Below are 141,386 nucleotides of genomic sequence, written 5' to 3'. Positions count from 1 at the left end.
CCTTGATTTAGGTGTATTTCTCTGTTTCATTTTTACCTTTCTGTATGCATTTCTGCTTTTATGCATGTGGAGGGGTGGTCTTTCAGGACCTTTAGGGGCCGATCCTTGTCTGTTGATCAATCAACACTGATCACAGGCTACTAGTGCAGGGACAACTACACAGCCGTATATGCAGACTATATTTGAAAAATAGAATAAGCATTTATGCTTAGTGCAATCAGAAAAGCACACTGAGAGAGCGCAAACCTCCACCAAGGGCCACAGTTCTAAAAAAAAAAATTCCTGGATCTAAACAGTGATCCAGATCACCACAAAAATTAAGTTATTTCTTCCTTTTCACATTTCCAACAAGTCCTGAAAATTTGATGAAAATCCGTTCATTGAGTTATCTTGAACAAAAACAAACAAACAAACAGATAAACGCTGGTGAAAACATAACCTCCTTTGCGGAGGTAATTAAGCATCCCAGAGAAGCTCGAGCCCCGCAATCATGAGGCGAGAGGTGGGGTACACCCTGGACAGGTTGCCAGTCCATCACAGCATTGGAACAACCCTTGGAATGTAAAGAAGAAAGGACTTTTTTTTTTTTTTTTTAGAATATAATAAAGTTAATGTTTATTCTTTTAATCCAGAGCATAGGATTCATGGATTTTTCAATTATTCATGTTTGGGGCCGTCTGCTTCTCCATCAACAAGACTAACAAGATTTTTGTAGAATTACAGAGAAGATGTTTGTTTTCACAGATCAGATGCAGAGAGAGAAGATAGTTAGCAGTCAGAGGATTGCTTATGGTCAACAGTAACTGGGAGATTTGCAGCTAAGAGAGCAAAGACCATGCATCTGCTGCTGAATAGTGGCATGCGGATCAATCCAAATGTTAATAACATCGTTTCTTAGGTTGTAACTGTTAGAAATTTATAGAAAAATTATGATAAAAAGAAAGCTATTTGGTGGATTTGTTTCACAAATGTGACGAGGCACCTACATGTCCTGAATCAGCTTCTCTTGCTAAGAAAAGGCCAAATTCAGATTTTTTTCATTGCATCAATGTAACTACATTCCTTGACATTCGATTGTAAAAATTCTAAATGTAAAACTTGAAAACTGTCAAACTGTCATAAATGTCATTAATAAGGGTCATTAATTTGGTGGATTCAGTTGTCCCTGCTATGACGAGGCACCTACATGCCTGCAATCAGCATCTCTCACCAAGATAATACTAAATTCCTATGTTTATGGTCAGATTGTACATCATGAGAATGATTGTGAATAAAATAAGAGTCAATGAATAAAAAAATATGTGATGGAAATAAAATATAGAAATAAATACCGAGGTGAAAAATAAAGAAGGAATTACATTTTAAAAACACTAAACACTGCACAGTGGCATAGTGGTTAGCACTGTGGCCGTAGAGCAGGAAGGTTGCTGGTTTGATCCTTGGCTGGGGCGATGTTTGGACAGTGGCCTTTCCATGGGTTCTCTCTCGATACTCCGGCTTCCTCCCACCTTCCAAAGACATGCGTGTTGGGTTAATTGGTTTCTCTAAAAGGCCCCTGGGAGTGAGTGTGAGTGGTTGTTTGTCTCTGTGTGGCCCTGTGATGGCGTGGCGAGCTGTCCAGGGTGTTCCCTGCCTTTCACCCTAAGACTGCTGGGATAGGCTCCAGCTTCCCTGTGATCCTTCATCTGATTAAGCAGTTAGGATGATGAATGAATGAAATACTAATTAAGTTAATAAACTAAACAGATAATTGCATGAAAAGTAAATAAAAAGGAGTATTAGTACAAAGTAAAACTGTTGAAAATGACCAAAAAATTAAGAAAATGATTCATGTCACATTTTAAAGTTGTTGGTTTTTTTTTAATGGAAAAGGGATTTAATTTTTTTTTTTTTTTTGTATAGTTTATTAGCATATTGATTTATTTATTAAGCAATGTTCATATTTCTGTATCATAAAGAATTAATTATATTCCCAGTCAGAGTTACAGAGAAAATTTCCTGAAGACTAATTCCTTTCACATCCTCTCCTTCTCCTTTACGACGGGCTGTACTGTTTGCTTTCTGCTTTGTGTGCTCATGGAGCCCTCAGCTGTATGTGTGCCTCTACTGCCTCTCAGAACAAAATAAAAGCAATAAAAAGTCCTTTGTGTGATGGGCTACTCTTGGTTGCCGCTGACATTCCCTCCAGGCTTTGTTGTGAATTGCATTCATTCCACTGCCAAGCCTCATGTCAGAACACACACTCACTCACTCAGTCATTTTCTTAAACACTGCGTTCAACCAAGGGTCACGGGAAGCTGGAGCCCATCCCAGCAATCGTTGGACGAGAGGCAGGGTGCACCCTGGACAGGTCCCCAGTCCATCACTGGAAAGCACACTGTATATCCATTATTGTAAGCTGGCGCGTGAACGCCCCCTGATGGAGATTTTAACTCACTACCTTTAAAAACTGAGGCGGTCTGACTGGAGCAAGAAATTCTCTCCCTCTGCATCTGATCTGTGTAAACAAACTTCCCCTCTGTAAGACTGCGAGGATCTTGTTAGTCTTGTTGATGGAGATGCAAAAGGGCTTGCAGAAGGTCCCCAAACATGAATTATTGAAAAACCTTGAATATGCTGCCTTCAACTTTGGATGAGAAATAAATAAATAAATAATAATACATTTCAAAACAATCTGTATCCACCCACCCACTGTTGACCTTTTCTTCCATTGCAATAGAGCTTTGACGGGGTGTTTATTTTTCTCCGTGCCCTTGTGATTGCACTCCGCTGGTGCCTTAGTCCTTCAGTGATTTAAATCTTGCTTACCTTACATCAGCCCACCCTGCACTACCACATCGGGTTTAGAGGCAAGGTGCTTCAGCCTTTCTGTGAAACAAACATGCAGCTCAATCTGCCACGCTATCCCCAAGGCCGGGGGCTTACAGTGACTATGGATAAAGACTAAAATCCTCAGTCAAGATAAGCACCCAGCACACACAATAGTCATCTGTCATACTCTGAAGAGCATCAGATGGAAGAGGGGATGGAATGAAGATAGGACCAATAAAAAAGATTGGTGTTAGGTCTGTAACTATGTGCTGTAAAAGTAAGTTTCTAAAGCCTTAATTAGAGTTTTTCTCAGTCACTTTGGTGAATTTCTCACAACAGAATTAATATTTGCACAACAGTTGGTTTGTTTCTCAAAACCTCATCCTTCCCTTTGAGCTTTGTCCCTTTCTCAAGGGTTGGCTTAGTGAATTACCTGCTCCCACCTACTGATCCAGTATGGAAGCCATATTTGCACGCACACATACACATGTATGTATATAATATCTGATGATGGACATCAGAGCCCAGCAAGACATATGTGACAGATAAAGCTTCATTTGGCATGACTTCATAGTAAAAACTTTGTGCAAAATCCAGTTGAACACAATCTGATTCTTGTCTTCAGACCCATAATGGACACCAAAAAGCAGAAAATGACGTTATTACAATTTTTACATATCACATGGTAATAAATGGTAAATGTGCTTTTAAACAATGTGTTACTTCTTTTACAGTTAGTTACAGGGGAAAATAAAGGCCTCGTACCATATATGCATGGTTCAGGTCTTTTGGGTAGAACACAGTTTACAGAAATTTGTATATTTTTTCAGTGATGCGCCCCTATTGACAACTAATTTGGCTTTCATCTTGCATCCTACCTGTACTCTGAGTTCTTTCCACACAGTAAAAGTCAATCTGATATTCATTCTGTCCTTTTCCTCTTCCTCTGATAATTCCCTCTTCTGTTTCTTTGCTGAATCGGCCACAATGCCTTTCAAAACATGTATGTATGACACAGTGCATAAAGTGAAATTGCAACATCACATGGCACAGAGTGCAGTATCTCAGCTTCAAGATGCTACTGGGCAGGAATGACTCCAGCAGGACTAGATCATCTGCAAAAGAGACCTAATCCTGAGGCCATCAAACCGGATCGCCTTTAACACCTCAGCTGTGCCTTGAAATTCTGTGCATAAAAATTATGAACAGAATCTGTGATAAATTTGCTCTGTGAACAACCCACCAAACTCTCCAATCCGGGGAGGACCCAAGACATGCTGAAGGACTTTTATCTCTCAGCTGGCCCAGAAAGACCTTGGGATCTCCCCTGATGAGCTGGTAAGTCTGGAGAGAGGCAAGTCTGGAATTACCTGCCTAGGCTGCTTCCCCCATGACCCAACCCCAAATAAGCAGTACGTGTTCCACAGGACATTAATGGAAAAGGATCAATGTTGCCTCCCATGTCTTAAACCCATTAGAATGAACCACCCACATCTGTGTGGAGCAGCTGCTAAATTCCTGCCACCAGTTTTATGGTGTAATGTCTCTAAATGGACAAAAAAAAACTGTTGTATTGTTTGGGATAAGTAATGTCTTAAAAGGACCATAGAAGAAGACGGTAAACATGTACACAATAGCTGTCTGTGCACTACTGAGTGTACAGGCTACAGAGGGTCCTCTGCAGCATGTAAACTTAAAAGCCACTTACCGTTAAGTAAAATGAGACACCCTACCTAGTGTACCAGAATTATCCATAGCACTCTAGTTCCCCGTCAACAATCTGCTGATGCAATGTTTTGGGTTCACATACTTCCATGAAAAACAAAAATCAAAAAACTTTAAAAAGAACCAAAATTAAAATTTTTATTTATTTCTATTCATCTGTGAGTTTAACTGAAAACGTGGAGGTGGCTAAAATGATCTCTTTCCGGGCTGAGAGCGCGGTGTGAGCAGAGATGAGGAGATCCAATAACAGCATACAGAATTTGCCGATCCCGTAACAGTTGTTGTTCCTCCAGAGGTAAATGCTGCTGTAAAATGGCCAACGCCACTTCCCAACAGCAAACTCTGCTCTAACTAGTTTGCAGCAACAATTTTCTATACAACAAAAAAAACAGAGTTTTACAGGGATTTGTCTGCATTGTTGGCCTGCTGCTGTCAAGCTAATGTTAACAGGGTGACCCCCCTGTTTTTGGATTTTAAAAAAAGCCTTTGATTTAGTAGAACATGAATTATTGATTATCTGAATGACAGAGAACAATATGTTAAAATATTCCAGGTTCAATCAAAATGAATGAAAATAAAGTTTGGAGTTCCTCAAGGTTTAGTTTCAGATCCATTATTATTTGCTTTGTTCATCAATAATGCAAGTGAAGTATCTAGTTTGTTGAAAACTCTTCTGTTTGCATACTAATCTTTTTTGTTGTGGTTACAATTTGGAGGAGCTTTTGGAGACTGTTGGATATGAACTGAATAAATTGAAGAGTTGGTTTGGTAAAAAATAAATTAACACTAAATTTAAAATGGCGATGGCAGGAACCACTCTATGACCTACAATTCAGCTCTTCAGAAACCTATGGGTGACGTCACGGACGTCTATCCTTTAAGTACAGTCTATGGTCACTTGTGTGTGTGTGCATGTGTGTAATGCATTCATATATATATACATCACATGAAGAGCCAGGACACCCAGACCACCACCGAGCGGCAGCCCGGCCGCAACCCAGTGCACCGGCCGCGCTCCACGGACACCAAGACCCCCCCTCTCCTCCAACCACACACACACACACACACACACACACACACACACAAACTGACACGCATATCCGCACACGCACAAACGCTCACACTCCCTACACACACCCTATCTATCCTGTCACTTACACACACACCCATCAAGCACTACCCCCCCCCCCCCCCACACACACACACACACACACACACACACCTACTCACATATACACACTCCATAACATCCCCCCCTCACATGCACCCCCATAACACACCCTCACACTCCTCTGCTTTACACACACCGCACCCCAGCTCCCCTTATTCACAGCTCCCTATACATGCCCACACCTGGCACCCCATCCCTCCATCACTACACACCCACACATGCCCCATCACATACTCCACTCTACACAAATACACACCCCCTAGCATGGGCGTAGCGGATACGGGGTACACGGGGGGCATGTCCCACGCACTTCCCGCACCTTTGTCCTCTGTCCGCCGCACTTTTTACAGCCGTTATAACCACTTAATTACTTTTTTTTTTTTTACATGCTGAAACGTGTTTTTCCGAGCTAAACGCAACACGAGCAGGCGAAGCTACAGCTAACAACAAACATCGTGTGCTAACAGAGGAGTCTGTCTTTGGTGTGATTCACATCTTCAAAGATGTTCAGCAAAGCAGCTAAGAGACAAAAAAAACCTAACAAACCGCGTAAGATGATTCATGCTGCTGAATGTCGACGCTGTTGAGCAGAAACAGACGTTCTGTAATGTGTATGTCACCATGTGGATTTTAAAAGATGAAAGATAGATGTAAATTAAATTAGCTAGGCTAACTAAGGGTAAGGTATGGTATCCACATTTACTTTTCGGATAAATTGTACTATTGGCAGTTGTTTTGCTGCAAAACTGTTTTTACTTGAGTATTATTATTCTAAAGTAAAAATAAGCTGCTCTTACTCAAGTAAAATTAGGCTACTATTTCGACCCCTTGATGATTACTCACTTCTGGGTAGAAAATAAGAATATAAATGTATTTTTGTTACTTTGACTGCTATATTTGTAAAGATTAAATTAATTTTTGTGGTATTCAAAGTTTAAAGTAAATAAGTTTTATGATTGCTGTTTATTATTTTGATTGAATAATTGGAATAATGTTATTTGATGAATGAAATCAGACGTTGGGCTACACAGCATTTCAGTAGTTTTTTCTAGATACATTTTTATTCTTACTCAAGTAATTCTTTGGATGAGTACTTTTAACTTCTTTGAAAGTAACATTGTTCCAAAGAAACAATATCCTTGCTTGAATTTTGGCTAATTTACCCCCCCCAGGTATGAACCCATTCCTTCTTCATTTCTGCACAGAAGTTGTTTTGCACATTTTTTTAATCTTTATACAATAAAAGAAGCAGGGTGAGGGTGGAGACAGTGGTCCAGAGGCCAGCAGCAGGGATGGACATGGACGGTTTTCACAGCAGGAGAACTTATAACTAAAGTCCTGCTTTAGAATGAACTGACGAAGAAGAAAAGTTGAAAGGGATTTTGAGATTAAATTCTACAAAAATTTCACTTGCATGTTAATTCGTTTTTATTTATTTATGTATAGCCCCCACTCAAACATTTTCATAAACTGTTATTTGTTTTGATCATATTACTGTTTCTGCTAGCATGCAAAATGAAGTTTAGGGCTCATGATATCATTTTGTAATATAGTTTTTTAGTCTTTGATTCTCTTCAAAAAAAGGAAATACTTACACAGATGTAGTTTATCTGTCATTTCTAAGACAATATTTGTTTATTAGTCATTTATTTGCAAATATAATCTGACTGCTGTATCAGGCAGCCGGCATTGTGCATAATATTCTGTTTAACTGATTAATTTCACACATCTGTGCTGTTACCATTGGTGATAAAATAAATGATAAAATAATGTTAAAATTAATGTTGACATGCTTATTCTTGGGTCACTTTTTCCATAACATTAAATGATGTGTGTCATTAGCCTGTTACCTTGTCACTTCCATGTCATTTTAGCGCTGATATATTTAAACAGGAGCGGTTTTTTAGCAAACTTTTTGTTTTCAATGTCGTCATTTGGCACATAATAATCTGACTACTCACCCTGTAGATGGTCCAGGGTCATTCTATGTCAACTCAATCAGTTTAGCAGCTTTAAAATTTAGTTTTTGACTTTAGATTTTGACAGTATATCATTTTAAAGAACTAAAGTTGCTTTCCTGGTGCTGTGCTGTTTATAGTTATGAGGTTCTTTAGCTGCTAAGGATAGATGCAATTTAAGGCTCTTTTAAAAACTCATCTTTTAACGTTGGCTTTTAACTCGAGAGAGCAGGACCACACGGTCTTTTCTACCTGTTTTGTCTTTTGAACTATTTTATTGTCTTTCAATTGTTTTTATTTTTATGCTATTAATGTTGATTTATTTTATTTTACATGTACAACACTTTGGTTGCTTTGTGATAGGTGAAAGCTCTCTACAAATAAGATTTTGATTGATTGATTGACTGCGAGAGGATGACAAATCATTCTATAGATCTAAGCAATTTGTCCCCCTCACTTCTAAAATCATGGCTACGCCCTCGCCCCCTAGCCCTCCTTTCATCCGGCCTCACGCACCTTATACACAAGCACACTCTATCAAACACACACCCATCACTCTGGTGCACCTTGCTGCACCTTGGGCCACTGGATCCACTAACAAATGAAAACGTATTTGTTTGGTTTTTTTATTACCCCTATTGGCTACCATTATTTCACAGTTGTGCTCTGCATTTGGATTTATTCATGCTCATCACTTCCACTAGATGTCAGAAATTCTTTCTCCATTCACCTTTCCTGTGAAATGTTGAAAACACAAACCAAAACAAAAATCCTTGCTAAAATTTAAACCTGTTGGAGTTAAATGAAGGATGAGATTGAACACAGATGCCACCCTCTCCCAAAAAGGGCTGGATGCAACTTTTTTTTTTTGTTTTGTTTTTTTTTGTACTAAAGCTGCTCATGACATATAAATGTGTTGGTGTGGTGAAGTAAATCAGAACTTTTTTTTCAATAAAGTGCTTTCACATACCATAATATAAGTAAAGTGTTTTACAAAAATAGCAAAATCAATAACAGCATGAACCAAAAGCCAGAAGACGATACAAGGACTTAGTCCTCGTGCTCTCTGGAATTGAAAGCCAACGTAAAACGATGGGTCTTTTAAGGAGAGTCCAGAAGTCTGTGGGCTGCAGAAGAAAAGGTGCCATCTCCCAGAGTCACAAGTCAAGTCTTGGGAACCACCAACAGCATTTGGTCTTCAGATCTCAGAACTCTACAGGGACGATGAATATGAAGCAAGGTAAGGGTGTTCAAAACTATTTAAACATTTAAAAGCCTGGAGTAAAATTTAAGAACCAGGCAGCCGGCAAAGAAAGCGCAATACTGGAGTTATGTGCTCCCACAGTCTTGTCCCTGAAAGCTAAATTTTGGACCAGCTGGAGACGGCGGGGGAGCAACTGATCAATCCCAGATAAAAAAAAAATTTAAAAAAACTGCATTAGTCCAGCCTAGAAAAGAAAAATGAATTCCTTGATCAGTCACCAACCGACCAACAAAATGTGAGGCAGTTTGCAACTGTGACTCCACACAACAGCAGTAACCAGCTATCCACCATGCTTTAGAGAGGTTAAAGTGAACGAGCACAAAGCAGGGCCGTCACAATTCGTCAACCATTTTAAAAATTTTTTTAGCTTAATTTTCTCTCGGATGTTCTTCTGTACCTTCACTCCCTTTCTGTCAGTTATCTCTGCAAGTTAACCGCTAGTTAACAGTTAGCGTTAATGTCAGCACAGAGCTAAAATTTATTTTTGTGGGTAATTCACTTTTAGTTTCAGGTGCTGACCTCATTTTATTTTATAGCACTATTCAATACCTGAGAACCTAGCTATGTCTAATGGCACAGAAACATGAGGTGAGGAAAAACCTAAAGTTTTAAGCCTTGCTTTCCTCATTTTACTACAAGCTGCAAAGTTTATTAAAATTTGTTGAATGAGCCATATTTTTTTATGTTAAAAGACAGATAACACATTAAGTTGGAAGCTAATGATGGTTTGTAAGAACAGTAGCATCATTGTGTGATGAGCTACAATTTACATATGATCCGATTACTCAGCTAATCTCCAATATAACTAATCAATTAGTAAAATAATCGTTTGTGGCAGCAGTAAAGACAGTTAGGATCCAACAGAGAAAGAAAAGAGGGCAGTACTTAACAACACAATCAGCTGAAATGCACAAACTCCCCCACGGCAGCTGACAACTTGCCACACGACCACCCAGAAAAAGAACACAAATACCGACATCTGCCTAGATATTGCAGCATTTAGCTCAGCTCTTCAGTCAATACTGATGGATCGCACCTTGTATGTACAAGTAAGGAGGCAGAGAAGAAAGAAGTAATAAAAAGCTTTCCCACCACAGTTGCAATGATAAAGACAATAAGTAATTAATTTTTTAGGTTAAAAGTAAAAGTCTTTATTGTGTCTGTAAAGATCACACAAAAAAGAACTTAATCAATAATAATAGGATTTAAGAAGTGCTTCAAAAGAGGTCATGACTAGTGGAGCTGGTTTCCTCAGTAGTTTGTGAAACTGCGTAACGGCAGAGTAACCTCTAATTTTCATCTTTGCCTTGAGAACAAAGAGTATGTGAGGATCAGGCTGTTGCATGACTGTATAAAGTCAGATAAACACTGACACACAGACACTGAAAACAGATCTGTTAGAAACATGGAGTCAGTGCAAAAGTACTAATGGTTGTAATTGATGCTCGTAGCCTAGAAGACATGTCTGGAGCGTATTATTTGCCTCTGTGAAGGCAAGGAAGTTTATTTTTTAGAGCACATTTCATGTACAAAACTATTCATTAAAAAAAACAAAACAAAAAAACATTACAGATGTTGAAAAGAGAGCACAAATAGCAAAGATCACAAACTGTATAACAGGACTGAGTTGTTACAATTCTTCTTACAAACAGGTTTATTATTACATAATTAGAATAAGAACTAAAGTGACTATTTTGCCATAAACGCCAACTAGATATTACAAGTATTTTGAGTTGAATAACCAGGAAACCAGGAGTAACCTTCATTTAGTTTGATAACGTTTAAAAAAAAAAAAAAAAGACACACGCGCGCGCGCGCGCGCTGTCCTTGGTCACATGTGTCGCATTCACCTCTGACTTTAACTCAGCCAAACGTCATACCCGGGTTAATGCACCTCAGTTAATCTGATTGGCTGTCTCAGGGAGCGTTCGCTCATACTAGGCTTTGATTGGTTGGTAAAACACGCCCCCGACATCATGTTTGTTCGGCAAGCCAGCGTGTGTAACAAGAATAGTTGCTGCAGTTCATGTGGAAGATGGCGAGTTGGTGTGTACGAGCAGTGAGACAGAGCTACTCTCTTGTAGCTTCGCCAGCTTTAATGAGGTACGCTGCATTTATTTTGGACTTTCCCTGCTGCTTTTACAGAAGCGCTACTAGAGAAATGCTGCTAACTAGACAGCTAGCAGCGTTAGCTTTGGCACCAACCATCGTCCACACTGTTGACCTTTATGTCAGGAAAACATTCCCTATCGATGGGTGTTTATTTTTTTATTTATTTATTTATTTAGGGGATAACCCGCTAGCATTTCTCCCTGATGATGTGGTTTGCAGTATTTTAGGTATGTTATTGATAGAAGCAGGACTTAATCTAATCATGAAGGGATCGATGCTGTTAATTCTAAGATAAAGTTAAAACTAACCTATTACAAAAGTAATTTTTAAAAAATGGAAGTTACTAAGTTACAAGTCTAAATAAATGTTTTATGAATGGACTGTGCGTCATTTCCTCATGCTGCTCCATTGGCTGAGGAGGCTGATGACATAATAAGTTGTCTGCACTGTTAAAGGCTGAACACAACTTGGACTGTTTCTGCTGATGTAACAGCTGACAAAGGACAGGGAATTAGGCAGAGACATGGACATATGTGCTTTAAAATGACATATTTGACAAATGTGAACACTAAATATTGTGTTTGTCACATCCAGAGCATCTCCAAGGTTGCTGTGCACAGCCACCCAGCAGAAGAGTGGCCAGGGCTCGGAGGAAGAGGTAGAAAAGCCGGAGCAGAGCGCAGCGGAGAAAGTCCTGTTGGAGGAGAAGAACCAGCTGGAGGGACAGCTCAAGGATATGACGGTAAGTCTGAGTTGGCTTCAGTTTAGTATGATAGTCCAGCTGAAATATCCTGATGTGTGCATTCTTCAGCCAATCCCACAGTCAGTCAGTTTGCTGCTAAGCACTCTTCCAGCTCCCTAAAATGTTGTAGAAACTAGTAGAGACACAGGTTTATGCTTAATAAATATCAGGATGCACCACCCCACAGCAGCTGCTGGACTTTAAGAAAATAGTGGTGACATTCTGCCATTCCTAAGTTTCTCTGTAAGTTATTCATGTAAAAACAGCCACACATTGGCTTTAATTATGCAAAAAAAACCATTTTTAGATGATGCTGAGCTGGTAATATCAAGAATCAAATAGCATGGCTTCACATTTAAGTGTTAATGGGCTACTTTTTAGTTGCAGTTTTTATTATTTTCACCATCAAACAGAAAAAGTGAGTGTACTTTTATTGGTAATTCAGCTCTATTAGACAACATTTACATTAACACAGAGAAGTAAAACAGTATAAAGAACAAGGAAAACAAATTGTTAACATAATAAAATGATCATCTCATTTAGCAAGATTTGGCATTTTTCTTAACTGTCTTTACATATATCAAATAGTTGCAACATTTAAAAAATGACTGTAACTAAGATGAATCAATATTCCAAATATATTGCTTAGCTGTTGTTGTAATTATTATGTTGAAATTTAATCTGAGTGCAAAGACATATAAGTACAATATATGTAGAGCCCCTGTATAGAGGTGAGTATTGTCCATGATAATATTCGTGCTACTGTGCTCTATGTAACTGAACTGTTTTTTCTTTTTCCTCCAGGAAAAATATAAGAGGGCCTTAGCAGACACAGAAAACCTGAGGACACGGAATGAAAGGATGGTGGAGGATGCTAAATTATATGGTAAAAAGGCTTTTTTTCTGTTTTGCTTTTACATATACCAATAGTTTGAATACACATGAACAAAATGAATCAGAAATGAATTATTCTGCAGTTACATACAGTCGCCGATAGATGTAACAAAAGAGTAACTTTTGTCTTTGCTTTGTGTCTTAAGAAGATTAAAACGTGTTTTGTCTTTTTTGGGAAAAACCTCTTTTTCTTTTAGATGAATAAGGAATTTGCTATTTCTTCTGTCTTGGATTCATTTTACCATTTTACACATCTTGCTGTGAGTTTTTCCTTCTAATCACATCTTAGGGTGAGCTTATTTCACAGTCTCGACCGTTATGATTTCTTGCTGTTACCGTAGTTTATTCCTGTGAAAATGTGGATGTCGATGCAGAAGTTTTATAAAGTCAGAGATAAGGCTGATCAAACCTCCTTCCCTCACCAGGGATCCAGGGCTTTTGTAAGGACCTGCTGGAGGTGGCTGATATCTTGGAGAAGGCCACAGAGAGCGTGCCCAAGGAGGAAGTGACGAGCCGGAACCCTCACCTTAAAAACCTGTACGACGGCCTGGTGATGACTGAGGTCCAGATTCAGAAGGTCTTCACCAAGCATGGCCTGGTCAAGCTCAACCCAGATGGCCAGAAGTTTGACCCCTATGAGCACGAGGCTCTCTTCCATGCTCCCATTGAGGGCAAAGAGCCTGGCACTGTCGCCGTAGTAACCAAAGTGGGCTACAAGCTTCACGGTCGCACTCTCAGGCCAGCGTTGGTGGGTGTGGTGAAAGGCCCCTAGAACTGATGGTGATTGCGTAACAAGGTGGGGATGAAGGTTGTTGCTCAGGAGACTGCCACCGTTTTGTCCCCACGTCTGTCCTGTTACCACCACCCTGAGGAGGGGCTAAACCGAACTTTCCATATGGACAGAAAAATAGCTTTTAAGAAATACTTGTTTTCACAGGACATTTTCTTTTGACATTTTTGTTTTGTCTTCTGTGATATGAGTCATTTGTTCAGAAATAGTCAGATTATTAGATAAAACGTCACCAGATTAAAGACTTATCACGTCTTTTCCCAAAGGAGGAAAAGACATGATGAGCTTCTCTTTAATGCTTTGACATGAGGGGAAGACAGCATGTTGAGGATCCTAACAACCACTTTAACCGAGGCTGTACAATGAAAAATCCATTTATAAACTGGTCCTGCTGCTGGTGTCATTCCACACTGGTGTCATAAACAAAATATCATTAACTTTATGAATAAATCCAGTAACACCGCCGAAGATGTGATGGAAAGGTGGAGACGAAGCTTTGGTAAAAACACCATTTCCATGCCATCAGGTCCTGGAAACCAGCTTCAGCCTTTCTGACAGTTTGCTTCAGACATGATGAACTGTTTTATCTGTAAATCAGTACAAGAATTATGAGTAGATCTTCATCTGTATGTCTCTGGTTCAGAATAAACTATGGTGATATTTGTTGCATCAGCATCTGATACTTATGCAGGACACGTTAACCCAATGCACCAGATGAGAAGAAAACTGAGTCTGCAGCAGCACATTCACGATGCTCTCCGATGTCTGTTAGTAAAGTTGGCTTTACCACACACTGTCCTCCAGCTGCTGAGTGGGTTTTTTCTCATGGAACTGTGCAGGGAGTTCGTAGCTGAACACACACAGCAGGAACATCCGTCTTGATTCTCCGGCTGCTAATTTGTTTGGTTGAACCTTCATTTCAGTCAGATTGAAACACGTGCATTTTAAAGTCACACTACTGAACTTTGGGAGATGTTCTCTGCGAAGCACCTCCTACTTCAGCTCCTGTCTCTCCTCTGAGCTTTCTCCAGCCAATAAAAGTCAGTCTGATGTCATCTCCTGTCTTGCAAGACAACGGTGGCGTAAGAAATACACACGTCAGTGCATCATCAAACAAGTGTGAATGCATATTTTACATGTCAGAATGTTACACAGTGCTACTTTCAGGTCTTCACACAGCTTAAGGCTTCATTGCAAATGTGTCAGAAAACTGTTTCTGAACAACTGTTTTAAAGCATGAAATATTTGGGAGTAAATTCTACACGATTGGTAAATATTGTACGGTTTTACTCCGCTAACTACTGTTAGCGCAGTAACTCCCACCGCACAGGGTGTGTTTAACTGGTGTAACAGTGTCTTACTCCAACAACCGGTCACTCTATTGCAAACATTTATTGGACGTGCAACACACAAGCCAGTTACGTTAGCCTCCACATGTAACCATGTCGTTGCCAGGTTAACAACAGCTCAGCTTCACCAGCAAACAAAGATAACTTCACAGAAAGACAGATTCAAACCGTAACAGACGCAGACGGGTTTGTGTCACGCCCTAGTTTTCTAAAGCCCCCGCATACATAACAGAGAAAATGATATAACAACTTAGGATAACCAGAGTGGTGGCTGGCTGATAATGAGCAATAACACATATGCAAATACCCCAACATGCCCCAAAAAGAGTTTACTCCACACACATATGGAGTATGATCACCTTAAAGGTTTAAGTCGGCGCAAATATTCATTCTAACCAACGTACATAGATCTCTTTTAACAAAGTGATAACATAGTAAGTACTATTCATATATAAGTTATCCTGTGATTATTATCAGTGTGTTCTGGAACAGTGTTTTCAGTCCTAAGGACCCCCAGCTTTGCATGTGTTATATATTTCCACTCCAGCACACCTGGTTCATATTGAGTTTACAGCTCATCGAGTTCTTTGCAAGTCAACTAATGACTGATTCGCTGAAATCAGGTGTTCAAGGTGGAAAAGTCTAAAACGTGCAGGACAGTGGTTCTTGAGGATTAAAAAAAAACAAACTCTTAAAATACTTTAAATTAGTATCCATAAATGGATGGATGAATGGATCGTTGACAGACTTTTGGAGACATCATTTGAATATTTCTCTCATAACATCATGGATGTGGTGAGAGCACCAAACAGATTTGAGAAAAGGAACAATAGGACTGCTGTAATCCTCCTGTCCAGGACGGACCCTGCCTTTTGCATAGGAGCAGTTGAGATCGGCCCCAGCTTCCTGCAACCATGCATTGGATAAGTAGGTATAGAAAATGAATGGATGAATTATTCATATGATTTTTACTTTTGATAAATATCAACATAACTTCAAGAAATTAAGCATCTTTTCAGATTCTACCAAACTGGTGTGATGGCAGAAATCACCAGCACATACATCTTAAGAGCAGAAGGAGTTGACAGAGGAGTGCAAGAAGGCAGGACTGGGTCACCTACTGCAAGCCCATCGAGGGAGGGTGTTGGGGAGAGCCTGCAGAGTCTGTAGGATCCTCATTCCAGGTCCTCGAGGTCCGGCATCCTGCAGGTTTTCCAAGTGTTCCCACTGGAACACACCTGACTTAGACAAGCTTTGTACATAACTCCTAATACACTCTGACTTGAAAGAAATGTCTCAACAAATGTTTTTTGTCATCACAGTGTCGTAAAAGGTTTGCATTAATCTATAGACCATGCTGAGCAACTTCTTCCTGGTGCTGAATATATATAGTTGAACGTAACTTAGTGTAAACACTGGTTCAAGCTTTTTATTTTTATCTGGTACAATTTTGAAAAAACTTGTCTAATAAACAAAAATTAGTGAGATGCAGTACTGTGAAGAAGTAGAAGCCAAAAAATTAAACAAACAAAAACAGAAATCGATTATAACATATTAGATTTGGAGTTTTATCATCTTTGTTGTTCACAGTTAAAATTTTATTATACACTGTTATAATAATAATAATAATGATAATATTATTAATAATAATAATGATAGGTTTTTTATGTTGTTGTTATTGCACAGCTCCATTATAAAATGTATTGTTTAACGAGATATTGATGTATTTTCATGATAACATTATGTAGCCTTAAGTTCTCTTCTTAAATTGCTTTATTTAAGTTTTTTATTTTAATATAAACTTATTTTTTTTACTGTGTAAAGCACTTTATACACTAAAATAGATTTGACTGAGTTCTTTTTATTTCTTTGCTGTTATCTTATGTTCATGTTGTTCTCTGTCTGAAGGGGTTGCCATGGCGAACCACCGTTCAGATAACTTTGCACGTTTTACACCAGATGCCCTTCCTAACGCGACCCTCTGCATTTACCCGGTCTTGGACAGGCCCTCAGAGAACCGTCCTCCCTGCAGGAGGCAGCAGCATAGGGAAGCAGGACTCGAACCCCCGACAAGACAAGCAGCTCTACCACTGGTGCCACTTGACTTGTGTTTAGATAAAGTGTCAAAAATAAAAAACTTGTTTCCTTTTTTTTTTTTTTTTACCTTATTCCATTTTCTTTAGTTCTTATGATTTTGCTAAAAGTTTCACTCATGATTCAGGTTTACAAATTATATTTCTACATTTTACTGGATTTTCATCAGCTCTTGTTTAGTGGGTATTTATGTCATTTTCTTTTTTCCTTTCAGTGAATCCTAATGTATATTCTGGATTGTTACAGCTGTATGTGACCATAATTTAAATGTTTCAATCTGTAAAACAGGTTTCTGTTGTAAATAAAACCAGTAAATAAAGGTTAAATAAAAACAAGAATCTTCATGAAAGCACACATTGTTAGTCGGTTAACATGCAGATCTTGTGCAACGTTCAGACAGAACGAGTGACAAACCCTCTCTTTGTCACCGACAGCTGACATCGCTTGTTTATTTCTACACCCAAACTCTAAAAACTACCTGAACTTAATGAAAATAAGAACTATATTTACTTATAAAGTACTTGAACTTTTTAATACATCTTCTTACATACCTTTTGCACAACAAAGCAAAAAAGAAGCAACACAGCAGTAAGAAAATAAGAAAACTCCACAGCATGCCAGAAAACATCTCTTTTCCAAAATTATTCATCTTTTATTACAAAGCTATAAAACTTTTCAGCACAAAATACTGTACATTTCACAAGTCACTAATTCTACTCCCCCCAAGAATTTATCTCACAAAACTAATTACAGCTGGTGACAAAAGTAATCAAAAACCCTCTTTATGAAAATATTTTCCAACTGGAACAAAGAGAAAGTTTCCACTGACAGAACTGGGAACGTTGGGTGGAAAACGCGGAACAAAAACAAAGTCTGCCACCGCAAAAACAAACAAACTCGAAACAACAGAGTTTTTCATCAGCTGGTGGAAACGAGCAACCTGTTCATGAATCATTCTGTAACAGAGTCTAATTTCTTTCTGAAATGCTCATCATCAATCTGCATCTTCATTACAGCGAAAGCCCCACAAACACCAGAGTCCAGTCAGGATGAACTTTCAGCTGCTTCAAATGGACTAAAAACTGATCCCAGGAGTGGACCAAACATCGGAGATGAGATGGACACACACACACTTCCATCTACTTCTGTTGAAGAACAACATTATATCATGAAGACAGATGTTATTTAGAGTTCATTAGAACCCAAAAGCAGGAGGAAAAGTGCACTTGTTGGGGCCTCATTCCTGCCCTGCATTCATCCACGTTTCATCTTACAAATTATATTTTTATGGCTGCAGTGTGTTTTTGACCTGTCTCTCAGAGTCTAAGAAGAACCGATCCTTTAATGGAGCGACTGATACATTAAAATATTATTTTAGATGTGGAGATGTACAAAGAAATTAAAGCATCTTAATTAAAAAGAAGCAACCCCTGCAGAGCTAACCCAGTCCAACGCCTGCATTAAAAAACCCCAAATGATCCCATTTCAGTCAGACACAAGGAAAAATACACCCGCATGGCATCAGCTCACATTCGCTTGTCTTCTTTTCTTTTATATATTCACACGGAAACAGTGAAATGGCAGCTGAAGTCATGAAGCCCTTTACATTTTAACAGCATGATGGCTTTCGTTCACATCAACTTGCAAATAGAAAAAAAATCATAAAAATGGGAAAAAAACCACACAAAGCAGGAAACAAAAGTAAATGGTAATGTGATCAATTTCTGACTGTACATAAAAAAAATCTACCAACAAACTTTACTGGTTTGACACTATAGATGCAACTCATTGTTAAGTGAAAGACGACATTCAATTTTCATGAGTAATTTTAATGTTATGCAATAAGCTGCACCTTATCATGGAAAAGCTTAAGGTCTTGACTGTCTTGATGAGGCAAATCCCATGAAAATGCTTATAAAGACTGTTAAAGGCTCCAATCTGAAAGGCTTTGACAAAAACAAATGTTTCCAACTGACAGATAAACGATAGCATTACCGTATAAATCAGGCTATTAAACCAAGAGTTTGATATAAACTCAGCAGCACCTCTTGGACACCAATGGTACCAACTTTTAGCACATTCTTTGGCATTTCTCAAGACATTTCTTCCAACCTATGAACTAGCAGATGTCAGAGCTGATATTTTGGTGGGAAACTGAAATGAGTGGAAATAAGAAAAGTTTAAAGAATAACCTAGCTAAGATAGATGACAGTGAAACCGGCTTTTAGTCTCTTGGCAGCCACTGTCGACCCAAACAGCAACCTTTAGCTTAAAAGTTCCCATGGCAGGTTCAACTTCAGCCCTAAACACCAATTCTGATTCCTTACAAACCGCAGGAGGGGGCATAAAACAACGCTTCATTTTTCGTTGCCAACCAGTCGTGAAAGTTTCACTCAAAAAGGCTTGAAGATATTTTTCTTTTCAGTGTGAAATGGCTTTAGCTCTGGGATTTCCTACACAGGTCATTCAAGCCAACTGTTCTACAGGTTGAACACACCTGACTCAGATTACTGGGTCATTCAGCGGCTGGTGCGTTGCAGCAGGGAAACACTGAAAAGCTCTTGAGGGCTGGAGTTGGGGAACCCTGCTTTAGTTTGGATTTCTGGGACCATTTCTGCAGATATCTTGAGAAGCTATGTTACCAACTTACTAATTCATACGTTGTACTCAGTGTAATGTTGAAAAATGATTGACAGCTGTCAAAAGCAGTTACCCCCCCCCCCCCTTCAAATGCAAAAATAGAGGCTTTTATTTGTTTCTAGACTTATGAAAAATAGACTTTTTCGCCCGTGGGTCATCTCTTTTTTGCAATGTACATATTCACAAAGTCACCCTGCAAAGAAAAAACAATAAAACTTCCAGCCAGTGGTTCAGTCCTGCATCTGGAGCAGGTAGATCTCAGCTACCAGCAATCACCGGCTTATGGTTCCCGAATGAAAAGGGATGGCTACGAGGCGTCTCTGGATATCCAGCCACTCTCTGTGAGGAAGCTGAGGATGCGCTTCTTGAGGACCTTGTCCAGATAGCTGGGCAGTCGGCTCTTGGCAGGAATGCCCTGCCGTTTCTGCAGGTGGTCTTTAATGATAATGGTTTTTACAGTCAGGTAGCGAGTGGGGCTCAGGTTCAGAGAGTTACACAGAACCTTCTCCCGATCTGACAGCAGCTCAAAGCCCGTCAGGTTCTCAATGGCAGCAAACTCACCATCTTTACCCTCTTCTTTGATGCCACTTCCAACCCCAAGTCCCCCAGCAACGCCTCCTCCTCCTCCAGCTCCTCCTCCAAGTCCCATGCTGGAGCCAAGCCCAGCTGCTCCGGAGCTGCCCCGCTTGGAGTTGACCACGCTTTTGTTCTCCTTGCGCTTCTCCCGTTTGTGGCGGGCAGCTTCATACTCGGCAGACTCCTCCAGGCGTGTGATGCCATTGCGGCGGTAACGCTGCAGCTCACGCACCTTGATCCTCAGCATGCGTTCTTTATGCATGTTCTCAAAAAACTCCTCAAACTCCCTGTGTGCCATGAACTGGCAGAGAGCCCGCAGCCGGACCCTCTGCTCCTTCTCCTCCTTGGTGATCTTTCTTTTGGAAGTGTTTGGAATGGGGCCCGATCCCGCTGCCGTCATGGAGCCCAGTCCGATCACGCCACCCCCAACTCCCGCTCCGCTCACGGTGACAGAAGCACCTACAACTCCCGTCCCTCCAGGTTTGTCCTTCTCCTTGTCCTTCTTGTCTCTGCCAAGGAACACTGGCACCAGGTTGTAGTCCCGAGCGATGTTCTTACGCCGCTGGCGTTCTCTGAGCTTGCGCACATACATGTCAACGTGGGCGCGCTTCATCTCGATTTCCACATCTTCGTCGTCGTAGTTGACAGACAGCCCGCTGATGAGCTTCTCTGCATCCTGGTCGTACTCGATTTCATAGTCATCACGCAGTGGCATGTAGCCGAGCTGCTGCTGTTCCACCAGGCTTATGTCCAGTGGGGGAAGGGGGGTGGTGAGGCTGGGTGACAACGGCCCCCCGCTCGGGCAGGTGTGGTCGGTCACCCGGTTTGGAATACTGTCAGGAATGCAAGCTTTGCCGAGGTTGCCATGGATATACATGGTGACATAATGCTCCATGACTTCCTGAGGAGTTCGGGAAGCTCCGACATGAGCCGCCATATCCTCCTGAAAGAGAAGATATTAGATATTATTTATTGTAACCAGGTGAGGTAAGACTGTAAGCCTTGCTACCCACCAAATGATCCAACCCTCCTACTACACCTCAACACACAAACTGCACAGAGTACTGCGTGGAACTAAAGCTTGAGCTGCACCTGTAGGACAGTCGAAAGTCCCAGACTTTATCTTCCATGTGGTCATTTTACATGACTGTCAGATAAGTTCTGCCAAACCTTTTTCCATCTGGAGAAAGAAGGGGAGGATCAGGAGGCCTTGGTGGTATTGTAAATGTGACGAATCCGACTATTCAGTAACATATAATACAACACCAAGTGGCATTATCAAAAGGCAGAACAATCAAGCAATTTCAAGCATTTTCATGCTAAATTCATATACTGTTTTCTATTTCAATGTTTGATTCACATGACAATTTTACTGGACTGACGCACTGAATATTGTCCAGTCTGCCTGTTTTATTAACTCAACTAGGAGCTTTAATTCAATGTAAATATACTTATGTTAAATCATTTGGACAGTTTTCTTACACAATGAAATGTTAGCAATTATAACCATAATCTGACCAGATTTAAAGCAGATTAAATAAAACTGATCACCATGAAGTTTAAATTGGTGACAAGCTTATAAAGTGGCATTTTCATTACTGTATTTTCCTTTAAATACATATAAGAAACATGTTATCTTAAATGTAGTAGTTTAAAACTTATTTAAGAGGTTGCAGAAAAGTTGATCATCAACTTGTTTTATTATAGTTTATATTTTCTTTTTACCATTGGAATTGTTAGTATTGTTTCATTAAGGCAGATTTCTGTCATGTCTATTTTCCTTCATGTTTCCACTTAAAGCTTATAATAAATATTCTAGTCTTTTCTGATGGGTTTAGAGTTTTTAAAAAAATGTTTTCTTTTGGTTTTAAACGTTTTAATGACCAACTTTTACGACTGAGTCAAAGTAATCTGTCAGTTTTCTAATTTACTGAATGACAAACTTTTCTTTCTACACACAAAACGGCTAAACCAAGTTAAAATGAGGTACAGAGGTAAATTATGTAAGGTAATAAATAATAATAAAGTGATGTACCCAGTTTCCAAAGCCGTACTGCTCGATGGCATCGAGCAGCGACTGCTCCTCCCTGCTAGTCCATCCTCCCTCCGCCTCCGGACCCCACAGAGAGAACCGACCGCCGTCGACCTGCTGGTAGCCGTGCCACCGCCGGTGGGTGCCGATTTCCGCGCCTGCTGAGAAGCACTCCGGGCATAGCTCGATATCGGAGCACTCGGTGCAGCGAAGTCGCAGGTTTGTAACATCTGCGAGGCAGTTAACGCAGTACTTCTTCCCCAGGTCGGCCATCTTGCCTGGCTCCTGCTTCTTGTTGTGAGAGGCAGAAGTCCGCGCATGCGCAAAGCGAGCCGCACCGCGCGAGCCGCACACATCCCGCACATCAATATTCATGAACCAAGTGGGAAGAGCGCCTGTGATTGGCTACGGAGGACGGTTTCCAAGACAACGAAAACTAAACGAACAGTTTCCTTCACTACGGACCTGTGCGAGCCTTTTAGCTCAGTATTAATCAGATCAAATCAAAGATACTTTATTTATCCCCGAGGGGAAATTCAAGACATCAAACATTTCTTGAGGAATAATTATAATTTAATGTAAATTTAATTCTAATCTAAATGGATAGAGAAGCACAGCATGAAGACATGCACAAAAATGAGAGCGTGAAGGTGGCTCTAGAGGAGGATAAATGTCTTAATCGCTACGCAAATAAAGATGATGAAGAATATCCCACAAATGAAGACTTGGACTTGAAGATAAACAACATCAACGAACAACCTCTGTCACGTGATCAAAGTGTTGTTTTCGAGATTGACAGCAGTGATGATGGTGAACTTTCCAGGTTAAACCTTGAGACCCCCAGTCCTGCACAAGAGAAGGAAAAGGAGACTGCAGATGAAGAAGACATGCGATATGAAGAGTCCATGCAGCTCTTCCAGGAGCTGTGCGAGGAGAGAGATAAAGTCAGCCAACTAAACAGGCAGCTGCAGATGAAGCTGGCAGAGTACCTCAGCAGGAGGGCCAGAGATGGCAGCCAGCTGGAGAGGGAGAAGTCGGAGACAGAGGAGCTACAGGAGTACAGGAAGTTCATCAGTATCCTGGATGAGCTGAGGCAGCAGCTGGATGCTGATGCAGAGTCATCCCAGCAGCAGGTGGAAGAGCTGAGCCTGCAGTGCCAGGAGAAGCTGGACACGGTTGGTGGCACGGCAGTAAAAGTTCTTAGAGAGGATGAAAGCTTTATTTTACCACATGCTTAAAAATGAAAGCTCTTATAACATTTGTTTCATGAAAAAGTCAAATATTTACTTCTTTGGAAACCAAATCATCAATAACAAGGATTTATAAAATGCACTGGAACTGAATAAGGAAAAGCTGTCCAAAAACAATATGGTTTTAGGGGATGTAATGAAATGGCTCTTACCCACTTTGTTTCCTGCCAAGCACCAAGAACCCACTTCTGCTCGAGAAATAATATGGTAAAAGCAACAGAAACCACTGAGTGTGTTTAAAGTACTGAGAATCTTCAAATCAATCCTAAAACATACAGACAGCCAGTCTGATGATGCAAAAGTGGACGTAATGTGATCATATTTCCTCGGGCAGCAGAGTTCTCTAATGGTGGAAAAACTACAGAAGTTTTATGGTCTGATGGTCAAGGTTCAGTTTGTAGAAGTTCCTTGCAGCAGACTTCATGTAATCCACTAAATGTCCAGCCGGTGGCTTACTTTACTTTGCTCTGCTGGGATCCATTTGAAAGGACTTGGTGAAGTTTAGCTGGAGGAAAACGTTTTCTGACATCCAGTGTTTGACATCATTCAGACAGTCTGTGTGTTGTCAGTATGAGAGTTAACCATCACACATGTACGGAGAAACTGGTCCCAAAATGGACCCCTGGCAAACATTGTGCTTAACTTGGCTACAACACAGTGTTTTATTTGTAAGACAGCATAAAAACCATTTTAAAACCCTCTGAAACTGCTGTCATACTGGTGGACTTAATGTTAATTTCATTATAAAATGAAGGACTTTAAGAAAAGGTCATTTTGGAGAGTTGTTCTTTGCATAGGTAATTTTCACATGTTGTACACTGGAGCGCGCTAGTGTTGAATTTCTTCTTGTTTTGTTGAGAGGATAGCTCAGAGTTTCTGTCGGCCTCTTCACCACGTGCGGCCACAAGTCCAGGTGATGTCACACAGAAAGGGGCTGCAGAGGTCAAAATTTATTCACCTTTTTCTTACTTTTATTGTTCAGACACTGAAAAATTCTTAAGCTGGTGGAAATATCAGATGACGTCTGCATTGTTCTTCATCGTGCTTCATGTCTAAAGTGTGCCGATCATAACTAAACAGCTGTGGATCAGAGCCAATCAGAGGAGAGGACCCACACCTCTTCTGCCTTTAACTATCTTTGTTTCTCTGCTTCAGTCTTTAAACTCAGGAAGGAACAAACACAACATGCTCAGACAGACATATGGTTCTATAAGAGTCATCGTTATAAAAAAAAGTCCCGCTCAACAAATGTTTTTTTCATGTGCAACTAAAATGGCCACACTCTGGTCATGTGACACGTAGCCTCACAATTTCCCTCAATCTATAGGTAAGATATTTGAATTATATGAAATATCTCGATGTGAAGATATGAAAGAGCTGTAAGCTTTTTTAATTATTATTATACACAAATTAAACAGCAGTTATGTATGTTAAACTGCACTTTTGTCTGGTTTGGAGGCGAAAAGTGAAGCACATGGCACCACAGTAAACTCTGTTTACACTGCTCTCAGCATTTCACACAAACAAGAACAAAAACACAAAGAAATTTACCCAAAACACAACTTAAAAGTCTGAAAGAGATCTTTTTTCCTCCTGTGTTCACAGGTGGAGAATGAATGGCGAGCATTGCTGGAGCGCAAGCAGGATGCTGCTGTGACAGCACTAAGCCATCGACTGGGGAAAGAAGCAGCTCAGGCCAAAGTGGAGGCAGTCCTGAGGGCAGAACAATGTCAGCAAGATGAACTGATCAAGATGCGCCTCATGCATTTCAAGCTGGAGTTTAAGATTGGCAGGCTGAAGGTAGAGCTTCGTGAAGAGGAAGAACATGGCCGTGACCCCCTGCAGATCCAGTTTCAGCAGCTGCAGGCTCATAGGATGGAGCAGAAAAACGTGGCTGAAAAGAAAAGTGAGGAATCCCTCAAGCTGCAGAAGAAGATCAGCGTCTGCTTGGAGGTGCATTGATGAATCTACTGGTGAAAATTTGAATAAAAAATCTAATTACTGTACGTACAAATCACTATAAGAGTAATGGTCAACTGTGTGCTTTTTGTGACCATCAGGTCCTGTCACATATAAAGGAGAAGCTGTACTGGAGCCACATGGAGGTCCAGGCCAAGCGAGAGCAGCTGGCCGAGGTGGAGGCCATGGTGGCCAGGAAGAGAGACCTCCTAAGGCGAATACAGCAGGCACGAAACAGCCTGCAGAAAGACAACATGAAACTGAAGGAGCGCTGTGGACTTCTGGGAAACAGGGTCCTGCTGAGGGACTTTGAGGACACTGTGGATGCTTCAAACCACTTAGAGAAACATCTGGAAGATCTGAAGAGCCAGCAGGCGGAGATTATCTTCAGCTGTGACCGACGGGGGAAGGAAATGGAGACGGCTTTGAAGAATGCATGATGGATTCTCCAGAGCTTCTCCTGAACATTGACGAGACTGTTTTAATGCCAGTTATGATGTTTCTTGTCTTCAAAAGGTAACTTTAAATCTGAGCGGACAAGAAATACACATGAAGTTTCTCAAGGTTCCATGCTGGGGCCTCTTCTGTTTAACTCCACTGGCACAGGTAGCTACCATATGCAGATGACACAGAGTTATATCATGATGTCACCAGTAGACTGACACCCTGCAGGAACTTGGTAAATCCACTGAGGAGATTAATAATCAAAATGCCTAAAGTTTCTTCAGCTAAAAACAACCAAGGTGGGCCAAATAGAAACAATTAAAGGTCACCACACTTTTCTATAAATACCAACAACCAGACCAGAAATCAGGATGTAATGACGGACTCAGACTTCAGTTTTGATAAAAACCCATTAAAGGAATTAGAAAGTCAACCTACTGTCACCTTAGGAGTAAACTAAGGGTAAAAGATCTGATGTCACAGTAGGACCTGGAAAAAACTGGTCCAGGCTTTCGTCTTCAGTCAGCTTATTTATTGTTACACTGTCTTCATAGGTCTACTTAAAATATCCATGTAGACAAGAGCAGCTTATTCAGAGAGAGGCTGCATTCATGCCTCTATGATCTGCATGTGTGGAACAAACTCCCAGAAAGCCTCAGATCAGTGAAAACACTCAGTTTACATAAAGATCCACCTGTTCTAGGCTGTTCCACCTGATCATGGTTTATCTAATGTTTTATTCTGGTTTTATTCAATGTTCTTTGTTTTTCCTTAGTTTTATGTTTGTAATGTCAAGTGATGCTTCCTCTTTACTAATGTTTCAATCATGTTAAGCACCTTGAATCACCTTGTTGCTGAATTTTGAGATACAAATAAACTTCCCTTTTCTTCCCTTCACTGTTGTTTTTTATCTAAATCTAACCGATATGGAGAGTGATGAAACTGTGAGTACAAGGAAACAACTGATCCCAAAGACACTGCAGCCTGTTGAGTTCCCTTCATATGCGTAGCAGAGCTCTGAATGAACACACACCTACCTAATCAGCAGGTTTAAATAAACTTCAGCAGGTAGAATTATAACCCACCGGTCACTTTGCCAGGTTATGAATCACAAAAACATTTTGTTTGGCTCCAGTAGCCTTTAATGTGCAATCAGAGAGAGAGGAAAGGATGTGATATGCACCTGGGCCAGTTTGAGAAGCTCTGGTCTCTGGCAGTGAACTAGTTGCTCAACCAGTTGAGCTGAAAACCAGTCAAGCAAGTATTTCTTCTTTACTTGGATACAATTTGACTGTTGTTCAAATTTCACAAAATGTTTGACAGTCACATTTCATCCGAAGTAAAGTTGTCAATTCAAATCTACTTGTTTAAAGTCATTAAAGGTTGCTTTGCTTTTTGTTGCAAAGGAGAAGGCTGAACAAGTATTGGTTCTGTGGCATTTTCATGAAAAAAATTATCTATAAAAACCATTTAAAGAAGCATGTATGAATGAATGCATGCAGCTGCATCTGTAGTCTAGCTTAAAAAATTGGCTTAGAGGAAATTCTGATGACGTTAGAAATCGCCCAAGTACAATGGCTGGTGATCAAATAAGTTCACATAGAGGCCTGGTTAAAAAAAAAAAAAACAGCAAAAGATTGTGTTTATGGGCACGAATGTAATTTACATAAGTAATGCATGTTTTGCTGTGAGACTGGATGGAGTGCAGATAAACCGACTAAAACAAACTGAAAGCTGCTCAAGACATTTTAACAAAGGAGCAGAAAAAAGCAGAACAGAAGCAAATCTGTTCTTTTCATGTTTCCTTTTACTTTTCCAGACATTAGGGAGGATCCCCAACAAAGCACAAGAAATATAAATATATATTTATAGATGATTATTTTTTTCTGTTATATTTCAGCACCAAAAAAACTTTTAAACTTGATGTAAAAAAAAAAAAAAAAAAAAACTCCAATTACATCCCAGTCTGCTCTTTAAGGCCATATTTGTTATATAACCATGTAATAATGTAGAAATAATGCAAATGTTGAAATGAACAGTGAATGTTTCACAGTAGAAGCGTTAGTGTGATCTTTAGGACTAAAACCCAGAGAAAGTGAGGTAAGAAAAGCAGGGATGGCCCACTTATGTTCTACACTACAGACAGATGCAGAGCCTTTCATCCTTGCCATTAACATAATTAAATTATTTTGTAGGGTTTTAGGGACCGTTGTTAATGCGTAGTAGTCAGAGTAGTACCGTCGGAAGTGTTGAGCAGTAAATCTTAGAGGGGTAGGAAATCAAATTTAAAAAATCGAATATCAGGATTTTTTCCTTCACAATTTTAAAATAGAATTTTTTGTCAAAAAAATTTTTTTTAAATAAATGAAATTAATCCATTATAAAAATTTTTGTCATTTTTATTGTTTTTCTTGATCTTTTTACTCGTCTTCTTTGGCATAAAAGCAGCAGACTGATGGTCTGGCTACTGTGTTGTTTTTTCCTAATTGAAATCAAGAAAAATGAAAAGCAAAAAAGTTTTCTTTGTTTTGTAGCCAACAAACTACAATATCGAAGAATTGTGAGAAGCGCTATTTAAATTAAATTGGAACCCAAAAACTTGGAATCGAATCGAATCGGGACTAAATCATATCGTCACAGCCTCGTTGTCTGATGTGCAAAGAAAGGAACAAACAAGAAGAAGCAGCGACTCGTCAGCTTTCAGTGGTACTTTCTGTTGAACTTGGAGAAACAATTCATGTCATTAGTTGTGTTTGGCTGTTTAAATGTATCTCCTCTTATTTGTTTATTGCAAACAGCTGCTAGTTTGTTGATTTTTGCAATAAACCTAATTTTCAGTGGGGGTTAAATCATTTTGACCACCTCTACAAGAACAAAGCACATCCACATAAAACCACTGAAAATACTGTAGTACATCTGTCAGGCCTGTAAGTGGAGCTCTAATGCTGCCACAGAAATACACCAAAAGAAGAAGACATTGTTTGGCATGGTTTACTCATGCAGGTTAATGGTCTGATGGCATCACTGGTTCAGAAAAGAAGTATTTGGATCGTAAAAAGGAAGATGAAACTGTGACATTTTCAGATCTATTCTCTGGAACCTGGTTTCAGAACTTTGTGTTTTCAGGTAGAGATGGCCACAGCTGATGAAGTCACGTTCAGTGTCAGGAGGGGAGCTCTTTACCTGACTAAGTGTGAATACAACAAGTACACACACCTGTTAAACCGCCGGGTTTTTGTGATGGTAGAAATAAAACCACGATAAAACATCAAAATCGATTCCAGCTTTTAATGTGACCTGTAACCTGTACAGTTCAGTTAAAACTAACTAATCTGAGTGTCAACACGCTTAAATTGTTACCTGATTGAAGCATGTTTTGATTTATGAACAGCATTCAGTTTTGTTAGGTATCAGTCAACGAGACTGACTGTGTGTCGCTGGCCCCAGTCTGCCTCTCCCTCTGATGTCGGTCTACAGCTCCACTGTTTGAAACAAACTAAGAAAAACTCTACTGTTATTGTTGATCTGTCAGTCAAACATTTATTATTGAAAGAATACAAGCAGAAAATTAAAATTCAAAGCAACTTATGAATGTTGCATTCCAGGATCACGGGATGGTTGGGATAAAATCTCCACCTCAAGCTACACTGGTGGCACTTGCTCTGCTTACATGTCCAACTTCTCCAGCAGGTCTCTGAATAAAGGCTGGGAAGAGTCCAAACAGAATTCTCCTCCATCATTCAGGTCCACACTGTGAGAGCAAAATAAATATAATTCACTATTAATATAAGCATATGAAATGTGATTTCACTGATTATCTACAACAAGTTCTTTATCATAAATTCAGAAAAGGTGCTAAGATAACAATAAATACATCTTAATGCATATTAATTATGGTCATAAATGATTGTTTTGTTTTATCAAAGAAGTGGGAAGCTTACTGGATCATGGTGTGACAGCCAGGAAATAAACCCATCGAGAGCTTTTTCACATCCTCAGACTTAATTCTGCTCCAGTTTTCAAAAGGAGGACAGGAGCACATTGTTTCTGGAAGATTACTTTCCATGTTAAAGTGTCTCACAGAGAGAATCATCAGTTTCAGAATAATTAAAGCTTCAATTCATGAAACAATGACTTCTCTTTGTATGAGCCCTCATAAACACATAAATAATAACACATGGGAAACACTCAACATACTTGATTTAAAAAAAGAAAAGTTTGGTTAATATTGTTAAAACTCACCTTTGTTTGTATGGAATTGGTCACTCGAGGTGATTTTTCCCGACGCTGCCTTTCCAGTAGTGACTGCATCACTGTAAGGACGACGGAGATGGAATTTGTTTTCCTCAAGCCTTCATTTCCTTTTACTGAATCTCCCAACTAAATACAGTTATTTTAATCTCACTTCAACAGCCCCTGTAGATGAGAATGGATTACTCTACAGTAAGGACATATGAATAGAATTTTTCTCTTATCGATACTTCAGAGGTTGACTTTAAAATAAATCCTGAGCTTTTTGCTACACATCTAGTCTTCATGAAGTCTCCACACATTTTATGAAACAGCTTGACAGCTTGTGAAGAGCAACACTGCTGATGGAAATATGTTCATTTTCATAGCCATGAAATGCAGAAGATTGTTAATATGCAATAGCTTGAAGACTTTAATGTCTTTTTTTCTTTCTTTTTTTTTTGTTGCATAAGCGGTTTACTGTGCAAAACAACATGTTGACAATGTTCATAAAAAATCTACACACTGAAACCAGTTCTGATTAGTTAATATCAAATTTTCCATCCATTAAAGCCTTAAAGGAGTAATAACCAGGTCTTTTCATGTCTCCACTGTCTTTTAATAAATGTTTAAAAACTTGTTAAACCAAAAAAATGTTTAAAAAGTGTTTTTTCTGACCCTTTACTCATAATAAAACTTTTCTCGTGAGAGTTCATGTCTGAAAAATGTTTCAAATCTGAAAAATGAAGAAATTGATTTACAGATTTGTTTTAAGTGTAAAAGTTTTTTTCCATTTCAGAATATGTTTAGAAACAGAGAAATACCTTACTTACTAAGTATCAAAGTATTTGGTAAGGATGGATGAAGTCACACACAACTCTCTGCCATCCTCAAGAGTTTCACTGCAACAATAATATAGTTTTTAATTTAATTAGTAAAAGGTAAAGAAGAATAAAGCTACTTAGGAAAGTGTAGAACAAACAAACAAAATATTATGGCATAAGTTTTATCTTATATTTTACTGTGTCCAGTATAATTCAGTGGCTAACTGTCTTTCTTTCCCCTTGTACTTCTGCACTTCTGCATTTTATCTACCGACATGCGGAGCAAAGTCATAAATACCATGAAAAGCTTGTTAATATAATGACAAAAGACTGTTTTTGGTTTGGGCAACGTAGGCAAGCATCCAGGGCGAAGTCTAAGAAAAGGTGCACTTTGCATGAGAGGGGAAAAAAACATGCACGATATACAGCACGTTTATGCAGAAGCAGAAGATAAACATGGATTGTGTCAGAGCGACTGGGTTCTTCATTACAGGAGTTAAATGGAATGATGGAAAATATAAAGTAAAATTAGCTGCCCAGGTGAGAAAACGAAGAAAAGAAAAATAGAAAAGGACAAAAGATAAATGTGTGCAAAGTATGCCATCATGTCATCTCTGAGTACGCAGCACTGAAACAGATGGCCACAGCCCAATGTAACTTAATGTGCAATATGTTGTGTAACTACTAATAGTTACACAATGTGTGTGATAAAACTCATGCTGCTTGTACGACTGAGCTGCCTTCAGGGGTAAACAAGATCATATCAAATGGAAAGAGTTGATATAAATTTTGACAGACTTTAGGAACACAAACAAAAGTTTCAACAGAACTTACATGAATTCAGCTGAACTGCAGATCTCACTGGATGGCCAAATGCGAATTTTTTTGCTCTGGGAGGTTTTACTGGAATGTTTCTCTGCTGTTTGTCGACAGCGACACCCAAGATCAACTTAAAAAGATAAAAACAAAAAGTTCACAAGCTGGAACTAAAACAAACAATCTCTGATGTTTCTCAGACAAAATGTCAAACTTGTTTTTCTCATTTTAAAAGTATATTAAAGAAAATATTCAGGATTTCTTGGTTATTAGTTTGAAAAAATGTATTTAATTTGGTATCTTATTTTTATGGAAATATTTGTGAAAATGAAATATAAAAGTAAAAGACAAGCTGGTTTTCGGGGTGCTGTCAGCGTTACCCCTGAGATATTGGAAGGTTTCCAGTTTCTGAAGGACGGTGATGAGATGAGATAGGTCCAAACAAGCCACAGATTTGTCTTTCAGCTCAATGCTGTAAGCAAAACAAACAAACAAACATTTGTTCATTTGTTCTCTCTACATTGCCAGTTACTTTTCATGCATCTGTCACTAATGGCTAAAAGTGTAAATGCTTTGTTGGTTCTGAGCATGAAATCAGGCTCCAAACTTTGAAAGTGAGTAAAGTTTCTGAGCTATCCTGGTGTAAATTGCATTTCCAAATCCTTCCAGTCATGTTCGCTCAGTAACTGTAAAACTACCACATTTTTAACACTAAAATGAGCATAAACCAGCAAATTACTTTGGAATTACGTTTCATTCTGAATGGTCATTTTTATTCGGAATGAAGTGTTTATATGGTCATTTTTCATATTTTTAAAGAGAATTTAACTTTTATTCAGAGTTAAAAAAGGAATTAAAACTGTAAATGTGGCACAAATGTGAGTTCTGGTTCCGCTACGAAGTAACGTTCCACGAAGTAACGTTCCACGAAGTAACGTTCCACGAAGTAACGTTCCACGAAGTAACGCGACACGAAGTAACGTTCCACGAAGTAACGTTCCACGAAGTAACGCGACAAGAAGTAACGCGACACGAAGTAACGCGACACGAAGTAACGCGACACGAAGTAACGCGACACGAAGTAACGCGACACGAAGTAACGCGACACGAAGTTACAAGACACGAAGTAACGTTCCACGAAGTAACGCGACACGAAGTAACGCGACACGAAGTAACGCGACACGAAGTAACGCGACACGAAGTAACGCGACACGAAGTAACGCAATGACAGGAAAAGTGAATGAATAGAATATTAATTACTTAAAAATTAATGCTGTTAGTGCTGTTATACCTAAATTCTGTTAGCTAAGACGAACTTAATCAGAGCAAAATAATAAATTAAATCTGTTCACACAAAATGTAAATATAAGTTTCTTCAATTTAAAAGATATTCTTACTTAACAGCTGGTTTCTTTACTTTTCCAAGTTTACACAAGTCTTTTTACAGCGTACCCTAAATGTAGTCATGCTTAACATTTCTTTATTAAAATATAAGCAGAGTTTTGTTATTTTATTCAGTAGAACCTGAACTTTTATCTGATTGCTTTGTAATTTGTGTTTACCTGATAATTTATCAGTTCCCAGTATCGGCTCAGTTGCAGCCCAAAAAAACAAAAGAAAGATAAAAAATAAAGAAATAATTGTAGCCGGAATCTTACCAAAAATGAGGAGGACAAGGAAACGGCTGCATCATCACATCCAGAGATTGGACTGTCTTTGGATCGAAATGATCCCAGCTGATTGAGAGGAGGGGAATGCAATCTACTGAGAATCCAAACCAGAGTAAACATTTAAAATGTGCCACAGTTTGTTTTCATGTTTAGATGGCCTTGTTATGGTGGAACTCACTGTGGACATTGTTAGACGGGACTTTTGAGTCTTGGTGTTTTCCTATGGCTGCAAGCTGAGTGGTTCTGGACAATTCATCAACTGAGGACTCTTCAGTGGGCCTTGGCTCAGTCGCAGGTTTAGACAAAGACCTGGGATGAAGATGAAACACAGTCTTATCAACAAACAGACTTTACGGGGGGGGTTTCATCCAGGACGTGCAAATAGCCACTTTTTTTTTTTTTATCACTAAGTAGATTATGTTTCTGATTTTAACAATCCATGTAATAACTGTGAGATTAGCGCTTACAGTGTAACAACACTTTGCTGAGTTGGATCCGTATTTTCTGATTATTCTGTTTAGAGCTGCAGAACTTTAAAGTTTCAGTATTCCACAGCAACCAGTGCACACTTACCGAACAATATTATCAACGGCTGTCAGGAGGCTGAATTTAGGCACACAAACCTCCCTCCAATCCTCCAAAATCTCTCTGTAAAACAGGGCTTGGAGTAATTATCTGACACAGTTCGCATAAATCTACAGTCAACAAAACTAAAAGCTAACAGTCAGTGTGTTTATCTCTCTAAACCACAGGTGTCAAACTCCAGTCCTGGAGGGCCAGTATCCTGCAGGTTTTTGTTGTCTCCATGCTCCGACCCCCCTGATTGAAACTCAGAAACAGGTTGACAAGAAGCTGCTGGGTCCATTTGATTTGGATCAGCTGTGTTTGTGCAGGGAAACCTTCTGCTTTACAATCATTTCAGTTACAGATATATAAAATATTAAATGTGCAAAAAATATTTAGTTCAGCTTTTATTTTAATGAGCTGATGTTGGAAGTGATGGCAGAAACACACTGAAAGAAGCTGGCAGTGGGCCATGCTTACCACTGAGGAAATCAGCTCTCCTACCAACAGGCTGGAAACGTATGATGATATCTGCTGGTGGATCTTTGGGGCAGTGTTGTTCTTTTCATCAAGTCCTTCATCATCTTAGCTGTATTTTATGGTTTATGATGCCTCAAATAGATCCAGACTCTGCTATGCTGTAATGGATGCTGTCTGCCCTTAAACCTATATAGCCAAACATTTCAATGCACGCATTTCCTGAGACATTTTGCAACACTTTATGGTAAAAGTTAGCTTCAAATCCTGTTGAACACAATCCGATACATGACTTCTGTCCCCTAATTCCAGGAACCAGAAGATTACACTATAATATTTTTGACTTATCTATGGTAATAATGGTAAATATCCTCCTCAGGTTTTGTTAAAGGGCCTGTAAAGAGCTCATATTTAAAAAAAATTGGACTTTTCCTGCTTTTTATGGCTTGGGCTTTAAAGGGTTAAGCTGGTTTTTTTTTTGTTTTTGTTTTTTTGTTTTTTTTCAAATGCTCATTTTTAGTAATCATCTAGATGGGAGTTAATTTTCCTTCATACCAGAAGAAATGCTTTCGGATCAAGTATCGGTATGATACATTGTAAATTGTGCCATCAGGTTGTAAATGGTCTCATCTTTTCCATTAAATGATTACATTTTTTCAGTTTTACCATCTGCTACATTCTTTATGTTCTGTTGGAATAGAAATGAGTTCATGAGTATTGCTCATTTTTTTGGAACTGGGGTCATATTAAGGGTCCTTTTATGCTCCTTTCCCATCATGTTTAAACAGCTGCTCTTTTATTTGCATTGAGAAAATGCAAATGAGATAGAATGGTGGAAATATGTTTTTACTGTTTTTTTTTGTTTTTTTTTAATGAAGCTTGATATACAAATAAGACGGAAAGGAAACAACTTCATGATAGATTAAAATGATACATTTAACAAGCTGTTTCCAGTCTGAGCTAACAATAAACTCTGACATAAGAGTGGATTCCCAGGAAGAGTATCTCAGATAATCCCAGAGATTAAATCAGTTCCTGCAGTAGAGACGTCTCCAGTTTCCACTTTTTGGTGTCCATCTCAGATGTTGTTTCTACTCCTCAAGTTGCTTCTGCTGTTTTACAGCAGCAAAGTCAAGTGAGTGTTAGCCTCAACCTTTATTTATTTATTTATTAGTGTGTATTTATTTATTTATCCATTTAGTGTGTGTTTACCAAAGGGTCTTTATCTCAATGCTGGAGCCCCACTTAGTCCCATCTTCACTGGAAAAATCCCAAAGTAACGCACTCAAACTATTTATTTAATTGAAACTAGATTGAGACTTTTGTTTTTTCTGTCCCATTTTTCAGTCACAAGTATTCTTCTTGTGAAGTAAACAAGTGGCAGCGTGATCCAGTTATTCCCATCGGCCCATACTCACAAATGTTCAGCAGAACTGCATGATTGACTGGGGAGCCATTTCACCCAGGCTACGACTCGGGAAGTCTCCGCGGAACGCTTCTTATTCTCATCCGTGCAGCGACATCCGTTAGCTTCAGGTTTCCCAGAATTAAAATGTCACAACATCAAAGGATAGATTTAAAAAAGATATGTTCCAATAAATTAATGTACATATAAAATATTAAGAAGTACATTTATTATCACTGGTCTGGCCTTTTTTAGCATCAGTTTTATGTCAAAATATTTGAACCTATGATGCTTTTAAAGTCGGAAAAAATGTTGGATTTCTAAATAAAATCATTATAAGTCAAACAATTTCTACTGAGTATCATTTGTGAAATCTGGCATTTGTCAAAGAGCAAAACAAGCTCACGTTTATGACTATGGAGGGACATCGCTGATGGTTTCCAGTCCTCAGAGGGGCCCATCTCTGATGGTTCCTTGTTGCCAAAATAATATGAAGAGGACATCTCTGGTGATTTCCAGCTTCCCAAGACATTTTCAGGCACCAGTATTGGAACATCAGGTGTTCTGGTTTCCTGCTTGACTTCTCTGGGTTTCTCTGTGGGTAGCTGGGTTTTAGGTCTGGATCTGGTCCGAGAGTCGTCAGGAATGCGAAGGCAGAACTCCCCATAACGCACAGACCCATCAGGTTTAGGCGTCATGTGTGTCCTCCATTCGTCTGTGGAGACGGAAGTTTCTAATCAGTGATGAGACGGCAACCAAACAGGTAGCAAAGTCTTCTTTAGATTAAAAAGTTTACAGTGTAACCAGGTTATGGGCTCTAGCTGGGGTAGGTGGTCGGGTTTCCCACTGTGGGTGATGCACCTGAACGCATCTTCAGCGGTGCGTCTTCCCCTTCCCCGTTACGTCCGACTCCCGTGATTAGTGATCGATAAAAGGTGTGCACGCCAGAGGTTTTCTGGCTGCTGGAATGAATGAGGTGTTGGAAAGGAGCCGGTGGGGGTGTCCAGAGCTCCGTTTGAATAGGGGCTCAACCTGATCAAGTGAGTAGCTGCGCTCTTATGTGACTTAAGGATGGGATGAGTTTAATCTGTGCCTTTTCTATTTGCAGTGGACCTCTGCTGTTTAATTTATGCTCTCGCTCTTAATATACAATCGGTCAGTGCTGCGTGTGTACAGTGCTCAGTAAATCTTAACTGCAGTTTTTGTAATATTGGTGCCCGATGACTTTGGTTAGGTTAAGTGGACGACTTAATTTCTTTACTAATGTTTGGTTTTGTTACTAATTTTGGTTTGTTGTGTTATTTTGTTTTGTTTGGGGGGGGGGGGTTCAGTTAACCTGATCTAAGCCTTTCTGGCGCTTTATGTCTCTAGAAATTGAGCTATAGCCCATTTTAAGAGTTGTTATATATATATATATATATATATTTTTTTTTTTTTTTTTTTTTTTTTACAAGTAGTTTGTCAAATAAAACATGTTTTTACTAGCTTTTTTTGACTCTGTTCCTTCAGTTGCCACACCTACCTGCTTTTGTAGTTTGTCCTAGGTTTGGACTGATGGTGATTTAGGTTGGCGTGCTTTTTCATCTCTTTACACCATCAATAGAGGTAGAACTCGGTTACAACAGTTTAAAAAAAACAAAACTTTCCCAATAATCTGAAGAGTTGTGAATTTTTGGGAACTTTAAGAAGCAAAGAAGCAATCCCATATAAGTGCTTAAATTCACATGAAACTACTGGAATTTTGCCACAAAAGTTCACACTTTGTCTGAAACACAACACATATTCCTCCATTTATAAACTGATTGGTTTAACTTTAAAGTACAATAAATATTTATATATAAATCAGCTTTATTATGAGTTAAACTGACTGTATGTGTAATGTAATGTGTAACGAAATCAGACACTGAACTCACTTTCTTCAGCTGCCTGGAGCAGAAGAGTCATGAAAAGCAGCTGACTGATGAAGAAGAGGACCATCATGGATCTGGATCCAACCACTGTCAAGTTCCAGTCATGCAAACCGTGTTTCTTCAGGCGACGTGCAACCCTTCAGTCATAGAGGAGCCTCACAATCTGATCAAGCAGTCGCACAGAAGGAAGGAAGTTAAGGCTGAAAACTTCCCGTCACTGTTCTGATGGCTGTTCTGTGATGATTTTGTGTTCATTAAATCGCAGCAGTGAAAAGTTTAAGTTTAGTGTTGATAAATCCTGAAGCTCCAACCTGAAAGGTCTTTTTATTCTGCCAAACTCTCCGATCACCGATCACATTATCCGACCACCGAAAAATAAATTGGTGATTATTGTTATGTGTCGACCACTCAAAGCCTTTTTACGCAAGATGTGACATTCACCCTTTCACACTCTCTCTCTCTCTATCTCACACACACACACACACACACACACACAGCCTTCCCATTGGTACTACCACCTCCTGGAGGTTATGTTTTTAATGCTGCTGGTTTATCTGTTAGCTCTCTAATCTTGTTCTCGCCATTGAGCTGATGTCTCACTGTTTTCTTTACTCGCTGCAGATGTTTGGTTGTGGCAGCTTTCCTTGTGCCCTCTTCATGCTTGCTCTTTGCTTGTGAGATGCCAAGGTGCTTGTAGTCCAGGACTGCAGTGTCCTCTATATGGACTGTCTTCCGTAGATCAGTGTCCCACTCACTCTTAGCGTACAGCTTGATGTCATGTAGAGGAGGTGGCTGATGGCGGCCCCATTCCTGAGGTGGAATCCATAGCCAGGAATTGATCTTGTTGATTGATCAGCTGAGGCGGTTGAGGCCTATGCAGAACAGCAGCGGGGACAGGGCATCTCCTCGGTATGGGCCATATATGATGCAGACTTGTGCAATTGGCTCAAAGTTGGCCTCCAGGCTGGTCCACCACAGTCTGAGTTTCCAACCAAGGCTGTCAGACTGCCGTTGATCTCTTTACAACATCAGACATTCCAGGATCCATATGTGAGGCATTGAGTTGCAGGCTTTCAGGTAGTCAATCCAGGCGGTGCACAGGTTTGTCTGTCTGGTTTTGCGGAGTTGGGGGACTGTTCTGTCAACCAGCAGCTGGTGTTTGGCTCCTCTGGTTCCTTTACCAGTGCCTTTCTGTGTCTCTGTCATGTATTGATCCATGTGCCCACTTATCTTAACTGCTATGATGCAACATAGCAGCTTCCATGCTGTGGAGAGGCAGGTCATCCGTTGGATGGGACTGCTTCTTTCTGGGGGTCTGTTTCTCCAACTTGTCAGCCATTCAGGCTGGTCCCATCCTTCAGCAGATGGTTCATTTGTGCTGTCAGGTGCTCATGGAGGGAACTTGGCATCTTTATTTCTATATCTATATATACATTACCAAGCAAATGTTATGCTTTATTTTACATAAGTACTGTTTGTATTCACTGTATGCTCTCACACACTTACACACCCACACACACACACAGAAGCCAACAAAGTGTGCTAGCTGTCACATCCAATGTCATTTTCATATTAATTTTCTCTTGCTTTAACTTGATCAAAAGTCTAAAAAATTAATTGGACACAACCTATTTTAAATGATCTCTATGATTTGTTGACAGTTGGTCTGCATCGTCATCAAACATCAAAACTTTTACTCAATTTTTTTAAGTAATTTTGTCATTGGTTTCTGAAATGTGTTCATGATTAAAGAACAAGGCATTTAGATGGTATTCTGAACTAAAAGTAGATTTCAGTGTAATAATTCATTTGTGTTTAATCGGTTTTCATTTGGCTCAAGTCAAAATCTGTTGAGGCTTTACCTGGTTTCTGTGCAGCAAAAAGCGTCTCACAGCAAGAAGGATGTGGTTTTATGTGAGTCTACAACCTTCTGGTGTTGATTTCAAGCCTCAAATCTTCAACCCATAAAACAGATAACCCATAAAAAAGATAAAAGATTTTATTACTATTAAATATGTGGGGATTTTTTTAATGTCTTTTTGTTGGATAAAAAAATTCTCAACCTTTAACGTAGGAACGACAGACTAACACATCAGCAACAAAGAGTCTTTAGTCCGTTGTCTGACGAACCCAACAGGCTTATACGCGGTGCATTGTGTCAGCCAACCCCAAACAAAGCACTTCTTCAAATTTTCTGCAGTAATTGCCCGTTTCTTTTACTCCCCAGATTAAATATCTTCCCAACAATCACTTCCAAATAAAAGTTGTAGCATCTTTCACCACATGTCCAGTCAGGTCATGTCAGATTTCAGCTCGTCACACACCGTTGCACAGTCAGCAGGTGATGAGCAGCCTGTTCTGGTACTGGTCCAGGCACTGGTCTTTCTGGCATGGTCTGGACTTGTGAATGGTCTGCTGTTTTTACAGCACTGATAAGTGTCACAAAACCTAAATAATTCCATTTCATTGTTTTCAAAGGCTTAAATAAAGAAATGAGTCATGTTTCAGGTCATTTCCATTTAATCTGATGTCTGTTCCTCGCAGCTTGAACTTAATTCAAGTTGTTCCCATAAACACTGAATTCATTTAAAGATTTCTGTCTCAAAACTTGGGATGAAAACCTGGATTTCCTGACAAACTGTTGGTCTACTCTATGGCACATTGCTGCCAGTGGGCCAGGATCCGCTGACCTCATGTCTGGCACTGCATTACTTAGAAGTTGAAGGTTCATGGCATCGGTCTCCTTCAGCTTGTTGAGCGGTGCTGTAGCACAGCTGCTAATCATATCCATTCATTCAGGAAGCAGATATAAAAATGTATTCATACATCTAACAAGATGGAATCCTTTTGTCATTGTTCATCTTTCACTGGACGCACAAACCACCCACCTTTCTTCAAACATGGATGTCCCACGACTTAGCCTGCCTCTTCACGCCCTCCTTGGTTCTGGCCATGTCTCTGTTGCCACAGCTGATGAAGCAGCAATCTGAAATTTATAAAAATGATTTGCAACAGAGACACTGTCGAATCCCAGTTTACATCAGAGTAATTGTTGCACAGCAGCTGGGTAAGTCATGTATAAGTTTAGATAAAATATTTATGTAACCAGCTGAATGACACTTGCCAGGTAAACATGTCCAGGTATGAGAACCTGCATCGGAGAGGATTTCGGTATGAGAGGGTGGAATGCCTCTTGTTAATGTCTGTTGTCTGACATCTTCAACACACACGGGCGGGCACGCGACTTGCTCCGGATTAACTGCAGCACTTGATCCTTTTGGTAACCAATGGTTACATGAAAATGAACCCCATTTTTCTAAGAAAATATGACTGTTATAATCCTGGTTACCTGGAATCAGCCATTATTTATTCCCATCATAAAATCATGTTTTGGATATGATTGCATTTTTAGTGAAGATTTGATCAGTTCTAACAGGTCATTTGATTAAATGTTTTTATTTAACACCAGAGACTAAATCTCACAGATTCATAAGAAAAAGGTGATTTTAAATCCCATTTCTTTTCCCTTCTGGCTGGACCACCATAAACCACCACAGTTTACGTAAAGATAGTTTATGACATCAACAAGACCGAGCGCCACATGAACACAAAGGTGAATGTCTGCACAGATTGGACCTGCTGCCAACCACTTATCAAGTCTGAAAGGGAATGTGAACCTCTGCATTTCTTTAGCTGTACAGCTGAGTTTTTGTATTGTAGGTAAACTGTAAAATCTCACTTGTCTGCTTCACTAAAACATACATAAACTAGTCTGTCAAACCTTTACAAACATGAAATTATGATTTTAAGTTCATGAGACTTGATTTGATTTGGCAAATTTCTCATAAATGTTGTTTTTCTATTCAACACATGACGACAGTCCAAAGTAACTGCTTAACTTAAAACTGTCGTGACTTTGCAGCAGGAAGTTTCAGACGGTGGAACAGCCTGTTTCTCTGTCAGCGCCTCACACTCCCCGGATCAGTTTAAGTCCGGTCTGAAAACCCGGAACTTCTCCTGGCGTTTAAGAACTAGCTAAACTGGGTATCTTGGTCATTTCTATCAACATGTTTACAGATTTTTTTTACTTGTGTTTTATTGTGTTTTTTTTTTTTTTATTGTGTACTTGTTGTCCCCATAGTACTTTCTCCCATGGACTAACCAAAGATAGTACTTATGAATATTATTACTATCTGTAATTTTAAAATAATTTTCATTTTGTGCCATGCAAATTTGAACTGAATTGAATTGAAGTGAATTGAACTTAATTGAGTTTAACTGAATTGAATTAAATTTACTGAATTGAATTGAAATAAAATTAAATTAAATGAATTGAATTAAATTGAATTTAACTGAATTGAATTGAATTGAATGGAATTAAATTGTATTTACTGAATTGAATTTAACTTAAACTGAACTGAACTGAGTTTTATTGAATTGAGTTTACTTGAATTGTATTTACTGAATTGAATTGAGTTGAATTGAATTTACTAAATTGAATTTAACTTAATTGAATAGAATTGAATTTAATTAATTTAAATGAATTGAGTTTAATTGAATTGAATTAATTTAATTTACTGAATTGAATTGAATTGAATTGAATTAAATGTCTTTGCAGCCAGACCTTTGCGTGTTCAGGGTTTTTAGACAAACTAGTGTCAGCCAACAGACATTTTGGCGACGGTAAAGCAGCGGGCTGATGACTGGATTTAAGCGTATGTCTGAAACTCTGGTGAAAGGTGGATGACTGATGAACACATTATTCCTGTCTGTTTGACCGAGACCTGGTTTCTTCACACCAGAAGCTTTGGAGCTGGAGATTATTAATGCTAACAGAGATTGTTGTAAAACAAAAAGATTTTAATTTTTCCTAAATAACACAAAATAAGAACAAGAAAACTAAACAAGAGAAAACTTGAGACATTTCAGCTTGGATGACTGAAATATGGATATGGCTGTTTATTTGAGAGGTTTTCAGAAATCAGTCAAAATCTTTATGTGTGTTGAGTTAGTGATCAAATATATCATATAAAAACAAAAGAAGTGTATTACTGATCAGCTAAAGTAAAAGTTTTAAAGCTTCATACAGTAAATTATCTCTAATATGTTAATAGCAGTGAACCTCATTGCCCTTTGGCACAAATGACCCCACCTTCCCCTTGAAGGTAACAGCGTCAGGCATAAAATACCTGCAGCTGAACAGGACCAGAAAACAGGAATAAACCAGCAAAGGATCCCGAAAGAGTCTTAAATCTGCTGTTAACTTAGGCCTCATCGATGGTCTCCATGGAAGGACGGCTGGTCTTAAGCCAGTCTGCGGGGAAACAGGGCTGAAAACCTCTGTCCACCTCTGTCCACCTGACACAGGAACAGGACTAACATGTCTCAACTGGTCTGAAGGAGGCATGGATCCTCCCAGACGGTGGAATCATCTTTACAGAAAGCAAAAGGCAGAAAAATCCAACAGAGGACTTGGAAAAGCCGATCAAGAAGTCTGCAGAAATATTCCAGATTAAGTCCAGTCTATGAAGATGAATAAAACTGTTTAGAGCAAACTGATTTTCACGCTTCTCTGAGGTTTTCTACAGAATACATTCCTGATAAATAGTAATAAATAGATTACCGGGAAATAAAATAAAACAAAAGAGGGATTAATAGAAACATTTGTACCTTATTTATATTTAAATATGAGTTAAAAGTCAGTTTCAGTCATGTTTCGTGTTTTTAAAAATTAGCTCTAAATTACAATTTTATTTTTCTCATCAAAGTAAAAAGAAGAAATGTAACTTGTGAGAAAAATAGTTTTTATTTAAAATAAAAAATGATTAATTATTTTTTACATTTACAGATATTCAGAAGAAAAAAGCAACAGTTTCAAACTAGTAGCTGTGATGTAACAAGGTTTATAATGTTGGATAATATAAAACATGTAAAATGCATGCTAATAAAAAAGCAATGATCTCATTTTACTGCTGACAAACAGAAGAAGTCTTCAGGATGAGCAGGCGGCCGTTTAAAAGGAGTTCTCGTCCACAGATCTCATGATGCCCTCGGCCCAGGACAAAGTCGGATCCACACAGATGTGGCGACCTAATTTCTTTGTAACAAAACTGAGACAGAGACACAAACGTCATTTTCAGACTTAATATTTTCATTTTTATAAAACACACAGCTATAAAACAAAGTGTGTTCATGAACCGTCGACTATTTACATAATAAGTGGCACTGAATAGGTGAAACGTGCTGAGACTGAGGTAAAGCCAGTCTGGAGATCTTACATGACTGCAGACTTGGGGCAGCGGTGATCAGTCACATAATAGGATTTGATGAGATTTTTGTTCAACCTTCTCGGGTAGAACTGGAAGCAACAATCATCAGGACCAATCGCATCTGAATAAAAGAGCATTTATCCTGGTTAGGCTGGTTTTAGAGGCGCCTCCTCTGCCTGAACTACACAATGTGAGACCATCTTACTGTTGCAGACGACTGCAGAGAACAGCGCAGCTCCCAGGATGCAGAGCAGAAGGATGTGAGCGGTCCTCATGGTGACTCGATATTCCCCTGGAGACGGTGATGTTGGAGAGTTTCACCACAGCGGCTCCTCAAAACACAAATAGAAGCTTTTAAACAAAAGAGGATATGGTGTCACATTTATCAAGACAGAAAAAGGTGTGTCGATAGTGTGTGAAAGGAGGGCGGCTGTGGTTACGATGGAAACTTTCCACTCTGTCACACTGCATCGGTAGGTCACAGAGGAAACACACCTGTGGTTAGCCCCAAAGTGTTGCTCAGACCCGACATACAAACATTTCTAATGCTTCTATAAAAACTTTGAAGGCAGCAGATGAAGAGGAAAGCCCCGAAACAGGCTGAAAATACACAAAATATCACATTGTTCTTGTTTTTCATCCTGATTAAAAGCCCCGGTGTAAGTTTGCCGTTTTGTTTGATTCACTCCAGAGCTGAGACAAACACTGAGGCAACACGTTTGCCCACACCATGATGTTACCACCACCGTGTTTTACCAATGAAAGAGACTCTTATGCAAAGTTTTAACTTCCCCAGACGTGTTCATATTCTGTCTCTACAGAATTATTTTGGTTTTCTAAACATGACATTCAGACACTTTGGTGTAGAAATAATCCCACATCCTGGCCTTCTCTCACAGGCCTTCCTACAGGACAGATTTTTATTGGTCAGATTCTCGTTAGGACCTAAACCTTGATCTGAGGTCTTCAGAAACCTCCTCGACAGAATGCGGTGCTGCACGTCCACGGGATCTGCCAACCATCCGATTTGTAGATAAATACTGTCAGTACCACCAGAACCCTGGTATCAGTTTTACCAAAACTAAATATTTGTCCCACATTTTACATGCTTACTTATGAACCAATCAGACGTCTGTAATCTCTGACCAATCACAGAGAAGAGATGGGTAGTTAAGTCTTTACTATTAACTCATTCTGCTAAGAGTTCGTTAACATTTTATTATGCATAAACTAACCAGGAGGCCTGTCCAGCGTGTATCCCGCCTCTCACCCAAAGACTGCTGGAAAGGCTCCAGCATCCCGCGACCCTTCATCGGACTAAGTGGTTTGGAATGAATGAATGAATGAATGAATGACTGAACTGATCAGCCTCCGTGGAGCCATGACGGTTGTATTGACCTTGGTCACTTCTGTCCATGGATGATTAGGAATTACAGAAATCCAAATGGTTCCTCAGTCGATGCGTAAAATGTGGGACAAGAGTTTTGTTCGTGTAAAAGTGACCCAAAAAAAAAATTTTTTTTAAATAAAAAAATAAATAAATAAAAGTAACTGGTATTTTTTTTAGGGTTTTAGACTTAATCCATACATATGTTTTATTTGTACCTGGAACTGTGCAACACTTAGCCATACAAAGGTAAAAGTTCGGTGAAAGTGACAGAACTCTTACATCGAGTTGTCTCATTAAAACCACAACAAACCCTGAGATCAGATTTTATATTACTAAGATAATCCTTTCAATGTTGAGAAGTTTTAGTAAAGATGTTTATCGGAAATGAGAAACGCAGAAAGAGGCTGACGCGTGGTTAACGTGGTTCACCTTTAAAATCGTTGGATCATTTTCATGTTTGCAGCTCAGACTTGCTGCATCATGTTAATCAGCATAACCACAACCACGCTCTCTTTATGACATTTTCACACATAAAAAAACACACAAAGCAGCTCCTGGTTCAATATGTACATATTTTTATTATAATAAAACCATTTCTATACATTTCAAGTGAGATACAGTTTCATGAGGACCCTTCTGCTGCCTCCACATGTCCATCATTCCTTTACAGTAAACGGGTCTCTTAGGAAAGGAAATTAAAGTCAAGAGGACAACAAATAAAAGCAAGACATCAGCAAACAGAACTGATTAGGCAAGATATTCATTCTTATTTAAATTTAGTTTCATTTTAGGTTTTAGGTTCTGTGGACCAACGACAACAGAAACCGTTGATAGAGCTGATACACTGCGGCTTTATCGTTACAATTTACCAATAAGATCTTTGGATAAATATAATTATACTGCAGACATACAGAAATAAAACACCTACACAGCAACTTTAGCATGGTAATGTGAGGGGGGGTGGAAAATAAAAAGGATGGAAAAGTGACACCTGTTAGAAGCCTGTCTGACAGAGGTGATGGGAGGCACAGCTCAACTCGAACGCTGACATGTTTGTGCAAAAAACTTTATTGCAGTCCTGCGGTGTGTGACCACAGTAAAGGAGTGGGGGGAAGGTGAGGGGGTGTGTTAAAAGTCTGCTGCACACACACACACACACACAAATCTACCAGCAGCCACAAAGCAGCCGAGGTGACGATGACAAGGTCGTGTTTTTTAGAACCTAAAAAACATGTTTTATACCTCGGCTGTGCCCGACGCAGAAGTCTGACCTCAATATTAATATCACAGAAGTGTCAGGAATATAACCGGACAGGGAAACATCAGCAGCACAACACGAGGAAGCAGCGTCATGAGCAAAAAGCACAACACGCCCACCTACAAACGTCTCGTTTTTAATTCATTTTCACCAGCTTCAGCAACAAATGGGCTTTAAAAGACAGAAAAATCCTCCCTTTCTGGGAAAAATAAGACTTTGTATTTTCTCCTCTACAGAACTGTAGATATGAGCCATCACCCACGTCTGGCCAGGCGGAGTGACACATTTACCACAGTGTGAATACACCGTCAGGGCCACAGACGACACGGTTTACACACAGACCAGGTGGCCTCTGAAATGTCAGAATAATGTTTTTATTTTTCACATATCGAAGCCACAAATGGATGCTTTCTACATGTTTTCACACCGTGAGGAGGAACAAGCAGGTGCATGAAACAAGGAAGTTAGTGGTTGTTTGCAGGTTTAAACCTGCTGGTTTGGTCCGACACGAAGCTCGTATTAAAGTGCGTTAAAACCGTTAGCATTAGCACATCAGTTTGCATCAAAACAACGGTTGGCTTGGAGGATATCGTGTCGTCACAAAAACAGCTTTAAACTGCAGAGCTTGTCTGAAAATCTGCAGGTTTCTTTTACAGTTTTTAATTCAACTGACAGCTTTTTATACCAGGTTCAATTAAAAAGGGAAACTGTTTCCAGAACAGAAGCATTTTTCCAGCGATGCGGTCAGACATACGGCTGTGAATCAGGACTTCACCAGTTTAAAGTGGCTTTTTCTGTCATAACCTCAACATTAAAACATAAGAAAACAATTCCTTCAAATGAAACTGGGAGATTTAACTCCCAGTTGTCCTCTAGAGGGAAAACTTTCCCTTTCTTCAGGTCAACATGGCGTAAGCAGCAAAGCTTCCAACTCAATGAGAGCGTTTTTAAAAACAAGTCTGCAAACGTTGGATTGAGAAAAGCTTCATTACAGTCTTCATTTAGCTGGTTCTGAGTCATCGTTACCTCTCGTCAGTGTTTGGATAAATATTAAATAGTTAGACAAAAGACATCAACACCGAGCTCAAATGCGCCTCCAGCAGATCAGACATCTCTAGGAACGTGCATTTTGTTTCAGCAACACTCGATTTTTATGGGTTTTAGCCTAAAAAAGGTTTCCTGGAATGACTGAGTGTGACAGAAATGAACCTCGGAGGATATTCATGATGAGTGAACAAGACAAACGCTTCCAGCTGCCACAGAAAGGAAACAGGTGAGTTTGTTGGTCTGAAACCATGACGGTGACTTTCCCTGACTTTTATTCATCTAAAGACCGAGGAGTTACGCGTCGTAGCGATAGCGGAGGCGCTGAGTGGACGTAGGAACTGTGGAGGTCTGAGTCAGTCTGGTCCAGACATGAATGTGGGAGTGTGTTACATTCTTCACCTTGTCCCAGCTACAGTTTCCAGTCCACTGCTGGGTTTTGGGGCTGAGAGAAGGTGGGAAGGGGAGTGGGAGTTAAATAAGGCCTCGTTTTCCTTTTCCTGCCTCATCAGGGACAGACCCTTCTGGATCCCAGCAGCTGCAGCCTGACTGGGCTGCTTCTGATCTCAGCTCAGCGCTTCAGCACCAGACTGCTTCACTCCAGACTTCTTCTGCTCCGTCAGCGCCTGCAGGACCTGAAGACGACGGCAGGGAGGGGGTCATGTGATTAGTTTATTGCAGACAGCGAGAAGGACAGGAATCTTTGGAAAAACGCACCTGTGACCACTTCCTGTTGCGGCTGCTCATGTGAACAGCAGCGATGTGCTGGAAGAGCTGCTCGGCTGGGATGAGGTCAGGCAGCCGGGTGAGGAACTGAGCCATGTGGATGAAGTCCATGCAGGTCAGGACTTCCTGGTAGAGACGCAGCAGGCCCAGCGCCGTGCGGAACAAGAACTCCTCGCCATCCCTGCAGAACACGTCCCAAACCCGACAGGCCAGGTCCAGAGGCAGCGACTTGCTGTACAGAGTGAAGATCCTGGAGGAGGAGGAGGAGGAATCATGATGGTTGTTCAGTCAAAAAGAATAAATCAACTCTCTGTAACGGCAGAGCGGTCCACTCCTGATGAGATGGTTTTATCTCCTAACTGGTTTGTGCTCCAGTTACAGCATTCTGGGGCCCTTAGGGGACACTAAAGGCTCCATCAACACAAACACTCACTAGTTCTGGATCTACTGTCAGAATCAACAAGCAGTCCTGGTGGTCCGGACCACGGTGGTCCGTCCTGACTAAGCTGATATAAATCCACACAGTAAACTCCTGTCCAGCTGGGTTCTAGCATCGCTGCCACTCCATCTGCGTGAACTCAGCCATCCTGCCTGCTTGGCATGAATAACTTGTGTTACTTCATAGTGTGGACATTTTAACATGTGATCAACACAGTTCTGTTGGTTGTTCTTTAACGTTGCAGAAGAAATATTCACCAGATGTCCAACACTTCCGTCTGATTGTTGCTCACAGCGCCTCCAGAGGATTATTAGTGTGAATGCAGATCCACCGGTTCGCCTCCTGCACCGTTTGACCCACCTCACACACTCCTCACACACTCAACTCAGAAACTCTCCAGTGCTCCCAGAAGGTGTGTGTCATGACTTTCAGTCTTTCTAACTCCTAATGTTTCTTGGTTAATAAGCTTTTTGTAAAAGTGTAAATCCGTCTTGTGATTGGATAAAACCCTTCAGACCAAATGCGGGTTTGACAACGTAGAAATTCAGCTCAGTGATTGGTTGACTGGTCATACTGAGCTGAAAACTGCTCCACCACGGTGCACCAGTATGCCATGTCCAGTAAAGCACATTACTGCACCAGCTTCAGATCCACAACTTTTCTATTTAAAACTCCATTTTCTGCTTCTCCATTAGCAAATGATTCATCTTTAGCTGTTCCACAGCGTTTCATTTCAACCCACTGTATCAATACTGGAACTCATAACCTTCCAATGGTTTCTCTGCCTCCGCTTGAATTTACCAAGAATTAAATGGCAAGACTGGAGCTGATTAAGTGGCATCTGAGTGTAAAAACGTCTTGATGTTTCTTATTAACTGAGTGTTCTTAGAACTAGAAATTTCCACTATAACCATTGAGCCCACTGACACAGACCCTGTCTACACAGACCCTGTCTTCACATCAGCCCTTCCTGTTTACTCAGAAAGACACGACTAACGTGACACAAGAGCTTTTTAACAGGATGGAGCACAAAGTGCACTCTGCATGTAGGCGGAAGCAGACGCATCTTCATCTCTCCCCGTGTCAGAGGACAGAATGGCAACTAACTCCAAACATTTTACATTTTATACTTTATTCATACGTGGAAACATCGGAGACAAAGACTCACCAGTCAATTAAATAAATATCAGGGGTCAGGTTGTTCCTCTTGAAATGTGCAAAGAGCTTTGGTAGATTTTCTTCAAAGAACACTTCAAATGCTGCGAAGTACGTCAACATCTGCAGAAGAGAGAAGGTGGTCTTAGAGAGAAACACATCCACAAAAACCACACAGATACTGGGTCCCAGTCAGTTACTGGGTCCCAGTCAGTCACTGGGTCCCAGTCAGTCACTGGGTCCCGCAAGGTTACTGGGTCCCAGTCAGTTACTGGGTCCCAGTCAGTCACTGGGTCCCAGTCAGTCACTGGGTCCCGCAAGGTTACTGGGTCCCAGTCAGTTACTGGGTCCCAGTCAGTCACTGGGTCCCAGTCAGTCACTGGGTCCCGCAAGGTTACTGGGTCCCAGTCAGTTACTGGGTCCCAGTCAGTCACTGGGTCCCAGTCAGTCACTGGGTCCCGCAAGGTTACTGGGTCCCAGTCAGTCACTGGGTCCCAGTCAGTCACTGGGTCCCGCAAGGTTACTGGGTCCCAGTCAGTCACTGGGTCCCAGTCAGTCACTGGGTCCCAGTCAGTCACTGGGTCCCGCAAGGTTACTGGGTCCCAGTCAGTTACTGGGTCCCAGTCAGTCACTGGGTCCCAACAAGGTTACTGGGTCCCAGTCAGTCACTGGGTCCCACAGGTTACTGGGTCCCACAGGTTACTGGGTCCCAGTCAGTCACTGGGTCCCAGTCAGTCACTGGGTCCCACTCAGTCACTGGGTCCCACTCAGTCACTGGGTCCCACAGGTTACTGGGTCGCACAGGTTACTGGGTCCCACTCAGTCACTGGGTCCCAGTCAGTCACTGGGTCCCACAAGGTTACTGGGTCCCACTCAGTCACTGGGTCCCACTCAGTCACTGGGTCCCACTCAGTCACTGGGTCCCACTCAGTCACTGGGTCCCACTCAGTCACTGGGTCCCAGTCAGTCACTGGGTCCAGATATATTACTAATTAGGAATAGTGATGAAATAATGGTACAAAACTGTAGTAAATACAGTTTGTATTCAGCTGACATCACATCAGCGTTGGTAGTTATGCATCACATGAAGTGGCGGTCTCACTGTAAACCAGAGTGTGGTGAAGGTGTTGGAAACTGCCTCGTCTTTGTGTTGTTCAAATGATTTAAATTGTGAAACTGCTTTCGGTGACTTCGGGGCTCTTTGTCCCGACTATGAGGCTAATGAATGTAAAATGAATGAATAGATATACTGTAGCACCATAAAGGCCAACCAACACAACAAAACTCAGTTTAGCTACTATCCTCACAAAGCCAATTCCACCTGGCGCCACCACGCATCAAAAACGTCTTCTTGGCTTTATTCCAGCAATAAAACACCATTATTTTTGTTCTTTTCTGACAGAAAGTGTTACTTTCTGATCACTTGTGGATCTTTGGCTGCAGGCGATCCTGTCAGTTTAAGCTTTCTGATTGGTGGAAAGTCAGACAGGAAGTGATATCATCTGAATTTCTGGGTTAAAACAGAAGTCTCTTCCCAACATGGTTGGGATAGAGATCTTTTTTATGATGAAAATGTGATAAATAAAGAGTCACATTTTCCCCACATGGTTACAAACACGACCGCTCCTGAGAAACAGGACAGTTTAAGCGACCGCGTTTTAAAGGAGTTTTATGGGTTAATGACGTACAGAAACTCATACTCAGAAAACAAAAAGAAATTATGCAGATGAAATATGTAATGTAAGTATTTTCTCTGTGTGTGTGTGTGTGTGTGTGTGTGTGTGTGTGTACTGACAAGGCTGTGGTCCACCCTGAAGAAGGCCATCTGACAGGGCTTGTTGAGCAGGTTGGCAAAAGCTATGAAGGCGTCGGCCGTCTCCAGATTCAGGATCAGCACCGCTGCGATGAACGACATTCCCTGTACCTGAACACACACACACACAGAGTGTGCATTACTACAGAGCATGCAGAGGTGTGAGTGTTTCTATGTATAGAAAAGTGTGCTGATGTTAGAGTGTGAAACTGAGAAAGTGCCGAGCTCTGCCTCTCAAGTCTTTCCTATAAGTTATGGTAAAAGGTTCAAGCTGGAAGGAAATGCTGTGAAACGAATGCAGAAAAAGCTGCAGGCAGAGATGATACATGAGTGTGTGTGTGTGTGTATGCACTAATGGGTCGGGGTCATTGCAGGAAGTCGTAGTCATTTCAGGCCGTGTTGAACCAGCAGTGTGGGGCTGTGGTGAGAAGTGCAAAGGCAGCCACGGCATTTACAGGCAGGGTTTAAAACTGCAACCCAACCTCAGCCTGGTGCAACGTCATGGTAAAAACCAGCATACTCTCTTATTACTCCCCACCAATCTGCAAAAAGTCCTGTTGTCATCGTCAGTTTCAGGGTTAGTGACAGTAAAAAAGTCTGAGAACATTCAGTAACAAGTCTGAAAGGATCATGGTGACAAAGCCTCTTTAAAAACAACTCAGTGGGGGATTGAAGGAAAATCCTGCCGGGTTTCTACCACACTCAAGACCTGGGGGGGTGGGGGGGCTTTTTTACATTTTCATGTCATACATGGTTGTAAATATCATGTAATTGTGTGTATGCTTCATGTCGGAGAGACTTACGTAGCCCACATCCGGCCGGTAACAGGTGTAAGCTCCCAGAATGCTGTGCAGCACGTCGTGGTACGGTCCACCCTGACAACCAACAAAGGAAAAAATGAAGCCAAGTCAGAAAACACACATGCAAACACACCCTTTTCTTTGTCTTCCAGCCTGAGTTTTGTTCCTGCGTTTCGCTTTCTGACTTATTGTGACTTTGTCTTTAAGTAAACCAACATTTCGGCATCCCTCGCTGACCTGCTGGAAGATGCAGAGCTGTGGGAAAGTCCTCGAGATGTCCAGCTTGATCAGCTCAAGGCTCGACTCTCGGTCCGAAGAACCTGAAACATCTGAAAGACACGGCGTGATGAAGGAGCCTGGTAGATAAAGTCAAAGTCAAAAGTGAAGGCCGGAGTTTGTAGTTTACCTTCAGTTTCGGTGTCTGTGCTGGGGGCTGCTGTGGTCTTCCACTTCTCTTTAGCACGGGCGAGACAGATGCTGTACAGCTCTGCAGGGACACGGGGAAATCAATGTGAGACAAAGGAGGGGGGGCCCAGTCTGACTTGGACTGTAATGAGTCCTTTAACCGCGCTGGTGGTCTTGATCCTGTTCAGCGCGCTCAACACCAGCAGACTGGTGACGCCTGCTGGAAGCTTCACAGAGCCTCAGCTCAGATCAGAGAGGAAGATTTCACACACTGGGATGTGTTAGAGACAACTTATCCTGCACCCAGTAACATAAAACCTCATACTGGTGAGACACAGTGACTGCCTCGTCCGAACAGCACAGGTACAGAGAAACTGTGTAGTTTGGAGGTTGAGATCCTGTGAGGTCAGTTTGCAAAAACTCGTCGCTGGTTTCTGTACATAACATTTTATTGTCATTTATGACGCTGCAATCAGCATGCAAGAGTTTCATTCTGACTCCTCCGAGTCTTTCTGTGGGAAATCATCACCAAACACCGCACAGACGTTGTCCCAGTTACCTGAGAGGTGATTTTATCAGCATATTCTGCTGTTATAAACAACAGGCGGAGAAAAGTCACAACGTGGAAATCCATAAAGGGACCGAGGCGGACAGAGACGCCATTACTAAACCGGTTAAGCTAACCAGGACTGGGACGAAATACAAACAAACTTATTAAAAATGGAACAAAATAAAATAAAAGATAAAAAAAATATACAAAACAAAACACAAAATAAAAACAAAAAACAAAATAAAAGAAAATAAAGTAATACAAAATAAAATAAAATTAAACAAAAACTAAACAAAATAAAACAAAAACAAAAGATAAAAAAAACAAAAAAAACAAAATAAATTAAAATAAAGCCCCTAGCACATTAAAGTATTTGGATAGGAAGAGGTTTAATAATCAGTAAGAGTAATGAAGTGGCACAACAACACTAACTAGTCTACTAACTAGTCGTCTACAGCTTGTTCAAAACGCAGCGGCTCGTCACACACACACATGCACGCACACACACGCATGCACGCATACACACACACACACACACACACACGCACACACACGCACACACACGCACACACACACACACGGAGTGCAGGGATTGCTGAGGTAAGGCAGGTGATCTTTCAGCAGGAGAAGAATGATTCTCCTGTGTGTGTGTGTGTGTGTGTGTGTGTGTGTGTGTGTGTGTGTGTGTGTGTGTGTGTGTGTGTGTCTACTCAGAGCGGATTGAAATGCTGTGTTGCCTCCGACATGAAGGGAACTGGTGGACCGCGTTCCTTTTTAATCAACACACTCGTCCCTTCATTCTTCATTTTACTGCTACTTATTCCATTCCACGCAGGTACAAGTGTGGAGTGTGACTGTATTACTTTTCCTGTCAGAACAAATCCCAGGAGTGGAACCAGACTAACTTCAATTAACTTTGGATCAGGACTGAAGTTAAGGCTGGAGATTCAGCTGTAAAGATGGGAGGCAGGAAATCAACACAGCATGTTTATTTATTAACTCTTAAACGTCTCTTTCTGACTTTTTTGCTATTTTTGTTTTCATGATGTTTGTCTTCATGGGAAAATGCTTTTAATCCCAGTCAACACACAGACATTTATTAACGACAGCCTCAGTTGGCAGATTATGAGGCTGAAATGATGTAAAATGAATGTATGAATAAATATTTAAACATAAAGGCCAAAGCAAGCAAACAGAATTTATTACTAACAACACTTTGTAGAAATAAGACACAGCTCAGCACTGATGAAGCCTGTTGTCATCCGTTCTATTCTGCAGACGCTTTTATCCAAACTTACACGTGAAAAGTGATCATTTAACCTCATGATTAACAAGCATGACTTGTGGCTGGGAGAAGCGCCCGGAGAGAGCCCACAGATACACGGGACGCAAACTGAGACCTGAACCAGCAGTGCTGACCGCTACGCCACCATGCAGTCTCTCAGGACACACACAGTACAACATCTTGATTTTTGACTATATTTAAGTGGCTTCATGGCCATTTCTGGGTCAGATAGAGGTCTCTTAACAACACGGTAGTGCTCAGGATCACAGTGGATTTACCATTCAGTCTCTGAATAATCACTACATGTCCTGGTTTGATGTAAACTTCCTGGACAGGACATGAATAAACTTCTATAAATCACTTACAGGGTAAGCGATCCATCACACTTCACCCCCTTACACACTGCCAGAACTCAGGTCACCAGTAATTTAATGGTACTTTGAGGGTTGAAGACAGAGAAGAAAAAAGCCAAGCTGGTGGAAATTTAGGTCAAAATGACTTTCATCAAATATGCCATGAAGTTCAGTTTCTAGATGACATGCATAAACACATTCCTTCATTCTAACGTACCGTGAGTGATGTTGAGGTCATTGCCAACCGCCAGGCTCCACACCTTGCCTCTGACACTTGGGGGGATGCCCTGCCACCAGAGGTCCCTCACCCGTCGCGATGTACACCTGCAGCAGAGGTGGCGTGTGTTGAGAGTGTAAAGATGTCAGCCTGGTTCATATTGTGTTCAATCTGAAGCCATCCTATAAAAAGGCCACATGGTGGCAGTCATCGCCTCCACTGCAGCAGAAAGCAGCTTTACATGAAGTGCAGCTCTCCTCCACCCATCTCTCTTCTCAGTCTTATGTTATAATTAAACCGTATTGCACAACTTGTATTGTGACATCAAACAAACCGTGTGGTGGAGTCTCGTCAGTCTAGATAATTCTCATGTTCATTCAGCATCGTGACACTGGGAGTGAATTAAAAAGAAAAATCACAAAATATTAGTCAATACCAAGTATTACCAGTTTGACCAGTCTGGACACTGACATCCTTAAGATGTAGGAGTTGTGCTTGTTTAACGGGTTACACATAAAGCAACAGATGGTGAGCCACTAACGGATCTCCATATCAACCCGTTTGGATTTTAATTTCTGTCTAACGGACAGAAAAGTGAAATTACGCTTCTGCTTCTGTCTCTGCTGGAGACAGAAGCTGAACTAACAGAATTTATTCTGATCACATGAGCATCTTAAAGGAAACCGGCTGCTTTTAAACTTTCAGCCTCAAAGGTGTTTTAAACATGTCAACGTGTTGACAGAGCATGCTTCCTACGGCCTCCGCTGCTTCCTACGGCCTCCGCTGCTTCCTACGGCCTCCGCTGCTTCCTACGGACTCAGGTTTGCTGCTTCCTACGGACTCCGCTGCTTCCTACAGACTCAGGTTTGCTGCTTCCTACGGACTCAGGTTTGCTGCTTCCTACAGACTCAGGTTTGCTGCTTCCTACGGACTCAGGTTTGCTGCTTCCTACAGACTCAGGTTTGCTGCTTCCTACGGCCTCCGCTGCTTCCTACGGCCTCCGGTTTGCTGCTTCCTACGGACTCCGGTTTGCTGCTTCCTACGGACTCCGCTGCTTCCTACGGCCTCCGGTTTGCTGCTTCCTACGGACTCAGGTTTGCTGCTTCCTACGGACTCCGCTGCTTCCTACGGCCTCCGCTGCTTCCTACGGCCTCCGCTGCTTCCTACGGCCTCCGCTGCTTCCTACGGCCTCCGCTGCTTCCTACGGCCTCCGCTGCTTCCTACGGACTCCGCTGCTTCCTACGGACTCCGCTGCTTCCTACGGACTCAGGTTTGCTGCTTCCTACGGACTCCGCTGCTTCCTACGGACTCCGCTGCTTCCTACAGACTCCGCTGCTTCCTACAGACTCCGCTGCTTCCTACAGACTCCGCTGCTTCCTACAGACTCCGCTGCTTCCTACAGACTCAGGTTTGCTGCTTCCTACGGACTCCGCTGCTTCCTACAGACTCCGCTGCTTCCTACAGACTCCGCTGCTTCCTACAGACTCAGGTTTGCTGCTTCCTACGGACTCCGCTGCTTCCTACAGACTCCGCTGCTTCCTACAGACTCAGGTTTGCTGCTTCCTACGGACTCCGCTGCTTCCTACGGACTCCGCTGCTTCCTACAGACTCCGCTGCTTCCTACAGACTCCGCTGCTTCCTACAGACTCCGCTGCTTCCTACAGACTCCGCTGCTTCCTACAGACTCAGGTTTGCTGCTTCCTACGGACTCCGCTGCTTCCTACAGACTCAGGTTTGCTGCTTCCTACAGACTCAGGTTTGCTGCTTCCTACAGACTCAGGTTTGCTGCTTCCTACAGACTCAGGTTTGCTGCTTCCTACAGACTCAGGTTTGCTGCTTCCTACGGACTCCGCTGCTTCCTACGGACTCCGCTGCTTCCTACAGACTCCGCTGCTTCCTACAGACTCAGGTTTGCTGCTTCCTACAGACTCCGCTGCTTCCTACAGACTCAGGTTTGCTGCTTCCTACAGACTCAGGTTTGCTGCTTCCTACAGACTCAGGTTTGCTGCTTCCTACAGACATACAACAACCAGACACTCCATCAGGTCCACCCTGCTGGACCTGGCTGGACCAGTTTTCCTTTCAGAACTGCCTCCGTTTCCAGTACAGTCTGGCTGCAGAGCTCCACTGTGGAACCAGTTCAGGTGCTGGTTCCAATCGCAGGCCATCTCCATGCAAAGTGGAAGAAGAAGCAAACTTTCCTGCACCCCCCCACATCACCAGGAAGGTGATTAGATGAAGAAAAAGATTTGCCGGCCACCGATAAAACAAAAGAAAGAAGAACAGAAAAAAGACAAAGAAAAAGATCAGATTGGACGTTTTATAGACGCATCGAGCGGTCGTCCAAATAAAACCTGATCAGTGGGCGTGTCATACAGTTATCAATATTTTCCACTTTAAAATCAGAAGATTCCCAAAAACACGCAGAGATTTTCTACATGTCTAGGAGATGTACGCTTGTTTGATCCATGCAGATGATGTTATCTATAGCGTGATCCGTTTGCAGACCTTATTTTGAAAAGACTTTGTTACTTCCTGCTCTGTAGCGGAGGTGGCCTGAGAGTGAAGCCTGAAACAAAACTGTCCCCACAGTGGAGCTCTGCAGCCAGACGCCCTCGTACTTCACGTCCTGATGCGACAGATTTAGAAACGATTTGCTCCACGTGGACATGAAGCATCACACAGCTGCTCCACACCCTGTTCCACCATCATGTCCCAAAGCTGCTCGACTGGTCTGAGATCTGGTGACTCTGGAGGCCGTTGGAGGACAGCGAACTCACTGTCATGTCGCGATATTGGAGGGAAAAAAGCTGACATTGCGATGTTTTGTAACCCTGCCATACATATTGTGAGATGAAAAAATACAGTAATTTGCAACAGACTGGAAAAGTTTTGCTGCCATCTTGTTGACAACTCTGTGAATGTTTAATTTTTGTCTGTATTTGAATTCTTCTTGTTATCTTTTCTTCATTTCTTTATTGCGCTAGGCTCGGTGTACATGTTTCATTCGATCGTGTGCGAAGGTGAATTATGTTTTACCACAAAGTTTTGTTTATTTGCATAGGAAATAAACAAACGTGCGTCAGGTAGCCTTGAAACTGATGTTAATCTGCTTCCTGCATTGTAAGACCTGCGATGTGACGACGGCGCACAAGACGAAGAAATAAACAACATGCTGTGCAGCTGAAGTTAGAGATGCTTTGAGCTTTGTGACATGGTGCAATATAGGGAAATAAGTAGCCATCCAAAGATGTTATATTCATAATTCAATCCAAAACGGCTTTATTTGTATTGCTCTAATTTACAGCAGTCATCTCAAGACACTCTGCAGACTAAATCAACTCAACCTGATTTATTTTAATCCAATTTTAAGAAATCCACATTAGTCCAGTTATGATCATTGTGTTTATGAAAGGCAATGTAATCGCAATAATTCCCCACATGACATAAATGCTCATCCATAGAGGGGCAAACATACAGGAGTCAACAGCAGGCTGCTCAGGTAGTGTTAAAAACATGCAAAGTGTGTAATAAAATATCACCCACACCCTTAAACCACTACTGGAAGAACTGCTGATCCAAGGCAGGATGGATCCATCCAGTCATTTTTTTTCCACCAAAGTTGGATCATAACATCTGAATTTGGAGCGGAAACGGGGGCTCGTCGTCCCTGGCAACGTTTATCCATCTTCTCCTGTCCAGATGTGATGAGTCCCCAACAACACCGTTACATTTAGAGTCACCTAAATCCCGTTTCTTCCTCATTCTGATGCTCAGTTTGACCTCAGCAAGTCATCTTTAACACATTTTCATGACTAAATGCAGTTTCTGCCATTAAACTGACTGATTTTTTTTATTATTAACCATCAACTGCGGTACCTAATGTGACCAGTAAGTGTCACAACCCCAGTCTGAAATGTCGTTTAGGTGCTGAACTCACATTGTACTCCAGTTGGGTAGAATCTCCTGGTTCCAGGTTTGGGCTGCGGTACCGATGCTCTCCTCGAGCTTGCATCGATCCTCCAGCTGCTTCCTCCTTCTCTGGGCTTCCTTCATCTCTACAGAAAAGAGGCAGATGAGCATAAAACAGGAAAACTGAAAGTAGATCTGAGAGGGTGGAGTCCCAGTAAGGTCACCTCTCTTCTTGGCCTGGGCCACCATCTCTTCATACTGCTGTCTGTGCTTCTGGGCCTCCTCTGCAGGCTTGGCAGGCAGATTTCTGTACAACACATACATGCATGAAAATAGGTTAGCAGCTACGTGCTCCCTGAGCCTCGCCTGCATTATTCATGGTGAGATGAGCAAGCTTGTGGTGTATCAACGATTTGGTCCAGTAACTTCATCGTGCTCACAGAGCGCACTAAAGTTGTAGTTTAACAGCAATTCAGTCACCGAGTATGAAACAACTCAACGCTACAGTTATTCCTCAATTTAACAGTAACTTTCCTTGTCAACGGGAACAAGGAATGTATTCTTGTTGTTGTAATCTAGCCACTTCTACTGACCTCAAGCGTAAAAACGCAGCTAACTTATCACAAATAACTTATCACAGATAACTTATCACAGATAACTTATCACAAATAACTTATCACAAATAACTTATCACAAATAACTTATCACAGATAACTTATCACAGATAACTTATCACAGATAACTTATCACAGATAACTTATCACAAATAACTTATCACAGATAACTTATCACAAATAACTTATCACAGATAACTTATCACAAATAACTTATCACAGATAACTTATCACAGATAACTTATCACAAATAACTTATCACAAATAACTTATCACAAATAACTTATCACAAATAACTTATCACAGATAACTTATCACAGATAACTTATCACAAATAACTTATCACAGATAACTTATCACAGATAACTTATCACAAATAACTTATCACAGATAACTTATCACAGATAACTTATCACAAATAACTTATCACAAATAACTTATCACAAATAACTTATCACAGATAACTTATCACAGATAACTTATCACAAATAACTTATCACAAATAACTTATCACAAATAACTTATCACAGATAACTTATCACAGATAACTTATCACAGATAACTTATCACAAATAACTTATCACAAATAACTTATCACAAATAACTTATCACAGATAACTTATCACAGATAACTTATCACAAATAACTTATCACAGATAACTTATCACAGATAACTTATCACAAATAACTTATCACAGATAACTTATCACAGATAACTTATCACAAATAACTTATCACAGATAACTTATCACAGATAACTTATCACAAATAACTTATCACAGATAACTTATCACAAATAACTTATCACAGATAACTTATCACAAATAACTTATCACAGATAACTTATCACAAATAACTTATTACAAATAACTTATCACAGATAACTTATCACAAATAACTTATCACAAATAACTTATCACAGATAACTTATCACAAATAACTTATCACAAATAACTTATCACAGATAACTTATCACAAATAACTTATCACAAATAACTTATCACAGATAACTTATCACAAATAACTTATCACAAATAACTTATCACAGATAACTTATCAGATAACTTATCACAAATAACTTATCACAAATAACTTATCACAGATAACTTATCACAAATAACTTATCACAGATAACTTATCAGATAACTTATCACAAATAACTTATCACAAATAACTTATCACAGATAACTTATCACAAATAACTTATCACAGATAACTTATCACAGATAACTTATCACAAATAACTTATCACAAATAACTTATCACAGATAACTTATCACAGATAACTTATCACAAATAACTTATCACAAATAACTTATCACAGATAACTTATCACAGATAACTTATCACAAATAACTTATCACAAATAACTTATCACAGATAACTTATCACAGATAACTTATCACAGATAACTTATCACAAATAACTTATCACAGATAACTTATCACAGATAACTTATCACAAATAACTTATCACAAATAACTTATCACAGATAACTTATCACAGATAACTTATCACAAATAACTTATCACAGATAACTTATCACAGATAACTTATCACAGATAACTTATCACAAATAACTTATCACAGATAACTTATCACAAATAACTTATCACAAATAACTTATCACAGATAACTTATCACAAATAACTTATCACAGATAACTTATCACAGATAACTTATCACAAATAACTTATCACAAATAACTTATCACAAATAACTTATCACAAATAACTTATCACAGATAACTTATCACAGATAACTTATCACAAATAACTTATCACAAATAACTTATCACAAATAACTTATCACAAATAACTTATCACAGATAACTTATCACAGATAACTTATCACAAATAACTTATCACAAATAACTTATCACAAATAACTTATCACAGATAACTTATCACAGATAACTTATCACAGATAACTTATCACAAATAACTTATCACAAATAACTTATCACAAATAACTTATCACAGATAACTTATCACAGATAACTTATCACAAATAACTTATCACAGATAACTTATCACAGATAACTTATCACAAATAACTTATCACAGATAACTTATCACAGATAACTTATCACAAATAACTTATCACAGATAACTTATCACAGATAACTTATCACAAATAACTTATCACAGATAACTTATCACAAATAACTTATCACAGATAACTTATCACAAATAACTTATCACAGATAACTTATCACAAATAACTTATTACAAATAACTTATCACAGATAACTTATCACAAATAACTTATCACAAATAACTTATCACAGATAACTTATCACAAATAACTTATCACAAATAACTTATCACAGATAACTTATCACAAATAACTTATCACAAATAACTTATCACAGATAACTTATCACAAATAACTTATCACAAATAACTTATCACAGATAACTTATCAGATAACTTATCACAAATAACTTATCACAAATAACTTATCACAGATAACTTATCACAAATAACTTATCACAGATAACTTATCAGATAACTTATCACAAATAACTTATCACAAATAACTTATCACAGATAACTTATCACAAATAACTTATCACAGATAACTTATCACAGATAACTTATCACAAATAACTTATCACAAATAACTTATCACAGATAACTTATCACAGATAACTTATCACAAATAACTTATCACAAATAACTTATCACAGATAACTTATCACAGATAACTTATCACAAATAACTTATCACAAATAACTTATCACAGATAACTTATCACAGATAACTTATCACAGATAACTTATCACAAATAACTTATCACAGATAACTTATCACAGATAACTTATCACAAATAACTTATCACAAATAACTTATCACAGATAACAAATACACAACAGTAGTTGGTTATTTGATGACAATTAGGATCTGCTTCTCATGTACACTGAGGATCTGTCAAGCGGCCAAAAAAGCTGCTCACAACAATTAATGACTGCTAACTAGTTGGGATTGTACAAAGTTTATTTTTGTTTTTTTGTTCCCTTTAATGTTTCCATCTGTTTCCATAACAACTGACAACATAGAAAATGGAGGAATTAATACTGCAGCTGGTCGGTGTTTCTAATATTCAGCTCTTTAGTACTTTCATTTTTACTCCAAGAGGCATTTACACCATATAATTACTGATTCTAGCGATTTTTTTATATTTTAAATGTATGGATTTTATCACTGCATCATTTATTATTTAAAAAAAAAACCTTTTATTTTCATTCATTCCCTCCTTTTTTGTTGCTCTAGAAAATATAATTTGTGTAAATAAGCCTGACTTGAGTCTGATTTCATCCAATGAAATTTTGCTTATTCTGCATCTAGTTGTATGTGCAGCTTTACACACACGACAAGCAAATGTAGAGATGATCTCATTTGTTTATCCCTGTGAACTGCAGGTGAATTTGGTTAATCTACTAACTACATATTAAACCAAGTCAGATCAGTTGAAGTGTTTCTCAGTCCTGGTCCTCAGGACCCGCGGCACCTGCGTGTTTTAGAGGCAACCCGACATCACACCTGAATTTAATGAAAAGAACTTGACGAGGAAGTTCATTAATCTGAATCAGGTATGTTGGAGTAGGAACACATCTAAAACACACAAGTCCAGTTGGTGGTGAGGACCCAGATTGAGAAACACTGAGTTAAACCAATACAGCGTTAATATGTGAATGGACTTTGTACTGGGAAAGCTGGGTCCCAAGGTCAAATAGGATAAGAAACCATGACATGTTTCATTCTGTTGATGAAACAACAAATTTAGCTTAAAGTGAAAAATCAGCATTAGTACACGTCTAGAGGTGCTGGAATAAACGGATGTTCTTCATTCTGTCGAGCTGTGGAGCATAAAGGCATGACTACAAATGAACTTCATGGTAGACTCTGTTTGACTCCAACAGTGTGTAAACTGGTAGAGAGGGAGGGGGAAGAAAAGGTAGAGTAATGGAACCAGGCTCAGGGAAGGTCATTAAACTTTCAGTAGCGCTTCTCTTTTAGCAGCTGTGACAGAAACAGGTAGACAATAAGCTGGAAAAATACTGGATGGAGTTTAATGATCCTGCAGAGGGAGAAGGCTGATGTGTGACTGTGTGTGTTTACATACGCAGGTCTGTCCTCCAGAATCAGTGCGGTGGTGGAGAGCGGCTCAAAGTCCAAGTTTTTTCTCACACCCTGCCTGGGGGACGTTGGGTTGCCAGGTCCAGCTCTGCTGCTCTTTGTTTCATATTCCTGAGGACAAAAAGAAGATTTAGACAGAGAAACATACAAACTCAGAGCTGAAAGCGAAGCAGCTCAGGAAAACCCATGAGCTTTTCAGGTCAGTCTCTTTCAGGCTATATTTAGTCAGTCTACGTGCTGCTGGCAATGATATGCATGTAGACTGAATTGAAAATGAGTGACAGAAATTGGCAGATCGGTGGATCTAAATTAAATAAAACGTTGATAGTCAACAGAGCATGAGCGTGGCTCTGTAGCCACGGGGGGACAGCTGGCGTTGCAGCCAACACTGTGACCAGCCAGATTAGCAGAGATGGAAAGATAGGAGCAGGTTTAAAGCAAAGGGGAAAAGGGGGGGGGGGGGGGGGGGGGGGGCACATACAGAGAAATCACACTGAATGTGCTTTTAGTCCAACAAAAACACATGCTAATGGTCTGACAACCTTGTGACAATGCTCTTGTGGAGCATTGTCAGATGGTGTCTAATGAGTGTGGCGTTCCAGAGTGTGATGCAGCGCCACGGGGAGGCGAGGCCATGTGACACTCAGTCCACTACAGCCAAGGCCATAGCGCAGTTTAACTACCAGCTAGCTTACAGGCCATCCGTGTGTGCAGCCAGATGAAGCACATGCAGTTCGGGGGAAGTCTTCCAGAGGATCGTGCACTCTGTTGCTCAGAGGTTAGCAAGAGCATGATGAATACACACACAAACTAACAAGGGACAAAAATAGCCTAAAGTGTGCGTTGAGTCGGTTAATGATACAAGCTGCAGTCTGGAAACACAGGAATGTTCACATTGATCTGCACACACCAAAACACAGGCAGAAAAAGTCTCTTTTCACAGCAGCAGTGTGTGTTCATATATTAATACTACTAATACAGCAAAAGCTATCAATCCGACTTTGATTGGCTGTCTGTTAGACCAGATTTCCAGCATCAGGCACATATAAAAGTCACTGGATGTCATAAAAAGACAGGACATCCATGTGCATCCGGACTAAATGACAAAGTGATGTTAGCATGTTGACCAAAAGCTAATGGCAGTGTTACTAGTGTAACCATGTTCAACAAGATCAACTATATGGAAGAGCAACTCATTTGCTCTCATGTTGACCATGATGGTAAGCTAACCAAGTTGAGCCAAAAGTCTTTAAATCTCCGTAAACAAGCAACTACATGACATATCTAGATGTCTACATGTCTATTTAGTATAAGACAGACAATGTCTTGTCCTAAGATCTACCATTCTCTATCATAGAGGTTCAGCTAAACTAAGCATCTCTCAGCAATACTGGTTGTATGTTTAGTTATTAATAACAGACGGTTAACTTAGCTTAGCATCAAGAACAGATGGAGAGGTACGCTGATTAATAAATGCATTAAACAACAACATCTGCTATCATAGTGAGGTTGGTCTAGTCTCCAGTCTTCATAATGAACTTATCAGAAAAACTAAACCTGACACCTGTTTTTTGTGTGCAACTGACAACATATCACAGTAAACAGATTAAAGAAGTGATACTTTTTATTATAGACTATACATCAGAACATTGTGAATATCAGAGCTAAGATACTCGGCAGCTTTAGTAACTTAGAGGTGCTGTGAAAACTGCTCTGGAGGCAGAAAAAACAAAGCTAAAGTGGTCTACATGTGCTTAAGACAGGCTAGGAAATAGCTTTTTTTCCACACTAAAAGCCTTGTTGGTTTCCTCCTGGGTTGCTTACAAAAAACAGCTGCAGTTAAAACATCCATATCAACACAGATTATATAGATGTTTTACCTGCTTTGTTTTCTGATATTACATGGCTTTGAGTTTTCCTTAATCTGTGTTTTGTATCATTTTATACCTTTAAAGCTTATTTTTCTGTTTATCATTGTTGAAACGATGGAAACCTAGTCATACCATAGTCCGATCTCCATACACTTATTTCACTGATGTCTCCACTTGGGAGGAAGAGGAAACTTCCTTCGACAGAAACCAGAAGGATAAACAACTTCTTCTGGTTTAAACTGCAGGAGTGGAGATGAAACCTCACAAAGGCACCAGAAGCTTTTTAAGGAAAAACAAAGCAGCAGCCACTTCTACTGACTCTTAAGTACATATTCTGTCTTGAAAAAATAAAGTCAAAGAAGGTCAAACATCTCAGAGGACTAACACACAGCAGATTGTTGCTTCAGCGCGAGCAGCATAAAAGAAAGAAGAGACTCGCACGATGTAACCGAAGTAAATGGTGGAAAAAAAGGAGCGAAGTCGTCAAAGGGAGAACACTAAACATCCTGATTCAAGTCTGAGCATCAGAGCAAAGCAGAAGACCGACAGAGCTGTGGTCCGTTTGTTCATGCATCATGTAATAATAAAATATAAACCCAACTGGCCACATACATCTGGGACTGGTTGTAACGGTCAGATCACAACTTTAAAAGTAGACAAAGTTCATAAAACTGAGTGTTAGCTGTTTAGTGCAGGACTGGTGCAACATTAAGGGATTTCTGACTAACTCCTAGTACATTTTTAAATATTCATTTATTTATCAAGGAAAAAGTCTCACACTGAGATTTGCATCTCATTTGCATACACATACTTTCCTTTATTTAAATGCTTGAAAGGTATGACTCCAGCGGATTATTTAGGATTGATTATAGCTAGAAACAGCTGCAGGTGAGTAAAATGATCAGCGAGCGCTCTGCACCTTGCCGACAGATGGATACTGCAGCGGCAGAGCTTAAAGTAGCAGCAGTTCAGCAGCAGTGCAGGTGTTATAAACATCCTGAAGCGATGAGCCAATGGAGGAGTACTGCTGGCACATGATGTCGAGAAATATCTAAACTAGTCATGTTGTCAAAGAAAATATCAAATATTCCTTAACAGTGGAATCAATAACTACCAATAAACAAATGAGCACCATTTAGTGAATCTCCAGCCAAGACGGCTGTGTCTGTGTGCCCTCAGAATGGGAGGTTGCCATGCCAGCTCCATTTCCTGGATTAAAGCCAAAACATCCCCATCCAGCTCCATGTCAGGAGCTTGTATCAGAATCTTTATGGCTTCTGACACAAGCAGAAGACAGAAGATCTATTTACAAACGAGCCAAACTGAGACACACCTTCTGCTGCTTCATTCTGACTGATGGATTGTAGCAGACATGAAGGAGAAAGGTTGGTTTGCTCAGAGCACAACACTGAGACATTCCTTACTGGGAAGTAGAAACCTGCTCACTCAGTCAGGGCTCTTTGTGCAGCAGCTTTAAGCTGGAAAAGCAGCTGTATCCCATGATAACCTGGCGCCACGGCAACAGGCTTCATCATGCTGGCTTTCAGTGCAGCTCTCCTATTTCCTGGAAGTGATGTAGGAGCTCACTGGGTGACTGGTGTTCATGCTGGCTGCTGATGGCATTTACAGACAGCATGAAACGCTCTGAAGACGGATTTACAGCTCATCGTTCAGCAGCACCACCGACAGTCTGGATGACATACTGTATGCTTTGCTGCTGTGGGTTGCTTCCTCTGTATCAAATCCTCATGGAAACACAGAGAGCTTTGTGAATAATGCAAGCCAGGAGATGAAAGGCTGCAACAGGCGGGCTTACCTGGCTTCATATGAAACCGCTCCAACTTTGACTAAAAGCTGCCTGAGGCGAAGCGAAACAGGCGCAGAGCGAAGTGGGAATGAGCCAGCTGGTTTGTATCAGCGAGGTGTGTTGGTCAGCCAGCAACTGCAGGACACTTTACAGCTTTACTTATCAGGACTGTGACTCACTTGTTTTAAACAAAACAGTATTTTAAGAAACGGATCTCTAAACAGTGAAACTGAGGCAGGATGAACCCAGCATGTGGCATCATCAACGTCAGCAAGGTGGATGGTGAAAACTGATCAACCAATTAAAAACAACATGATGAAACACATTTTTAAAAAATAGCTTAAAAGAGCATTTTATCAAGTAGGGAAGCGAATCTAACAACTCATGATTCAATGCGATTCTGATGTTTGGGTCGACGATTCAGAATCGATTCAAACAGATTTTTGATTTATAATCACTACACTTCAGTAACAAAAGGTGCTAAATTCCCAAGTAATTTCATTCTTCTATCAGCTAGAAAGAACTGAGAAATTATTCAGACTGATTCAAATTAAACTGCGACATTTACAAAAGTTTTTTTTGCTCATCATTTTTCTTCATTTCAGGAAAAAACAACACAGTAGCCAGACCATCATTCTGCTGCTTTAATGCCCAAGTACAAAAGTAAAAAGATAGATAAAAACAATAAAAATGACAAAATTTTATAACGGATTATTTTTATTTATTTGACAAAAATCTATTTTTTTAATAAAAAATATCGATTTTGAAATTGTGTCGCAAAAAAATCTGGATTTTTAATTTGACTCCCCATCTCTAATATCAGGTATGATTTCAGTTTTCATGCATTTATTTGCTTTTAGCCACTGCAGTGTGTTTTCTGCATGTCTATATAAATATATATTGACAGAGAAAATGAGGAAAGTCAGAACAACATCTCACACAAGCACCCTTCAGCCTTCAGAGAAAATCCTGATCTAAATTAATTTAACCAAGACTAAGCTTTAAAAATGCATTTTGTAGCAGATGATGAGTTAAAACAGCAAAAACCAGTTTTAATGAACTATTTCTGTTTTTCTTACACCAGAAACAAATTTACTTCCCTTTTGGGTCATTACGGAACAAAAAACATCACAGTATGTAATTTAACCCGGGCGCGCACATCAAGACGCTTTGAGACACGCACATGGCCAAACTGGCTGGTTTGGAGCCACAGCCAGACTAAGTACCGGTTCTTTGGCTTGCGACCGCCTACGCACCAGTTCCTGCTGTCACTGGTTCTATTCAGGCACCAACTCTTTACTGGGCCAGAGTTGAGACCTGCTCGCAGGTCACCTGGTCAACAGAAGAGTGTTGCAACATGAACCAACATCTTCATAACGCCGAGGAAAAGGACTCCAAGAACAAGCAGAAATGGTCGTCCATCCAAGGTAAACTGGACGAAGGGAATCAGATGAAGCCTGTGTTCAAGCAGCTACAATGGAAGATGTCTGCAGCTGGCTACGAACGGCGCATCAACCAGACAGTCAACAAATCAGAAAAGCTTAAAAAAAGACCTGAAAGTGGCAACGTGGCAGCAACGGGCAATCGTAAAGAAAGCCACATTTCCAAACTTCCTTTTACATGAAGTACTGACGCAGCACTGACTACCAGCTAAGCACTGGTTCTAGCACCAGCATGAACCAGCTAAGCACTGGTTCTAGCACCAGCATGAACCAGCTAAGCACTGGTTCTAGCACCAGCATGAACCAGCTAAGCACTGGTTCTAACACCAGCATGAACCAGCTAGTACTGGTTCTAGCACCACCATGAACCAGCTAAGCACTGGTGCTAGCAGCAGTATGAACCAGCTAAGCACTGGTGCTAGCAGCAGCATGAACCAGCTAAGCACTGGTGCTAGCAGCAGCATGAACCAGCTAAGCACTGGTTCTAACACCAGCATGAACCAGCTAGTACTGGTTCTAGCACCAGCATGAACCAGCTAAGCACTGGTGCTAGCAGCAGCATGAACCAGCTAAGCACTGGTGCTAGCAGCAGCATGAACCAGCTGAGCACTGGTGCTAGCAGCAGCATGAACCAGCTAAGCACTGGTGCTAGCAGCAGCATGAACCAGCTAAGCACTGGTTCTAACACCAGCATGAACCAGCTAGTACTGGTTCTAGCACCAGCATGAACCAGCTAAGCACTGGTTCTAGCACCAGCATGAACCAGCTAAGCACTGGTGCTAGCACCAGCATGAACCAGCTAAGCACTGGTTCTAACACCAGCATGAACCAGCTAAGTACTGGTTCTAGTACCAGCATGAACCAGCTAGTACTGGTTCTAACACCAGCATGAACCAGCTAGTACTGGTTCTAGCACCAGCATGAACCAGCTAAGCACTGGTGCTAGCACCAGCATGAACCAGCTAAGCACTGGTTCTAACACCAGGATGAACCAGCTAAGTACTGGTTCTAACACCAGCATGAACCAGCTAAGCACTGGTTCTAACACCAGCATGAACCAGCTAAGTACTGGTTCTAGTACCAGCATGAACCAGCTAGTACTGGTTCTAGCACCAGCATGAACCAGCTAGTACTGGTTCTAGCACCAGCATGAACCAGCTAAGCACTGGTGCTAGCACCAGCATGAACCAGCTAAGCACTGGTGCTAGCACCAGCATGAACCAGCTAAGCACTGGTGCTAGCACCAGCATGAACCAGCACCCAGCTCCAGAACGCTGCAGTGTGAGGAGTCTGCTGTAACAACTGCTGGCAACAAATGACTTTTATGGCAATTTTTAGCAAGTAGACATTTTGTCCTTGAAATATCCACAATGGTAATAAGTTGAAGGAAAGACATGTGAGTGATGCCACATGATGGGTGTCCAGGAGGTTTAAAGAGACTATCCTCCATACAAACCTCTGTTTTTAACAGAAATAAATCTCTCTCAGCTGTTTTCCTGATTGTAGATGTGATGCAGGTGCATCAACATTTATGAGGCTCTTAATTACATTTTATAAATCAAGCTTAAATAATCAACCATCTAAATCCTGCGGGACTGAACCAAATCCATGATTTCACAGGTTTACAGCTAAACAGTATGTAATCAGCACACTGGGTTTAAACAATGAACGGTGTTTTCCCCTCATCACACATCACACAGCAGCTGACACGCCAACAGTTGACTTACAGTTACCACAGGAGGGCTGACCATCAGTCTCATCAGAGCTGTAATGATCTGGCAGACAGATAGGAGAAAATATACAGCTTTTCTATGAGACTTTTCTAGATGTAATCAATTGTGATACCTCCCAGAGTGCTTTCTGAAAAGAGTAAATAAACAACATGCACGTTGATTCAGCGGGAATCACCATGAAAACAGATAACCTGCAACACTCCTGCACGGTTTTTTGTACTAAGTTGAAGGCAACAGGACAGGATCTGTGGTGTAAAGACGCCTCATCAGGATGGAAGCCGGCTTTTAAATCTTTCCAGACACAGAAGTCTGCCAACCATCATCATCCTGCTCCCTCTTCACAAAGCACAGAGCTGAAAGAGGCTATTATGTGAAACCCGAGCCATCCTCTTCCTCAGCTTCCTCCCTTTCAAGCTCGAGCTGCCGGTGTCCTCTGACTCTTCCAGGCAAGGAGAGAGACAGCGAGTCACATTGCTGAGCACAACGCTGCTGCTGCTCACTCACCATGAACGCTGCGGTTCCTTACGGACGGCCAGTCCTCCTGTGGGGGGTGGCTTCGTTTTCAAAACCCTAGCGTAGCATCACGGCTGCTCCAGAGGGTTCAATCCTGGTAACAGGACACCCGGAAGGTGACAGGCAGGCTGCCGATGGAGAGACACACCCCGCATTGCAAAGGATGCAGCAGCAGCATGATGCCCTGTTTTCCACCCCCCTCCCCCCCCCCCCCCCTCTGATCGGTGACGCTACGCCGACCCACTCTGCATCAGGTCTATCGCTGCTGCGCGCATCAGCAAATCAGCTCTGCCGTTAGTCACTGTAGCTGCAATGAAAGGCTCTGCACTCTGCTCTGTCCTGACAGGCTCTCTAATCAAGCCCAGAGTCATAGATTAGGTTTCAGCCTCCACTGCTCCCAGCCAGTCAGCACAGAGAGGCTTCAGAGGTGACGTCAGAGCTTCTTTCATCACCTTCCCTCCCCCAACATCCCCACATGTACAAGTTTATATCAGTATTTAGTATTTCATAGTCAAACTACCTCTCCCTGAGCCGTCACCTTATCGTGGTGGAGGGGTTTGTGCGTCCCGAAGATCCTAGCAGCTATGTTGTCGGGGGCTTTATGCCCCTGGTAGGGTCACCCATGGCAAACAGGTGTCTAGGGGAGGGACCAGACCAAGCACGGCTCATAGACCCCTATGATGACAACCAACCTGGGCATGAATGTTCCCTTGCCCGGACGCGGGTTACCGGGACCCCCCCCTGGAGCCAGGCCTGGAGGCGGGGTACGAGAGCGAGCGTCTGGTGGCCGGGCCTTCGCCCATGGGGCCCGGTCGGGCTCAGCCGGAAAGGGTTACATGGGCCCCACCTCCCGTGGGCTCACCATCTGCAGGAGGAGCCGTAGGGGTCGGGTGCAATGTGAGCTGGGTGGCAGCAAGGGGCGGTCCGATCCCCGGCTGCAGAAGCTGGCTCTAGGGACGTGGAACGTCACCTGTCTGGTGGGGAAGGAGCCTGAGCTTGTGCGCGAGGTTGAGCGGTTCCGACTAGATATAGTTGGACTCACCTCGACGCATGGCTTGGGCTCTGGAACCAGTACCCTCGGAGGGGCTGGACCTTCTTCCACTCTGGAGTTGCTCATGGTGAGAGGCGCCGAGCAGGTGTGGGCATTCTCATCAGCCCCCAGCTTGGTGCCTGCACGTTGGGGTTTACCCCGGTGGATGAAAGGGTAGTTTCCCTCCGCCTCCGGGTGGGGGGACGGGTCCTGACTGTTGTCTGTGCTTATGCACCGAACAGCAGTTCAGAGTACCCACCCTTTCTGGGGTCCTTGGAGGGAGTGCTGGAGGGTGCTTCTTCTGGGGACTCCATTGTTCTGCTGGGGGACTTCAATGCTCACGTGGGCAATGACAGTGAGACCTGGAGGGGAGTGATTGGGAGGCATGGTCCCCCCCCTCTGAACCCAAATGGTGTTTTGTTATTGGACTTCTGTGCTCGTCATGGATTGTCTATAACGAACACCATGTTCCAGCATAAGAGTGTCCATATGTACACCTGGCATCAGGATTCCCTGGGCCGCAGTTCAATGATCAACTTTGTAGTCGTATCGTCGGACCTGCGGCCACATGCCTTGGACACTCGGGTGAAGAGGGGGGCGGAGCTGTCAACTGATAACCACCTGGTGGTGAGTTGGCTCAGATGGTGGGGGAGGAAGCCGGTCAGAGCTGGCAGGCCCAAACGTGTTGTGAGGGTCTGCTGGGAACGTCTGGCTGAGTCCCCTGTCAGAGCGAGCTTCAACTCCCACCTTCAGCAGAGCTTCGAACATGTCCCGGGTGAGGCGGGGGACATTGAGTCCGAATGGGCTGTGTTCCGTGCCTCTATTGCTGAGGCGGCCAGCCGGAGCTGTGGCTGCAAGGTCGTTGGTGCCTGTCGTGGCAGTAATCCCAGGACTCGTTGGTGGACACCAGCAGTGAGGGATGCCGTCAAGCTGAAGAAGGAGTCCTATGGGCCTGTGGGACTCTGGAGGCAGCTGATGGGTACCGACGGGCTAAGCGGCATGTGGCTTCGGCCGTTGCCGAGGCAAAAACTCGGGCATGGGAGGAGTTCGGCGAGGCCATGGAGAAAGACTTCCGGATGGCTTCGAGGAGATTCTGGTCCACCATCCGGCGGCTCAGGGGGGGGGAAGCAGTGCTCCATCAATACTGTGTACAGTGGAGATGGGGTGCTGCTGACCTCAACTCGGGACGTTGTGGGTCGGTGGAGGGAATACTTCGAAGACCTCCTCAATCCTACCAACACGTCTTCCCATGAGGGAGCAGAGCTGGTGGACTCAGGGGTGGACTCTCCTATCTCTGGGGCTGAAGTCGCTGAGGTGGTCAAAAAGCTCCTTGGCGGCAAGGCCCCGGGGGTGGATGAGATCCGCCCGGAGTTCCTTAAGGCTCTGGAAGCTATGGGGCTGTCCTGGCTGACACGCCTCTGCAGCATCGCGTGGACATCGGGGGCAGTACCGCTGGATTGGCAGACTGGGGTGGTGGTCCCCCTTTTTAAGAAGGGGGACCGGAGGGTGTGTTCCAATTACAGGGGAATCACACTCCTCAGCCTCCCTGGTAAGGTCTATTCAGGGGTCCTGGAGAGGAGGGTCCGCCGGATAGTCGAATCCCGGATTGAGGAGGAGCAGTGTGGTTTTCGTCCTGGTCGCAGAACAGTGGACCAGCTCTATACCCTCTCTGGGGTCCTGGAGGGGGCATGGGAGTTTGCCCAACCAGTCTACATGTGCTTTGTGGACCTGGAGAAGGCATTCTGGAGTACCCCCCCCAGGGGCTCCTGGGGGGGGTACTCCGGGATTATGGGGTACCGGACCCCCTTGTACGAGCTGTCCGGTCCCTGTACGACAGGTGTCAGAGCTTGGTCCGCATTGCCGGTAGTAAGTCGGATTCGTTTCCGGTGAGGGTTGGACTCCGCCAAGGCTGCCCTTTATCACCGATTCTGTTCATAACTTATATGGACAGAATTTCTAGGCGCAGCCGAGGGGTTGAGGGGATCCGACTTGGTGGCCTCAGGATTGGGTCCCTGCTTTTTGCGGATGACGTGGTCATGTTGGCTTCATCTGGTCGTGATCTCCAGCTCTCGCTTGAGCGATTCGCGGCCGAGTGTGAAGCGGCTGGGATGAGAATCAGCACCTCAAAATCTGAGACCATGGTCCTCAGCCGGAATAGGGTGGATTGCCCTCTCCGGGTCGGGAGGCAGGTCCTGCCTCAAGTGGAGGAGTTTAAATATCTTGGGGTCTTGTTCACGAGTGAGGGAAGGATGGAGCGTGAGATCGACAGACGGATCGGTGCGGCGTCTGCAGTAATGCGGGCTCTGCGCCGGTCTGTCGTGGTGAAGAAGGAGCTGAGCCAGAAGGCGAAGCTCTCGATTTATCAGTCGATCTACGTTCCTACCCTCACCTATGGTCATGAGCTGTGGGTCGTGACCGAAAGAACGAGATCTCGTATACAGGCGGCTGAAATGAGTTTCCTCCGCAGGGTGGCCGGGCTATCCCTTAGAGATAGGGTGAGGAGCTCAGTCATCCGGGAGGGGCTCAGAGTAGAGCCGCTGCTCCTTCGCATCGAGAGGAACCAGTTGAGGTGGCTCGGGCATCTGGTCAGGATGCCTCCTGGACGCCTCCCTGGTGAGGTGTTCCAGGCACGTCCCTCGGGGAGGAGACCCCGGGGAAGACCCAGGACACGCTGGAGGGATTACATCTCTCGGCTGGCCTGGGAACGCCTCGGGATCCCCCCCGCAGAGTTGGCAAATGTGGCTGGGGAGAGGGAAGTCTGGGCTTCCCTGCTTAGGCTGCTGCCCCCGCGACCCGACCCCGGATAGGCGGCAGAAGATGGATGGATGGATGGATAGTCAAACTAAAGTGTCAACATCCGTGTGTGTTTGGAAACTGAATGTAATTGTGTAGATGTTTATGTAGAACTTGTATTCATTTGCATCAGAACAACTGTCTGGCTATGAAACGCTGCAGACAAACCTGCTGCGACTCCTTCCAGTGCCTCGAACGTGGTGATTTTAGGGCTTCAGAAGTGTTTTGCAGTTTACCTTCCTGAGCTTTGCAACCATTTTCATGAATTGGTTCATATTGATACTGTTATTATACACTGAACTAATAATAAGTTATTGGTTTCTAACTGGACTGTATTTAATTGTACTGAAATGGACTTCATGGTCTGTTCTTTCAGGTGACTTCAATGGAAACTGGTTCTGGACAAATACAGATGAATGGAACTAAAGTCTGTGGTCCAGTCAGCAAATTGATTTTCCAATTACTCGTATACAACAGAGGTGCATGAAGGTTGTGTATTCAATAAGGGAAGCATATCTTTGCAGCTGATTTTACAAAAACCTGATCAGGAATTGCTGACTGAAGTGTCAGATGTCAAATGATGGCGGTTGACCTTAAAATTCAGTCACACCGTCTCAAAAATGGTTCAAATGAGCCCATTTCCCAGTTATTTACACATTTCAGATATAAATGTAAACAAACTAAAGAGAAAAAGTTCATGTTTTCTTACAAATGAACAAATGTTTGGATCAATGCTTCTGACTTGTTAGTATTGATGAAGACTGATGTGTTGTTAAGCCATTTAAATCCGGTTTCACAGGATTTGGCAGCTTTATCTTTAACCCCATGTCACGATGATGGAGGGAAGAATTTCTGCTGTCGTCTGGCTGAGATGGACATCCTCCAGCTTTTTCAGCTGCTTGGGGAGGTGGAGAGTGCTGATGCTCGTTCACTCATTCAACTTGCATGTTTGCAACTGAGGTGGTGCAGAAAATAGTTTGTTTTGTCGCCTCCAGAAACAACTTGACAGCATTTCCAGTAAATACTTTACTATTGTAAATTAATAAAAGCAAATTCATGGAGGAAAATCAACCCTTTGGGAAAGTTTTTTCACCTACTTAAATCTTAAGGTGTCAAGTTAAAATATCAAAATGCTGTATTGGCCCAAATGATCGATATGTGGTTTTTAGTGGAAAGACCAAGCAGTGTTTGTATAACAGGAAATAGAGCTTACACACACATCCAGTTCAGCAATGCCATCTTCCAAACGCCACGGGATAAAAGCTGAAATCTTATCCCTGTTAACTGATTCCTCGGTCAGGTATAGGGTTACAACCAGTGATAAGACGGAAACAAAGTGTGTCCATGTGTTTTTGCCCACCAGTACAGGTGGGCCGTTCCTCATGAGCCTTTAAAAACCTACCACACTGAACAGCTGATAAGTAAACAAAACTCACATAAACAGACTTCAGATACACAAAGAACAGGAGACAACGCTCCATTCCCGACGCTGAACGGTGCAAATGGAAGCACAATAACAGGTTTCCACCAGCTCTAATTACACACTGCATTCCTGTTCTGCTGCCTTGCCTTCGTAATTCACAGCTTTGTAATTGGGCCTTCGAAAGAAAATATACAGCAAGTGTCCGTTTACCAGCTGCTGTCTAACAGCTGACACCGAGAGGCAGGTTGCATCCACCCTGAGCCGACAGTCAAACAGAGAAAACCAGCAAAGCACTGGTGGTAAATCCACCACACACACCTGACTGTTGCTGTGTCAGTCTGTCAGGGACTGGGAACTGGGAGCAATCAGATAAATCATCAGATAAACTGACAATCTGATCCGAAGCGTCTTTCTACACTTCAGAAATGCAATAATTGAGAAACTCTGGTCTAAATATTTCAGTTCATTATCAGATTTCATGAGACTCAAACTTCCTGTATGTGTGTTAAATATAGCAGCACCACATTATTACCATTAGCTGTGCTAATCTGGGGCACTAAAAGCAGGTAAATATCTTTTTAATGTGAATGCTTTACTTTATTCACACACCCACATTTTGCCTTATATAAAAATACACCTAATATTTCTTATTTTGGTCATTTTCAGCTGGAGAAAGCAAAATATCAGCCAAGGTGTTTTCCGTTTGCTGCTCTGCTGCAGAAGCTGTGGTGCAAACACAATAAATACAATCACTGTTCTAAACCTGTTCTGTTGGAAACTTCAGTGTTTTGGTCACACATTGCACTGTATTGCTGGGAAATGTAGCTGTTAATATCTAAACTTTGCCTCCGTCTAGAAATACAGAGCCGATTATATTTACATGGTGTCACATCTGGTAACCCTCCATTTAATGTAAAATATATTTCTGCATAAACACTAAACAGAAACTGGAGTTTAAAAGATTAAATTACTGTATTTGTCAGAAAATCACTATTAGATCTTATTCTTCCATCATTTTTAGGTTTTGTTTATAATAGATGGATAAGGTAAAACTCTGCATTATTCAAGTCAAATTATTTTTACAAATTAAGAGGAAAAAAAGACAACCAGGACCAACACTTTAAACCCTAACAGCTTTTCCCGACACCAATCCAAGCCTTAAATGAATCAATGGTCATGTGCATTTATTTGAATTATTTGTATTTGTACTTTTATTAGGATATTGTTACAGTTAGTATCTATAGGTGTGTGTGGGGGGGCCACCTTACTAAAACGAGCTTCTTTCCTAGTTTTTGTTGTATTTTTTGTACGATGACAACAAAAACTGTCTGGAAAGTTCCAACTTACAGATTCACCACAACCTCCATTTAGCCAAATAAAACATTCTAGGTCCAGCCCCTCTCGAGGGAACTGATTCCAGAGCCCAAGCCATGAGTCGAGGTGAGTCCAACTTTATCTAGCCGGATCCGCTCAACCTCGCGCACAAGCTCAGGTTCCTTCCCCAACAGAGAGGTGACGTTCCATGTCCCTAGAGCCAGCTTCTGCAGCCGGGGATCGGACCGCTGCTGCCCAGCTCACACTGCATTTGACCCCTACGGCTCCTCCCGCAGAAGGTGAGCCCACGGGAGAATGAGTCGGATTCGTTTCCGGTGAGGGTTGGACTCCGCCAAGGCTGCCCTTTATCAATGATTCTGTTCATAACTTATATGGACAGAATTTCTAGGCGCAGCCGAGGTGTTGAGGGGATCCGACTTGGTGGCCTCAGGATTGGGTCCCTGCTTTTTGCGGATGACGTGGTCCTGTTGGCTTCATCTGGTCGTGATCTCCAGCTCTCACTTGAGCGATTCGCAGCCGAGTGTGAAGCGGCTGGGATGAGAATCAGCACCTCCAAATCTGAGACCATGGTCCTCAGCCGGAATAGGGTGGATTGCCCTCTCTGGGTCGGGAGTCAGGTCCTGCCTCAAGTGGAGAAGTTTAAATATCTCGGGGTCTTGTTCACAGTGAGGGAAGGATGGAGCGTGAGATCGATAGATGGATCGGTGCGGCGTCTGCAGTAATGCGGACTCTGCGCCGGTCTGTCGTGATGAAGAAGGAGCTGAGCCAGAAGGTGAAGCTCTCGATTTACCAGTCGATCTACGTTCCTACCCTCACCTATGGTCATGAGCTGTGGGTCGTGACCGAAAGAAGGAGATCTCGTATACAGGCGGCTGAAATGAGTTTCCTCCGCAGGGTGGCCGGGCTCTCCCTTAGAGATAGGGTGAGGAGCTCGGTCATCCGGGAGGAGATCAGAGTAGAGCCGCTGCTCCTTCGCATCGAGAGGAACCAGTTGAGGTGGCTCGGGCATCTGGTCAGGATGCCTCCTGGACCTCCCTGGTGAGGTTTTCCAGGCACGTCCCTCTGGGAGGAGACCCCGGGGAAGACCCAGGACAGGCTGGAGGGATTATATCTCTCGGCTGGCCTGGGAACGCCTCAGGATCCCCCCCGCAGAGTTGGCAAATGTGGCTGGGGAGAGGAAAGTCTGGGCTTCCCTGCTTAGGCTGCTGCCCCCGCGACCCGATAGATAGAGATAGAGATAGAGATAGAGATAGATGTACGGTCGGAAAACATTCTCATGTTACCTACGAGTCTCAGTATACTTGCTCCTGATAGGACACTAGGGTCAACACTCATCATAGTCTTTTTCATCATGTTTACTATGAATACAGAGCTCAAACAGAAGGCGGTTGTTTGCTTTTCAACACGTCATCCTAAATACATCCGTGGACACCCACCGTCACTGGCAGGGTGTTTCTGCTCAGGGCGTTGTGCTCCAAGTTCTCAACAACACATTGACAACATGTTCCAGGTTGTGTCAGACATCTACTTAATTCCTGATAATCACACAAAAGAAACTTAGACCGTAGTCATGTTATGCGTCATAAGAAGCAGGGATATTGCACTGAAATCTTTGTGTCAGATAAGCTGCACAAACATGCACCATGCGGAACAATTAAATTAACAGCTGTTCGACCAATGTTTTAGTCAACCGCACACCGAAATAATATCAAGCTGATATTTTCACTGGCCATGTTTCCATGGGAGTTTTAATTCCTCATTAATTCTCAATTAGAGTTAAATCCACTTGAAACAGAAGAAAAATGATCATGTAAACAGTTATTTCCAAATGAAAACTTAATTTCATAGTAAGTCGCTGATTTATTGCTGTTTTAAATCCGAGCTGAATAATTCCTCTGTCATGTAAACGATAATTCTGCTCCAAGATAATCCGATCGTTTTGCACATGCACGTGTCCCATCGCGACGCCGCACGTGTTCCACGCAGTTTTCTGCCTCCCATCTTTGGTACTTAATCTTCCTTCTCCTCCTCAGCTGCTGAGAAAAGTTAAGTATATGCTTGCGTCAAGCTGGTACTTCAAAAATCTAGTCGAAATCAAAGTTTAAATGATTCTTATCAGGAGTTTGTTTACTTCCTGTAAATGTAAGTATGTGACATCCGCCCCTGTCCAATCAGAACTCTTCCCCTCACACTGATCTAAAGCGGAAATAAATTATGGAAAATAAATGCTGCTCTGTGGGAATGAGATCTGGTGACTGTGGAGGCAGTAAAACTTTATGTTGCTGCTTTCTGGTTAAATAATTCCTCTTAGGATCTTTGTTACCCTGCAGACATCACAACAGAGTATTTCTCTCTGAACCGCTGCCTACATCTCCTCTGCTACCAGCAGCTGAAGCAGTTCTGATGTTACACACACATGGCGGGAATCCATGGCTACAATGTCACCTGCTGTTTCAGAGCAATAAAACTGCTGTGCAAAGTGTAAACATGCAGCTTACTTTCTGTGTGAATGTAGGTAAACTTATACTCTACCCTCTGTATTTTCTTAGGGTCCTTGAAGGGGCCTTCCCGGGGTGGCACTTTCCCAAACAGCTTCCAGCCGGGATCCCTCGGCTCCACAGGTCGGCTGTCCTTCACCCTCCTAGCAAACAGACTCCTGAGGATATGCAGATAAACCAGGTCAGTGTAACACAGAACAGACTGTCAGCGTCGGTGACGTCACAAAGGGAGGAAGCTGAAGTACTCGTTTGACTAATAACTTGTTTTTCCTCTTGATTTGTTTCATTAAGTGAAAAACAGTGTGGAGGATTACAAGGGAAAGCATGATCACACCCTCATGAGCAAATTCAACGATATTTGCATTTTAGAGCAAATTTAATCATTATTTTTTCTAATTCCATGTGTCTGCCACATTCACAGGGCGCCTCTTCGGCTCCAGATGTGATTTGGAGAATTAAGAATCCCTGAAACTGAGATCAGCTCCACACACTCAGGTAAAACAGAAATCAGAAGTCCATTGCAGAGCAGTTTTATGAAGGTACCGCCTAAGCAAGCAGTGGATGCTGAGATGCTGAAAATCTGGTCATACATGGAAAAAAACATGGTCATATACTGTGGACCTGGGGATTTTGAGAGAAAGACTAAACTAAAGCCCTACAGTAGTTCAGTTTGAAAGGGACATTAGCCCTGCACCACAAATCCCTGATGATTGTAAGGTCAAATAGTGCACATGCTTTGCACATTCGCCCTTAGATCATCCATCACATAAGGTTCCCATTAGTGTCTCCTATAATAGACTGTTAATAAATTCAGTCAACACCCACATGCTATGGGCCAAAACTGCTGAATTCTGCAGGAGTTTCTTCACTTTGTTAACCAGAAATCAATGACCAGAATCTAGAATATATACTGTATCTATCATTACTCAGCAGAAAGTACATCAAAAGTATACAATAGCCTGTCTCAAGCAGTACATGAGGTATACAAAGTACTGGTACAGAACACAAAGTGTAGCTGCTTTTGGGATTCCTTAATCTTCCGATATGTTAAATGTCAGCGATTAGAAACAGTGTGGTCACTCCCTTCATCATGACTGCAGAGTCAGCTCTATCAGTCTGGCTTCACATGATGGGAACAACAAGTCTTAAAGAGGTACATTGTTACTAAAGAGAACAATGCTGTAACATTCTGGTACTTCTTGTTGTTTAGTCTCTAAAAGAAAAACAAGATCTTTCAATGTCTGTTTTCATTCATGTCTGAGGCAAATCTAATGCAGTCTTGAAAAGCAACAGAAAAGAAATGCAAATCGGGCACACTTTCATTAACTGGTTTGATGTAAAGAAAACCAGTCTGTGTGGTGGCTCCAGATGGTAGCAGAGTCCACATCATTTAATCCAGTAGAAGAACCTGTAGTTCTAACCAGAAACAAACCTCCAGAGGGACCCCCACAAGAGAAAAATGCAGGGATGTTTAGGAATAACTTTTACATCTGGGACGACAGGTGTGACTTTCAGCATAACTACACGTGTGATTTTACTGTCACATCTTTCCTTCTGACATTCTGTATTGACATACGGGACCTAAAATCCCACAAAAAAACATGTATGACCACATTTTCAGCATCTCCACTAAAGTAAGAATACTATATAAATAGTAGTGTAACAGCCACAATCATGTTAAACAAATCACTTTTAAGACTTAGAATGCAAATGTAAATAGTTTATTTTAAAAAAGGTATGTACAGATTTAGTAAAGAGCAAAGTCATAAACAACTATTTACATCAAAATGCTACAAAGTCTCAGGTGATTTTTGAAAAACTACTTATGAAACAATCAGCTATCATAACAAGAAGCCACATAAATTATTTGTTTTACACCAAAAAGGACATGACAGGTCTAACTCCTCCTGGCCACTAGGGGGCAGCACGTAAATCTGTTTAGGTGGATTTTGGTTACTCCCACAAATTTGTGAAATCACATGATATTTGTGGTATTTAGAATATTGTGATTATTTCTTTGACAAGGCTACTAAAACGATAATCGTCACATCCCTTCCTCAAACTGGCAAACCTGAGGTTAAAAGTAAAATATCCTGCTATTTATATGCTTATTAATGATCCAACGAGGCTACTTTTCAGTCCAGAGAAGGTCCTCAGAGACAACACATGGTGATTTCTAAACACTAATTTCTAACTTCCTCTGAGTTTATTTTGACCTGTTCCCATGGCGACCTAAAAACAAGCCTCGTATCGTTCCAGTCTCAAAGCATTGAAAAAGGTGCCAGGAGGCCGGAGATCAGTCGTGCTTGACTTGAGGGACGGAAATTTTAGGGGATTTTTAAAGTTGACCAGTCAAACCAAATCAAATTAAAATAAAATCAAATCAAATCAAAATCGATTAGCTGATTAGTTGTGATGCTCTGATACCCCCCCACTCTGACTTAGATCAGCTGACATGCTGTAAATCCCTTCTTTCTCGCTCAACCTGACAACAGCACTGTAAATATCATCATGTTTCCTCACAGAGACATAACTCATGCAAAGAGTCAACTTTAAAACGACCTGTCTTTGTGTGTTGTTTCAACTATCAGTCATCCACATCCTGACTTCATATGCATTACATCTCCACATGAGTCCAGTCAGGCCGCATGGTTACTCATTCTGGTCCTACAGGGGCCACGATCTAACCAGTTTTCAATGTATTCCTGCTCCAACACACCTGAATCACGCTAAGGGGATCCAACAGCCAAACAGTGACTCCTTTATTTAAGGCAGGCGTTTTGAAGCATAGATACATGGAAAACCTGCTGGATTGCAGTTGTCGTAGGACTGGAGAGAGTAACTCAGTGTTTACTGTCTGACATTAACATTTTACCAACGCCTCCTCTTCAGTCCTGCTTATTTTCCACCCGGCTTACTGATACTGAAGTGTACATACTAGATAATGAAAGCAGCTGAAAGCACTTCCTCATTCTGTGATTAATTCAAGGTTTTTATGAAGAAAGTAGAAAATAACACAGGCGGTGACGGCCAGTAAACTCCATGGTTAAGAGATTAAAGATAATATGAACTGATTTTTCTAACACTTTCCTATGGGCCTGAAATGTTTTTTTTTATTATATCTTAACTTTAAATAACTTTATCAGCATTGAGACGTAAAGTCATGAAGCTCCAGGAACTTGTAGAGTAAGGGTTAGAAGTTGTCATGTAGTAAACTGAATGTAAACTAAATTGAGACCATGAGACACTAAAACCAAGAATATCTGTAAATCTGTGGATAACTTTACCCAAGGGTGGGCTGAGCTGAACTTGAGTAACCTTATGAACCAGTGTGATAACAAGACAACGCTAGATCAAAGGGCAACGCGAACCAGCTTTAAAAACCAAACCCTAACTTTCACTGTTGAATGACAAAATGCTTAAAGAGCTTTCCATACAGTTTAAAAGAACACTGCATCTTCAGCTTTTTTTTTTTTTCTTCAGCAGTCCGAGTCCAGCAGCAGTGGCCGAGGGGCTAGTTTATGTTCACACTGAGCTCAAGCTCCGTGGTGTACCGATTTATACTCAGATATCCCTGGAAATTTACAGTTTCACAACACTTTATGTCCAAAAGTAAGATGATAAGGTGCAAGAAGGTTCATCAGCTTGAAAGAGCAATGAAGACAGCTAGCATGAACATGCCAAACAAGCCGGTACAAGGAGGAGGATGTCAGAACAGCTTTCCCACAGTTTACAACTGCTTGTCTTAACAGGCAAGCAGTCATCCCAAGAACAGTATGGATCCAGCCACTAACAAATGGAAGGTGGCAGCAATCTGAATCCATCCATTATCCTAACCGCTAAATCTGATGAAGGGGAAGCTGGAGCCTATCCCAGCTGGCTTTGGGCAAAAGGAAGGGTACACCCTGGACGGCTCGCCAGTCCATCACAGACAATCTGAATCTTTAGATGAAAATCACAACAATGTTCCAGCATCTATTATCCTACCTGTCAATGTAGAGGAGTGATGGGGCTGCCATCCTGCTCCGTCAACTCAACACAGACTTAAAACTTACAAAAAAAAACACTAAATAAAAACAAAAAACAAACAGAAGCTTCAAAAAGTAACAACAACTCCGAATGGAAGTCAAAGCCCTCCCTCAGACAAGTTCCCAGTCCGGTGTGGTCATAGTTTATATCAGAGAGAGTCTCAGAAAAGTCCCACACAGCTCTTCTGTTGTAGCAGACTGAGAAGGAGCAGACTCCTCCTCAACGTCCACGCCTCCTCAGACACAAGCCTGACTAAACAAATGAAGGGGAGGAATCTGAAGAGCGAGGACTGAATGATTAACTTATCCATGTGAGGAACAACAGTAAAGAAGCTTATTATTCTAGCTGGACAGAAGTCCGACATGCACAGCGGAGGACAAGTCACCGGCCGGCTTCCAAAGGGTAGAAATTCAATCTGGCCTCTTTTTGTCCACAGGACTCAGTTTCAGAGCATTACAGTTGGCAAACATGTTTCTGTAGAGAACAGTGAGCCGTGTCCACCCTTTCAGCTTCAACAAAGTGCTAAAAGGAGCGTAGCTCATAAATATCTGCCTCTATAAAAGGTTAAAGGTGTCCATGGGAAAGAAGGGATGCACAGCATTGTGTTTGTCTGAAAATGAGTTGCTTACTTTGCTAATTGCAATGTCTTAAATTGTGATATCAGTTTATAAATGATTACTCTGCCAGGCCCATGTAGATGAGAGTGGAATTTATTTTGACCACTGCAGCTTCCCGTGACGTAAGTTGACAGAGCTCAAGTCGTCCAAGGTGGACAATAACGCACAATTTGTCCAAAAAAAACAAGTTAAAAAATAAACAGTAATTTCCAAAACCCCACTCTTGTTCACAATCATTCAAATAACCATCAATGTCTGTGGGTAATGATCACAATAAAAATCTTTAAAATGTGGCGCTGAGAGCAACAAGGCGAAAATTAACTATATTAAAAAGTGTAAAAATAAAAAGTTAGTCTGGAGCCCAGTCCAGAGTTTCACAGACTCACCAAAGACATGATTAAGTTTCAATTACAAGACTTTTTTTTAACATCTTCAAATCAAATCTTTGTGTTGTTTCTTTAAAGAAAGTTGAGATTTTTCATTTTCGGAAAAGAAAGAAGCCTATATAATAATTTTTTAAAAGAAATATGATCAAATATATTCATTTGCACTCATAATTTGGCTTAATTTCTCTGGGGAAAAAATGGATATTGTAAATATAACTGGTTGATAATCAGTTCATGTAGACCAGATTCTGATGCATTTTCTCTTCAATGCCTATCGTCAAACACAACATGCCGCCAGAGACTAATGTTACATTTAAATTTAAACCTTTAAATTAAATGTTACATTTAAATTAAACCTACAAATCGGGTTCAAGGTGCTCATGGACTGCAGGAAATTATTCATAATTCCTGTAACTAATGGAGGAAGTTATTCCTCGACACTCCAGGAACAGTGAATGATTGTAATTCATGAAACCCAGTTTGTCAGGTATGGTGTGTTACTCCTATCAGAGGACAGGCAGACAGAAACCTTTCACTAAACAACTCTTTAGTGGATTGTTCAGGTAGTAGGAAGTGTCAGGTGCCTCAATCTGGTGATTAGGTCAAACCATCGAGATGTTTACTGAACTGATGAACACTGAAATGATTAACACTGCACCTTTTAGCAGCATAATGAGGATCATCATTATAATTGATTAGATTGTAAGATATCTAGACCAAAGTCAGTCCTGTTAAGATGCTTCTTATAACATCAATGTTATAAGAAGCATCAATCTTGTAACATCAATCACCGGCCTCCATTAGTCTGTAAATCTTGATAAAATATAACTAAACTGCACCCAATTCACTCTGTATTTACTTTAATGTACTTAGTTGTTCAGATCAGTTCATAACAAGCAAGGTTTCAGCAATGAATCTATAATTATTTTTTATAATCACAGGCTTTGATTACAAGTTTTAAAGAATTCTGTAAATCATAAAACCTCAAAAAAAACTCAACACCTCGCTCACCCAAACTTTTCCACACAAATGTGTCGCAAAAATATGCATGAAGTGATAAATGACAGCAGTGTTTCCCACTAGCAGCAGTCTGAAATGAAAAAAGAAAAAGGTTTGACGAGGTGCTGTGAAATCCTTCCCTGTAAATTCATGGAAACTTCAGGGTCCAAACAGAGACTGCGATGTGGCAGAGGAGTGAGAGAAAGGCACTTCTGATTGTGTAACAGGTCCATTACAAAGAAAAACAAGAGTCAAAATGAGGACAAGTTTATATATTTATATAAAAACAAACGATCCCTGCGCCTCACCCTTCTCCACTCTACCTCCCCTAAAACACCCCACCACAACCCTGCACCTCTATGGAAGCCCGACTGCGCCAAAAACGTGCATCAAAACGTCTTCAAAATGCACATTCTGACTGCGTTCACAGCACCTAAACCTAAAAATGTCTGAATTCAATTCTTGAATGAATCGTATCCATTGGCTGAGGACTATGGGTTCAGGCATTTCGTTGAATGTGGGGGCTGCAGGCTGCATCACCATCAGAGGTTGGTTGTCACCTGTAGGTTTTATTAGAAGTCTATTATAACTATTATTAACGATTCAAACAACAACAAATAAAAAGTTATCATTTCTAAAAGATCAATGTAACTGATCTATTACTAAGAGCAATTTTCCTTCTGAGCAGTGGTGAAGCCGTCTTTTAGAAAATAACCAGGAGACAGAAGTATGTCATCATCAGACCACCTGGTCTCACTCCAAATTAAGTTATAGGTTGCTTGTGTTTCACCCCTTTGCTAAGGGTTTCCATTTCACAATAATTGTAGCAATCTAAACTGGATTCATTTTTGTGTCATGTTTTATAGTCCTCTGTGATGGACTGGCGACCTGTCCGGGGTGTACATGCCTCTCGTCCAATGATTGCTGGGATAGACTCAAGTTTTCTGCAACCCTGAGTTGGATTAAGCAGTTAAAACGATGGACGGACAGACAGACAGGTGGACGGATGGATGGATTTTATAGTGAGATCGTTGCTAAGGTGGTTGCTATGGATGCTGCAGCTGCGTGGTATTTTTTAATCCTATTTTCTGCTGCAAATGAGCTGCATTCTGTTTCAAACCCTCGGCCAGCAGTATTAATAATTTTAGAGGATTTTTTTTAGGTTTATTGTCATGTATATTCCAGGAATATGAGTTTGTGTTTTAGTCACATTTACCACAGCATCCTGACGGTTTTGTATGTAGCTGAACATAAATTACAGAAGATTTTGATCATTTTTCAAAAGGTAATATATATATATATATGTGTGTTTTGTGTTCTAAAATGAATTTATATTTTAAATAAAGTTAATTAGATTTTTCTTTTAAAGTCAGAAATTTGCAATGTCCTAATTACCAGTAGAACGTCCACAGCCCAGCCCCCCAGCCCCCGAACCCAGTGCCCCCCCCTGCAGTGACAGTGCAGGTTTATGCAGTGTTGTGTCATGTTGGCGACTGCAGCGGTGAGGATCACGGAGTGTGTGAGCTGAGATACACAGAATAGTGGGAGGAGTTTGGTGGAAAGTTTTTGTTGAGCAAGTTTAGTAAAGTTTGAGCAACACCTACTTGACCATGGCAGAGATCATGTGACTCACATGAAGTACTGGTTTCTTTTTTCTATTTAAAGCCTCTGGATGGCTCAAACTTTTTTAAAACAAAAAAGAAATGCATTTCAGTTTTCTAAACACTAGGGGTAGACAAACTGATCCATTACTCAGCTGTTCTCACCTCCAGTATCATTTCTATCATACTCCATATAAATAACTAATCATATATAACACCGATTCTTCCAAGTCTGATCCAGCCAGCTCTTTTCTGGTCCAGAGGACTGTCTCCTCCTCGGTACTGTGTGGTTGGTCATGAGTCCTGAGTAATCAACTGCAGGGAACAGTGAAAGTGTAACAGCCCTGTTAAAGAGCAAAGTTTTTCTGATGTCTAAAATCATACAGGCCCAAAGCGTTCAGGCGTCTACCAGACAACAGAAGCTCAAGAGGATTTTTTCATCAGAAAAATGCAGTTAAACACACATGTAAATACATAAAAGAATGGTCTCACCAGAAGAAAGAACAGTTCTGAGCAAGAGTCCAGGCATAAATCCAACAGATGTCCTTACAATGACAGATTAGGAGAATGTTTGCAAGCAAGAGCAAGTGTGAATTTTTTATTTTTCTCCTTACAGAAGGGTTTCTCAATTCAGGCCCTGCATGTTTTATAGGTAACCCTGCTCCAACCCACCAGAAGGAAATAAAGGGTTTGTTCACAGGCTGCACAGAACTTGATGCGGAAGTTACGCATTCGCCTCTCAGGCCTTGTTTGCACCACAACGTTTCCAAGCAGAACTGAATTTTTTTTCTTTACACATTTGAAATGCAAAATAATCTGTGTTTAGTGCACAGTCGTCAAACTCCTCGGAGGCTGGAATCCTGCAAGTTGTTGTTGTTTGTTTCCCTGTTGTTGTTTCATTGCATCCTTGCATTGAATAAATAGAGTGACAAGAAGCTGTTGGATCCATTTACTTTGAACCAAGTGTGTTGGTGCAGAGAAACAACAAGAACCTGCCAGATACTGGCCCTCCAGGACGGGAGTTTAACTCCTGTGGATTCCTCATTAAATGGTCGTTTTCAATCCACCAACGGTCGGGGGTCACAAAGAGCAGAAAATATGTCTGAATGGGCAGTTTAAGCTTGTAAGGTTTGGAGTTGTTGCTAAAGAGCAGAAACTAGGGCTGCACGATCACCTTTTTTTTCCAATATAAATATTTATTGCACGTCTTAGCAGCACATCAACTTTGCTAAAAAAGTCGCCATGGGGGTTTAGAAAGTCGCCAGATTTAGCAAGAAAGTCGCCAAGTTTTGAGATCATTTGTTGAGTGAGAAAGAGGGAGCGCTTGTTTTGATGCAGATGTTGTCCCAGTTTGAAATGGGCTACATTCGTGGTTTTTTTTTTTTTTTTCAGATCGTCGTCATTTGAAAATGAGATCGTATCCAAGTATGAATCAAGATCGCGATTCTTTAGGGATTAATTGTGCAGCTCTAGAAGAAACGTTAAAGGGAAACACATATTTACAATTTCACTACATTCTGGTACCGTACTGGTAACCAGGTTACCCTCCATATCCAGAGATAATTAGGCAAGCGTTAACTTACCTGCTGAATAGGCTTGCAAGAGATCCTAATTTCTTCTGCCTTCCATCCTCGTCTTGCGTGAGCCCTGAACCGAGATGCAACCGTGCAGGACTTCGTAAGTCTCCTGGATTTCCCGGTGATGAGGACAACACCACTTCTGAGAAGTGAGACCCGCCACTGTTATCCGTCTCCAAGGTGACGATAGCGCTGGAGTCAGAAGTGACTGTAAAATCCAAGATGTCTTCATTTGAGACTGATAGCTCCGTGCTCATGCTGGACACGCTACACACGGAGATGTCGTCGCTGCGATTTAAGGCTCCGCCCCCAACACCCAACCCACTGGTGGTGGATAATCTGAGGGTGGGGCTGAAGAGGCGGATGGAGTCATAGCCACTGCGGGGAAAGGTGGAGGACTTGCGGATGGCGTTGCCGTCAGATGGATCATCGTCCAGTGGTAAGGTAGCTGGAGAGTCTTGACTGGAGGCCAGAGAGAGTTGGTGGTTATGGACGATGGAGTCTGGGGGGTTGACTTCCAACGTAGGGATTCCTGAGTCCTGAGAGGTCAAACTGTGGCCGTCTGCATCCAAGTCTGAGTAGCTTTTCTGGGGACTTCTGTAGTAGATAGGGGTGGAGGACGGCTTGTAACTGGGCAGGATGAACTGGTTACGTTTAGCAGAGCTGGGATCGTGGTTGCTTTGATCCTGCAGGTTGGAGGTAGTCGCTTGTTTGTCCACACAGCCATTCTCCACGATGACTTCTCCAGACAAACCTGCAAAGAACAGAAGCTCATCTTTACAAACCAGCTCTTAACCCTTCATGGCTGCAGTCACAAATTTATCTGACTCTTTATTGATGTACATATTTTATATTGTTTTTATTATTTATTTACTATTACGTATTTAAAAAGCCTTATTTTTATCTATTATTAATTGATTAAAAACAAAAAAAAATGTACAAAACTAACTTTAAACTAACTAACTACAAAATTAACTGACTTATTTTATTACAACTCTTTTACTGTATATATTTTGCTTTTATATAACTAAATAAATTAAGTTGTTAAGAGCTGAAATATAACAAACAGCACCAAACACTCCACATCGCAACTGTGTGTTCAACCAGCAAAACAGAATAACAGGTCATTTTTGGCAGATCTGTTTGTCTGGGTGTTAAAAATGCTCCTGGTCCTTTATGTTTGTCTATAAAGTCGAAAATTAAAATTCATCAACACCAAATTTTTTTGTCAACATTAGACACCAGAGGGGCACTCTGGACAGATCTCCCGTCTATGGTAGGGCTGACGCAGAGAGACAAACGACTGGTCACACTCACTCCTCTGAAGAATTTAGAGAAACCAGTAAACCTCACACCAATGTCTTTTGATTGTGTGAGTAAGCTTGAACCCAGAAAACACCCATGCACCCTGCAGAAATACTGGGCAACACTCATTTCTGCTGTCCATCAGAGACCGAGACATCAGATGAAACAATGACCAAACAAATACAGCAGAACGCTGATGCTTGAAAACAAAGCATCGTTAAAGATTTCCTTTGATCTATCTGGACACCAGATACCTGGGTGTGGAGGTTTTGATAAGTGAAACAGAATCCTACAGTAACCAGGCTGTAACTGGAGTGTGGAATGTAATGCGAACGGGGCCCCAGCGGGGCTACATCATGCTTCCAACACCAACTGCGCCGCTAAGCTACGAGTCATTTAAACAGAGGAGGCTGCAACTCTCAGCATTAAGATGGGAAGAAAAACTTTAAAGCAAAAGTAGCAAAAACTTACTGGGTATGCACTTAAAAAGACCAACAAGGGGCTTAGTGTTTTCCAAACCACAGACACACAAAGCCAAACTCTTACCCAGCTCTAAACCCTGACCTGCAGGATGTCATGTGAGACTGGCGGACTTCGACCCAAAACACAGCAGCAGGTTGTTCATGCACTACACTGGAAATGATCCACAACTATGGGTCACAAATAAACTAGTTATTACAACCACCTGTCACCTATATTAGTAATAATCCCAAACAAAAGGCTTTAACTGCTGTTGAAGAGAGGAATTAAAGCAACACAAAAGGAGACAAATGTTGTTGCTCCAGCAAAGTTCTCAACAATAACAACCACCACTGCCTGCTTGACTGCAACACCCATTTGAATATACACAAGTCTTACTGTACAAATATAATATCAGTATTTACAGGTAACACAAGGAATCTGCTTTGAGCTCAACAACTCGGTGAAAAGCAGGAGAATCACTCTGCATGTGACATGCATGTTCTGCATGTCACATGCAGAGTCTACAAAGCTACTAACCTAAAATAATAGAAAATCCAGAGCTGGGGAGAGGCTAGATGTTGTCAATATTTCTCATAATTCCATTTAAACTAATGAGCCGTGAATTTTAATCAGATCTGCTTTTTAATCCAGCTTTGATCAACTGAAGATAAATTCAGTCGTTTGCAAAACGCTGAGAAGTCCAACTATGTGGATAGTTTACCTGGTTTACCTGGTTTATCCTCGTAGAATTAAAGACAGGCTTTAATATTATACGTAATCAAAACATTTAAGTTTTGTTACGTTCATGTTATTTAAAAAGCACGCACGTGCGTTTCATTTCCTAAACTTTTCTGACCCAAACAGCTCATGTGAAAGTGAACAGGTTGTGCGACTTAAAGACCCCTGAATAAATCCAGACTTTCCAGATACATACCCAGGTGGCCATCCCTCCGGTCCCGCGTGCCGTGGGTCGTACCTGCCATGATGACGACACAGGTGGGAGACAGCTGATGACGCTACAGGTGGGAGACAGCTGATGACGCTACAGGTGGGAGACAGCTGATGACGCTACAGGTGGGAGACAGGTGGCCGCCGGATGGAGTGGTCCATGATGATGCTGGAGTTCCTGCTGCATCACCTACACATCCCGCTCCTCGGCGCATCTTAACGCACACAAACAGCACCAGAGTGAAGCGGTTTAGCGTCAAAAAGTATTTAGCGCGAGGAGGGAAGAGAAGCTGGTGAACACAAACCCCGCGAGGCACTGGCTCGCGCTCACCAAGCGCACTTGTAGCTGTTCCAACTCACCATTTCCCCGCTGCGCTTCCTCAAGTGGAACCAGTTTTAACTTAAACTGCGCGCGACACCTGTATGGGGTCAAAACAATGCAGGAAAGTCGTCTCTGCTGTTTGTTTGAAACGCAAACACATTACACACGTTTATGGAAAATAACTACAACATTTCATACCTGTTCGGCTGCTTCCGTCGCCATTTTAAACAAACTTATGTCCGGAGACGTAATCGAGTCAAGAACGGAGAGCCTCGATGGATTCACCTGTTAGTTGGACCTGCAGACATTATTAATCGACTTTCCCACACGATTAATAATAAAGAGAAAAAATAACAAGGCCTAATAATATGTACAATTTTCCCCCACGAACGTATCTATTAATGCCGAGGAAGATATTGTATTTATTGTTTGAGTTTTATTTTTTATATTTATTTTTTCGCTTAAGTTTTGCTTGCTAAAATTGAACACAGTGGTCCAAACTTAATTTATAAATAAAAAAGTTAAACAATCTTTTTTTTCCTTTCCCAATTCTATTTTCTGTCCTGCATTCATTTTAGCATTGTATAACTATCTTCAATTTAGCGTTCTATGCATTTGTTAAAGTATATGTAAACATAAAAAAATCAATTTCAATTGAACAAATTAGGAATTTAACCTACCTTTCTAAAATAAAATTTTAAAAAAATGTTGCATTTAATTATTTCTGACATTTATGACAGTCCTGGTTTGACACCCACAGGCTGGAAGTTGGTGCTTTAAAATCCTACACCCAGAAGTGGGATCACTTTATTCAATTTGAACTTTTAGTGCAGGATTTAATAAAAAAAAAAAAAGAATAATAAAAAATTTAAAAAAAAGAAAAGCACAGGTCATTGACATGGCTAAGTCATTTCATCACAACCTAGTGAACAATCTACATCTATTACAGATATGTTTTATTCAACGTTGAGTTCGTATTCAGCTATAAAAGTACAGTAAGGAGACCTGTGATAACTCTTCTCACCGGATCTTCATCTTACTCTGTAGTGTCACCATGAGGTCATGGAGCTGAACTGTACCACATTATCTGTCAATGTGCAAAATATTAAAGGAAACACCATAAGTCAAATTGAGGTTTTGGTTTACTCCTTTATTAGATGTTAAGAAAATCCACAATGAAACAAATTAATTCATTCAGGGGTGTACATTAAATTAGAACACGGCTAATCGGGAACAGATGGATAGGAGGAAGAGGATGGTGGAGGAGCATCTTCTGGGTAAGAACGTAGAGACGAGGAAAAAACAGAAGTTTTCAGTGCTGGATATGCTCTTCAGACCACCGTACAATCAAAACTCTGTCACCCCATCAACGTCTTACCAAACACACACACCCCCACTGAACGCATTTCCTCGTCTAGAATGTTTTTGTTTGTTTGTTTACTGTTTAAATGCGGCCTATCAAAATGTTAGAGCTGAATGGACAAAGATGCGATCCATTCCTTACAAGTGCTTTTTGCTTCTTGCACACATTCACCAACAAACACGCAGTCAAAACATTCTTTCACAGATTTAACCTCTTTTTTTATTTTTTAAATGAAAACGTGTTGCGTAATCCAACTTAAAAAGATGGAGTGTGATGTTTGCATGCTTTATTTCGGAGACATTCCATAGTTTTCTTAGACGTCCCAAATTATCCGCATGCAAGCTGAACTGCACGACTTCTGTCCTTGTACTCGTGTTTACATGCGCCAAGGTATTGCATAGAACTCCGGGTTCATAAATTCCCCCTTCGCATTGCTTATGCAACCTATGATGGCTTAGATTTTTTCTTTGCTAAACTAATAGCTCTAAGTTACTGAGTTACCTCAGCGGTTTGCTCGAAAGGAACTCCATTTTTCCTCTACAATCAAAAGGTTTTACATTAATGCATCAATGCACTGTCACAGGTTTGAGCGTAGAGAATGCTTATAATAAAAAATTCCTGAGTGTCTGACAGCTGTCAAAGAAAGGGGGGCAAGACCCTGAAGTTGAATACATTTTGGGATGAGGTGAAGGGGTTGTTTCTTCAGTTGAAGTGTAATTGTGGACAAACCTCAGGCCTTCATTTGCATTTATCCAACAGAAGCCGTTCCCCTGCAACAGTGCATTACAGTGCACCTAAATTCACCATTAATGGAGAGATGATTTTAGTTTTGTGCTTCATGGTCTTGCTAGGATGCAATATCCTATCCCCATATGTTAAAATAGGAGAGGAAAAAATAAGGTTCATTTTTATATTCAGTTTGTTATTTGAAACCCAGAGTTTTTAGGAGGATTTCAGATTTTAGAGCCAATTTATTGAGAGGGTGTTTCAGATTTACTGCACTGTACTGATGCATTTGCATTCACGTCTCTGAGATGAAACTCCGACTACACTCAGTGCCTTCACAAGTTCTATGCCACCACACTCATGAACAGTGAGACATTAAATCAATGTTTCAACAATAGATTGTAAACCAAAAAAAAACAAAAGTAAAAACACACCTCATGAGAAAAGAAAGCATTTGTGTCTTAGTGTAGTCACGGCTTGTTTGTTTTTTGGTTTGATAGTCATCCCAACACTCGTGTTGTTGGTAGTAATTCTGCTCTTTCTGTAACTGGGGGGGGCGTTGAACCGCAAGGATGAACTTAATCATTAGATTCACAAAGAGACCTTAAAGTAAAAAAGCCACATTAAGCAAAAACTGATCTGGAAGAACTTTATCTCCGCAAGTTTTGCTACAAAAGAAAAGAAAAATGTGAGTGACTGAAGTATAAACTATTCCATCAACTTGTCAGCAAAACTGTGGAACTGCAACTTTAAAAGGTTTATGAACGTTTGTAGCACCAATTGTCTGTACCTTCAAATTTACAACAAAAAGAAAAGTTTTAAGCCAGTTGCACCCGAGGTGTCTGCAGAAATGGCTGTAGTCGTGTTTTCTCATGATGGGATTTGACCCCACACACATCGTTTTATGTGGGGGTTTTTTTTAATTTTTTTTTTTTTTTTTTAAATACAGCATTGTATGTTCAAGTAGAGTATTTTTATTTTTTTGCCCCAAAGAAGAAACAAAAACAAAGAAACACTTTGATTTCTGGTTATGTTTTTTGTTTAAAAGATTTTTTTAGTTATTTTTTAACCTCACAAACCACACTGTCTACTGCTAGCTTCTGAAAGACTATCACCATTCAAAGCTCAGACTTTTCCACACACGGGGAAATTTGCGGATATTTATAAGAAAGCTGCACACATTCTCTACTTCACATTCAGAAAGTCATCCAAGCAAACTAGATAAATTAAATTCTCAAATTCTTGCGCAACTAAAAACAGAAAATCTCAACATCCTTTTTTTTTTTTCTTTTTTTTTTTTAATTAAATGAATTTTTTATGGTCTTTCTGAACTTCAGATGGAAAGTAGAGGATGTGATAGCGGTTGTTTCACACAACATTAGGTTCAGCTAGAAGGAAAGGAGTGAGACTGGCTGGACAAACACACATGCACAACCATTCGGACACCACCAACCACCAGTATCTTTGTTCAAACTCAAAATGGTGGGAACAAAAACCAACAAGGAAAGAACAAAAACTTGTCCCTACTAGCTAACTGCGAGACTTTGGATGAGGACCAGTGTACGGAAGAATCAACTGAAACAAATTAGAAAATGTATGCCTGTTCATGACGTCACTCAAAGACAACATATTTTTATGAGTTTTCCTATTTTCACTCTTTGTTGAACTGATTGTTGATTACACAAGGTTTTTTTGTCTTTTTTTTCTCATTTTTTAAAGTTAGTAAATGAAAACCAACAGGGTTATGGTTTGGAGTTTTGGAGAGGTGTCTCAGAAAATTCGCCTACATTAGCTTTTCCAGCTCTGAGATTACCCTGAATCTTTGCTGGTAGAGGTCCAGTTACAAGGGTGGAGGAATTTTCCCGCTTGACGTCGCAGACGGGACTCCTCGTTAAAACTGGAGTTCAAATGTTGCTGCTCCCTAAAGAAAGAAGACAGAAAATGGTTTGGGTGATTTTACTACAAAGTTTTATCATTTCTGTACATGGAATAGATGCTGCAGCTGGAAGTAGATGATCGGTATCGATATATGTCGATAAAGTAGGCTGACCAGCGTCTTCTCATGGTTTATTCATGAATTAATTTTTTTATTTTGTTAGAAGATCACAAACAAGGACAAGACAAAGAGCTTCTGAACTCAGTCCCAGAAGGGCCGCAGCACTGCAGATTCTCAACATTACCCTGCTCCAACACTACCTAGTTAAATGGGTAGTGCTTCCTACAGTTTGAGCTGTGTGGTGTCCGTGCTTTGTCTGAATCTTTCCATCCTGCTAGCAGTCTTCAGTCCCTGATCCCTCAGACCTGCCGTTTCTGATGTTTTACAATGTTAGGCAGGAGGTGCTTCACACCTGTGTGAAGCGGCTGGGATGAGAATCAGCACCTCAAAATCTGAGACCATGGTCCTCAGCCGGAATAGGGTGGATTGCCCTCTCCGGGTCGGGGGTCAGGTCCTGCCTCAAGTGGAGGAGTTTAAATATCTCGGGGTCTTGTTCACGAGTGAGGGAGGGATGGAGCGCGAGATCGACAGACGGATTGGTGCGGCGTCTGCAGTAATGCGGGCTCTGCGCCGGTCTGTCGTGGTGAAGAAGGAGCTGAGCCAGAAGGCGAAGCTCTCGATTTACCAGTCGATCTACGTTCCTACCCTCACCTATGGTCATGAGCTGTGGGTCGTGACCGAAAGAACCAGATCTCGTATACAGGAGGTTGAAATGGTTTCCTCCGCAGGGTGGCCGGGCTCTCCCTTAGAGATAGGGTGAGGAGCTCGGTCATCCGGGAGGGGCTCAGAGTAGAGCCGCTGCTCCTCCGCATCGAGAGGAACCAGTTGAGGTGGCTCGGGCATCTGGTCAGGATGCCTCCTGGACCTCCCTGGTGAGGTGTTCCAGGCACGTCCCTCTGGGAGGAGACCCCGGGGAAGACCCAGGACACGCTGGAGGGATTATATCTCTCGGCTGGCCTGGGAACGCCTCGGGATCCCCCCCGCAGAGTTGGCAAATGTGGCTGGGGAGAGGGAAGTCTGGGCTTCCCTGCTTAGGCTGCTGCCCCCGCGACCCGACCCCAGATAAGCGGCAGAAGACGGATGGATGGATGGCAGCAGGTGGTTATGAAAAAGTAGTGTGTGTGTGTGTGTGTGTGTGGGGGGGGGGGGGGGGGGGGGGGGGGGGGGGGGGTACTTGCACTTTAAATAGCCCTGCACCAGTGTAATGATAAGAAAGGTAAATTGGTACAGCTGTCATGGGTTGTTTTTTTTTAAAGGATGCACCAACAAGTTGCATCCTCATCAGCCAATGATATTCAGTCTAAAAGTTTCCTTCTGGTGTTAATTCTGGTCATTTATTCAGTGTACAGTTCCCATTTAGCATTAATCCTAATTCTTATTACACAGCATTTGATTCATTTTTCTCCATAAGACAGATTTTAAATTCCAAGTACACAGCCTGCTTTATTTCTGCCTGAAAAGGAGAAAGAGGAATGTAGTGCCAGCTTATCAACGGTGTCCACATCAGATTTTCTTTTTTCCTGCCTTTAATCATTAATATGCAATTAAGAATAATGAAATTAATGCAACTTGAACATTCTGGAGCAACCATTGCTGCCAACATCAGACTCACAGGAGGCCAATTTATCTACCAAGACAACTCCAACAGACATTAAATCTGTATCGGTGTCCTATCAGTTCCCAAAATGAGCCATTTTTAAAAGACAAAATGTTGTACTTTCACATTTATTCAGTTTTTTTCTGTTAGATTTTTCAATAATATAAAATGAAACCAGATTGTTTTTCATTTAATTTGGTAAAACAGGGTTGTGTAGACAGATGACACAACCACTTCTCCATCTATGACCACAGCACCAGTACTGATTAACGACTAAAAGCATTTTATTACTAGTAGGAAGTTAAAACTTTTCTAATTTCATACACACTGCAGAATTACTTCCAGCCCAGGTGATTACAGCATTGCCAGGTACAATTCAATACTTTTTAGACCAGCTTCTAGGCCACAAGCTAGTAGGACAGACAAGTAAGGTAAGTTTTGTTGCAAAACACCAAGTTGCAGGTTTAGCAAACACCACCTAAAAAAACAGGTAAATAAATTTAATTTAGATTGTTTCACATGAGTTTGGTGTGCAAACAAACGTGTATTATCGTGCATGAAAAGAGCCTCGGAGTTGTGAGGTTACCTGTACACTGAGATCCAGGGAAAAGGGGGGAACAGACTGTGTTTTGCCACCAGCACTCATCTTGCTGGTTGCCAGTTCCTCCCTGTCTGCTTATATCTGACAGAGGAAACTAGATGAAACAAATGAGAAGTGGTTAGCTTGTTTTAGGAAACAGTCACCTGAGACACCATGAGTGGAAGCCATTTACAGCTAGAGGCAAGTCTATCTCAAAGTCACCAACTTCTACAAGCAGAAATCATTCAGCAAGTTTTAAAGTGACCCTTACCTCTGGAACATTACCAACAAAGTCGTAAGGAATCCCATGCTCGGGGAGCTGACCCTCTGGTGAACACATACAGGACTGTTTTTCTCCTGAAGATTCCTCTTTGCGAGTCTTGCCGACTGAGACGTTAGTCTGTCCACCAGCGCTGGACCCTGCCGTTTTGCAGTCTAAGCAAATCTCTTGCTCAGCGATTGGCAGGAGGCTATTAGATCCTTCCTGTGAATCCAGAGAGGTCTGGGCACTCTTCTCCATGCCAGACTTCTTTAATCTAGGTAAAAATTTACCAGATTCCAGTTCTGACTTCCCATAATAAGGGCCCTCACATTCTGCATCCTCCTCCAGAGGTTTGAGGTCTGCTTGAGGGTCATCGAAGACATCCACCGGAGCCAGGACGGGAAAACTCATCTCCTCTTTGTCGGTCTCGGCCTCTGAATCGCTCACTCCAGCAGGCGACAGCTCTGAGGCCGATATTGGTCGGAAATGAGTCCTGGGGGAAATACGAATGGCCCTATACTGTGTCCGGTTGATGCCACATATTCGAGAGTGGAAGGCTTCGTTCTCAGAGTCCGAGCAAAGAATAGATTTGGGCTTGAACCCCGGACTGAAAGAAGCAATTTCCTCGGGTTCAAAGGAACACTCGACATGGAGGACTTGAGAGAAGGGATTGTTCAGGTTGAGGGATGCAAACGGGTATTCTAAACCTTGCTCCTCACTATGCAAGCCTCCGTAAGATCCTATGAAATCTTCATGGAAGATCAAAGAAAATCCCTTATTCAATCCATCTCCAGCTCCTCTAATGGCCTGGTCACTCTGCCCAAAGGACACAAGAGGCCTCCACAGGGGCCGGTGTCCGGGAGCAAAGCAGCTGCTTGCGTTCATGAACACGTCTGTGCCAGTGATGGTGAGCATGTCTGCGCTGGAAGCAGCCGCACACTGTAGCAGGCTGTCCTGGGTGTCGTCTGGTGGCGCGACAGCCCAGTTCTTATCACCACTTAGTGTTTTCAACTCTCCATACACCCCTCCAAGGATGAATGATGTACCCTCCTTGTCAGAGTTCAAGTCCCAGGGCTTGGACGGAGTCATGTAATCCCCAGTATTGTTTACCTTGGAGAGCTGGTTTTTGGCCAAGTCTTGTTCGTCCTTCTTGCCTTCCCAGAGGTGATACTCAGACCGCTGCACTGCTTTTTTCTGAGGTCCCTGAACAGGAACGCCTTTCGTTTGGACCTCTAGACAGCTGCAACTGTAAGGATCTGGCTCGCTCGGGAAGAGGCCTTTGCTTAGTTTTTCTGTTCCATGCCTAAAAATTGCAGTTTTGCCATCTCCAATTGCAGTCCAAATGTCTTTTATGATCCCTGAGCTGTAATCATCACTCTGTTGGTTTGCGTTGTCTGAAAACATGCCAGTGCTGTATTGTTTACTCTCATCTTTTTCCAATGCAATTCCACACACAGATTCTAATTTAGATTTTTTGGTGAATGTCTGATTGGTTGTTGTGCCAACACTGACTCCCTCACACTTTTTACCAGAGTCTTCTTGCAAAAAATCCAAGATGTCATCCTCTAGATATGTACCAGAAAGAGGGGGGATAACACAACCCGTTTCTTCGTTGCCAATTCGAGCAGCATCCTCTGTCGGGGCACTGCCTTGCTCATTGTCTGACCGAGTCTCTTCTGAATGTGACCAGGGACTGCAAGTTCGCGTCGATAGATTAGAACAGTGTTCAGTTTCGTCAAAGGCACTATTTTTGGTCCATATTAGCAAACGAGACTGTTTATTAGAATGTGGGTCGAGACAGCTGCTAGAATCTGTGTTGTTTTCGTGACCAACGGTGAGTGAGTCGCGGGGGAAGGGAAAAGTGGGGCTGTCATACTGCAGCTCAAACAGAGAGAAACAGGATGAGTTCAAACAGGATGGATCGCCGGGCGCTTCGGGAACGGGCGGCTCCTCCGGATTTCTCGCCAGCTTGCTCAAGGTGAATGAAACACTATCGAGGAGAGGGGAGAGCCGGATGGGAGAGTCTCCAATGAAGCTTTCCCCATCTATATCTTCGGATGTGGATGGCGAGTAACATCCCCACACCTGAACCATGTTTTCAAGATCTTCCATTAAAAATCCAACAGATCCCGAAGCTTCCTGCGAGTCAGCCCGTATTGCACTTTTCCCTTGCTGCTCAAGGCCATCTAACACTAAACAACATTCTGCCTCAACGTCTCCTTGCTCTTTGCTTTTTTGCCGAATCATGCTTAAGATCCGACTCTCTTGTATTGAGTCTGAGGCACTAGTATCCAATATGGATTGGTAAATATCGACTTCATAGAAGTGAGGGAATTCAGACAGATGCTTGTCATCTAAATCTCTACTATCCTCTGGCTGAGGGCAGCTCGAAGTCCCGGCGAGTTCGGCGGTTTCATCTTCTGCTTCCACAAAGTGGCCATCAACAAATGAGCCGGCTGCTAAATACGCTCTGTGGTAGTTCTCGTCGGCAAGGCAGATTCCCTGGATGTTCTCCGGCAGCCTCTCCACATCTGCTGACAAGCTGAAGCCGTCCGGGGAGTCAACCCTGCTTCGGTATTTTGTTTCCAGCTTGCTTTGTCGGCTGACTGGGATAAAATACTCAGTAATGGGCTCTGTGTACCAAAGCGGCTCCTCCATGTACTCCATCTTGTGTCTGGCCTCACCTCCGGACTCTTTTGCTTCCATCCAGCCTGGATCTCTACGAATCTCTTTCAGCGGTCTCTTCCCCTTTTTGTAAAGCTGTGGTTGTTTGGCAGCAACGCCAGTGGCACTGTTGCTGCTCCCTCCTGCGTTTCTTCGCTCCTCTTTGTCGATAACCTTCATCTGCAGCTTCACCTGCCCACTGTTGCGTGTTCTCTTATTCTTCGTAGCCTCCCTGGATTTGTGCCTTATCCGAACGGTCTTGCTTCTGGACGACTTTGAGTCACCCTGGTTCCCGCTTGAGCTTGAACCTGCCTCGCTGGAGCCAGAAGACCAGGATCTGGGTCTGTACTTGCCCTCAGATCTGTGTCTAATCTGTCTCTTTGAGTGGACAGTACATTTCTCCTCTGCCACTGCACCGCTGTGGTAACGGTTTTCCTTTTCCTTCTTGCTTCGTCGCTGCTGCCCTCTCTCGTTAGTTACGGTGGTGATAGTACTGCATCCCTCTATGTTTCGCTCTTTTGTAGCTTCACCTTCGCTGTTGCAATCTTTAGGGGAAGAGGTGTCTGTGCTAGTTTGTGGGGCTGCAGAGGATGATGAACTTGAGTATGCGCAGGCCTTAGCCTTGTTCCACACCGTCATAATCTCTTGGAGACAAACAGGTTTTTCTGACAGAGGAGGAAAGGCTTCATAATACCTGCAGACACAAGAAAGAAAGATGGGATTTAGAGCAGGAATGCTCAAATATACTAATCTGCAGACAGTTTCATAGCTTACATTTCCACCTGGTCCTTTGACGAGGGAGACTCGGCTCGATCTGGAGACTGAGAGCCATCAGATTTTTTCAGAACATGTTTCTCCTCTGTAAGAGTGACGGAACAAACTTCCTGTCAGGTTACAGCTCAACTTGTTTTTACACAAAGCATTTTAAATACAGTCATACAGGATTGTCCAACCTTTCTGTTTGTTTTGGATGTCCTTCAGCTTACAGCAAAGCTCTTCAACCAGGCTCTCAATTCCTGAGTTCTGTCCACGAGACAAAGACAAGAAACATCAGTGATTCATATTGTCCTACCAGTAAGCAGGAACCTGACATGCTGTTCAGGTTCAATCTGACCTGTTTTAGCATTTAACTGCAGTGGGGAAAAAAAAAACTCAAAACACCATTTTCTTAGCTGGAAATTTGGTGACAATTTCTCCAGTTACCCAAAACATCAAAACAAATGCTTTAAACCAAGCTATGGATCTAACAAATCATACTGATAGATGATGGTGAATATTGTAAGATTACTATTATTGGTATTATTAGTAGTAGTACTATTACCAATACTAATAACTATTATGAATAATGATAAGCTGTTTAGGATAACTACTTTATTAAATTAGTAGCTATGTAATGGAATTGTTAGTCAGGATCATTAGTATTTTGCATTATTTAGAAAGATTGTTCTATTCCACTACATTTTACTTAATTTTATTCCATATTACATTATTCAATTAGATGGACTGCATACGACTCCCCAGATGGGCAGAAGATTGGACTCAACTCACATTTCATAACACATAAGTCATGACATTTTCATTCACAACTTTCTTCTGTTTGTTCTGTAACTAATACCTTATGTCACACTCCATGTACTCGTGTCCTGTGTTGTAAATACAAAAATTGAATTTCATCATTTTTGTACAGGTGCTATAAATTTGTTTACTCCTGTCGTTTCAAATCAGACTTGATTTATTAACATGGATTTTAGATCATGTGGGTGAAGTATAAACTTCAATGGTGATGCTGTGTGCCCTCACTCAATGGTGTCGTGGGACGGGAATAAGTTGAATGATGTCACAAAACATCAAGAGTGGAATGAAGTATAAACTTTATTGGTGATGTTGTGTGCCCTCATTCATTGGTGTTGTGGGAAGAGAATCCTGTTTTGCAGAGCTGCTTGCTTATATCACTGAAGAAGGTAAACTGAGCATGTGAAACAACAAAAGTTATGGTCTCATGGTGTGTGTGTGTGTGTGGGGATGGTTGGCCACCTCCCCAGCGCTCCCACGTTATGTTGCAGAATGAGGGGTATTAAAGTGGGGAAGCCCCAGACTTCGGTGGAGTCTGCTGCGGGTCTATCTGATCAGGACGCCCAGCTGGTTTTGGCACTCTCTACCGGGGTTGTGGGCTCCCCAACCTATCCGCGTTACGGTAAGAGCTGGAAACTGAAAAGTGCCTTAACCGATGTGCTTACTCTTGTGCTGCAAGGTTAATAAAACGCTGAGTTAATCATTGGGCAGAGAGTTTGTGTGTTCATTATTTGCCAACTTCCTACAATCCTGCAAAATAAATAAAAGTGTTTCATTACAGTGGGTCAAATCGTGAAAAATTGCTATTTTTGAACATATTTCTTATGGGACAATGGTAACAGAGTTTAGGGGGGACCTGGGAAATGTCCTGAGAGCTGTCTGTGTCCCCATCAGATCTGCCATGATGAATGCAGAGACAGACCTGCTGGCTTTTGGAGGGGCATAGAGGTAAATCTGGAACCAGAAGAACGTATTTGGTGCAGAGAGGGGTCTAAAGGCACCACAAACACAAGATCTCAACCTGTGATGTGACTAAATAATCTACAAATGAAGACATCTCTGTGAAATGGAATGGACCTTTCATGTTCATGTTTTACACACAAAACACTATAATAGAATGTTTTTCTCCTAAATCAAGTGTAGTAAAATCTGGGAAAGAAGCACTTTCTTTGCTCCCTGAAACATTTATTGAGGATTAATCATGCCTTATTGATGTGAGATCGGCTATTTAGATAAACAGATCTGTTAGAAATGTGGTATAAACACCTACTGTAAAGGAATTTTTCACGGGTTAAAATGTACCCCAACTCTACCATGAAGGCCCAAAATATGAATATTATGTAAAGGTTAAGTCTATGAAACTAAATACTGTTAGCTTTTATTTGTTTGTTGTATTTCAAGTAATAACATTTAGTGAAATCTCAAGACTAGGCCAGATGTGAGAGAACACAGTAGCTTACATGAACACAAAAGAATCATTTGTTTTTCCAAAACAATAAGGAGCCATGACCGATAACGGGAGATCCTTTAGCCTTGGGTAATGTCCCCATTGACATGATCCGAAAGAATAAATGAAAGCCACGCGGCTGACAACTCAAGCCAGCTGACTTGTGAGAGTTTAGGCATGCTCAGCCATGACTCGGCTATATTTAGCTGCAGCGCACAAATGCTTTCAATAAACAAATAAATAAATGGCTAAGTAACAGAATAGTTATTTTCTCATCTGTACTACGTATATCCTCATCATTTACCAGCTGCTTAAATCTTACATTTAGAGGCATTGATTTCTCATCAACATAGCACTACACAGTCACTGTCAGAGCAAATGTTCTCACCCTAAAAGAAAATAAATAAAAAATAATTCTAATTTCCAGTTTATCCCCTTGGAAAACCATTCCAGGGAAACCATTATTACTATTCCAGCTTAGAAAAGCAAGGTGTTTTCTCTTGCATCACTGTGCTAATGCCAGTCAGCTGACAGGCAACCAACTCAATGCTGCAATCCGGCACAGCGTATGCTGCTTGAAAAAGAAAGGAAAAGGAGAGTGCAGAGTTCACTCCCCCGAGAGGAGGAAAACACTCTTACTCTTGCAAATCTAGTCCCCATCTGGTTGTTCTTTTATCCACAGGCGAAAGGATCGACAAAACTACTCAGTAATGGAAGGAACATCAGTTTTACTTCTCAGTTACACTAAATTCTTACATTTTACTGTCAGCCAGGAAAGGCTCTTCTTTGATTTAGGAAAAAGTGAGTGTTGACCCCGATTTAATAACCTCTCTAATGACGACAAAGTGTCGCAAGCACAAAGATTACTTTGTATTTTCAAAAGAGGTCTTTCCTTTATCAATGCTTTGGCTTCCCACATTGGCCTAGCTTTATTTTGTCCATCCACTGCGACTCATGTCATTAAAATCTGCATGACTGCACCTTAACAAGCCACAAGAAATACTACAGTAATAATTCCTAACATAATTAGGCAATATACACCACCATGCAGAATGCAATCAGGATACCTTTCATTCAGACGTCTGGGGAAAAAAGGCACGGCAATGTAAGGGCTACTAGCCACGCTTCCAATACAAGAGAAAAATTATTTTTTAGGGCTTGGAAAGCTAAAACGCAGCCTACAGTCAGCCAGGACAATGCTTACTTCATCAGATGCAGAGCGGAGACATTGCACTGCAGCTTGCTTCTTCATTTCCTCAAGACTCAGGTCAGTCCCTCCTTTCTTCTTGCTCTTGCCCCACTTCTTCCCAGTTCCCTTCTCCCACCCCAGGAAGATGTCATTTTCCTTTAAAAAAAAAAGAAAAAAAAGAAAAAAAAAAAAAGAAACAGTAAAGAAATAAATAGGTCAAATGTATGTGTTAAATACTTAACACCCACCTCAAATGATAATCAGAAACATGATTGATAACAATTATCAAAACTTTACAACAAGCAATACGGTTGTTTTTTAAGATTTTGGTGGCCTACCTGGTCCTGTAGGTCATAGTCATAACTGTCATGCAGGAGGAGGCTGAGGACATAGCGGGTGTAAATCATGGCATCAATCCCACACTTCTCAAGCTCCTGGCCAAGCCAGCTTTGTACTGGACCCAAAGATTGGAGGAGAGACATCTCCGAGGCAGGCAGAGGGCCCACGAGGGGGTAGGGGCAAGAGAGGTTCTCAGGAGGAGCAGGACCGTCTGAATCGGTGCTCACTGGACGCATGGGACCTCAGGTGTTGGCCATTCTCAAGCAGAGCAGCATTGTGATGGGAGTTACTGTAGGGCAGTAGGTGGAGAAGGGGGATGGCGAGAGGACAAGGCAGGACCTCTGGAAGAGGGGGGCTGTCACTCCAGCAGGACAAGCTGAAGGGGCTCTACATGGGGAGGCATGTAGGATGTGTTTTCTTCTTTTATTGCTTTGAGCAAGAAAGGTGGTTTTACTCGTGAGGCATGGCTTACGCTGCTGACTGATCTCAGCTGCAGAACAAAACACAAGACGTGTTAACGTCTCAGTCAGAGAGGTCCATTTTGGGACTACGGCTTTACTTCACCGGCACAACCTGAACAGAAGAAACAAGAATAAATTAGTTTCAATCAAAATTATTTTATTCTTGAATGCAAACTCAGTCAACAAACAAAAAATCTTGTATCCTATAAGTCATTTATGAAAGAAAATCTGTTAATCATGAACATGCAAAATGTAATTAAGTATTTCTGAGACACCTGGACCAGTGTACAAGGCTTTGAATGTTAGGGCCTGCGTGATTGTTAAATTGAGGCCACGTTTGAAGAGAGAGCCATTTTGATTTTATCATTTGAACATTTTGTTCACAGCAAAGCAATGATCTGGAAGCACAAATTTTAAGACATGTATCCTTGGTCAAAAAAAAAAAAAAAAAAAAAGACTTAACACATTGCAGTTGATATTAGGGGTGGGAAATTCAAATAAAAAAAAAAAAAAAAAAAGAAATTTAAAAAAAAAATCGAAAATCTGGATTTTTTTGTTTCACAATTTTAAGGTTTTTTTTATTTCAATGAAATAAAATTAATCGACTGTAAAAAAATTTTTTGTCATTTTTATTGATCTTTTTACTTGTCTTCTTGGGCATTATAGCAGCAGAATGATGGTCTGGCTACTATGTTGTTTTCTCCTAACTGAAATCAAGAAAAATTACTAGCAAAAAAAAGTTTTATAAATTCTTTTTTGGTTTTTCATCTACAAAAATCAGCAATATTGAAGAATTGTGAGAATCTCAATTTAAATCGGCACCCAAAATATCGGAATCAAATCGAAACAAAAGCATATCGTCACTGCCCAAGTTGATATGTCCCTGTTTATAAAGAGGAAAAAAGAAAGGCTTTATGTGAATTAGTTACATGAACTTAGGTTCTGTCAATGGACAGGAAAGGACTCAGCAAAAATGCATCATGTGCATCACGACAAGCCAATGAGAGAATAAATCCAAGCATAGTTTCAGCATGGGGGGAAAATAAGAAAACAAATGGGAACAAGTGACCAAGATTATATTAAGGCTTTATTTTATTCTAAACCATAAGGGTAAGTTCAAAGATGTTTTAAAAAATATATATATTTTAGCGAAAAAACATGTCAAATTAAGCCCAACATCATCAGTACAGAGGAATTCAAGGTAGGTGATAAAGGTCCCGGCTCAGTGTTCCTAACCAAGGAAACGGATTCCTCCAGTTGCATTGAATAAGTGGAAGCTGCTGGCTGAAAAGCCATGTGTTAGTGGAAGCTGCTGGCTGGAAAAGCCATGTGTTAGTGGAAGCTGCTGGCTGGAAAAGCCATGTGTTACATGGTAACAGTGGCTTCGGACAGCGACGTGAAGAGCAAATGGAGGCTGCATCGATGTGATTGGCTGGCCCAGTCGTCATTCAGCAGCAGCATTTTAATAGTTCCCCGCTGGTAACGTCAAAAGGGCAAGATAAGAAGCTTTGCTGTGTGCTACCACAACATTTAAACCATCCACACCCTTTCTCATTGCAATACTATTCCGCTTAAACACAGAAGGACAACAGCTGATCGCTTTGCATGTTAAGGTGCGATAGTTGCTAAATATGGCTGACCAGTGTCTGCTACAAACCAGCTGTTATGTTGGATCCACGTTAGCTCCGGCGGCTACATTACGACTGTACTGTCAACATAGCTTAACCCTGTAAAATAAAAAATAAACTGTTTGAGGACGATTTTATGTGACACTAAAAAGCCCAAAACTGTAACATAGTTGTCACGTAAACTTGCTAATAGTGTGTTGTTTGATGGTTGCTTTATACCGACTGTTTACTGACATTAACGCAAACTACCGTCCTGTCGAGTGCGGTATGTTAACTCCATAACTACATATATAGATTAAATATCGCTGTCATTGCAGCATTTATTCAGAAATCCTTGTGAAGTAAATGAATCCCATGCTGGAGCAACTTTGTGTCCCTGCAGTCAGACGGCAAGGTTAGCCGGACCACCGACCTTTAGCCGCGTTAGCTTCTTCCAGCGCTACATTTTCAGACATTTTAGTGCGTTTTTACTATCCAGCATGCACATTTCACATGAGGGGAGTTTCAATTGATCAATTTAATCACCGACACCAGCGATCCTTGCCGACATCAACACTAGGTAGCTTTGAGACGGGCAGGAGATCCGAGGCTCCCTACGGTGACATTTCAGCTCTTCGTTAAACGTCGCAAAGCGCAAACATTAAGTCCAGCTTAAAAGTTGTGCTACGAAACATGACAATAACCAAAAGTACAAACAGTACGCCACAAGCGTCATTTAAAACCAATTTGTAGCTAGCTTTAGCGTTAGCTTCCATGTCGCTCTGCTTGTTGTTGTGACCGGGTGGGAGGAGGAGCGGCTGGCCGGGAGCCTACCAGCGGCTGGCCGGGAAGCTACCAGCGGCTGTCAGGCGTCTTTTCCTCACAAATGTGCGCCATGTCGCCACACAGCAAAAGCACAAACAGGCTAAACATGTCCAGACACATGTTGAAACCTTAACGCTAAAAGAAAGTTGGCTGCTGTACTCACCTGCCAGGAGCTGAAGCAGCGAGAAGGAGCGAAAGGGGAGCGGCTACTTCTCTCCCGCTGCCGTTCCGAGCTCCGGAATCCGCTGCGGTAGCAGAGCGTATCATGGACGCCGACAGAAATGGCGCTGTTTTCACATCTACTGCGCTTTCAACAGCGTCAACGAAACCGGCGACATTCGGGCTCCAGCCAAAGGAAGGTCATTCCTTGAGTAACACAGATGCACAGAGCCACAATGTCTGCCGCAGAAACAACAGTTTCATACAGACACTGACCGCCGACTGCGCCTCCCTCCGCGTTCGTATCTAGGCAACAAGGCAAACCTCTGCTGTCCTGCCGGTATATGTTTGATTCATCCGCGGAAAGATTGCATCAGAAGTCGAACTAGTATATTTATTTAAAATGCAAATTATTATTATTGTATAATAAATACCTAATTCGTATTATTAACTACAAGATCAACAAATGAGAAATCATAATTTTCTAATGATATTTAGCTATGAAAACGTATAATTTAAAGGTGATTTAGATTTATGTCAACCAGTTTATGAGGAAATATTGTACTCTATAGTAAAACTAACTTTAATATCTGTAGATCCGAGGTATTTTTGTGTCTGGAGGTAAGACGGCTGCTGGTTACACATTTTTATAATATTTATAAGTTTTGTAAGGGGAACACATATTTTCAGGTACATATGCTGATATAAGTGCTTGTCAAGGTATCAATCAGTTTTAAGTATCACTGGGATCCATTCTTCAGCATAAACACCTTTTTGCATGCAGCCTTTTGAATTTTGTCTCAAATTACCTTGCCTTTTTTTTAAGGATAAAATACTATAATCACTATGAGTTCTACTTCTGTCACTTGAATGTGTCTGTTACTGCAGTTTGTCTGGTTTACTATAAGAACATTCATATTTTTATCACCACTACATATCTGCACAGTATGGCCTTGCAACTTGAAGCAGCAACCTGTTCTTTCAACACAAAGCGAGTAAAATTTCACAAACTATGGTATTAATGTAACTGTCTACTGATGTCTCTGTCATCTGCCCTTTGATCCCAGATGTTATACTCTGGGGGATAAGAACCACACAGCCTCAATGTGTTAATAGGGTTATCTTCAATGGGCTTCCTGGGTGATGCTATAGCAGTTTAATCAGTCCCTTTTGGCCATTTTCCAAGTTATTTTTGATCACCATCTGGAGCAAAAGCAATGCATCCAAAGGACAAATCTTCTGATCTAGAGATTTTGTTTTTGGCACCAATATCCTGTTGCATTTTCTGTAAAACATTCTTATCATTAATGAGAATTGTTCTGCCTCGCCGGTGTTTCTGTCCTTCCTGCCACTGACCAAATCTTGTCTGAGTTTCAGCCACAGCGGCAGCAATATGCCTTGACTAAACATTTGCAGAGCAGCATCTCAATCTGCTCCGCTCTTTGCTCTGACAGCTTTCTCATCTGCCAGTGTTAATTGAAAGTCAGTTTAGAGCAGATGGCGTGGTTAAAAAAATGCCCATAATCCTCTCCTAGGAAGGGGGGTCACTTCAGTACTGTTAAAGGCAAATGCTTCCTGTGAAGCTGCAGTTTCTTCTTACAGCTTTGAAAACATGCTGTGTGAGCTGATTGTCATTTACTTTACTGGATCATTTCAGTACATTTTGCATTCATGCATTTTGTGCTCTTCAACTTCTAGACTTTGTAATTGTGTCTAGTCAAACAAAGCTGATGTCACATTGTTCCAAATCAGTGTAAATTCAACTGGATGAAGTGTACCAGTAGTGCTATAAACTAGCTGAGCTACAAATAGTGCTCTTCTATATGTGGTTGCACTGTTTAAATTTAAATGTGAAGTAGTTGTTCCCTTTTCTAACAATATACTTTTAGTGTATGACAGCAGCTTTACAATTCACAATGCAAGACAAAAAGCTTTATCCTGTTCTCCTTATCATGAAACCTTTTTGCTTGTATTCAGTCACATGAATCATGTGACTTTAACAGGCTCCTGTACTTCTAGTGATGGTCAAACAAAGCAAATCCTGAACATTACACTAAGAAGTAGTGGGATGTAATCCAAGTGTTTTTATAGTTTAGATGTTTACACAATAGAAAACAAAAATGTTAAGGTATGTGATTACAATCATTTTACAATAATTAAGACAAATTTAGGCTATAATTTGAATAAATTCCTGCCAGTTCAAATCCATCATCTCAAACTATGTAGGTTCTCAAACTTTTTGAGCCCCAACCCCAAGATAACATACATTAGTGTTCACAACCCCCACCCCGACACAAGGACTGAGAGATTAATTGTGATATACCAGATAGGTCATGTTACAGCCATCCTGTAATTGTAAGGCTAGAAAAGGGTCAGAAGCTTCATTATTAATAAGTATAATCTGGTGTTAGGCGGATTTGGTTCACTGCATGACAATGCGCCTAAATTCAAACCAAATTCAGCTTTGCTTGTGGTGATAATGTCAAATTCAGATTTTAAGATGTTATGTGCACTAACTTTGTTGTTAATGCATTTTTTAAAAAAAAATGCTATTTTCACAGAATTATCTCCACATTAATCTCTCAATTTTATCAGCCTTGCTAAAAATCCCAGATTTATTTGGTAAATGTAGCTCATTTATTCTTAAAAATTATAATATAAAAAACAGCTGCCTTTATGTGCGGAGTTTGGATGTATATGTGAGTTTTCTCTGGGTACTTTGGCTTCCTCTCACTGTTCGACGACATGCATGTTAGCTTGATGGATCACTTTAAAGTAGCTCTATTATGCACATTTCAGTGTAATTTATTTCAACATGTAAGTCCAGAGGGGCAAGAAATCGTGAATGTGGACAACCTAGAGAAGATCGTCACTAAAATTTCCGTTGCCATGGAAGCCGAACGTAGTGAGTGCTGGAAAACTCAAACATGTTAATAAAAACTGTGCTGTTCGTATGTCTGATGAGTATTTAACACTATAGCACTGTAGAAAGCTCAGAAAACCAGAAATGGCATCATAGAGCCGCTTTAAATTGTGTGAGCATGAATAACTGTTTGTCTCTCTGGCCCTGTAATGCAGAGATCACCAACCCTGGTCCTCGAGGACCGGTGTCCTGTAAGTTTTCCAAGTGTTCCTGCTGGAACATACCTGACTCAGACTCGGACAAGCTCTGCACATGTCTGCTAAATACATATTGATTTGAATCAGGTGTGGTGCAGCAGGGACACTCGGAAAACCAGCAGGACACCGGTCCTCGAGGACCAGGATTGGGGATCCTTGCTGTAATGGACTGGCAACCTAATAACGTCACTAAAATAACTCTTACATTTTTATTGTCTTAAAATAAAACCATGGGTCTGCCTACATTGCAGCAGCCATATTTATGCCACCATCTTTAATACAGTGTCTCTGAATGGACAAACATCTCTGTCTGTGAAGTGAGACCCTGTGAACTTTAAAACTACTGTACCAGTTTTATTTGATGGACGCCAGAAAAATGTTTGGTCTAAATGCTCATAGAAGCAGACGTGCACATTTCTGAGGGAGTAACTCGTAGTGCTGTCATCCCTGCATCTGAGGCCACTGGATTCGTACACACTGCACCTTTAAAGCACAACCTGCCTCCATGGAGCCTCCCAGGGAACACAGGGACTTTTTCCCTTTGTGTTACTTCGCAATACTTTTGCGTTATCCCGCATAACGCAAAAGTATTGCGAAGTAAATGTTCAATAGCTTTTGGGTTTTTTATCCAGTAGTTAATAGTTCATTTAAGTAGATTTTTTATGCTTTTGCATTTTTATGCTTTTGCATTCCCCCGCAACACTTTTCACAGTGCGTGCTCTTGTAGACACTGATTACATGTCTACAAGAGCACGCACATCCCGTTAAAGATGTTTTCTCAGTTTCTTTAGATGTTTCTGGGCTGCATCTCACCCTCTCAGCATCAAGTCAACATAACACACATACATACTTGATATTATGTCCATGTTACAGAGGAAGTATGTTGTAGTGCTTTAACAGATTAATTAGATGTGCAGACCAAGAGGTTTCCTGTAATCTGGAACATTACCAGTGGTTTTGTTTTAAGAATGTGTCTGCTTGTGTTTAGACAAATTCAGTTTACATTGTTTATTGATGATCTGTTAAATACATCCAATCTCAGTTCATTTTTACGACTGAATTATCTAACTGCTTCCTAGGTTACTGTTTAGTGCTGAAATATAGGATGTTGATTGCATCAAAGATGGGTCTACATCATTATAGGTGAATGAATGCATTGTGGATTTCTTAGACTATTATGTCTGCGTTCTTCTTCAAAAGTGTTGTCTGACCTCTGTGATGCTTCGTTGATCAGCTGTTTTTCATTGCAGATCTGCCAGGCGAGAAAAGCCAGCTGAGTCATAGGAGAAGAGAGGGGCAAACACAAAAGATAGAAATCAGAAAGTTAGTGAAGAACACCATCAACAGGGGTGAGGGAGCGTTGACTCTCGCCCACAGAGCCCATCAGGCAGCGAGGCTAAACCCTGGCCAGCTACAGTAAAGGGATTTATTAACCTTTATTGAAATGGTCAGTGCAGACTCTGACAGACTGAATCAGTTGGTCTTCTTCTTCTTCTGCCACTTATCCCGGGTCGGGTCGCGGGGGCAGCAGCCTAAGCAGGGAAGCCTAGACTTCCCTCTCCCCAGCCACATTTGCCAACTCTGCGGGGGGGATCCCGAGGCGTTCCCAGGCCAGCCGAGAGATATAATCCCTCCAGCGTGTCCTGGGTTTTGATACCAAACAAAATGTTCATAGTCCACTTTTTCAATGTCCTCTGGAGGAAATCCTCGGTTCACGCAGCATTTTTTATGACTTCAAGAGGAACCTTGAAGTAGTCTTGATCAGTTTCCCAACTTGGACAAGTGGATCAACAAGAAACCACACAAACATATGGCATTATCAGCAACTAAGGACATATTCTACACATAATCAGGTTGATAACAAACTAAGCTTGTGAACACCACTACTTAAAGCAAGCTGTAAACCTAATGAGAGCTAGGACATAGTTTTTATGTATGTACGCGTACACACTAACATTCTGCATCATCTAGGTACATTCTTGCCGAAGCACAATGCAGCTGAAACACTCAGTACTGGAAGTCACCATTAGGGGTAGTAGACATGACTTGGAATCGTGAAAAGGCCAATCTGCTGGTCATATTTCCAGGATTGGTTAACAACAGTTTACCGATCTTATGCCAGCTGTAAAGACATGAGTGTTTGTCATCATGTGCAACATGGAGTAAAAATCATAAAGCCAGTAGAAGCGGAAAAGGTCTGAGAAGCTGTCTTCATAACTAGCCGCCAGTCCTGTTTAGTTTACCTCTGACCTTGTGTTGATGCACTTCACATAAGCCCCTCTACCATTCAAATAAATATCGTAACTCACACATGTGACGAGTCACCTTGTCCCAATACGAGTGGCTTAACGTTCCGAGTGTGCCAAACGCACGCGAGAAACATCAAAAACATTTACATTTATTTGTATTTTGGCAAATAAAATGTTATTCTGCTGTTTCCCAGTTATAGTTAACCTTTTATGTGTCACATTATCAGCCTGAGAAGGAATTTTAGCCCACTTTTCCATAAAACAGGGCTGAACTGACACAATACATCAAACTGAATGATCACTCAACTGACTTTAGTCTGAAATAGGATGGGGTGCTGCGTGCAAACCAGACACCTTTCATACTTGCTTTTTACTTGTGAAATTCAAATTAACCTTGTGGTTACTTAGGTAGCTCAGCAACAATTACTCCTCTTCATACACACACTTGTGTAACACACTTACAACACTTGAGATAACTAGGCTAAGTCAGTATTAACATAGCTTACAAAGAGCAACTGCAATCAGCTTCTTAAACAACTCTATTAAACAAAACACAATTTCTCGTGTTTTATTTCAAAGATTAATAATACATATTATGTTGTGCTTTAATTGACACATTGCACTTTTTGGTCAGATATTTGATGACTGTTGAAAATTAATGTTTCTAAGCATGTTCAAGGAAAATCTTGACACATAACTCTGGAATTCAATCTTCCCAGTAAGTCCAGGTGTCGTGACTAAACAGACCAGAAGGACCTGACTGTATTTGATGAGCAGGTTGCTTTGATAGTTTATCGCAGACAATTAAAGTTAATCACGTGTCACCAGAATCCAGTCACATGTCAGCATTCACTGTTCAGACGGAGCGATGCCACATGAGCAGCAAACAGTTAGTGATTTTCGCCTCATGGTAAGTTGACACACTTTCCACAGCGTTAATCCTTTTAGAGAGTTTAAACACTTGTCTGTGAACGGACCAATCACAGCCGGACGCATTATCAAAGAAACCAATCAGCATTCTTAGAGTAGAAATAAATCCCAACCATTCATCAAAGCCATATGACTGGTTTCTCTTTCTTGTCTCCTGATATGTTTACCACCGTTTGCTGTGTGCGTGGACTCTGTATGCATACATGCACGTCATGGGCTCCCACAACCATGTCTTGTGTGATTGCGTAACTTTTTTTCTCTCTTTGTTTCTTTCCTGTGTTTACAGTGGTGCAATCTCTCTGCTGGCACTCAGTCTGCACATCATCCTTACCTCCAGGGCACTCAGGAAGATAACAACAAACTCTGGAAGAGTTACACAATGCTTGAAACATAATTTTCATACAGAGAATCTCCTTGTCTGACTATTTTCACTGTTGTAATCATGCTGGGTCTTGCAAAGGCAAAAAGTATGAAAACTAATCATCAGCAGAAGCACAGCAAAGAAAAGAGGTGCAATCTTTTCTTTTAATTATGTCACCAATGTCACCATGATGAAGGATTTTGTCTTTGCCTTCCTCTTTCACAGAAACCTGCTGCTCTTTGTGGTCTGAATTTTGATTCTGCAGCACATGCAGACATTAAGACACATGGCCAAAAAGACAGAGGCGGAGCTAGACTTTTGTACATGAGGGGGGAGGAGAGTGGCCAGTATTATCATGGTGCGTGTGTGTGTGTGTGTGTGTGTGTGTGTTGCGGGGAGGGTGGGGGGGGTGAAAAGGAAATTATTGTGTTCCTCTTTCTATCAGACTCACTCACATACACCGTGAGTGTTTTCAGTGCATTAGGTTAAAACGGACTGAAAGTGATTTTATTTGGGTAGCATTGGATCTGACTGGATTTCATCTTCAGGGTACATTAACGTGTATGAGTCCAACAGACGCGATACGACTGGGGACTCGGCTCAGTTTTTGATCCCAACACTCTTCCTGTCTGTTTACTTTCACCTTGCTAGGATGAACCAAACCTTTTATAATCAAAATAGACTACACTGCATGAAAAATGACTGAAGAAGACAAGACAAACATCAAACAAGAAAACTTGCTCATCTATTGGTTAATGCTCTCATGTAGTACCACATAAAACATGGAGCAGCATCAGATCCTAGCAGCCTCGGGTCAAACTTGTTTCAAGCACAACTTTTACCACAGTCTTCCATGAGCCTTTTCTCCCAGCTATTGTAATGCATGCACTTATACTTAAGTTGTTTTTGCCCATTATACCGATGATCCGTTGGACCAAGTTCTACAGACCAGAGTTTGCATGTGTCACTGAAAATTGTTGGGGGAGTGTTGAGTTGTATAGCTGACACACAACTAGCGAAAGGATCAACCCAGGGAAGAACAGCAACTGCAAGAAGACGACACAAACACTGTCCCGAAAAAGTCGAGTAGTAGTCGAGGAGAACAGCAAAAACATTGTGGTTTCGTTCTTCTTCTTCTTCTTCTTCTGGTGTTTTCAGATGGGAAGTGAGCTGGCTGATGCCATGCAAATAGAGTTCTTAGCCAAAGCTAATTCTCAACTCTTGTCCCTGGTTGGGCCTTTCTACACTACATTAAAATACATGATACATTACAAAACCTACTCACATATAGCCGCAATGGAAAATCTGTCATTTATTATAAAACCTTTATAAAATTTACCTTTACTCACAGTAAAATAAATAATGAAACTTCATTCACACAAACACACACACACACACACACACACACACATAAAAACACATAGTGCCACTTATATATGGGCACAATTTTGGTTGGCTGAATTTAATCAGCTACGCTCCACTGCAAGGTAGATGAGCCTGCCAGTGAAAACACCTGTTCCAAATGCACAGGTAGATCCAAAAACATGTCAGGACTTCTCTTTTATGGCACCTGGATTATACATCTCTGGAGCTGACCATATAACACATGTCCATTTTTTGTCTTCCTGTACGTCTGATATGAGCTCATGTCCTGGAAACATAGCAGCAGAGTTGGAGAGTGGCTTTTTCATTTGTAATACAGCTTCATGTTACATTTCTTGACACAGCAGCAGTCTGTGTTGGGCAACAATGGTTCACCCAGTACTCCTGAGTTCATTTTTGTTACACTGATCATGGTTGCATGATGGTTTAATACGAAGTTATACCTGACAGTTCAACAGCCTAGTCCATCCAACAGTGGCTTCTCATATATTTTACAATAATACATATCCCACAGACTCTATTAGATAATTACTGCCTATCCTTGCCATGCAGATGCCAAGAGATCTAATCCCAATGCAGCCCTCTAGAATTCATTCATTCATTATTCTAACTGCTTAGTCCAAACCAAACCATGGTCACAAGGAAGCTGGAGCCTATCCCAGCAGCAAAAGGCAGGGTACACCCTGGACAGCTTGCCGGTCCATCACAGGGCCACATAGAGACGAACAACCACTCACACTCACTTCTATGGGCAATTTAGCGTAATCAATCAACCTAATATGCATGTCTTTGGACGGTGGGAGGAAGCCGGAGTACCCGGAGAGAACCCATGCATACATGGGGAGAACATGCAAACTCCACACAGAAAGGCCACTGTCCAAACCTCATCCCAGCCAAGAATCAAACCAGCAACCTTCTTGCTGTGAGGCCACAGTGCTAACCACTATTCCACCATGCAGCTCTCACCCTCCAGAATTGATTATGTAAATAAATTTTAAGCCAGAAAATCAAGAAGTCTTACAAAACAGCAGAAAACTGCTGGCAGGTCCCATGTATATATACTACTGCCCGCAGTTTAACATAAAATTAGCATAATCAGAAAGCAGTATAAGTTTAGTAACTAAATCACATGCAAGTTGTCAATAAAAATGGGTAAAGGTGAGTGGAAGGTACACCAGTAAATAACACCTAGGAGTATCTTGTTCAGTAACTTTTAATAATGTACATCAACTCAAGAAAAAGTTGTGCTTATTAGCCAAACGTTGCTCGACCTACCAAGCTTCCCTTTTCTCTTTTAGTATCATGCTTTAATCTTCCTCTAAACCAAATTTAGTTAGTCTCAAAATAGTAGTAAAACTAGCAATTATTTTGTCAGGATGGCAGTGAAGGTGTGGACCCAAATGCAGGAGTCAGGAACTGGAATGCAGGCTTAAGACTGATTTATTTTAACCAAAGGAACTCAGGGGACGACGCAGGGGACGACGCAGGGGACGACGCAGGGGACGACGCAGGGGACGACGCAGGGGACGACGCAGGGGACTAGCACAACAAAAATGATCCAGCAAAGAAAACCAACAAGTGAGGACTATAAATACACTGAACCAAACAAGACACAGGTGACACAGATTAACTAACTGAACACAGGTGAAACTAATGAACATGGAACCTAGACACCAGAGAACTAAACAAGGAAAAACACAAACCAAAACAGGAAACCAGAACTAAGGAGAAACACAAAACTCCACATCATGACATACTTTTGTCATGCCAAGACTCACAGCTGGTACCACCAGATACTTTCCAAAGACTACCTGCTACAGCGACGTTTTGGAGACCAAGTGTCAATGATGCCCATTAAACCAAAGGTTTTTTTTTGTTTATTTGTCTTTTATTTGTTCATGTGTGTTTGTTTTTTTGTTGTTGTTTTCTTTGTGAAGCTGTCAGAGTTTCAAACAAATTATAAGATAACATTTAAAAAGGTTTTGTTTTTTTTTGGATCCCAACTTTTCCGGAAATGGAGTTTGTCTTAAATACATTCCCACCTTAGCAACGCAGAAAGACTGTTCTCCAACACTATCAATTCTAAAAGATAAAGAACAAATCAAAACAGAGCTGAATATGTATTTACATGTTTGTTCCTCGGATGCTAAACAAGCTGTATGTCTTCATCTGATTATCTGAAGACATACAGTCAAAGGAACACAATGTATTCATGCAAATACAGTTAGTATTAGGACTAGTGGGTAGTCAGTGTCTTTAGGTATGTACATTATTTAAGAAGACTTATATAGCATATATAATTTACCATAAACAGTGTAATTACTTCTGAGTTAGAAATTATATTAAACACATTTTTAAAACAATCCTGAATTTTTTTTAGTTAAGTATTTCCCATAAATCTTTGTCTTAGCCACAGATTTGCAGGTATCTACATTTGTCTTGCTAACTTAACCAACACATTTTACCACCAGCAGCTGCAAATACTTGTGTGGGTCACTGAGTAGCATGGCTGCTAGCTCTCTTCCCACACCCCGGTCCCCTGCCTTTTCTTGCTCGGTGTGTCTGATGTTTAGCTACTCCTCCGCCTCCTTTAGTGATAACGGTAGGTGTATTAAGTGTAGCAGCTTGGCAGCCTTGGAGGCGAGGCTCTGTGAGTTAGAAGCCCAGCTCCGCACTCAGTTAGGGAAGCAGTTAGTCAGCAAGCCCCCATTAGCCAGTGCGGAGCTACCAGCCAGGGCAGCCATCCCGAGCCGTCCCTCAGCAGTTCCCGCGCAGCCGGGAGCCGAGGCGGACTGGACGACGGTCAGGCGGAAGCGTAGCCCCAAACCAAAACCCACTGGCCACCACCGACCTGTTAACGTTTCTAACAGATTTTCCCCGCTCGGTGACACACCCGCTGAGGCAGAAACCCTGATTATAGGTAGTTCCATAGTCAGAAACGTGGCTCTAGAGACACCGGGGACCATAGTCAAATGCATTCCTGGGGCCAGAGCGGGCGACGTCGAATCGTATTTGAAACTGCTGGCTAAGGCTAAACGTAAATACCGTAAGATTGTAATTCACGTCGGCGGTAACGACACCCGGTTACGCCAATCGGAGGTCACTAAAATTAATGTTGCTTCGGTGTGTAACTTTGCCAAGAGCATGTCGGACTCCGTAGTTTTCTCTGGTCCCTTGCCAAATTTAATCAGCGATGACATGTTTAGCCGCATGTCATCCTTCAACCGCTGGTTGTCTAGGTGGTGTCCCGATAACAACGTGGGTTTTGGGGAAAGCCTGGTCTTATTAGGAGAGATGGCATCCATCCCACATTGGATGTAGCCGCTCTCTTATCTAGCAATATGGACTCTTTTATTAGTCAGCTAAATTGACAACTCAGGGTTGGGACCAGGAGGCAGAATTGTAGTCCTACACACTTTTCTGCAGCTTCCCACCTGCCGCCGCCCACCCAAAACCCCATTCCGACCTTATACAACTTCCCAGCAGTAAGAATTAAACAACACAAAAACACTTCTGTGGTTAATCGTGAAAACCTCATAAAAATAAAAACAATGGATCTAATAAAATCTGAAAATAAGACAATAAAGTGTGGCCTACTGAATATTAGATCCCTCCCAAATAAGTCTTTATTAGTCAATGACTTGATAGGTGATCACCACATTGATTTATTCTGTCTTACGGAAACCTGGTTACAGCAAGAGGATTATGTTAGTATTAATGAAGCTACGCCAGCTAACTATTTAAACTTTCACATTCCTAGAACTACAGGCAGAGGAGGAGGTGTTGCAGCTATTTTTAAGTCAGAATTTTTAATTAATCCTAAGCACAAAACTAACTATAAATCCTTTGAATTCCTGACATTAAATTTATCTCATCCAAAATGGAATTCAGAGAAACCGCTCCTTTTAGCATTAGTGTATCGCCTACCTGGACCTTACTCCGAGTTTCTGACCGAATTCTCTGATCTCTTGTCTGAGTTAGTGCTGACTACTGATAAGGTCATTGTACTAGGTGATTTTAATATTCATGTTGACGTTGAAAATGATAGTTTAAACATTTCCTTTAGCTCTATTCTAAACTCAATTGGGTTTTCACAAAATGTCAATGGAGCCACTCACTCTCATGGTCACACTCTTGATCTTGTTCTAACATATGGTATTGAGACTGATAAGCTCAAAGTATTTCCTCAAAACCCTGTCTTGTCCGATCACTTCTTATTAACCTTTGAATTCACTTTATTTGATTACTCACTGACCAAAAATAAATTCTACTATAGTAGATGTTTATCAGACAATAATATTACAAAATTTAAACAATCAATTGAATCAATTTTTTCACATCTACCATGTGTTGCATGACCGAGAGTCCCCCTTTAAGCCTTACTCCTGCTCAGATTGATCAACATGCTGATACTATAACAGCTTCAATGCGTACAACCTTGGATAATGTTGCTCCCCTAAAGAAGAAGAAATTAGGTAAGATTATGAAGGCTCCCTGGTTTAATTCCCAGCTTCGAGCTCTAAAACAGGCATCAAGGCGTTTGGAAAACAGATGGCGTTCATCAGGACTAGAGGAGTCTCACTTAACCTGGAAAGAAAGTTTAATCGTATACAAAAAAGCCTTACGTACAGCAAGAACAGCTTATTATTCATCATTGATAGAGGAAAACAAAAACAACCCTCGGTTTCTTTTCAGCACTGTAGCTAGGCTTACTAGGAGCCGGAGCGCTGTGGAGCCATGTATTCCTTTCTCACTTAGCTGTGATGATTTCATGTATTTTTTCAGGAATAAAACTGACACTATTAGAGATCAAATTCACAATACTCTTCCTTCTACCTATAATGTTGAGCCTGTTGTGGTCTCCGAAGCATCCTTAGAACCAGGATCTGACTTGTGTCTAAATAATTTCTGTCCTGTCCAACCCTCTGAATTAACTAAAATAATAGCTTCATCTAAACCATCCACCTGTCTCTTAGACCCTCTCCCAACGAGCCTCTTTAAGGACATTTTCCCTTTAATTAATACATCACTACTAAATCTTATCAATATGTCTTTAGTGACAGGATATGTACCACAATCATTTAAAACTGCTGTAATCAAGCCTTTACTTAAAAAGCAATCTCTGGATCCAGAGGTGATAGCAAATTATAGACCTATATCTAACCTCCCGTTTATGTCCAAAATTCTGGAGAAAATAGTTTCAGCTCAGCTACATGCCCACCTGAGCAGAAATAATTTATGCGAGGAGTTTCAGTCAGGATTTAGAGCTCATCATAGTACTGAGACAGCATTGGTGAAAGTTACTAATGACCTTCTTATGGCCTCAGACAAAGGACTTGTGTCCGTACTTATCTTGCTTGATCTTAGTGCTGCATTTGATACAGTCGATCATAACATTCTGTTACAAAGACTAGAACAGGTGATTGGAATTACAGGTACAGCGTTAAGCTGGTTTAAATCATATTTATCTGATAGACTTCAGTTTGTTCATGTAAATGACAAGTCCTCCTCCCAAACTACAGTAAGTCATGGAGTTCCTCAAGGTTCTGTACTTGGACCAATACTCTTCACGCTATATATGCTCCCTTTAGGCAAAATTATTAGACAGCATGGAATAAACTTTCATTGTTATGCAGATGATACTCAACTATACTTATCCTTTAAACCAGATTAAACAAATCAGCCCAATAGGCTACAAAATTGTCTCATAGACATAAAGACTTGGATGTCTAGAAATTTTCTCCTCTTAAACTCAGATAAGACTGAAGTAATTCTCGTTGGATCTGAAAAACTCAGAGCTAAATTTTCCGGTTTTGTAATGAACCTGGATGGCATTACTTTAGCTTCCAGTGCTACAGTGAGAAACCTTGGAGTAATATTTGACCCTGACCTGTCCTTTGGCCCACATATTAAGCAGGTTACTAAAACAGCCTTCTTTCATTTACGTAATATAGCCAAAATTAGGGACATTCTGTCTCGGAGTGATGCAGAAAAACTGGTTCACACTTTTGTTACTTCGAGACTAGATTACTGTAACTCTCTATTACTGGGCTGTCCTAAATATGCCCTGAAAAGCCTTCAGCTGATCCAGAATTCTGCAGCCAGAGTCCTGACCAGAACCAGCATGAGAGATCATATTTCTCCAGTTTTAGCCTCTCTTCATTGGCTGCCTGTTGAATCTAGAATAGAATTTAAAATCCTTCTCCTTACATATAAAGCCCTCCACAACCAGGCACCACTATATATCAAAGACCTCATTGTTCCTTATATACCAAGTAGAGTACTTCGTTTGCAGACTGCAGGCTTACTTGTGGTTCCTAGAGTCTCAAAGAGCCGAGCAGGAGGCAGAGCCTTTGGTTATCAGGCCCCTCTCTTATGGAATAAGCTCCCAGTTAGTGTTAGGGAAGCAGACACCCTCCCCACCTTTAAGACTAGGCTGAAGACTTATCTTTTTGATAAGTCTTATAGCTAGGGATGGTTAGCATCCCTTAGTTATGCTGCTATAGGTTTAGACTGCTGAGGGACATTTCCTGATACACTGAGCTTCTTTCTTTTTCTCTTTATCGCTTTCTTTTACACCCCCCCCCCCCTAACCCTAACCCTAACCCTAACCCCCCCCCCCCCCCCCCCCCCCCCCCCCCCATAACAGTGTTGCATCATTAACATGTATGTCTCCTGTTTCAGCAGGTCTCCCTGGCCGGGAGTAGCAGTTCCTGTTGTCTGTTGTCTTTCTGTCCTCTTCCCCCCCACACAGCAGAGGCAGATGGTTTGAATTGAATTGAATTGAATTTTCTATAGTAAGTCTCAGACTATTTGCAGCCTGACACATACGTTGTCATTAGACAGCACTCATTTAAAAGGAAAATGTGAAAAATGTATGATCCCCTCTTTCTTTACTTGCAGTTAATCCAAAGAGCTGGTTTTCTTTTACTTAGCTACCACCCTGACAGAGACGTGACCAGTCTGCCTGGTAGCTTTGGTGTGTTTGCTGCATCACACAGAGATGTTAAGTAACCAAACTTGAGAATCAGGATCAAAACTCTTCACATCATCATGTTCTGGTTAACACACAGCCTGAAGCTAAAATAGATTGCAGATAGTTCTAGTTAGATTAACTAGAAAAACAATCGAATTTAAGTTAATACAGCATCAATTCATGGTAAAGGCAATCTTTGGTCAAGAATATATATTTGCTTTTTGACGTTGCATTTGCATTGGCAGCTGTATCCATAATGAGAGTAATTCTAAACATTCTTGCTGTTTTTAATACACTTACTGCTGGAAAATCGCACTGGTGGGGCACATTAAAGAGTTTCAGAGTTTTTGGAGTATAAACCCTCTGAATAATCTGATGCAGTCACAAAAACTACAGGCTAGCGGTGATATTCTCTAAAATGAACATCACTTCACTGACAAAGAAGAAAGAATAAGAAAATGTAGCTCATTAACTGAACAGGACAGTGTTGGGTTTCTGTTTTTCTTTTGCTGTTCAAACCTACTGCAGGTTCACCAGAATCTGTCTAGTATGAACAGCAGGAGAAGCAGCAAGAAATAGGGCATGATGAACAACAACATACCCTACCACCTACCTACAACGAATCCTATGACGTACCCTACAATGTATCCTGCGATATATCCTACGATGTACCCTATGACATACCTACAACATAGCCCACGACGTACCCTACGACGTACCCTATGGCGTACTCTACGGCGTACCTACAACGTAGTCTACAACATATCCTACGACGTATCCTACAACGTATCCTACAACGTATCCTACAACATACCCTACGACGTACCCTACGGCGTACCCTACGGCGTACGCTACGGCGTACCTACAACGTAGTCTACGACGTATCCTACGACGTATCCTACGACGTATCCTACGATGTATCCTACAACATACCCTACGACATACCCTACGAGGTATCCTGTGACATACCCTACCACCTACCCTACGACGTACCCTACAACATACCCTACGACGTATCCTACGACATATGCTACGATGTACCCAACGACGTTTCCTATGACGTATCCTACGACGTACCCTAAGAAGTACTCTACGACGTATCCTATGACGTAGCCTAAAACGTACCCTATGACATACCCTACGACGTACCCTACAACGTACCCTACGACGTACCCTACGACGTACCCTACGACGTACTCTACGACGTACTCTACGACGTACCCTATGACGTACCCTATGACATACCCTATGACGTAGCCTACGACGTACCCTACAACGTACTCTACGACGTACTCTACGACGTACTCTACGACGTACCCTATGACGTAGCCTACAACGTACCCTATGACGTACCCAACGGGAAACAACAGTTTGAAATGCTTCAGTATGACAGCTGACCTCAGATGTCCTCTAGACAAAGAATCCTTGGAGATGCAGGCCGCTCCAAAGCTTTCTTTATACGCAAAGTGTTTTGGACGAATTCATTCAGTATTTGTATTGGCCGATGGTGAAGTAAGGCTGAGAGCTCCGACAATGTGTAAATGGGCTGAAAGACTTTTCTGAGACTACTGATGTTCTTGTGTTCTTGTCATGTTTTTGCATGCATATGAGTATGTGTGTTGTGTGATGAATGTGTGTTTGAGAGTGTATAGGAGAAGAAGACAGAGAGCAGGCCTGTTTGCATGAGGCCAGAGCAAATGCTAGTTTTAATTACATCACAGGCAAGTGGCTGTAATTGCAGGAAAATGTGGATTACACCATGGGGTCACATTCTATCCACTAACAGTCAGTTATCAGCATGCTGCAGGCATGAATGTACTCTCAATGCAAATGACTTATTCTCACAACCCTCTGTCAAGATGTCTGATGTGTGCAGATGATGAGATCACTGATAGCTGGCTCAACAGGTTTACACAAGACATTCAGACATGCCTTGGATAATGTATGAAACTCTCCAGAATGCAGTTTCATTATGTTCAATACATTTTATAACAGTTCTGTTAATTTTTCTCTCTTTTTTGTTGTCCTTAGTTTTGTTTAAAGGAATCTGTTGCTAATTTATTGTGAGTAGGTACAGGCACTTCTTCCACAGACCAGTATGAATGAGAGCTGTGTTGTGTGTTCTTTTTGCTCAATGATCAGATATTTAAGTTGTGCTGACAAATTTACTGCTGATCTGCAGGAAGAGAAAAAACACTGTGAAGCTGATATGATCATTTTGTGGCTGCACAGGCAGAACTTTAGTCTTCAAAGCACAATGGTACCAGTTTGACAGAAATGTCCTCCGTGACACTCAGATGAAAGGAATGCATGGTATGGGTGGAACTCAGGGGAATGCTGTTTAAGTCCTGGCAACTGGTTGTTAGCCAGGACTCAAACCACAGTCATCAGGTCTATCTCGGGAGACAGGTTTCCAGCTAATGACACAACCGTTAACACCGCCCTTGTTTGGCAAGAGATCCTTGCATGGTCTCCTCTTTTGCAATGCAAATCGTTTGCATGAGAAATTGTCTTCCTGTGAGGATGCACTTACTGACTTTTCAAGTGGTTTTGACTACATTGACTTAAATATCTAGTTTATCTGGCACAGTGAAAGCTTCCCTGTCATTAAAGAAATACTTTTTATTAAGATTTTTAATTGGATTTAAACAGAATAAAAATTGTCAATATCTGTGAATGGATGAGTTGAACAATGCTTGAAGTTGATTTTAACATCTTTCTGAAGTTTTTCTGACAACCTTGAGATATATGTTTCATTGACTGTGCCCTGACCAGTGGAAGAAAGGTGGTGCCATGACAAGATGAAGAAATTGAAATTTAGGCTTAAAACATTTCAGTTTGACTAGGTTTTTGCATGAAAGTGTCATGATGTGACGTTTCATGTGTTTTCTCAGTTTTGGTTTCCTGTTTTATTTTGTAGTTTTCCTTTAGTTCCCTCATGTCTTGTTTCCTGTTTTGACTTCTCATTCATTCACCTGGACTCAATTAGTTCATCCATTTCACCTGTGTCTTGTTCTGTTTCTCAGTGCTTACAGCCCTTGGTTTCTGTTCCTAGGTGTTGGTTCATTTTGTTAGCTTCATTGTCCTGCGTTTGTGTCTTGTGTTTGTTAGACTTCTCGTCAATCCTGTTTTCCCTGCTTTTGGATTTGAAGTTTAGTTTTTGGATTAAAAGAAAATCCTGGTTCAGCATCCTGCCTCCCGTCCCTGCATTTGGGTCCACACCTCCAACTCACCGTGACAGGACATTAAACGACTGTGGAAACTGATCTTAATACAATCCATGCTAAGCTAAGCCAAACAAAGTTTTGCCAGATCACTTTGGAAAAATATATTCAGTTGTGTCAAACATTATCTTTGTGAAATGTTTTGAATGATATTATGTGAGCTAGCTAGTAACACCTGAAAACCCAAACAACTCTCTTCAAGCATTATCCTCATCACCAAATCATCATACCTGCTACAACTTCTGCCGCAATGTTAGCACCACAAGCTAAGAGGAAAATGTATAATGTTTGATTGTCCACCCTTTCACTGATGTCCAACACACAGTTAGCTATTTTTGTAGTGGTGTTTGAAATTGCAGCTAAAAGGCTAAAACATGCTGCATGCAACAAAATTATTATATCGCAATGAAATTATGTCAAGTGAGCAGACAGTGTATACTTATGCTAGTTACCACTTTTTGATGCACTGTTCACTACTGCTATACAGCATTAGCCAACTTGATCTAATTCTAGCTACTGCTATACAGCATTAGCCAACTGATCTAATTCTAGCTACTGCTATACAGCATCAACCAACTTGATCTAATTCTAGCTACTGCTATATAGCGCTAGCTACTATTAACATGTGCTCATTATCGTGATTTTCAGACAGTGGCTTTCCTGCTGTGAGGCCACAGTGCTAAACACTACGTCACCGTGCAGCCCCAGACTGGACATAATTAACAAAATGTTTGAGAAATTAGTTGTGAGATAGGTTCAATATTTGAGTCATATTTAAAACTTTAACTAAGTTTGAACAGCGAGAATGTTAAGTGCATGTTTAGTAGCTAGCTTTTTAAATATTTGCATGTTTTGTTTTGTTCTGGTATATTTCAATGTTTTTTGTGATTAATATGCATTATTAGTAAACTGTGTGGCTGCAGTTACCATCCGTACTATAGCCTCAGCATTTTTCATTAAATGCCTTACTGTAAATATCCATCACATCAAGCATTGTGGTATTCAAGCAGTTCAAGCAGTTCAAGGTATTCCAAATACCTTGTTGCTTTGTTTTTTTTTATTCTATTTTTTATTTGTTTTAAAGAACAACATAAAGATTGGTGAGCGAATAACCCATAAAATGAATTAGTGGATAATTCTTACTCAGTGTCCACATTTCCTAACATGGCTGGTGTAATGTTATGTTGTTGTACATTTAAAGTACCTATTACTTTGCCATGACAGGACTAAAAGAAAAGGACTGCAGCTTTATCAAAAGTCTGACCTGTTTTAGCCTGTCATTGCTGTAACAAAAGCCATCACTTTTATTAAAGTTCAACACCAGGACATCATGAATGCATGAAATCTGCTCAGTCAATGTTTGGGTCAGCGTCATAGACCATTTCTCTGTTAGAAAAACAGGAGTTTCTATGAGGATAAGCGCTTCCTTCAAGCAGCTGAAGAAAATATTATTTCTGTATCATAGAAGACTTTGATGGGAGGAATACATAATCAAAAATCTTTCTAAAATAATCTAAAATTGTATAAATAGTCTATTTTTTATTAGATTTATTCAATCCCCCCCAAAAAAACATGTCCTTTATGGTTTTAGTTTGGTTTTGTTGCCCATTAGATGGAACCAACAACTTCCACTGTTCTTCCTGAAATCAAATTATGTATATTTTTGGAGACTGGGGCAGTTGAAACATAACAGACATTTTAATCCCGAAACACGGGTTAACAGTGAATATGTTAAACAATAACTGGCATATCCATTAGTTCAGGAGAACCTTAGGATTTATGCTAAATACTGTATATTGTTCTCGTGTGTAGTTGCTAAGTTTATTACCTTTTAATGGTGCAATATTGGTAAAAGCAGTGAGATTGATTTGAAATCATTGAAAACTGAAACAGTTAACTGTAACATGCTGAAGCATATAAATGGGATAACTCCAGAAATACACACTAACGTCCTGTCGAAACTTTACTGCAAAAGAGACCTGTTATTGTCTTAGCATTTAAGCAAAATTTTCTGACTTTTACCTTGCTGAGACTGCACTACCCTTTCTTTTTTAAATTTCTGTACAACACCTTTAATGTAGAGTTTTACCTCCTTCCCACCATCTCAGTGTCTCACTCATCTAATAATTAACTCTTCTTTAATGACACATTATCAAAAGTTACAAGTTGATATGATGCATATTCAAACAGCTCATAAGTCGAACAAATTCTCTGTCAGCTAGCTTCTCAAAAGTCACAGGAGTCCTGGCTCCATCAATACAACCGAGTGATGCTTAATTATGCCTACCAGGACAAATAAACAGACATGGCTAAAGCACACAGACAAAGAGCTGCAGTGTTGTTCACTGTGTTTCCCTGTTGGATGTCAGGCCACGAGATGAGCCAGATACCCTGACAGCTCATATGACCAGAGATGTGTGGCTTTAAAACAGAATGAGTTATTCATAACGGCTACTTCCTCATGTGGACTGTGCTGAGCAATGCAAGTACGTCTCTGACCACATACACCTCCCACCAACGTTCATTTTGAGATTGAAGCCCATGAGAAGACCTTCGCTCCATTCATATTCAGTAAACTGGCACATTTTTTTCAATAAACACATACTGGTTTTTAATCCATTTCAGACTTCACTGTCAATAAAACAGCTTTTCCTGATAACCTTAATGTCAGTCAGACTGTATTCAGGCTAAGTTACAATGAAATTACACCATGTGTGGATACCAGTTTTAACTACACCTAACTGTACTAATACCGCACTAATACTGAGTTTTTATTATGCAACATCTTTCAACACAGACTGCTGTTGTTTCTTAACATATGCTGTACACCGCAGAGATGCAGGTAAACTTATTATAAGCAAATTCAGGCTTGTTTTTAAAAGGACACAGTCCCTAATTTTTGGGGATTTATTTTCTTACATTTTGGTGTCTGGATCAGGTAACATCAGCGTGGGCAAAGTTCAGAACAGAACATGACACTTTCACTTGATACACATTTAGAGCCAAGAAAAAATTTGTGATCTAATGCTGTGAACATAATCGAGTCTTTAGATGGGTCGAGGAAAGAGAAAATGAACGTATGTGTTATCTGCACCCCATGGAAACACCAGAAAGGGAATGATTTCTTTTCCAGATTAAGATCAGTAGTTGTCAGATTGCTGTGCATGTACACTTTGAGGTATATGAATTATCCTCTCATTCTCTCAGAAACCATAATACCTGTAACATTACAATGTTATCCTTGTGGAGAATTTTGAGGTAAAATATTTAAATAAAAGACGTGGTACAAAGATTACTTTTTAATGTGGTAATCTCAAAAGGACACTGTGTAAAAATGACCTCTAGTGGTAAAGATGGACATAGAAATTACTTTAATTGCCAAGAATGCCTGTGTTCGGACGATGGCCACCAGTCGTCACAACATTTCCAGACATAAAAAATGTTTGTCTGTTTGTTCTGTTGGAGCTGTTTGTTTATTCAGACACCAAAGTAAAAATGTTTTTTTTCTCCATTCAGACACCAAAGTAAAAATGTTTTTTTCTCCATTCAGAGACACTGAAGTAAAAATGGTTTAACAAATCTGCCAGCTGCCATCTACGTGGATCCAGACACACAGATATAAATGGCTCATTTGAAGAGAATAAAAACATGATGGTTATGTTGATAAAAGTTTAAGTTGTTTTTTTTATACTCGTCTTTTTGAGAGTAATCACTGTTTCTCAAACAGTTTCAGTGGAAAATTGTCCAAATGGGCCCGTAAAAAGACATGTGTTGGGAAAAGACATGAAAACAGGCACACCCTGGTTGTTCTAAGTTACAGAATAATAAGCGTTTAATTGCTTATTATAAGACGTATGATATTGTGGTGCTCCATAATGGATGATACTCTCATCATTTCTAACACACTGTACACCCGAGACTTCCAGTACAACTCTGAGTGCTGTCATGTGCAGAAATATTCTGGCCCAGTATTTCCAACATAAACCAACAGGGTTATTTCAGGTGTATTTTTCCCAAATCCCATCAGAAGCAGACCTTTCAATTTTCTTGGTATTGTTTCATACAGTTGTTCCGAAAATGAAAATTATTTATGTTTATGCCTGGATTTAATGCTGGGCTTGAAAAAAACATTTTTGCAAAAATGTTCATAATATTAATGACTGAACAAATAAAAAAATGTTTTTACCAAGTGTTGAATCTTTTTACAAAATCATTTCGGAAAATACTACAAAATAGAAAATTATTTTTGTGAATGAACTTTGTTGACGCTGGGATTTCATGTTCATTGTCAACATGCAGAGGTGCTGACAGTGAATAAAACTCCAACAATTAGGTGAGTTTCAGCCCCTGAGCTCCAAATAAGACATTTCATCTCTCTGCAGAGTTTAGAAAGGCTGTAATTACACATCTATAGTATTACAAGCTAATTTCCCCCTGATAAATCTAGAGATTTAAATCATACCATGATAAAAAATTAGTGGTATGCTAATTGTAGGAAGTGGTTACAACACAAATGCTCCTGCGCTTCATATCTGCTGCAGTTTTGGCCATAAAACACTTAGCATGGCTGTAAACTTGTCACGCTGCCACACTGCTCCGTCCCACCTGTATCTCCTGACTCCAGGGCCACATCCTCCTCTTCTCTGGACACCTAATCCTCATAAGCTTCCATAATGCCCCTGGACAGAGAAAGGAAGTGGAGAGAGGAGAGTTTGAGCTTAATGACCTCCCAAGCCGATTACAGGCCAGACATGTTTCACAAACAAGGCCTGGAACTGAGAGTGGACAGAGAGATCAACCCTCATCATATGAAGAAAGGAGGCGATCAATCCACACAGCTCAGGTAGAGCTTGGTGAAAACAGGGTGAAACTCTGCAAATGTTTGGCTCACCTTTTGGAGAGGAGAGAGAGGGAGATCATTTGCCACTAGAGGGCAACACAGGCATGAGGCAATTACACAACTGCCAGGACTGGAGAAAGTGTGTTACTTGGCCAAAGCTCCCTGTTGGGCTGATGGAGCGATGACCTGGCTTAAAGACAGAAAAGTATCACCAAGGTGGATTAAGAGGCAGCTTTACAGAAGATTAGCAAAAAGCTCGTCCAACAGCGTCCTCTTCACGGTCGTCTGTCCTCCAAATCCCTGCATTGTTTTGTGACACGTGACACCTCAGAATAATCAGGTGAAAAGCCATTACAGGTCAAATATCATGTTCCCAGAGGCCAGAGTTTACCTGTAGAGCTGCAACCGTCTGGTCTTTATGGAGATCAGCAGCATGACTGCAACCCCAAAATGCATCCTGTTGGATAATGCAATACTTTAAAAAGGGTACCATGCTAGAACAAAGGAAAAGGCTTTGCTCAACTCATTTTCCTGTCTTTCTTTAGTCTGGAAATTATATTTTCGGACTCAAAGGGAAGAAAACTTTGTGTTTGGTAGTTTAATTACATAATGAAAGCAACTGCAGTCCCGAGAAAACAAGATATTATGATAGAAATATTGTCCGTGTTGCCTTAATGCAACAGGGAGCCATTAGGGAATCAACATGGCTGCATAAAATGTTGGCATTGTGTGTTTAGGTACATTTGGTGTTAACAACTGTATTATATTAATCATTACTGTACTAATACTGTGTTATTAATCATAATTTTGCCCTTATTTTTGTAGTTGACACAGATGTTGATGCAATAACATCAAGCTCAGATATTTTTGGCTCAGTACCTGACAAGTCTCCTATAACACAGAGGCTGTTTATTTAATTATTTAATTAATAATTTAATTATTTGCTCATAATTTCCACCTGTGTTCCTCCTCTTACTGAATTAATTCAGGTATATTCTCCTGCTCCTGAAAGAAGAAGGGAGGAAATGGTTGTAAACTGCTTCATGAAGTCACAAACCTACATGTTCATTATGAAATGTATAAAGAGAAACTGCGCTCTCATAGTTTAAAACTGAGGATTTAAGGCTGTCATAATTCTTAGTTCTTATTCGCAACAATCCCTCCTGTCAGTAGCGTTCAACTTTATTCCACCAAGGCCTGCACTTAGTTTGCCAAATTCTTCACTGACAAAATATTCTTCACATAGAATATTTGACAAGCAGTTGGTTCATCATCAGCAGATTCAGGAAATATAAAGTGTCCACTGAAATCCAGTTTAAACACAATGACATGTTTTAATCCTGTTAACAGTAAAAATCTGGGGGCCTCATACATCAGCGGACCTCTTCCTCTTGCTGTCTGGACATCCGACTCAAGAGCTTTTTCTAAAAGTCTCACAGACCATGGATTAGTTGTAAACGTCTCTTTATTTACGGGCATCTTCCCAGAGCCGCTGAAAACGGCTGTAACTGAGCTTCTGCCTAAAAGGGACAACCTGAACAAGACACATGTGAAAACCTACAGGCTGATCTCAAATCCTTCATGGTTGAGTTTTAATGTTTTAGTGTCTCTGAAACACTTAAAGTCTCCCTGTTGTTGAATTTGCAATAAACTTGCCTTGTCTTGTGTTTAGTGTTGTATCCAGGCAACACAATAATGTTTAAAAGTTTAGAAGATCTTTGTGTTATTTTGGATGTTTCTGAACCTGACAATGTAGATAGAATTATAATTGTATCATTTCATTAGGTTATGTGTACTTATTTTATTCTAAGGCATAAAAACACAACGCAAACTTTTATCTAACTAGCAGCATATGCACGCTAAAGAAAGTTAAACTCCTCAAATTCAAGATACCCACGACTGCTGAGAAGATGTTTTCTCAGAGGCCACAAACTTTGAAGCCGACATTGTTGCATCAGACACGAAGCCACAGTCGCCCTACTTGTGCTTTTGCAATCGTCCTCTTCTGGAGGGTGAAACGGTTTCTGACATCAGACGTTCACAAATAAAAGCTTTTTACCTGCACACTTTAAAATTGCTTTGTGTGAACACCACAGTAGGAAAATGGAGTATTGTGGCTACACAACAGAAGAAACACAATGTGATCCAATCCAAGAAACTATCACCTTTCTGAGGAAATTCCATCAGATGATGCTGGTGGGATCAGATCTTGAGCCACAATGTAGCTGTAAGATGGAGGATAAGGTTCAGCTTTTATCTGATTCTTTCATCTGCTGACAAAGAAACATAAAAATATGGGAATAAGTAAAGCTTGACCAAATTAAGCTGTATTTATACACAATCACACAAATTTATACACAATTTTACAACAGGACACAGAAATTATTTAACTGGAAGCATTTATAGAAGCATGTTTGAGTCCAGTTAGATGCAGGAGTTATTCTAGCTCCATCACGACTCCATTGTCTTCATTATCCTTCAATGAGTACAGTTTAGGTCACACTAACATGTTTGCATTCATTCATTTTCCAAACCGCTTAGTCCCATTAAGGGTTGCAGGGAAGCTGGAGTCTGTCCCAGCAATCACTGGGTGAGAGGCACACCCTGGACTGGTCAGCAGTCCATCACAGGACCACTCAGAGAGACAAACTATTTACTTCGAGGGACAGTTTAGAATAACCCACAAACCACTTCCTCCACGTCTTTGGACGGGGGAGGAGGAGAACATACACGGTGAGAACGTGCAAACAGAAAGGCACCGTTTAGCTGTGCTAACCACTAAGCCGCCGTGTAGCCCAACATGTTTACATGTTTTTTATTTGTCTTCATGTATCTGACACAGTAATTCCCAAATTTTCTATATCATTCATTTTCTTAACAGATTAGTCCAATTAAGGGTCACAGGTAAACCCTGGACAGGTCTTCTGTCCACTGCAGAGAGACAGATACAGAGAGACAGACACAGAGAAACAGATACAGAGAGACAGACACAGAGAGACAGACACAGAGAAACAGATACAGAGAGACAGACACAGAGAGACAGATACAGAGAGACAGACACAGAGAGACAGACACAGAGAAACAGATACAGAGAGACAGACACAGAGAGACAGACACAGAGAAACAGATACAGAGAGACAGACACAGAGAGACAGACACAGAGAAACAGATACAGAGAGACAGATACAGAGAGACAGACACAGAGAGACAGACACAGAGAAACAGATACAGAGAGACAGACACAGAGAGACAGATACAGAGAGACAGACACAGAGAGACAGACACAGAGAAACAGATACAGAGAGACAGACACAGAGAGACAGACACAGAGAAACAGATACAGAGAGACAGACACAGACAGACAGATACAGAGAGACAGACACAGAGAGACAGACACAGAGAGACAGATACAGAGAGACAGACACAGAGAGACAGATACAGAGAGACACACAGAAAGACAGATACAGAGAGACAGATACAGAAAGACAGTTACAGAGAGAAAGACACAGAGAGACAGATACAGAGACAGATACAGAGAGACAGATACAGAAAGACAGATACAGAGAGACAGACACAGAAAGACAGTTACAGAGAGACAGATACAGAAAGACAGATACAGAGAGACAGACACAGAAAGACAGTTACAGAGAGACAGATATAGAGAGACAGACACAGAGACACATATACAGAGAGACAGACACAGAAAGACATATAGAGAGACAGATACAGAAAGACAAATACAGAGAGACAGACACAGAGAGGCAGATACAGAGAGACAGATATAGAGAGACAGACACAGAGAGACAGATACAGAGAGACAGACACAGAGAGACAGATATAGAGAGACAGACACAGAGACAGACACAGAGAGACAGATACAGAGAGACAGACACAGAGAGACAGACACAGAAAGACAGACACAGAGACAGATACAGAGAGACAGATACATAAAGACAGACACAGAGAGAAAGACACTGAGAGACAGATGTAGAGAGACAGATACAGAGAGACAGACACAGAGACTAACACAGAGAGACAGACACAGAGACAGACACAGAGAGACAGACACAGAGACAGACACAGACTGGAAAATACAGAAAGACAGATACAGAGACAGATACAGAGAGACAGACACAGAAAGACAGATACAGAGAGACAGATACAGAGAAACAGACACAGAGACAGATACAGAGAGACAGACACAGAGAGACAGATACAGAGAGACAGATACAGAGACAGACACAGAGAGACAGATACACAGAGACAGACACAGAAAGAGAGATACAGAGAGACAGACACAGAGAGACATATACAGAGAGACAGACACAGAAAGACAGATACAGAGACAGATACAGAGAGACAGACACAGAAAGACAGACACAGAAAGACAGATACAGAGACAGATACAGAGAGACAGTTACAGAGAGACAGATACAGAAAGACAGATACAGAGAGACAGACACAGAAAGACAGATACAGAGAGACAGACACAGAGAGACAGATACAGAGAGACAGTTACAGAGAGACAGATAAGGAGACAGATACAGAGAGACAGATACAGAAAGACAGATACAGAGAGACAGACACAGAAAGACAGATACAGAGAGACAGACACAGAGAGACAGACACAGAAAGACAGATACAGAGAGACAGACACAGAAAGACAGATACAGAGAGACAGATACAGAGAAACAGACACAGAGACAGATACAGAGAGACAGACACAGAGAGACAGATACAGAGAGACAGATACAGAGAAACAGACACAGAGACAGACACAGAGAGACAGATACACAGAGACAGACACAGAAAGAGAGATACAGAGAGACAGACACAGAGAGACAGATACAGAGACAGATACAGAGAGACAGACACAGAAAGACAGACACAGAAAGACAGATACAGAGACAGATACAGAGAGACAGTTACAGAGAGACAGATACAGAAAGACAGATACAGAGAGACAGACACAGAAAGACAGATACAGAGAGACAGACACAGAGAGACAGATACAGAGAGACAGTTAAAGAGAGACAGATAAGGAGACAGATACAGAGAGACAGATACAGAAAGACAGATACAGAGAGACAGACACAGAAAGACAGATACAGAGAGACAGACACAGAGAGACAGACACAGAAAGACAGATACAGAGAGACAGATACAGAAAGACAGTTACAGAGAGACAGATACAGAGACAGACAAATAAAGAGAGACAGACACAGAAAGACAGATACAGAGAGACAGATACAGAGAGACAAATAAAGAGAGACAGACACAGAAAGACAGATACAGAGAGACAGATACAGAAAGACAGTTACAGAGAGAAAGACACAGAGAGACAGATACAGAGACAGATACAGAGAGACAGATACAGAAAGACAGATACAGAGAGACAGACACAGAAAGACAGTTACAGAGAGACAGATACAGAGAGACAGATACAGAGAGAAAGACACAGAGAGACATATACAGAGAGACAGTTACAGAGAGACAGATACAGAGAGACAAATAAAGAGAGACAGACACAGAAAGACAGATACAGAGAGACAGATACAGAGAGACAAATAAAGAGAGACAGACACAGAAAGACAGTTACAGAGAGACAGATATAGAGAGACAGATACAGAGAGAAAGACACAGAGAGACATATACAGAGAGACAGACACAGAAAGACAGATATAGAGAGACAGATACAGAAAGACATGCAGAGAGACAGACACAGAGAGACAGATACAGAGAGACAGACACAGAGAGACAGATATAGAGAGACAGACACAGAGAGACAGATACAGAGACAGACACAGAGAGACAGAAATAGAGAGACAGACACAGAGAGACAGACACAGAGACAGACACAGAGAGACAGATACAGAGAGACAGACACAGAGAGACAGATACAGAAAGACAGACACAGAGACAGATACAGAGAGACAGATACATAAAGACAGACACAGAGAGATAGACACAGAGAGACAGATGTAGAGAGACAGATACGGAGAGACAGACACAGAGAGACAGATACAGAAAGACAGACACAGAGACAGATACAGAGAGAAAGACAAAGAGAGAAAGATATAGAGAGACAGATACAGAGAGACAGACAAAGAGAGAAAGATATAGAGAGACAGATACAGAGAGACAGATACAGAAAGACAGATACTGAGAGACAGATACAGAGAGACAGATAAGGAGACAGATACAGAGAGACAGACACAGAAAGACAGATACAGAGAGACAGATACAGAAAGACAGTTACAGAGAGAAAGACACAGAGAGACAAATACAGAGAGACAGACACAGAAAGACAGATACAGAGAGACAGACACAGAAAGACAGTTACAGACAGACAGATATAGAGAGACAGACACAGAGAGACATATACAGAGAGACAGACACAGAAAGACAGATATAGAGAGACAGATACAGAAAGACAAATACAGAGAGACAGACACAGAGAGTCAGATATAGAGAGACAGACACAGAGAGACAGATTCAGAGACAGATATAGAGAGACAGACAGAGAGAGAGAGATACAGAGACAGATACAGAGAGACAGACACAGAAAGACAGATACAGAGAGACAGATAAGGAGACAGATACAGAGAGACAGACACAGAAAGACAGACACAGAGAGACAGATACAGAAAGAATGTTACAGAGAGAAAGACACAGAGAGACAGATACAGAGACAGATACAGAGAGACAGACACAGAAAGACAGATACAGAGAGACAGATACAGAGAGACAGACACAGAAAGACAGTTACAGAGACAGATATAGAGAGACAGACACAGAGAGACAGATACAGAGAGACAGATACAGAAAGACAGTTACAGAGAGACAGATACAGAAAGACAGATACAGAGAGACAGACACAGAAAGACAGATACAGAGAGACAGATACAGAAAGACAGTTACAGAAAGAAAGACACAGAGAGACAGATACAGAGAGACAGACACAGAGAGACAGATTCAGAGACAGATATAGAGAGACAGACAGAGAGAGAGAGATACAGAGAGACAGATACAGAGAGATAGATACAGAGAGATACAGAAAGACAGATACAGAGACAGATACAGAGAGACAGACACAGAAAGACAGATAAAGAGAGACAGATACAGAGAGACAGATACAGAGAGACAGACACAGAGAGAGAGATACAGAGAGACAGACACAGAGAGACAGATACAGAGAGACAGACACAGAAAGACAGATACAGAGACAGATACAGAGAGACAGACACAGAAAGACATACACAGAGAGACAGACACAGAAAGACAGATATAGAGAGACAGATACAGAAAGACAAATACAGAGAGACAGACACAGAGAGACAGATATAGAGAGACAGACACCGAGAGACAGATACAGAGACAGATATAGAGAGACAGACAGAGAGAGAGAGATACAGAGAGACAGATACAGAGAGATACAGAGAGACATATACAGAGAGAAAGACACAGAAAGACAGATACAGAGACAGATACAGAGAGACAGACACAGAAAGACAGATACAGAGAGACAGATACAGAGAGACAGATATAGAGAGACAGACACAGAGAGACAGATACAGAGACAGATACAGAGAGACAGACACAGAGAGACAGATACAGAGAGAGATACAGAGAGACAGACACAGAGAGACAGATACAGAGAGACAGATACAGAGACAGATACAGAGAGACAGACACAGAAAGACAGATACAGAGAGACAGATATAGAGAGACAGATACAGAAAGACAGACACAGAGACAGATACAAAGAGACAGATACATAAAGACAGACACAGAGAGACAGACACAGAGAGACAGATGTAGAGAGACAGATACAGAGAGACAGACACAGAGAGACAGATACAGAAAGACAGACACAGAGACAAATACAGAGAGAAAGACACAGAGAGAAAGATATAGAGAGAAAGATACAGAGAGACAGACACAGAGAGACAGACACAGAGAAAAAGATACAGAGAGACAGACACAGAGAGACAGATACAGAGAGACAGACACAGAGAGACAGATACAGAGAGACAGATACAGAGAGACAGACACAGAGAGACAGATACAGAGAGACAGACACAGAGAGACAGATACAGAGAGACAGATACAGAAAGACAGATACTGAGAGACAGATACAGAGAGACAGATACAGAGAGACAGATAAGGAGAGAGATACAGAGAGACAGACACAGAAAGACAGATACAGAGAGACAGATACAGAAAGACAGTTACAGAGAGAAAGACACAGAGAGACAGATACAGAGAGAAAGACACAGAGAGACAGTTACAGAGAGACAAATACAGAGAGACAGACACAGAAAGACAGATACTGAGAGACAGATAAGGAGACAGATACAGAGAGACAGACACAGAAAGACAGACACAGAGAGACAGATACAGAAATACAGTTACAGAGAGAAAGACACAGAGAGACAGATACAGAGACAGATACAGAGAGACAGACACAGAAAGACAGATACAGAGAGACAGATACAGAGAGACAGACACGGAAAGACAGTTACAGAGACAGATATAGAGAGACAGACACAGAGAGACAGATACAGACAGACAGATACAGAAAGACAGACACAGAGAGACAGTTACAGAGAGACAAATACAGAGAGACAGACACAGAAAGACAGATACTGAGAGACAGATACAGAGAGACAGATAAGGAGACAGATACAGAGAGACAGACACAGAAAGACAGACACAGAGAGACAGATACAGAAATACAGTTACA

The 141,386-nt window shown here is 41.3% G+C and overlaps 6 protein-coding genes across 7 annotated transcripts; 2 read left to right on the top strand and 4 right to left on the bottom strand.

The window, feature by feature from the left end:
* Window positions 1-10,906: 10,906 nt before the first annotated feature.
* On the top strand, window positions 10,907-14,209 carry grpel1 (GrpE-like 1, mitochondrial). The gene is made up of 4 exons (XM_079257693.1): window positions 10,907-11,032; window positions 11,636-11,783; window positions 12,588-12,669; window positions 13,103-14,209. The coding sequence occupies exons 1-4, from the start codon at window positions 10,956-10,958 to the stop codon at window positions 13,447-13,449; spliced, it is 654 nt and encodes a 217-aa protein (XP_079113819.1). The 5' UTR covers window positions 10,907-10,955; the 3' UTR covers window positions 13,450-14,209.
* Window positions 14,210-19,796: 5,587 nt separating this feature from the next.
* tada2b (transcriptional adaptor 2B) lies at window positions 19,797-22,449 on the bottom strand. The gene is made up of 2 exons (XM_079257735.1): window positions 22,162-22,449; window positions 19,797-21,069 (listed from the first exon to the last, which is right to left on the bottom strand). The coding sequence occupies exons 1-2, from the start codon at window positions 22,429-22,431 to the stop codon at window positions 19,858-19,860; spliced, it is 1,482 nt and encodes a 493-aa protein (XP_079113861.1). The 5' UTR covers window positions 22,432-22,449; the 3' UTR covers window positions 19,797-19,857.
* cfap184 (cilia and flagella associated protein 184) lies at window positions 22,241-26,478 on the top strand. The gene is made up of 3 exons (XM_079257736.1): window positions 22,241-22,377; window positions 25,014-25,361; window positions 25,469-26,478. The coding sequence occupies exons 2-3, from the start codon at window positions 25,161-25,163 to the stop codon at window positions 25,805-25,807; spliced, it is 540 nt and encodes a 179-aa protein (XP_079113862.1). The 5' UTR covers window positions 22,241-22,377; window positions 25,014-25,160; the 3' UTR covers window positions 25,808-26,478.
* A 5,101-nt stretch (window positions 26,479-31,579) lies between these two features.
* On the bottom strand, window positions 31,580-36,280 carry LOC306769012 (uncharacterized protein; the record flags this gene model as incomplete). The annotated part of the gene is made up of 7 exons (XM_079257512.1): window positions 36,204-36,280; window positions 35,811-35,922; window positions 33,925-33,999; window positions 33,530-33,660; window positions 33,340-33,445; window positions 32,062-32,153; window positions 31,580-31,605 (listed from the first exon to the last, which is right to left on the bottom strand). The coding sequence occupies exons 1-7, from the start codon at window positions 36,256-36,258 to the stop codon at window positions 31,580-31,582; spliced, it is 597 nt and encodes a 198-aa protein (XP_079113638.1). The 5' UTR covers window positions 36,259-36,280.
* A 9,644-nt stretch (window positions 36,281-45,924) lies between these two features.
* tbc1d14 (TBC1 domain family, member 14) lies at window positions 45,925-92,483 on the bottom strand (the record flags this gene model as incomplete). The annotated part of the gene is made up of 14 exons (XM_079257511.1): window positions 45,925-48,303; window positions 48,386-48,644; window positions 50,002-50,111; window positions 51,784-51,912; window positions 52,605-52,676; window positions 52,839-52,930; window positions 53,008-53,088; window positions 55,412-55,518; window positions 59,352-59,469; window positions 59,548-59,630; window positions 64,066-64,190; window positions 80,559-80,682; window positions 89,740-90,487; window positions 92,435-92,483. 14 exons carry the CDS (start codon window positions 92,481-92,483, stop codon window positions 48,235-48,237), a joined length of 2,166 nt encoding a protein of 721 aa, XP_079113637.1. The 3' UTR covers window positions 45,925-48,234.
* Window positions 92,484-93,906: 1,423 nt separating this feature from the next.
* kiaa0232 (KIAA0232) lies at window positions 93,907-109,695 on the bottom strand. 2 transcript variants are annotated; one of them, XM_079258040.1, is made up of 8 exons: window positions 109,562-109,695; window positions 106,505-107,078; window positions 106,182-106,322; window positions 102,912-102,981; window positions 102,733-102,817; window positions 99,304-102,652; window positions 99,039-99,147; window positions 93,907-96,780 (listed from the first exon to the last, which is right to left on the bottom strand). In XM_079258040.1, the coding sequence occupies exons 2-8, from the start codon at window positions 106,739-106,741 to the stop codon at window positions 96,764-96,766; spliced, it is 4,008 nt and encodes a 1,335-aa protein (XP_079114166.1). In that variant the 5' UTR covers window positions 106,742-107,078; window positions 109,562-109,695; the 3' UTR covers window positions 93,907-96,763. The 2 variants fall into 2 exon arrangements, with proteins under 2 accessions (XP_079114166.1, XP_079114167.1); XM_079258041.1 differs by lacking the exon at window positions 109,562-109,695 and adding an exon at window positions 109,120-109,249.
* Between the last annotated feature and the right edge of the window lie 31,691 nt (window positions 109,696-141,386).

The sequence above is a fragment of the Telmatherina bonti genome (genome assembly GCF_933228915.1).
Source record: "Telmatherina bonti genome assembly, chromosome: 18".
NCBI classification, from domain to species: domain Eukaryota; kingdom Metazoa; phylum Chordata; class Actinopteri; order Atheriniformes; family Telmatherinidae; genus Telmatherina; species Telmatherina bonti.
Note: the sequence above shows the minus strand (reverse complement) of the source record. Positions and strands in the feature narration are given on the sequence as shown.

What these genes read in the sequence shown, in the direction of transcription:
- grpel1 (XM_079257693.1), top strand. Translation starts at nt 10,956, where the DNA reads ATGTGGAAGATGGCGAGTTGGTGTGTACGAGCAGTGAGACAGAGCTAC. An exon ending in GCTTCGCCAGCTTTAATGAG is followed by an intron (nt 11,033 to 11,635) that starts GTACGCTGCATT and finishes TGTCACATCCAG; the next exon opens with AGCATCTCCAAGGTTGCTGT. An exon ending in GACAGCTCAAGGATATGACG is followed by an intron (nt 11,784 to 12,587) that starts GTAAGTCTGAGT and finishes TTTTTCCTCCAG; the next exon opens with GAAAAATATAAGAGGGCCTT.
- tada2b (XM_079257735.1), bottom strand. Translation starts at nt 22,431, where the DNA reads ATGGCCGACCTGGGGAAGAAGTACTGCGTTAACTGCCTCGCAGATGTT. An exon ending in AGTACGGCTTTGGAAACTGG is followed by an intron (nt 21,070 to 22,161) that starts GTACATCACTTT and finishes CTTCTCTTTCAG; the next exon opens with GAGGATATGGCGGCTCATGT.
- cfap184 (XM_079257736.1), top strand. Translation starts at nt 25,161, where the DNA reads ATGCGCCTCATGCATTTCAAGCTGGAGTTTAAGATTGGCAGGCTGAAG. An exon ending in AGATCAGCGTCTGCTTGGAG is followed by an intron (nt 25,362 to 25,468) that starts GTGCATTGATGA and finishes TGTGACCATCAG; the next exon opens with GTCCTGTCACATATAAAGGA.
- kiaa0232 (XM_079258040.1), bottom strand. Translation starts at nt 106,741, where the DNA reads ATGCGTCCAGTGAGCACCGATTCAGACGGTCCTGCTCCTCCTGAGAAC. An exon ending in TCCGCTCTGCATCTGATGAA is followed by an intron (nt 102,982 to 106,181) that starts GTAAGCATTGTC and finishes TCTCGTGGACAG; the next exon opens with AACTCAGGAATTGAGAGCCT. An exon ending in CATCCAAAACAAACAGAAAG is followed by an intron (nt 102,818 to 102,911) that starts GTTGGACAATCC and finishes TCACTCTTACAG; the next exon opens with AGGAGAAACATGTTCTGAAA.